Source organism: Cetorhinus maximus, chromosome 23, assembly GCF_964194155.1.
Source record: "Cetorhinus maximus chromosome 23, sCetMax3.hap1.1, whole genome shotgun sequence".
Lineage (NCBI taxonomy): Eukaryota > Metazoa > Chordata > Chondrichthyes > Lamniformes > Cetorhinidae > Cetorhinus > Cetorhinus maximus.
In genome coordinates, this window is record NC_135901.1 from 3,062,939 (window position 1) to 3,184,834 (window position 121,896).

The 121,896-nt window shown below is 44.1% G+C and overlaps 4 protein-coding genes, 2 non-coding genes, 1 pseudogene and 1 gene segment (V, D, J or C); 4 read left to right on the top strand and 4 right to left on the bottom strand.

Annotated features, from left to right (window-relative positions):
• Positions 1–24,227: 24,227 nt before the first annotated feature.
• On the top strand, positions 24,228–38,051 carry LOC144697715 (Ig heavy chain C region-like). The segment is given in 5 exon segments: positions 24,228–24,318; positions 34,598–34,897; positions 35,112–35,377; positions 35,973–36,357; positions 37,600–38,051. Coding segments are annotated over 5 exon segments (1,383 nt in total).
• A 65-nt stretch (positions 38,052–38,116) lies between these two features.
• Positions 38,117–110,500, bottom strand: LOC144697716 (uncharacterized). Its single transcript, XM_078569724.1, has 7 exons — positions 109,170–110,500; positions 92,050–92,417; positions 89,302–90,188; positions 86,863–86,870; positions 55,897–56,391; positions 55,417–55,540; positions 38,117–38,190 (listed from the first exon to the last, which is right to left on the bottom strand). The coding sequence occupies exons 1-7, from the start codon at positions 110,325–110,327 to the stop codon at positions 38,117–38,119; spliced, it is 3,114 nt and encodes a 1,037-aa protein (XP_078425850.1). The 5' UTR covers positions 110,328–110,500.
• trnav-cac (transfer RNA valine (anticodon CAC)) lies at positions 49,697–49,769 on the bottom strand. Its single transcript has one exon. It is a non-coding gene; the product is annotated as a tRNA-Val (tRNA).
• On the bottom strand, positions 51,394–51,466 carry trnav-aac (transfer RNA valine (anticodon AAC)). Its single transcript has one exon. It is a non-coding gene; the product is annotated as a tRNA-Val (tRNA).
• LOC144698123 (uncharacterized) lies at positions 76,647–81,899 on the top strand. The gene is made up of 2 exons (XM_078570061.1): positions 76,647–77,572; positions 79,561–81,899. The coding sequence occupies exon 2, from the start codon at positions 80,292–80,294 to the stop codon at positions 80,913–80,915; it is 624 nt and encodes a 207-aa protein (XP_078426187.1). The 5' UTR covers positions 76,647–77,572; positions 79,561–80,291; the 3' UTR covers positions 80,916–81,899.
• LOC144698138 (large ribosomal subunit protein eL37-like) lies at positions 81,478–81,899 on the top strand (annotated as a pseudogene).
• A 2,207-nt stretch (positions 110,501–112,707) lies between the features above and the next one.
• Positions 112,708–115,244, top strand: LOC144698100 (uncharacterized). The gene is made up of 2 exons (XM_078570022.1): positions 112,708–112,763; positions 113,723–115,244. Exon 2 carries the CDS (start codon positions 113,832–113,834, stop codon positions 114,951–114,953), a length of 1,122 nt encoding a protein of 373 aa, XP_078426148.1. The 5' UTR covers positions 112,708–112,763; positions 113,723–113,831; the 3' UTR covers positions 114,954–115,244.
• A 2,737-nt stretch (positions 115,245–117,981) lies between these two features.
• On the bottom strand, positions 117,982–121,544 carry LOC144698120 (uncharacterized). Of its 3 annotated transcripts, none has more exons than XM_078570055.1 (2): positions 121,301–121,544; positions 117,982–119,284 (listed from the first exon to the last, which is right to left on the bottom strand). In XM_078570055.1, the coding sequence occupies exon 2, from the start codon at positions 119,173–119,175 to the stop codon at positions 118,468–118,470; it is 708 nt and encodes a 235-aa protein (XP_078426181.1). In that variant the 5' UTR covers positions 119,176–119,284; positions 121,301–121,544; the 3' UTR covers positions 117,982–118,467. The 3 variants fall into 3 exon arrangements, with proteins under 3 accessions (XP_078426181.1, XP_078426183.1, XP_078426182.1); XM_078570057.1 differs by having other exon boundaries at positions 121,306–121,501; XM_078570056.1 differs by lacking the exon at positions 121,301–121,544 and adding an exon at positions 120,361–120,475.
• Between the last annotated feature and the right edge of the window lie 352 nt (positions 121,545–121,896).

Genomic DNA, 121,896 nt, shown 5'->3' on the forward strand with positions numbered 1-121,896 from the left:
CAGTGTCCTTTGCAGTGATTACTGATACAAGATCTAGATCAATATCAATGGAGATAGGGCCTAGTGCAGTGATTACTGATAGAGGCTCTGGACTAATATAAACTGAGACAGGGCCTAGTGCAGAGATTACTGATACAGGGTCTTGATTGATATAAACTGAGGCACGGTATTGTGCAGTGATGACAAACGCAGGCTCTATGTTAATATAAACTGTAACAGGGACTCGTTCAGTGATTTCTGATACAGGGTCTATTTGATATAAACTGAGGGAAGGCATATTGCAGTGATACAGAGCCTAGATCAATATATATGGAGACAGTGTTCATTGCAGTGATTACTGATGCAGGGTCTTGATTAATAAAAGCGGAGACACTGCCAAGTGCAGTGATTACAGATACAGGGTCTAGGTTGATATAAACTGAGGCAGACCATAATCAGTGATTACTGATATTGGGTCCAGGTAAATATAAACTGAGACAGGCTCTAGTGCAGAAAGAACTGATGCAAAGTCTAGATCAATAGAAACTGATGCAGGGTCTAATGCAGTGATGATTGATACAGGGTGTAGATTAATATAACCTGAGACCGGGCCTATTGCAGTGATTTCAGATACAGGGTCGAGATTGATAAAAACTGAGGCAGGGCATGGTGCAGGGATTATTGATACAGGGTCGAGATTAATCTAAATTGAGACATGGTCTGGTGCAGTGCTTACTGATACAGAATCAGGATCAATATAAACTGAGACAGGGCCCAGTGCAGTGATTACTGTCACAGGGTCTAGCTGAATATAAAATGTGGCAGGGCCGAGTGCAGTGATTACTGACACATGGTCTCAATCAATATTAACTCAGACAATGTCCAGTGCAGCGATTACTGATACAGGGCCTGGATTAATATAAACTGAGACAGGGTCCAGTGCAGTCATTACTGATACAGGATCTAAATTAATATAAACTGAGACAGGGTCTAGTCCAGTGTTTACTGATACAGGGTCTCAATCAATATAAACTCAGACAATGCCAAGTGCACTGATTACTGATACAGGATCTAGATTAATATAAACTGAGGTATGCTCTAGTGCAGTGATTACAGACACAGGACCTAACTTAATATAAACTGAGACAGGTTCTTGTGCAGTAATTACTGATACAGGGTCTCAATCAGTATAAACTCAGACAATGTCCAATGCAGTGATTACTGATACAGGGCCGAGATAAATATAAATTGAGGCAGGGCCTACTGCAGTGATTACTGATACAGGGTCTAGGTTAATAGAAACTGAGAGAGGGTCAAGTGCACTGATTATAGATTCAGGTTGCAGATTATTATAACCAGAACAGGGACGAGTGCAGTGATTACTGAAACAGGGCCTTGATTAATATAAAATGAGACAGGCTCTTGTACAGTAATTACTGATACATGCTCTGAACTAACATAAACTGAGACAGGCCCTGGTGCAGTGTTCATTGATATAGGGCCTAGATAAATATAACTGGGATAGGGGCTCGGGCAGTGATTACTGATACAGGGTCGAGGTTAATATATATTGAGACAGACCTAGTGCAGTGATAACTGAAACAGGGTCTAGATTCATAAAAAAAGCTGAGGCAGGGCATAGTGCAGTGATTACTGATACCGGGCCGAGATTAATATAAACTCAGAGAGGCTCAAGTGCTGTGATCACTGATATAGGGTCCAAATTGATATAAAATGACATAGGGTCTAGTGCAGTGATTACTGATACAGGGCTTAGATTGATATAAACTGAGACAAAGCCCAGTGCCATGATTTGTGTTACAGGGTTGGATGCATATAAAATGGGACAGGGTTTAGTGCAGTGATTACAGATACAGGGTCCAGATTAATATAAACTGAGAAACAGTCCAGTGCAGTGCTTTTAGGTGAAAATTATTATTACCAGAACAGGGTCAAGTGCAGTGATTACTGAAACAGCGTCTTCATTAATATAAACTTAGACAGGCTCTTGTGCAGTAATTACTGATACAGGGTCTGAACCAACATAAAATGTGACAGGCCCTGGTGAAGTGTTCACTGATACAGGGCCTAGATAAATATAACTGGGACAGGAGCTCTTGCAGTGATGACTGCTGCAGGGACTAAATTAATATAAACTGAGATTGGATCTAGTGCAGTGATTACTGATAAAGGGACTAGGCTAATATAAAGTGAGACAGAGTCTAGAGCAGAGATAACAGATGTGGGACCAAGATCAATATAAACTGAGACAGGGTCTAGATCAATATCGACTGAGACATTTTCTACTGCAGTGAATACTGATACAGGGTCTTGATTAATAAAAACTGAGACAGGGCCTACTGCAGCGATTAATGTTACAGGGGCTAGATTAATATAAACTGAGAGAGCCTCAAGTACAGAGATTACAGATACAGGGTCTAGATTAATATAATCTGAGACTGGTCTAGTGTAGAGATGACTGATACATGGCCTAGCTCAGTATAAACTGAGGCAGTGTCCAGTGCAGTGCTTACTGACACGGGGTCTTGATTGATAGAAAATGCGGCAGAGAACAGTGCAGTGATTACTGATGCAGGCTCTAAATTAATGTAAACTGAGACAAGGTCTAGTATGGTGATTACTGATACAGGGTCTAGATTGATATAAACTGAGGCAGGGCAGAATATAATTCTAAAATTGGCTTTGTTGTAGGAAATAGAGGATGATGACAGAAGGATGCTTTAGTTGCTGGAAGCCAGTGTCCAGCGGCGTAGCACAGGGATCTGTGCTGGGTCCCCTATTATTTGTCATTTATATAAACGACATAGATGACTAGGTTAAGAGAAACTGAGACAGGTTCTAGTGCAGTGTTTACTGATAGATGGTCCTGATCAATATAAACTCAGACAATGTCCAATGCAGTCATTACTAATACAGGGTCTAGATTAATAGAATCTGAGACAGGGTCTAGTGCAGTGAAAACTGATGCAGGGTCAAGATTAATATAAACTCAGACAATGTCCAGTGCAGAGATTATTGATACAGGGCCGAGACAAATATAAACTGAGACTGGGCCTACTGCAGTGATTGCTGATACATGGTCTGGATCAATCTAAACTGAGACAATGTCCAGTGCAGTGATTACCGATATAGGGTCTAGAGTAATATAAACTGAGACAGAGCCTAGTGTGATGATTACTGATACAGGGTCTAGACGATAAAAACAGAGGCAGGGCATAGTGCAGTGATTACTGATACAGGATCTCGATTAATGTAAACTGAGACGGAGCCTAGTGCAGTGATTACTGATGCAGGGTCAAGGTAAATATAAAGCAGGACAGATGCTAGTGCATTGATTAATGATACAGGATCAGGGTCAATATAAACTGAGACAGTGTCCATTGAAGTAATTACTGATACATGGCCTAAATTAATATGAACTGAGGCAGGGCAAAGTGCAGCGATCACTGATTTAGGGCCTAGGTTAACATGAACTGAGGCAGACCATATTGCAGTGATTACTGGACAAGGCTCTAGGGCTAATGTAAACTGATACAGGGCCTAGTGCAGTGATTAATGATACATGGTCTAGATCAATATAAACTGAGGCAGTGTCCAGTAGAATGATTACTGATACAGGGTCTTGATTAATATAAACTGAGATGGGGTCTAGTGCAGTGATTACTGATACAGGCTCTAACTTGACAGACACTGAGGCAGGGCATTGGGCAATGATTACTGATACAGGGTCTAGATAAATATAAACTGGGACAGGGGCTAGTGCAGTGATTACTGTTACAGTGTCTGACTAAAATAAGTGGAGGCATTCTCTAGTTCTGTCATTACTGATACAGGTTCTGGACTCATTTAAACTGAGATAAGGTCTAGTGCAGTGATTATTGCCATAGGGTTTAGATTATATAAACTGATGCTGGGTATAGTGCAGTGATAACTGGCACAGCGTCCAGATCAATATAAACAGAGGCAGGGGCTAGTGTAGTGGTCTGGACTCATATAAATGGAGACAGGGTCCAGCGAAGTTATTACTGATATATGACCTAGATTGATATAAACTGAGGCAGGCCATAGTGCAGTGACTAGTGATGCAGGGCCGAGATAAATACAAGCGAGGACAACGGCTAGTGCAGTGATTAATGATACGGGATCTAGATCAATATAAAGTGAGGGTGTGCACTGATTATTATACAGGGTTTGATTTATATAAAATGAGACAGGCTCTAATGCCAGGATTATTGATACAGGGTCTGGATCAATATAAAATGAGACAGTGTCCAGTGCAGTGATTACTGATACAGGGTCTAGATTAATATAAACTGAGACAGAGCCTAGTGCGATGATTACTAATACAGGGTCTAGATGATAAAAACTGAGACAGACCCTAGTGCAGTGATTACTGATTCAGGGCCAAGGTAAATATAAAGTAGGACAGAGGCTAGTGCATTGATTAATGATACAGGATCAATATCAATATAAACTGAGACAGTGTCCATTGCACTGATTACTGATGCATGGCCTAAATTAATATGAACTGAGTCAGGGCCTAGTGCAGTGGTTACTGATTTAGGGTCTAGATTAATATGAACTGAGGCAGGCCATATTGCAGTGATTACTGATACAAGGACTAGATTAACATAAACTAGGACAGTGGATAGTGCAGTGATTAATGATACAGGACCAGGATCAATATCAACTGAGACAGTGTCCATTGAAGTGATTACAGTTACAGGGTGTACATCAATATAAAATGAGACAGTGTCTAAAGCAGTGATTACTGATCCTAGGTCTTGATAGAAATAAAACTGAGATAGTGTTTAGTGCAGTGATTACTGATACGTGGTCTTGATTAATATGAACTGAGGCATGGCCTAGTGCAGCGATTACTGATTTAGGGTCTAGATTGATACAAACTAAAGTAGGGAAAATTGCAGTAATTGCTGATGCAGGGTCTAGATTGAAAAAACCTGAGGTAGTACATATTGCAGTGATTACTGATACAGGGTCTAGATTAATAGAAACTGAGAGAGGGCCAAGTGCAGTGATTACTGATACAGGGTCTAGGTTAATAGAACTGTGAGAGGGCCAAGTGCAGTGATTATAGATTCAGGGTGCAGATTATTATAACCAGAACAGGGACGAATGCAGTGATTACTGAAACAGGGCCTTGATTAATAGAAACTGAGACAGACTCTTGTACAGTAATTACTGATACACGGTCTGAACTAACATAACCTGAGACAGGGCCTGGTGCACTGTTCAATGACACAGGGCCCAGATAAATATAACTGGGACAGGGACTCGAGCAGTGATTACTGGGACTAAATTAATGTAAACTGAGATAGGGCCTAGTGCAGTGATTACTGATACAGGGCCTAGATTGATAAACAAAATGATGCCTGGCATATTGCACAGAATCTAGCTTAATATAAACTGTGGCAGGGCCGAGTGCAGTGATTACTGACACATGGTCTCAATCAATATGAACTTAGACAATGTCCAGTGCAGCGATTACTGTTGCAGAGCCTAGATTAATGTAAACTGAGGCAGGGCCTCATGCAGTGATAATTGATATAGGGTCTAGATTAATAGAAACAGAGAGAGGGCCAAGTCCAGTGATTACTGATAGAGGGTCTAAATTGATATAAACTGAGGCAGGGCATATTGCAGTAGTTACTGATACAGTGTCCCAATCAATATAAACTGAGATAGGTCCAAGTGCAGCATTTTACTGATACAGGGTCTGGATTAATATAAAGTGAGACAGGGCCTCGTGCAGTCATTACTGGTACAGGATCTAGATTAATATAACCAGAGACGGGGCTTAATGCAATTATTACTGATAGATGGTCTGGACTAATATAAACTGAGGCAGGCCATAGTGCAGTGATGACTGATACAGGATCTAGATTAATATAAACTGAGACAGGGTCTAGTCCAGTGTTTATTAATACAGTGTCTCAATCAACATAAACTCAGACAATGTTGAGTGCAGTGATTACTGATACAGGATCTAGATTAATGTAAACTGAGGTATGCTCTAGTGCAGTGATTCCAGGCACAGGATCTAGCTTAATATAAACTGAGACAGGTTCATGTGCAGTAATTACTGATACAGGGTCTCAATCAATATCAACTCAGACAATGTCCAATGCAGTGATTACTGATACAGGGCCGAGATAAATATGAACTGAGGCAGGGCCTACTGCAGTGATTACTGATACAGGGTCTAGGTTAATAGAAACTGAGAGAGGGCCAAGTGCAGTGATTATAGATTCAGGGTGCAGATTATTATAACCAGAACAGGGACGAGTGCAGTGATTACTGAAAAAGGGGCTTGATTAATATAAACTGAGACAGGCTCTTGTACAGTAATTACTGACACACGGTCTGAACTAACATAAACTGAGACAGGGCCTGGTGAAGTGTTCATTGATATAGGGCCTAGATAAATATAACTGGGACGAGGCTCGGGCAGTGATTACTGCTACAGGGTCTAGATTGACAAAAAAAAACCTGAGGCAGGACATAGTGCAGGGATTACTGATACCAGGTCGAGATTAATATAAATGGAGAGAGGCTCAAGTGCAGTGATTACTGATATAGGGTCCAAATTGATATAAAATGACATAGGGTCTAGTGCAGTGATTACTGATACAGGGTCTAGATTGATATAAACTGATAAAAGACCTGGGGCTGTGATTTGTGTTGCAAGGTTGGATGCATATAAAATGAGACAGGGCCTAGTGCAGTGATTACAGGTACAGGCTTTAGATTAATATAAACTGAGAAACAGTCCAGTGCAGTGCTTTTAGGTTCAGGGTGCAAATTATTATTACCAGAACAGGGTCGAATGCAGTGATTACTGAAACAGGGTCTTGATTAATTTAAACTGAGACAGGCTCTTGTGCGGTAATTACTGATACAGGGTCTGAACCAACATAAACTGAGACAGGGCCTGGTGAAATGTTCACTGGTACAGGGCCTAGATAAATACATCTGGGACCGGAGCTCTTGCAGTGATGACTGCTGCAGGGACTAAATTAATATAAACTGAGACTGGATCTAGTGCAGTGATTACTGATAAAGGGACTAGGCTAATGTAAAGTGAGACAGAGTTTAGTGCAGAGATAACTGATGTGGGGTCAAGATCAATATAAACTGAGACAGGGTCTGTTTCAATGGTTACTGATACAGGGTCTAGATCAAAGTCAACTGAGACAATGTCCATTGCAGTGATTACTGATCCAGGGTCTTGATTGATAAAAACTGAGACAGGGCCTAGTGCAGTAATTGATGTTACAGGGTCTAGATTAATATAAACTGAGAGAGCCTCAAGTACAGGGGTTACAGATACAGGGTCTAGATTATTATATTCTGAGACAGATCTAGTGCGGAGACTACTGATACATGGTCTAGCTCAATATAAACTGCGGCAGGGCACAGTGCAGTGATTACGGATGCAGGCTCTAAAGTAATGTAAGAAAGACAAGGTCTAGTACGATGATTACTTATACAGGGTCTAGATTGATAAAAACTGAGACAGGGCAGAATATAACTCTAAAATTGGCTTAGTTGTAGGAGACAGAGGGTGATGACAGAAGGACGCTTTAGTTACTGGAAGCCAGTGTCCAGTGGTGTACCAAAGGGATCTGTGCTGCGTCCCTCATTATTTATTATTTATATAAACGATATAGATGACTACATGTGGGGCAGGATTAGTAAGTTTGCGGATGACACAAAGATTGGCCGGTTGGTTAACAGTGATGTTGAGTGTTTTAGGCTACAGGAAGATATAGATGGAATGGTCAAATGGGCAGATAAGTGGCAGATGGAATTTAGCACTGAAAAGTGCGAGGTGATACACTTTGGAAGGAGTAATTTGACCAGGAAGTATTCAATGAATGGGATGACACGCGGAAGTTCTGAGGAACAAAGGGACCTTGGCGTGTGTGTCCATTGATCTCTGAAGGCGGAGGGGCATGTTAGTGGGGTGGTGAAAAAGGCATATGGGACACTTGCCTTTATTAATCGAGGCATAGATTACAAAAGTAGGGAGGCCATGTTGGACTTGTATAGAACCTTGGTGAGGCCACAGCTGGAGTACCATGTGCAGTTCTGGTCGCGACATTATAGGAAGGATGTGATGCACTGGAGAGGGTGCAGAGGAGATTCACCAGGATGTTGCCTGGTATGAAACATTTAAGTTATGAAGAGAGGTTGGATAGACTTGGGTTGTTTTCATTGGAGCAGAGAAAACTGAGGGGAGACCTGATTGAGGTGTACAAGATTATGAGTGGCATGGACAGGGTGGATAGGGAGCAGCTGTTCCCTTTAGTTGAAGGGTCAGTCTCGAGGGGACATAAGTTCATGGTGAGGGGCAGGAGGTTTAGGGGGCTTTTGAGGAAAAACTTGTTTACCCAGAGGGTGGTGACGGTCTGGAATGCGCTGCCTGGGAGGGTGGTCGAGGCAGGTTGCCTCACATCCTTTAAGAAGTACCTGGATGAGCACTTGGCACGTCATAACATTCAAGGCTATGGGCCTAGTGCTGGTAAATGGGATTAGGAAGGTAGATCAGGTGATTCTCACGTGTCGGTGCAGACTCGATGGGCCAAAGAGCCTCTTCTGCACTGTGTGATTCCGTGATAATATAAACTGATTACTGATACAGGTCTAGATCAATGTCAAGTGAGACAGCATCTAGTGGAGTGATTACTGGCACAGAATTTAGATTAATATAAACTGTGACAGGGCCTAGTGCAGTGATTACTGACACAGGGACTAGATTATTATAAACTAGGACAGGGGCTAGTGCAGTAATTAATGATACAGGATCAGGATCAATATAAACTGAGATAGTGTCCTTTCCAATGATTACTGATAGGGGGTCTGGACTAATATTAACTGAATCAGGGCCTAGAGCAGTCATTACTAATACAGGGTCAAGATTAATAGAAACTGAGACAGGGTTCAGTGAAGTGTTTACTGATACATGGTCCTGATCAATATAAACTCAGACAATGTCCAGTGCAGTCTTTACTAATACAGCGTCTATATTAATAGAAACTGAGATAGGGCCTAGTGCAGTGATTACTGATACAGGGTCTGGATTAATAAAAACTGAGACAGACCCAGTGCAGTGAACACTGATGCAGGGTGTAGATTAATATAAACTCAGACAATGTCCAGTGCAGAGATGACTGACACAGGATCTAGATTAATGTAAACTGAGACAGGGTCTACTGCACTGATTAATGATACAGGGTCTAAATTAATATAAACTGAGACAGTGTCTAGTGCAGTGATTCCTGATATATGGTCTGACTAGAATAAACTGAGACAGGGCCAAGTGCAAGATTTACTTCATCATTGACGCCCATATCCCAAGAGCGAATTAAAACGCTGCAAAATACTGCGGATTCGGTAAATCTAAAGCAGGGCAAAAAATAACCACTCGACAGGTCAGTGATCAATAGAGAGAGAAACAGGTCAAATGTTCAGGCCGATGACAGGTGCAAAATCTCCCGTGGCAGCAATCTATAGAGCAGGACTGTTCTCCCCACTATCCTACACCAATATTCATTCTTCAACTAAAATCACATATTATCTCCTCATTTTTCGCAGCTCCATTCGTGGGAGCTTGCTGTGCACAAATCACCAGATGGATTTCCAATGTTACAGCAGTGACTAAACTTCAACAAATGTACATCAATGAATATCAAGGGCTTTAGGACGTCCTGGCGTCATAAGCAGCGTTCTATAAATACAAATTCTTCCTAAATGTTAACATTTTAAAATGCTAGTTGTGATATGTTGAAAACTCTGAGATTAATATGATTATAGATCGCTCCTCTGGCTGCTGTTTGAAATTGTCCGTTTTAAATCAGTTAAATCTTCCAACAAATTGACATTCAGTGTAATCCCAGCCTGTTCAAATATTCATCATTGATTGTGACAGTAGAACTTTCAGAATTGAATTATTAATTTAAATGTATTTTTAATTATTTGAAATAAATAACATCTGTTCTAATGGATGTTGAAAAAGTTTCTATTAATTTTGGACCAACTGTCAATATTTTTAAAATAAACCCTTGTTTTGAGTTGAAACCAATCAATAAGTGTCTGTGTTTATCTGGTTTTGCTGCCATGAACACTTCATTGAAATCAGTGAGGCGTTTATGTAAATAAACACAGAAATAGAAGTCCCAGATTAGATTCTGGAGACACAAAAACACAACAAATATTTCCCCATCAACACAGCACAGAAATAGAGTCAAACATGCAAATACATCAACCGATTTCAGTAGCAATTGTTTTTTGGGCATTTTTAAAATCAGTTATATGAGAATTATGTCACGATGATATCCATGTTCAGAATTAAGTAAGATTCCCACTTATCATGAAATATAATGTCACGGCAAATGTGTTTGTAGAGATTTCCTGTATCCACTCTCTCTCTGTCTCTTTCTCCTCTCTGGTTCTTTGTCTTGTCTCTCCACCATGGGTCATTGTCTTCACTCCACAACATGAAGTCAATGTCTTGCCAATGTATTCTCTCAGCCCGATTCATACACTTCAAACTAAATGGATCTAATAAAATGGATTGGAATCTGTAGAGGGAACTTTACTCTAAATCTGTTTTGAGCATTCACTGACCTGAGAGTGCTTGATGGGAAAAGATGAAACTTTACTCTCTATCTAACCTGTGTTGCAGCCAGTAGCGAAGATTTGATGTGGCCTTGCCAAAGGATCTCTCCCTGTATCTAACCCGTGCTGTTCCTGCCTTTGGAGTGTCTGAAGGGACAGTGTAGAGGGAGCTTTACCTTGCACCTAACCTGCACTGTGACTGTCCTGGGAGTGTTTGATACGACTGTGTAGAGGAAGTTTTACTCTGTATCTAAACTGTGCTATACCTGACCTAGGAGTAATTGATAGGGCAGTTTAGAGGGAGCTTTATTCTGCATCTAAACCATGCTGTATTTGACATGGCTGTAGACACTGTAGAGGGGGATTTGCCCCGTATCTAAGCCCTGGGAATGCCTGATGTGACGGTGCAGATGCAGCTTTCCTCTTTACCTGCCCCCAGTGTCGAGCTTCCTGGGAAATGCCTGATGAAGAGTGCAGAGGAAACTTTACACTGCATAGAATCCTTATCCTACATGCCTCAACTGTGTTTGAGCAGACAATGTAGAGGAAGTTTTACCCTGTATCTGAACGGTGTTGTACCTGCCCTGGGAATGTTTGATGGCGACAGTGTAGAGGGTGATTCACTCTGAATCTAACCCGTGCTATACCTGCCTTGGGAGATTTTCATGTGGCAATGTAGAGGGAACTTTACATTATTAATGTAGCCCCATGCTACACCTGCCCTGAGGCTGTTTGATGGAGCCATGGGCCTTGTCTATGCATTACACTAGACTGTGTCTAACCGTATCTAACCCGTGCTGTATCTGCCCTGGGAGTGTTTCATGGTGACAGTGTTGAGGGAGTTTCCCTCTCTCTAACCCGTGCTGCATCTTCCCTGGGAGTGTTCAATGTGACAATGTAGAGGTAGCTTTAAATTATGTGCTTAGCCCCATGCTGCACCTGTCCTGGGAGTGTTTAATGGGACAGTAGACCCTGTCTTGATATTGCGTTCGACCGTGACCCTGTCCCTGTTTATATTACACAGACTAGACCCTGTCTCTGTTTATATTACAGTCGACTCTGCCTCTGTTTCTATTACACTAGGCCCTGTCCCTGTTTCTATTGCACTCGACATGTCCCTGTTTATATTGCACTAGATGGTGTCTCTGTATTGCACTAAGACCTGTCCCTGTTTATATGACACTCAACATGTCTCTTTATATTATATTTGACATGCCTCTGTTTATATTACATGAGATACTGTCTCTGTTCATATTGCACTTGGCCCTGCCCCAGTTTATATAACACTAGACTCTGTTTCTGTTTATGTTACACTGATCCCTGTCTTGGTTTACATTACATTAGACCTTGTCTCTGTTTATATTATACTAGGCTCTGCCCCTGTTTGTATTACACTTGATATGTCGCTGTTTATATTACACTCGGCATGTCTCTGTTAATATTATACTCGACGTGTCTCTGTTTATTTTGCACTAGATGCTGTCTCTGTTTATATTACATTAGATCCGGTCTCTGTTTATATTGCACTAGGCCCTGCCCCTGTTTATATTAAACTGGGCCCTGTATGTTTATAATACACTAGACCCTGTCTCTATTTATATTACACTGGACCCTGTTTCTGTTTATATTACTCTAGACCCTGGCTTTGCTTCTATTATACAAGGCCCTGTCTCTGTTTATATTATAATTGACCTGTCTCTGTGTATATTAATCTAGAACTGTCTCTGCATTTCAGTAAATGCTGTCTCAGTTCTGTGCTAGATCATATCTGTATTTAAATTACATTAGACCCTGCCTCAGTTATTACTGCACTGCACAAGTGCAATAATGTGGAAATTGGCTGGGGTGGAAATAGTGAAGATAAGGCAGCAAGATGGTGGGAACAATTATCATGGGTGCCTATTTAGAAGTTATGACTTGTCCTCCCTGCATCCCAGATTTGTGTTCATGATCCGCAGACCTCTCTTATCTTGCAGCTGTTTAAATTAAACCATTTAACTCCTATTTCCAGGGTCTAGTGCAATAAAGTAAGATAATAAACTAATGTAATATAAAAGATGACAATTACATAAATAACTGAGACAGGACCTAATGTTACAGAAACAGAAACATGGACTAGAACAGTCACAATGAGACAGGCCCAGTGTGGTATGAACAGAGGCATGGTGGAGAGCAGCAATAACTGAGACAGGGTCCCGTGTTACAGAAACTGAAACATGGACTAGAGCAGTGACAATGAGCCAAACTGAGTGTAATATGAACAGAGACATGGTGGAGAGCAGCAATAACTGAGACAGGGTCTAGTATTATGGAAACATGGACTAGAGCAGTAACAATGAGACAGGGCCAGTGTAGTATGAACAGAGGCATGGTGGAGAGCAGCAATACTGAGACAGGGTCTAGTATTACAGAAACATGGACTAGAGCAGTAACAATGAGACAGGCCCAGTGTAGTATGAAGAGAGGCATGGTGGAGAGCAGCAATATTGACACCAGATGCCCTGAAGTCCCACAGAACCAGATAAGATATGGGTGGAGATACCTCCTGGTGATTACCACCTATTGCCCTTCCTCAACTGATGAATCTATACTCCTTCATCTTTAGCACTGCGTGGAAGAAACACTGAGGGTAGCAAGGGCAACGGATGTGCTGTGAACTTTCAAAATCAATTACCATTTGACAAGACCACGAATGCTGGAGCTGGATGAGTCCTGAATGACGTATCTGCAAGAATGGGCCTGCCACAGATGGTTAGAGAGCCAACACGAGGGAAAACCTTACCTGATCTCCGGCCCACCACACTATCAATATAGGTGAGATTGACCCCTGCACTGTCCTTGTGGAAACCAAGGCCGGTATTCACACTGAGCACATTCTCCATTGTGTTGTGCGGCACTGCTGCTGTACTAAACGGGATACATTCAGAACAGGTCTAGCAGCTCAAAACTTAGCATCAACGAGACACTGTTGGTCATTAACAGCAGGATAGTTGCAGTCAATCACACCCTGTAATCTCATGGACCAGAATATCTCTCACTCAAACCTTAGTGTGCCTATCCACAGATTCTTGAAGGTAGTAGAGCAGGTAGATGAGGTGGTTAAGAAGGCATATGGGTTACTTGCCTTTATTAGCTGAGGCATAAAACACAAGAGCAGGGAGGTTATGCTGGAACTGTGTAAAACGTTGGTTAGGCCACAACTGGAGCACTGCGTGCAGTTCTGGTCACCACATTTCTAGGAAGTATGTGACTGCACTGGAGAGAGTGCAGAGGAGATCTACCAGGATGCTGTCTGGGCTGGAGGGTCTGAGCTATGAGGAAAGATTGGTTATGCTGAGGCTGTTTTCCTTGGAGCAATGATGGTTGAGGGGGTGCTGAGGGGCATAGATAGGTTGGATAGTAAGGCACCTTTTCCATTAGTAGAGGGGTCAAAAACCAGAGAGCAGAGATTTTAGATAATAGGTAGAAGGCTAAGAGGGGAGTTGAGGAGAATCTTTTTCACCCAGAGGGTGGTAGGAATTTGGAACTCACTGCCCAAAAGGGTGGTTGAGTCAGAAACTCTAGTAACATTTAAGGAGGATTTAAATGTTCACTTAAGCTGCCATAGCCTCCAGGGCTATGGGCCAAGCGCGGGAAAATGGGATTAGTGTAGTCAGATCTTTGTGTTCTGGGGCGGAAACAATGGGCCGAATGGCCTCCATCTGTGCTGTAAACGCCTCTGAGTCTATGAGCCTAACATCCAGCCTGGGAACAATGAGGAATGTAGACCAGCAGGTCAGAAGCAAGACCAGGCACACCTGAAAATGATGAACCATAGCATGAAGCTAGAACACTGTACATAATGGACAACAGATTAGGTCTGTCCCTTTGCAGCTCAATCAGTCTACTCTCAATCATCAGCAAAGTGACTGAAGGTGTCGCCGACCTGCTCACCAAAGCTCAGACTGGATCCACCAGGGTCAGCCAGCATCAAAGCTCATTGTAAACTTGGTCTGAACATGGACAAGAGAGCGAACTTCCAGACATGATGTATGAGGGCTTCAGTACTTGATGTCAAAGTAACTATTAACTGAGTGTGGCATCAGGAAGCCTTGGAAAGTGTCAGGTCAATGGGAAGCAGGGGCAAGTCTCTCCACTGGCTGGAGTCACACCTAGCGAATATGAAGATATTGTGTTGTTGAAGACCAATCACATCAGCTCCAGGACATCGTTCCAGGAGTCTCTCAGAGAAGTGTGCTTGGTCCAACCATCTTCAGCAGCTTAATCAATGACCTTCCCTTCATCACTGGGTCAGGAGTGGGGATGTTCACTCATATTTTCACAGAGTTCAGTTCCATTTATGACCTCTCAGACGATGAAACCATCCTTACTTGTTGCATCTCAAACTGGACAAGTTTGCGCTGATAAATTGCAAGTGATATAAGCGGCACGCAAGTGCCAGGCAATGACCAACTCCAACAATAAAGAAACCAAACATCTCCCCTTGACGTTCAGAGGATTTTACCGTCATTGAAACCCACCATCAACGTTGCGCAGGTGCCATTCAACAGAAACTTAACTGGACCAGCCATAGAAATACTGTGGCTACAAGAGTAGGTCAGAGGCTGGGAGTTCTGTGGCGAATAACTCACCTCCGGATTCCCCGAAGCCTTTCCACCATCTGCAAATCTGCAAGTCAGATGCCTGTTGGAAATTGTTTTCTTTCCTTGACCATTGTAACTGCAGCAACACTCAAGAACCTCCACACCAACCAGGGGAAATCAACCCCTTGATAGGCTCCTCATCCAGGAGTTAAACATTCACTCCCTTGGCCACCGATACACAGTGGCTTCAGTGTGTGTCATCCACAAGATGCACAGCAGCAACTCGCCAAGGCCTCTTCAACAATACCTTCCATACCTGTGACCTCCACCTCCCAGAATAACAAGGGCAACAAGCACATGGGAACACAATGCCCTGCATCCTCCTACACATACCACTCCATAGGTGGGAAATTGGCCTTCGGCGCCGGAAAAGAAGGGATATCTGAAATATAATTCTGCTGACTGCGCTGAAAATGAATATCAAGTGCTGCGTAGCATATACGACCGATCCGAGACCGTCCTTTCAGGCTACTGCCAGATACCGATTTCTAGCCTAACGTCTTTATTTATAATATTATCTCTCCATCTCACAGAAACATGGAGTAATGCAACTCTAATTTAAACAGAGGCATAGATAAAAGCAAAATGCTGCAAATGCTGGAAATCTGAAATAAAGACAGAAAATGCTGAACAAACTCAGCAGGTTGGACAGCATCTGTGGAGAGAGAAACAGAGTTAATGTTTCGAGTCCATATGCCTCTTCTTCAGAAACATAGCCTAGTGCCATAGTTACAATGACCACTGTAATGTAGACATAGTCAAGATTTAAGATAACATAAACAGAGACAGGGCCTAGTGTAATATAAACAGAGAAAGAATCCAGTGCAATACAAACTGAGATGGCTTCCAGTGGAACATTAATGAGTTAGAGTCTATTTTAATACAAACAGAGACCTGATCCAGCACAATAGAAATAATGTAGTTCCCGGGGAATTAATAATGGAACTAGGATCCTGTATAACATGGCAGGACGATCGTGCAGTGGGAACTTCACTGGATCAGTAACCCAGAGATCCAGGCCTTTTCCCTGGGGATAGGGATTTGAATCCCGTTATGGCAGCATGTGGAATCCAAATTCAATTAATAAATCTGGAATTGAAAGCTCATCTCAATAATGGTGACCATGAAACGATATTCGATTATATTAAATATCCATCTGGTTCACCGATGTCCTTTAGGGACGGAAACCTGCCGTCCTTACCCAGTCTGACCTACATTTCTGTTTGTTCGTTCATGAGAATGGGGGCGGCGCTGGCTAGGCCAGCATTTATTGCCCATCCCTAATTGCCCCCTTGAGAACAGTGTGGCTTGTTAGGATGGGTTCTTACGACAATGGTTTCAAGGTCATCATTAGATTTTTCGATTCAGATTTCACCATCTGCCGCGGTGGGATTCAAACCCAGAACCCCAGCGATTTACTAGCCCAGTGAGAATACCAGCACATCACCACCTCCTATACACATAACTCCAGATCCACAGCTTTGTGGAGCCCCATTCTCCAGTTATTTGTTTACTTGTCTGCCACCATTTACGACTGGATGTGACAGGACTGCAGACGTATATCCGATCCGGTTTGAATTGGGAACTTCCAGACTGTGTGACACAAATATTGGTGTTGACTGGTGCAGTATTAATTGAAACAGTGTACTTTGAAATATAAAGAGAGACAGTGTGTGGTCTAACACAAAAATAGATGGAGTCCAATTTAAAAAGACAGAGACAGGGTCCAGTGCAGTATTAATTGAGACAATGTCTGCTTCATAGAATGTGTCCATCAAGATTTCACATCCATCTGCTGGCCAAACTTTGCAATTGCAGCTACTGTGAAAATGTCGCTGCCAGGTTAGGTCTTTGACATTATTGTATCAAGAATCCACTTCCCCAGGTGTCACACCACATCGCCTTCTGTGGGAGGTGGTGTCAAAATTTAACAAAATTCAACTAATTGCAGGTGGACGTGCCCGATTAGCGCACGTTAAAGTCAGCACCAGAGTAAAGCGGCCCAATTCCTGGTGATGTAACTTTGTTCATCTTGATCAAAGGGAGGGATGTTGACCAGGGCACTGTACAGAGACCATGGGAGCATTAATACCCACCTCAACAAACATAGTGTTGGGAAGAGTTTATTGGTTCATGATACCACCTGAAAGACAGTTAGGGTCATTTAATTCAATAGTTAAGGGCTATGGAGCCTCCCAGGAAGCCAAGGTGCGATCTTAAGTTGAAGCACAAGATGCCATCTTGGTCTGTGTGTGTGTGTGTGTGAAGGAGATTGGGAGGGAGAGAAAGAGAAGGAGAAGTAAATCACATTGTTTGCAACTGAATTTCATGAAGGTCCTGGACAACCTTCCATCTATGAAAGGTCACAGACACACAATGGAAACAAAGCCATTTCCGATGTGCTGATTGCTAAGGAGGTCAATTATTGTGAGGCAGGTTCTTCCACAAGTGCTGCACGTGAAGCTAGAAAATGTCGTTGTGGCTTCTTTTTTTTCCCGGTGTTAGCCTGGATTACCAAGCCACTGTAGCCACTGGTCAACGTGGTGGTTCACGCCAAACCACAGGAGGTGTCGCCATTTTCCTCAGTCGTCAGTTAGGTACACTCAGTTGTGATAATCGGTATTTAGGGCCTTCACTTCAAGCAGCCTTGAAGCGGAGCTTTGGGCATCCCACTGGTTGTCTGCCTCCGGCTCCCTCACCTTACAGAAAGTCCTTGTTTATGTGACCATCTTCCATCCTGTGAACGTTCCCAAGACACAAAACCCGCTTCTGTTTGATGAGTTCTGCAGTTTTGGGAGCTCTGCCTTTGACAGTACCACTGCATTCGTGACTTTATCCTGCCAGTACATACCCAAAATGCGCAGCAGGCAGTGAAGATGGAAATTGTGGAGCTTCATTTCTTGATAACTGTAATTCGTCCATGTTTCACAGCCATAGAGAAAGGTGCTGAGAACGCAGGCCTTATAAACCATCAGCTTGGTCCTAAGGGCCAGTTTGATGTTATTCCAGGGGCGTTTCATGAGTCAGTCAAAGGTGGCAGCTGCTTTCTCCATGTGGGTATCAAGTTCTGCAGCAAGGAACAGGCTGCCTGTCACGTTGGAACCCAGGGAGCGGAATTTACTTCCATCGGTTTGTTATTTAGTGTGATCAATGACGGAAATGCAACACCTTATCCCATGACCACGGTTTTCTCCATGCTTATAGTCAGGGAGAACAAGTTACAGGCGTGGGAGAGACAGTCCATCAGTCTTTGTGGATGAGTTTCCATTTTGATGACAGAGTTATCAGCGTGGAGGAATTCTCTGATCAAGATTCAATGTGTTTATGTCTTCGCTTTCAGTCTTATAGATTGTGGAACTTGTGGTCTGATCGAGTGTAAGTCGACTCCTTCCATATTTACAGGGAAGACAAAGATCAGCAGCATGGAGAAGGTGCCCAACAGAGTGGGGATTGGACACAGGCCTGTTTCACTCCATTCTTCACTCCGAATCTGTCGGAAGTGGACTCATCAATCTGTACAGTGCAGTGCATGTTGTCATGGAAGGAGTGATTGAGACTGAGGCGCTTTGGTGAACAGCCAATTTTCCCAAAAATCTTCTAGAGTGGTTCTCTGCTGACGGTGTCCAGCGTTTGGAGCAAATCATGTCCAGAGTATAGCTTCCGATAAAAACATCACATTGTGCTTCAGCCTGCAACCAGATGAAGTCTTTAAAGCATGACCCAGGCAAAGGCCTTCCCCGTAACTCCATGAGTGAGATATCCTTGTAGATGTTGCAGTCTCACCTGTCGGCTTTGTTTTCAGATAGTGTGTGATTTTTGCATCATTCACATCCTGTGGAATGGATCTCATCCTTCAGCAGAGAAGAAGAAGGTCGTAAAGGCTGAGAAAGATAAATAATTATCAACACCAATTATTATCAACTCACGAAGGTAAATAATTATCTTCAAGAATTATCATCAATTCACAAAGATAAATACGTATATTCACCAATTGGCATCAATTCACAAAGATAAATAATGATATTCACCAACTATCATCAATTCACAAAGATAAATAATTATATTCACCAATTATCATCAACCCACAAAGATAAATAATTATATTCACCAATTACCATCAATTCACGAGACAAATAATTATAATCAGCAATTATCATCCATTCACAAAGATTAAGAATTGCATGAGCCAAGCATTTTCATCATTTTCTTCCATACAAAGTGTATTTGCAATTCATTTATTATCATTAACATTGATTGAGATCACATTGACCATTCTGTCAGCAAGGAATCACATCTGTCCCAGAATTCAGTGGGAAATGGAATTAATTCAGACCGAGGATAATGAGCAGCTACCCAGCAGCCTCCGCGCTTTATTGACAAGTAATCACTCATCATCACACAGAAACTCCTGATATATAACTGGAGTGCGTGAGGATTTGTAAAGTGATGGTATAAATAAAACTACCCGGACCTGACTGTAAATTAATGCGGCTCTCCAGTGAGTAATGTCTGTTACCTTCGCTAATTTGGGTGAGGATATGTTGAATGCTTTGTTTTACATGAAAGGACCACATGTTCCAAATATTACAATCCTCCATCCTAAACCAAATTATGTACCCGCTTTCTGTCTGAAAGATGATGATTCCCCATCAGCAGGGAAGAATCATCAGTACCGCAGGGACATCTCCAGCCTTCTCTTGGTGACGTTCAGCTCGATACCCTGGGGATGGAATACATCCAGAAAATCTGGAGGGACTGAAGGTATTGGACTGACACAAATGAAATACTGGACCTGCTTCAAGGTTTGAAATAGTCAAGCACCAAGAAGAGAAGGTAAAACAGCATCATCCAGACGCGCCTATCGATACATCGATCAATTCATTCACTGATCCCTTCATCAAAATGTTCAGGCATCCAACTATCATTCATTCCTGCATCACTGCAGCCATCCCTCCATTCTTTGGCAGACGGTGGTGTTGTATTAATGCCACTGGACAAGTAATCCAGAGACCCAAGCTATTCTACTGGGGACACGAATTCAAATCCCGCCATGGCAGCTGGTGGAATTTAAATTCAACAATAAACCTGGGATTGAAAACTGGTCTCAGTGAAGGGAACCGTGAAACTATCATCGATTGTGGAAAAAACTAATCTGGTTCACTAATGTCCTTTAGGAAAGGGAATCTGCCACTGGACCTAGTCTGGCCGACATGTGACTCCAGATCCACAGCAATAAGGTGGACTCTAACTGCCCTCTGAAATGGCCCAGCAAGGCACTCAGTTCAAAGGCAATTATGGAGAAGCAACAAATGATGGCCTTGCCAGTGACTCCCACATCCCGTGAAAGAGTAAAGGGGCAAAGAAATCACACATGTTTGACTGTAACAAAATGTACCCTCTCTATGAGTCATCTCTGATAATCTGCCTGTAATTATTTCCATATATCCATCCATCACAATATTATGATGTGTTGGAGAGATCCTCCAATGAGCCATTGATGCTGACAGGGTGTCAGAGAAGCTGGATAACTTATCTTTCCTGAGAGCTGGGCACAGTCCACATAAGTTCACAATTTAAAAAATAAAGCTGACTCCAGTGTTGTTGCTGGGTAGATTTGTTATAAATAGGCCTTGTTGACAATGTTAAGGGTTTGAAGTTGGCTGGCAGCCAAGCGGTCAGTACTGAGGAAACAGATCTTTCATTTACTGCACAAACCCGCAGATGCTTCCTGTAAACAACATTGGACATTCGAGCGTCCCTGACTGCAGCCGGCTGGCTTGCTGCCAAATACTGTGTGGGGCAGATTAGCCTGGATATGAATGAAGAAAATGGGATTTAGCCATTCAAACAATAAATGTTTCTGTCGCACACGAAAGGCACATTTTAAATGGCATTTCATCTAAGGAAATACTTTAATGAATGCCGTGTTCGCTGAGGTTAAACACGATCAGGAAATTGGCCGTATACTATTTAATTTATATTATTTCTAAGTAAAGGACATTCCAGTTATTAAAGCCGGTTTATTAAGAACTTCATGAAGTGCGAGAGAGCGATGTTGATGGTACCAATCCCCCTGTCTAATGATTTGAGTAGAATGGCAAAAAAAAGTAAAAGAAATTAAATTAAAAGAAAATCATAGAATTGTCTTGAACCCGCAGGAATTCCTTGAATATTATCCGAGTTGTGCACCTCATTTAATCTGAGGGATCTCTTATACCTGATTAGCACCGTGAACTGTACAGTTTAATTTGTGCTGATTTCGATTATTGAACAGTCCCTCTCATAGCTGCCAATGAGTGGAGAAATGATCAGTTCATGACCCGCTTCAGTGGAAGATAAAACATTTATTCTTGTGATATTGTGTAATATGCCGCAAAGTCCTGATATCCTGTGTTCCCAATGCCAGTGAATGGTAGACAGCCGGTGGCCATTAAAATTAGCTGCAGTGATTTGGATGCTGAAGGATAACTGTGCTGATCTCCGTGTCCGTTCTGATTCATTAACTTCCCTTGTCAAAAGTCGATGTAAATTTTACGTTTCTGTGTAAACTTACTGTTTAATTATCAGGCAGGCGGGCTTCTTTTACCGCTAATTTTCAAAGGGCTGTCAGAGGGTCAGGGGCAGTTCGAGAAATGCAATGAGAGACATTATATAATGTGAGGAGATTTTTCTTATCTCCGGACCCATATTGTACAGCGATAGCCACCCACACTGTAAATAGAATCACTTTGTTCATCCCCCGCATTTAGTTACATAAATCAATAATAATTCCTGTGACTGATGACACTTTATTGTGGTAATGAGATAGAGACCCGGAGTTGCTGCAAAACAGACTGACAGTCCCTTTATTTCCTGATAATATAATTTAATTTTTTTGGTTCAACGCCTTGTGAAGTGGAGTAGAAATAAATGGGCTTAATTTTCAATGGATTTATATTTTTATTAACAGATGCTCAACTGTAATTTCACCATTAGAACCACTGGAGACATTACTATGAATCCATTCAGCCAAATATCCCGATACAGGTAAAATGTCCACTTTTAACAATAACCTATTGTAAATATCTGAGTCCATTCTGTTGGGGATGTGGAAGGTGGGGCGTGGATCCAGTCGCCGCCTCCACCAGGGAATCAACAGGCGGCGCCTGGAAACCCGCCCCCTTCTGCCGGGTATTTAAATGCCGCTCACTGAGACCGGAATCCAACAGTCCGGGAGCTGGTTTGTTCACTGAGTTCTGGACAGAACAGTTTTCCTCAAATGACCAGAAGGATGAGGTCGGCGATTTCTCTCAGTTTGTTGCTGACTTTCTTATCCCGTGAGTAGTTTTTACTGTCCAAGTCTCTCACTGTTACTGTCTCAGTGTTAGTCTCTCTCTGGAATGTTAGAGAGTCAGGAATCATTTCACCAGGATTAATCCTCTGGGTTTTTGATATATTTTTACAGGTGTCCAGTCGGAGGTTGTGTTGACTCAGCCAGAGGCAGAGACCGGGCGTCCCGGAGGCTCCCTGAGACTGACCTGTAAAACCAGCGGCTTCGATCTTGGCAGCTACTGGATGAGCTGGGTCCGACAGGTTCCCGGACAGGGGCTGGAGTGGCTGGTTAGCTACTATAGTTCATCGTACGAATACTACGCCGCAGGAATTAAGGGTCGATTTACTGCGTCCAAAGACACTTCAAGGAGCATCTTCTCCTTGGACATGACGAGCCTGAAGACTGAGGACACCGCCATCTATTACTGTGCAGGAGTCCACAGCGAGAGGAACCAGGGCTGGACCCGAACAAGAAACGATCTACAGGGACTCAACAACTTCCATCATAACCTGACGGTCAGTACTTGTTTTAAATGTAATATTAACTGTAATGATCAGGACCAGACAACAAGGCGCTCCTGACATAAGTAGCACAGCAAATTTAACAGTAAAACTAGCAAACCAGTCGATGTAATGAGCTGAGCTTTTGGTTGTGTTTATATTTACTGTTAACAGTTTCCGCAATTACAGACCTGGATATAATGTTCATTTTAATATATCTGATACTTGGAGGGAGTCTCTTTTCGTTCAATTTTGTAAACTGCTGCATGAATTCCACTTCTAGATCAGAAGTAAACGTCTATTTGAAGTGAATATTGAGAGCCAGCACTGAACAGAGAGTGGGTGCAGTTTTTGTGCGGGTGTATTTCACTGTGATACTACAGCAGTGGGTCACAGTGCTGTGCACAGCGACATCCTCATACAAAAACCTCAGAGAAGGAGTTTGTTCAAATTCGCGATCACTAACACAGCAGGAACGCCAAAGAAAATCAAATTTAAATAAAATAATGGGTAGAGGTAATATTGGTTTGTGAAAAGATATAAGTCTTCCGTTTTGTGAGTGTTGACGGACACGCTAAATCTGCAAAGAGGTTTTGAAAGAATTCCATTCACATTGATAAGTATAATGACCAGTACAAGCTGAAATGTCTCACTGATTCACTTTTAGGCGTGTCGGAATCAGGTTTTTGAGAACGCAGTGAAATTAAATTTCTGTATTTACAGAGAACAGTCTGCCGCAGTATTTGACATGGTGTGTCTCACTGTGATAGCTGGGATGGCACAGCAGTTACTGTCAATACAAAAACCCCTCAGCACTAGTTGAGTCTGCCTGGGTCAGTGCTTGCTTTTACAATCCTGCTATATTTACAGTGAAGTATTATTTATGCCCAGAACTGCCCACAAAAACGTGGTTTAAAATTGAAAAACTGTGATAATTATCCGTTCATCAGTTGGTGATTTCAGTAACATGTTCATGTGTTACTCTGAATTATAAAACATGAGGATCATTGATGAATAGCTAAAGATATCCACAAACGCAAATATAATTTCGTGAAGATTCATCGTGATCTTACTTTGCCTCTTACTTATGAATATTTAAAATAATGGTGGATTTCTGTCTTTTTCGTGCAGGGACAGTTATTGTATGGCACAGCCCAGGGAGTGTAACATTGTGACGCTATGGGCTACTGGGCACAAGGGACCATGGTGACGGTGACTGCAGGTAAGAACCACACATTTATTTAGTGATTGTTTTACTTGAGTCTTTGCTTTATATTCTTGTCTATTTTAATAATTCATTCGTTCATTGAAACGTGGGTTTGGTGAATTCTGTATGCAAATTCTTTTACAATGTTTCATGTGATTCTGCTTAAATTGAGTTATATAATTCCACTGTGTCTTGACAAATGGTGCTGCTGAGGGATTCGGTCCCTGGTTGTTGTGATTTGGTGTTTATCTGCTGAGGATAATGTGTGGCCGGGCGACTTGAAATATCTAACGTTTGTTAAAACAATTTGACGTTTCTGCAATGTTTAATCTCGGTGACATCGAACGCCTGCGGGTTTTACCGTCTATTGCACAAGGGTTTAAATAGGTTTGAAATCAAACCCAATATTAACAAAATATGCTTAAGTTTCAATATTAATTTATTGAACATGTTCCGCCTACTCACAATGCTGTTGACATTATTCCATATTTCCGTTTAGTTTAATTATTCATTTATTTAGTGACGAGCGTGTTGCCTGGATTCGATATTGAGATTTTCTTGTAATGTTACATTGGATTCTGTTGGAAGTGTTTGTACAATTGAGCTGGTTCTCCATGAAACGGGTTTCAGCCCCTCAGTGATGTGATTTGGTGTTTTTCTCCCGAGAATATTGTGTGTCTGGGTGGCTTTGAATTAGTAGAATTTGTGAAACGGCTTGGCGGTTCTGCTTTGTTTCTGCATTGTTTAAACTCGGTGACATTGAGCGGTTACACGTTTTGTGATTGAATGAAAACAGCCTACGCGTTTGTATCTGCTTGAAGCGCGATTGTAGGCAGAAAACAGACAGGTTTCAGAAATGGGAAAAAAGCGTTTAAAGATGTGGTAGAACATTTTGTCTTTATTTTAAGTGATAATTGCAGATTAAACTAAACCATGGATTATGACGCTCATTCGGAACATAATTCGTTACTGCAATCAGAAACTATATAATTAACAAGTTTTCAAGTTGTAGAGTAAAATTATTACAATTCAAACAATTATAATGTGGTAATATTTCTCCATATTGGCTGAACAGCTTTCATATTATCATAATTGATCATTAATCGCCTTTCATAATTTTGTTGTGCACTGCGCACAATTAACATGATTGGGAAAGTTTTTAGGCTGGAAACATTTTGTGATTATGCATGAAATAATTTCAATAAGAATATACTGATTCTACAGATTTGGTCAATTTCACAAGGGATTTTGAATTATTTTTTATATCCCTGATAACGTTTGCATTGACTTAAAGAGGAGTTTGACATTTCAGCTTGGCAATATGTCTATCCGGTTATTACATTCTTTCTGTGCAGCCGTAATCATATTATTCCTTCAATGTTATTGGGATTTGGATAACGAGACAATTGTCACTAATCTAATCTTAAACAGTTTTCTGGGGGGGGCGTGGGGGGGGGGTGGGGGGGGTGGGGGGGTAGAATTCGTTGGCAGTAAATGAATTGTTCTTACATTTTTTTTGAACTGTAGGAAGGTGCAGGCTGCATATGAATAGAGATTGACAAGGAAAAGCTTGAAATTAGAACAGATTAATTTAATTACAAACATTAATGTTAGTTTTGAATTTAATAACAACATCCTGTCTACCATAGCTGTGCTGTACACAGGATAGGATTATAGGAGAAGAACAGATTATATCTGAGATTCATGCTTAATTCTTATTAAATATTAAATTGAAGAACAAAATCTCGATTCAATTTGCTGATTATATTTCAGTATCGCAGATGATCTGAATGAATTGTTCTCATCAAGTTTTATATTGATCAATTTGGATCTTCTTTCAATGAACAATATATGTAACAATTAAAGAATAGGGATTGTTATCTAGGGAACAATTTTATTGATAATAAGTAACTGCCAGGAACATTTTTTTACATATAGTTTGGAGTTAAGACAAGCTTCCTTTAGCAAACAGATGATGTTGCAGCTCATAGACACTTAATGCGATGTGACCCCGGCCAGATTTGAAAGTATTTCAAATATTCTACTGATAAATTCGCCCTGTGAATTACTCGATGAGAATAGATGGAATTTATGATTTCTCAATGCGTTCAGAAACACGCATAGCTTACAATATTGTTGGTTAAAACAGTGCAGTAGAAGTAGAAGTAAAATAGTAAATCGTGCTTAGATTTAAGTAAAATTGATACACTTGCCTGAACGTTAACATCTAGCAATTTGAAATTTATTGTTTAACATTGTTTCAGTGTCAGGTTGATTTAAATAAACCCCAATTATTTCACAAAGTACCAGGGAGAAACAGGTTTTCAATTTTTGAAAACCATTTTTAATATTATAGAGTAAAAATCAGCTGACAAGAAAATGAATTGACAATAACAAGATAATTAGCTTACAATATAATATTAGTGATAATTAATTCAACATAAATGTGCTCCAACAATTAAATAGTATACTGGTCATTATGGTGAATGCAAAATCTCAGTGGAGAGAATTTTTAATTGTATCCAAAATTAATTTAGAAAAGAGTACTTTTCTTACTCAGCTGTGCTCAGCTCGATAAGGTGTTTCACCTCGATGTTTTTATTAGTTCTATTCATACCTAAAATCAAATCAAATCAGCGGGTAATCGGTTTTCAATGTGAGTGTTTCCTGATTTGTTTAATTCTTCCACTGTCATTGAGTCTCTGTTACGGACACCAAATTATCTTGAACCTGTAATTTTTGCTATGCTCATTTTCAGGGTAACTTAAATCCTATATTATTTTGAGATTTGAGACAGATCAGGGAGAATTAGATGGACTTAAAAGGGAATTTTGAAATGAAAATCAGATTAATTTCAAAGAAGTTGTGGAATAATTGTAGTAAATTGACCGTTCATCAATTGGAATCAAACAGCTTGAATGAAATGGACAGATTGAACAGATCTATCTGCTAAGAACTTGATTGTTGCACCATTTGTGTCTGTTCTGTTTCTGTGCACGTGGTCACTGTGCTGGAACCAGGAATCTTCCTGACTGGTTGTTAACCTTCTGGTTCGCTCTCCTGGATTTCAAGAAGTGCAATTTGATTTATTTCTTCAAAAAACTTGTATTTGTGAGAAATGTGAAAGTTTGACTTTTTGACCAGGCGCCTCAGAAATGAGATACCCAACCCATTGTGACAGTCAGAAAGGACAATTCAGAAACGACAGACAGACTGTCGAAGGAGATTTGGTCGATTTTAAACCAGTGATGTATGTGTCTTGGGAGTGTTCGGTTAGGCAATGCAGAGAGAGTTTTATCCTATTTTAATCCGTGCTGTAGTAGTCCTTGACCTCTTTGGTTGGACAGTGTGGAGTAGGAAATTAGCCTGTATCTTATTTTTAATCCTGTCATAGGATGTTGAGGTCGCTGGCAAGGCCAGCATTTGTTGTCCATCCCTAATTACCCCTTGAGGAAGTGTTGAAATGCCACCTCCTTGAATACTACAGATACACTCACAGTGCTGTTAGGAAAGGAGCTCCAGGATTTTGATGTATTCACAGTGAAGGCACGGCGATATCATTCCAAGTCAGAATGGTGGGTGCCTTGGAGGGGAGCGTACAGGTGGAGGTGTTCCCAAGCACCTGCTGCCCTTGTCCTTCTAGTTAGGAGAGGTTGTGGGTTTTGAAGGTGCTGCTGAAGGAGCCTTGGCGAGTTGCTGCAGTGCATCCTGTATATGGTACACATTGCAGTCACTGTGCGTCTGTGGGGGAGGGTGTGAATGTTTCAGGTAGTGGATGGGGTACCAATTCTGTGGGCTGCTTTGTCCCGGATAGTATCGAGTTTCTTGGGGTTTTTTGAAGTTTCACTCATTGAGGTAAGTGAAATCTATTCCATCCCAGTCCTGACTTGTGCCTTGTATATGGTGAGTTGTCTTTGGGCAATAGGAGTTGAATTACTCGCCAGAGAATTCCCAGCCTCTGACCGCCTCTTGCAGCCACAGCATTTATATCAAAACCGGATTGAACTGTCTCCTGGGCATATTTGATAGGACAATGTGGAGGGAGTTTTATTTTATATCAAACCAGTGCTGTACCTGACCCGGTGTGTTTGACAGTTGAGTGGAGAGTTGGCTTTCTGTTGAATCCCACCCTTGCAGCTGATGACAGGAGTGTACTGGGGGAGGAGTGGGGGCTTTAATCCATATCTTAACTTGTCCTGTTACTGACCTGAGAGTCTTCTCCCTGCAGAGGTCAAACAAACTGAATCAGCATCGAACTAACTGGCTGTGAGTTCTTGAGCCAGATCTGTGAAAATAAATTGTTCCATTGCTCGGTTGAAATGACGAACGTTAATTGTTTTTAACAATATTTCTGGAGAGAACATGTATAAATTTTAATCAATTAATTATGTTTCAGCATTTTGAGTATCAGAAAATCATTGAACGTGAGTGAGCTGAACTTGAGCACAATTTCAGAACAAACAGAATCAGGGAGTGACAGTGAGGCTCCAGAGAGCAGCGCCTGTTCTGATCTGATCAGAGGCTGCGAGTTATTTAAACGATTGAAATGGACAATGACCAGACTCCCGCTCCCAACAACCAGCCGCGGGGGATTTGGGGAAAAGGAGCCGCCATCAAAAATTGAGTCATTCGATTGCCGCCTGCAGGGCATGAATGGCAGAAATGAGAGAATGAGAGGATATCGGCCCTTCGATCCTGCCCTCCATTCAGTAAGATCATGGCTGATCTACCTCGACACACTCAGTCTCTTAACCACACACCCTCACTCGCTCACTCTCTCTGTCACGCATGCTCTCTTTGTCACACACACGCACACTCACATTCTCCCTCTCACACTCAAATTCTCTTTAACATGCACACACTCTGTCTCTCACACATTTCCTCTCTCTTTCACACACACTCTCACACAGACACTCACATTCTCTCATACACATACTCTCTCAACTATACACACTCACACACGTGCACACTATCTCTCACACACACATGCACTCTTTCTTTCTCACACATGCACTCTCTCTCACACACACGCACACTCCTCTTTTACGCACAACCACTCTCTCACATACATGTACCCTCTCTCCCACACACATACACACTCACACACATGCACACACTCTCCATTCTCTCTGTCACGCACACAGAAACACAAACACATTCCCTCTCACACACACACTTGTTCACTCACACATGCACTCTCTCTTATTCTCTCTCTCTCTGACACAAACACTGGCTCTGTCTTTCACACACTCTTTCTCTCCCACACACACACACGTTCGCTCCCTCACGAACTTTCTCTCACACATTTATACTACCAATCACTCACACCCCTATACACTCTCTTTCTCTCTCTCTCTCTCTAACTCTTACACGCACACAGTCGCTCTCTCTCACACACACACACAGCAACTCTCTCTCACACACACATACTCTCTCTCTCACACACATTTCTCTATCTCAGACACTCTCACACTTATACTCCCTATGACACGCACAGAAAAACACACTCTCCCCCTCTCACACACTCTCTCTTTCTCTCTCTCTCTCTCTCCCACACTCACAAGCACACGCAGTCTTTCTCTCCCACACACACATTCTCCATTTCACACACTCTCACAATTAAACTCCCTATCTCACACACACACACACACACACACTCCGTCTCTGTCTCTCTCTCTCTCAAAAACACACATACACTTGCATGCACTCTCTCTCTCTCTTTCTCTCACACACACACATTATCACACACAGAAGTGGGCTGAAAATACTAATTGCAGAATGAAAATCCGTGAAGCTGCAGGCATGTTCATTGCTCCATTTCTGAGGACCTGTTGTGTAAAATGAAATTACACAGGTGACATCACTATATATGTGGAGAATTTCCAAGTGTTGAACCAAACATATAGAAACAAAAAAAAGGGAGGGATGTGGCGGAGACCACGGCCACCAGGATCCCCAATACTGGTGCACACTTGGTGCAAGAAGCCTGCACGGCCCATCCTGGTTTTGCTGTAACCGTCCCCTCCAGCCCCCTCAGTCTGCCTATTCGCACACTGACATGGGTTTCTCAAAGAAAGGCATCGGCATTAAAGCAGCTGGCCAGCGATCTACACTGCTGTCTGACTTTACACAGCCGGTGTTACTGAAAGCTGATCAATATGGAGAATCGGGACAGGATCGATGGAGAGGAAGAGGAGGAGGTGGAGGTGGTGGAGCCGAATGGAGGTGCCCCCAGCTCGGCTGTGGACGACAGGAAATGGAAAGCTGAGCCGGAGCGGAAAATCATCCGGAGAAACATCGCCTTGATGAGCCTCCTGCACCTGGGCCCCCTCACTACCCACAATCACTCACCCTCACTCACTCACTCACCCTCACTCCCTCACACTCACTCACTCACCCTCACTCACCATCGCTCACTCACTCACACTCGCTCACACTCACTCACTCAACCTCACTCACTCACTCACCCTCACTCACTCACCCTCACCCACACACCCTCGCTCCCTCACCATCATTTCTTCACCCTCACTCACTGGCCCTCACTCACTGACCCTCGCTCACCCACAGTCACTCACTCACCCTCACTCCCTCACCCTCACTCCCTCGCCCTTACTCACTCGCACTCCTCACTCACCCACCCTCACACACCCTCATTCATCCACCCTCACCCACCTTCACACACCCTCATTGACTCACCATCAATTACTCACTCACCCACCATCACTCACCCTCACTGACCCTTATCCACCCAGCTTCATTCACACTCATCCACCCGCCCTCACATACCCACTCACCGTCACTCACACACCCACCCTCACAGACCCACCAACCCTCACTCACCCGCTCATCTACCCTCATTCAAATACCCACCCTCATTCACTTATCCATCCTCACTCACCCACCTTCAGACACCCACCCTCGCTCACTCACCACCCACCCTCATTCACTCCTTCACTCACCCACGCACCCTCATGCAATCAGCCACCCACCCTCACTCTGTCACTCAGCCACCCTCACTGTCAATCATGCACATGCTCACTTACTAGATCACTTTTCCTAAATCGGTGTGTGGGAGGGCGGGACCTGCAGGGAAGAGAGACTTGGAAGCGAGGCCTGAATCCTCACAGTGTCAGAAAGTGGAGCATGGCCGAATGGAGTGATGAGCGTCGGTGGAAAGGTCAGAGAGCCTGGTGAAAGTGCAGGGACCCGTGGAGTAAGTGCAGAGAGCTGGGGGAAAAGGGCAGAGAGGCGGGAGGGGGAAAGGGCAGAGAGGCGGGAGGGGGAAAGGGCAGAGAGGCGGGAGGGGGAAAGGGCAGAGAGGCGGGAGGGGGAAAGGGCAGAGAGGCGGGAGGGGGAAAGGGCAGAGAGGCGGGAGGGGGAAAGGGCAGAGAGGCGGGAGGGGGAAAGGGCAGAGAGGCGGGAGGGGGAAAGGGCAGAGAGGCGGGAGGGGGAAAGGGCAGAGAGGCGGGAGGGGGAAAGGGCAGAGAGGCGGGAGGGGGAAAGGGCAGAGAGGCGGGAGGGGGAAAGGGCAGAGAGGCGGGAGGGGGGAGAGCAGAGAGGCGGGAGGGGGGAGAGCAGAAGGGGAAAGGGCGAGGGGCAGAGGGCTGGGGGAAAGGACAGAGAGGCGGGAGGGTCAAGGACTGGGAGGCGGGGGGTGGGAAGGGCAGAGAGGGGGAGGGGGGAAGGGCAGAGAGGCCGGTTGGAGGGGGGAAAGGGCAGACAGCCGGGGGAAAGGTCAGAGAGCAGTGGAATAAGTGCAGAGAGCTGGGGGAGAAATGGCAGAGAGGCGAGGGGGAAAGGGCAAAGTTGCGGGGGGGGAAAGGCAAAATGCCGGGGCGGAAAGGGCAGAGAGACCGGAGGGGAACGGGCAGAGAGCCAGGGGTTTAAGGGCAGAGAGGCGGAGGGTGGGGGAAGGGCAGGGAGGCGGGCGAAAGCGCAGAGAGCCGGGCTATAGCGGGGAGATCCGGGCGAAAGCAGTTGCGAGCCGAGGCCCCAGGCGCCCTGGGCCCCACTCTCTCTATCTCTCTCTCTCCCTCATTGTCTCTCCTCCTCCTGAAATCCTTTCCATTCCCGGGGAAAGGCGCTCAGTACCTGGCATAAAAGGGAGAGAATGTCTCTGTGCGCTTCCCCCCGGCTCCCTGCGCCTTTCTCCAGCGGGTGTTCGCTGCCCCTCCAATCACAACCTGTTTGTCTCCCACTTTTACTGCTGATAGGCTGACTAGCGGGCCTATCAGCAGCTAACGGGGTAGAAGGCTCGCCTGTGATTGGAGGAGCAGCTCCTTCCAGAAATCTTGAACTCCACTTACCGCCTTAGCAGCATTTTGAACAACGGCTCCAGGGTCCAGATAGAGGGGCTTCGGGGGCTCTTATCCAGCCACGGGACACGGATTGGACAAGCCTGTAATAAAGGAAAATAAGAAAATGGGCAGAGAAGTTGGCCAAATATCTTGGCCTTAACGAGGTGGTTGCTAAAATAGCGGAGGCATTGGTTTTAATTTTCCAAACTCCCCGAGATTGTGGAAAGGTCTCATCAGATTGGAAAATAGAGAATGAGGCTTTTATATCAAATAAAGGAGGTAAAGGGAAAGCAAGAATCGACAGGCCAGTTAGTTTAACATCTGTCTGAGCGAAAATGCTGGAATCTATTATTAAGGATCCTATCACGGTCACTAAGAAAATCCAAATGCAATTATGTAGATCCATCATGGTTTTGTGACAAGTGCAGTGCCACAGGGATCAATGCTGCGGCATCAACTATTTACAATTTATATCAATGACTTGAATGAAAGGACTGAATGAATTTGCTAAATTTGCTGATGACACAAAGATAGATAGGAAAGTAAGTGGTGAAGAGGGGATAAAGTACAGCAAAGGGATATAAATAGGTTATAGGAGTGGGCAAAAAATGACAGATGCCGTATAATGTGGGAAAATATAAACTTGTCCAGTTTGGCAGGAAGAATACAAAAGCAGCATATTATTGAAAAGGAGAGAGATTGCAGAACCCTGAGGTACAGAAGGATGTGGATCCCTTGGTGCATGAATCACAAAATGTTACAATGCAGGAACAGCAAGTGATGAGGAAGGCAAAGGGAGTATTGTCATTTATTACAAGGGGAATAGAATATAAAAGTAAAGATGTTTTGCTATAGTTTAACAGGGCGTCGATGAGACCTCGTCTGAATTACTGTGTACAGATTTAGTCTCCTTTAAGAAAGGATATAAAAGCATTAGAAGCTGTTCAGAGAATATTCATTCAAATGATACTGGGAGGTGTTGTCGGTTAACTTATGAGGAAAGTTTGGGTAGGCTGGGTCTGTATGTATTGGAGTTTAGAAGAATGGGTGCTGATATTATTGAAACATATAAGGTCCTGGGGGAAATTGACAGGGTGTATGCTGAAAGGATGTTTCCCCTTGTAGGAGAGACGAACGATAGGGAACACAGTTTAAAAATAAGAGGTCTCCCATTCTGGCAGAAATGAGGAGATTTTATTTTTCTCTCAAAGGGTAGTGAAAGTTTGGAACTCTCTTCACCAGAGTGCGATGGAGGAGAAGTCATTAATATTTCAAGGCAGAGGTAGAGAGATTCTTCATTGACAAGGGAGTCAAAGGTTAGCGGAGAATAGGCGGGAATATGGAGTTAACGCCACAATCAATCAGCTATGATCAGAGTGAATGGTGGAGGAGGCTCAAGAGGCAGAATGGCCTACTCCTACTCCTGATCCGCATGTTCACATGTACATACAATTGGAAAATGTCGTACTTACTGTAACTGGTATTCAGTTTAGAGTTCTATGGTCATTATATAGGTACCATTACAAAGGTACTTTCGAAGGGTCTTTGCTATTCTTTGTTTTTGGGGGACGTGGAGAGGGGAGGGGGCATCAGCCAATTTGAACAGAGCCAATTTCCAAACTGCAATGATATGAATGACGAGACAATTTCTCTATCACCAAGTGCTGTTGTTTGAGAAATAAATGGTGGCGAAATAATGGGGGAAATCCTCTGCTCTTCCATCTTTATCCACTGAAGGGTACGTCATTCAGATGACATCAAAATATTCTATTTTAGTCATGGGATAGGGGCGGAAAAAGAGGTGTGGGTTTCTAAAGAGGTTCCGACAGATGAGGATCACCAAATGATGGAAATAATAAATGATCAAATGTGGATGTGGGTTCTAGTTGGAATATATTAGGATATGTTTATAGTTATAGTCAAATTTTGAGTTGTTTGGTGACTTAATGATCACAAATCACAGAGTCTAACTTGCTCAATCGGCCATTCTTTCTCAGCGACACCGTCTTCGCCCACTCTCTACAGCCTGGTCTCCTCCTGTCAGCAACACAACACCGACGGCTCCGTCACCTACGGCTGTTTGGCGATGGACTACTCCCCAGAAATCACTAGCCTGACCTGGAAGAAAGATGGGCAGCCGATCACCACTGGATTTAAGACTTACCCGTCAGTGAGAAACCAGAAGGGAACCTTCACCCTGAGCAGCCAGTTAATCATCACCGAGTCAGAGGGGGAATGCAGCAAAATCAAGTGTGAGGTTCAATACAGCGGCTCAGCCAAGAGCATTCGAATGCAATGTAAGTGTTGGGGAACCTGTGAGAAACAGAAAGGCTGTAATTGACCTGTATAGGGCCTTGGTTATAACGCATTTATAGTACTCTGCACAGTTTTGATCCCTGGAAATTCCAGGTTAGTGTCCATTGACCGCAAAGAGCCTGTTAAAATATAAGAACTCATTGTATCTGTTATCAATTTCTTCTGCAAGAAATGGCTAACCTGTGTTTTTTGAAGGCCCTGCTTCTGGCTTACTTCCAACTGTTCTCCTCACCGTGAGTTCCCGGGAAGAAATCACAACCAACAAATTTGCCACCGCCGTCTGCTCAATCGTCGATTTCCGTCCAAAGTCAATGACCGTGAAGTGGCTGAAGAATGGACAACCCATGGATTCAGGAATTGTCACCTCTCCCGCCTTTGAAGTGAAGGGGACCTTCTCGGCGACCAGTCGGCTGAATGTCTCCGCTGGGGAATGGTTCACCGACGCGGTCTATACCTGTCAGGTCACTCACCAAGGGGTCACCTAAAGTCGAAACGCCACCAAGTGTGAGGGTAAGAAATACAAACCGAGGAAGCAATAGATCATTCTGCTCTCCGATGTTAATCAAATCAGGAATTTATTGGAGTTAGTAGACGGAACAACTTCTAATTTACTATCATGTAGTTATTGTTTAATTCCGATGTAAGGGCTGCATTCGGATTGTTCACCATTCAGGATTTTATCACGTCACGTCTCTGCATTGACGTCATAGAGTGAGTGAGGTGGACTTGACATTAGCTTTACCCTGAGTCAGCTGATCATACTTGGAGAGGCAGAAGGTGTCTGGAACCCTTCACTGGTAACAGCTTCGGGATAGAGTGTTTGAAAGTGCATCCACCCTATTTATAAAACGGCTTTCAGTACTGCATTCCAGGGCCCAGGAATGGTACATTTGTAATGGGACTGGGGCAACATAGATTCATGAGAATGTTACCGGGGCTGAAGGACTTAAATTATGAGAACGATTTACACAGACCAAGCTGGTTTTCCATTGTGTAAAGAAGATTAAAGACGATAGTTAGAGGTTGATATGTCCAAGGTGATTTATTCTCCTTCAGGGAGTGAAGGCTGAATACTGCTGTCCTGCTTCTGAAGGTGAAACTTTGGTTGATTTTCATTTCTGTCTCACAGGTGATCACGACTGCCGCAATGATCCCACAATTACTCTACTGCCACCGCCAATAGAACAGGTCTTACTGGAGGCCACCGTGACATTAACCTGCATCGTTTCTAATGCTCCTTATGGAGTCCTTGTGTCCTGGACACAAGAGAAGAAGCCTTTGAAATCAGAGATCGCCGTCCAACCGGGAGCGGATCATGACAGCGTGGTCAGCAACGTAAACATCTCGACACAAGCCTGGCTGAGTGGGGCTGAGTTCTACTGCGTGGTGAGCCATCAGGATCTGCCGACTCCTTTAAGAAGTTCCATCCACAAGGAACAAGGTGAGCGGTGAGATTGAAGCAATAAGTGAGCCATTGTGTCTATTTCCAGGCTAAGTGCTAGGGTCAACATTTAGAATCCAGTGTATTAATGGTCTCATATGATTGGCAATTTCACTAATTAAACGTTCTGGGCCTGTAGACTTTAAGGGGAAAATTGATAAGTAAATGTAGGAACAATGAATTGAAGGCTGTGCTATTGGATTTAGATGAAGAAAGGTGGAAGGAGCTTGGTGTGGAGCTTAAACACCAGCACAGACCAGGTGGACCGAATGACCTGTTTCTGTGCTGTAAACTTTAAGCAGCTTTCCAATCCAACTCCTTAAGTTCTCAGATAAAAGGATTGTATCTGTAAGATGTTGGATTCGGGGGCCAAAATCCCGAAAAGGACAGTCAGCTGGTCATCAGGAAATTTAAGATTTTTTAAAAGTTTATTAGGAAACAACAGTTTAGGCTGATGCAGGAATTCATTGGACCGGAAAAGTATACGACGGGTGACAGCTGACAGCAGTTTACTGGTCCCAGGCGGCGGACAAATGGTTGGCACAAAGTGAATTGATCTCACCTTCCTCCTCCTCCTTGGCCGTTTTGAGGAAGGCAGCTGCCACCGGGCGCTGCAGCCTCACCACGGCACCTCACCAGCATATGACCCCACCAGGACCTAGGCCCTTTGCCTGAGCACTTGTTAATATAACCTTTCTCTGGGGGCTATTAACTTATCCAGTGTCAATTACCAATGCAAACTCTTCTCACCAAAGGTTACAGGACATATACCCAAACTGCCAGGGTGGCTACCACATCCCGAACTTCCTGTTCGCCCCCCTGCTCGAGGTCAGATTTTAAGTTTACATCATGCTGATGCTCACATCCTGGTCCTTTCTAAACATTTGCATAGATGAGGGGGTGCACAAGACTACAGCCTCCCAACTCAGGAGTGTCAACATGGCAGCCTGAACTGAGACTGTTTAGAGGTCAAAGTGTTTAGAAATCCTGTTTCCAGAGAGAATCCATACTATTTAGCAACCCTTTAAAGGTTCATTATTATCCAGAAAATAGCAGCTTTTGAAGACCCCAATTTCTTAGACATCCAACCCTGCTCCGAGCTGGAAAACCAGATAGATCCCAAAATGGAAAATGGAAACTTTTAAGATTCAATACAAATCGCATTTCTCTCACATCTAAGCAGCGTTTTTTTTGGCTCTGAAATTGTCCAGTTTATTAACAGTTATTGTAATTTTTATGCAGGTTTTCTGCGAGAACCGTCCGTGTCTGTCCTGCTGCCCTCGGCAGAAGATGTCTCCGCTCAGAGATTCGTCTCCCTCAGCTGCTTAGTGAGAGGTTTCTCCCCACGAGAGATTTTCGTCAAGTGGACCGTCAATGACAAGCCGGTGAATCCCGGGAACTACAAGAACACCGGGGTGGTGGCGGAGAACGGCAATAGCTCCTTCTTCATGTACAGCCTGTTATCCATTGCAGCGGAGGAGTGGGCCAGCGGCGCTTCTTACTCCTGTGTGGTGGGACATGAAGCGATCCCCTTGAAGATCATCAACAGAACGGTTGATAAATCCAGCGGTAAACCGAGTTTTGTGAATATTTCCCTTGCACTGATGGACACCGTTAATTCATGTCAATGAGAATCTCTCGGTTACATTTCAAACTTCAATAAAAAAAATAATAAAGTCCTTTTCTCCAATCGTGATTTAAATGCACAGTCGCTTAATTAATTTTGTTTTCCACTTTTGCTAATGTTAGAGCTGTTTAGTTAAAATCGGATATTTCCAGGGCTCAGAAATAAGTCTTGTACACCCAGTGCTCCCAGCTCAGATGCATCCTGGGCTAGAGACAGAGTAAAGCTCATTCATAACGGGATTCTGCAAAATAACATCACCAGCTCTCCTCCCACTGAGGAGAAATCTGACAATTTCCCATTTCCGGCAAACAAACTCAGCACATTTAGATCTCTGTGTTGCTGCTTCTCTTATTGTCCAATCCTTTAAAATGGATATCAGCTTTAAGTTGCTGCATCGCACCCACTGGGAATTGAAGTGAGGGTCACACAGAAACATGTCCCAACAATGCCCCATCAGAGAGAGGGGGAAGAAAAATTGTTAACCCACTGTACCCCCCACTTCCCCAACAGAGAGAGGGGGAGGGGAAATTGTTAACCCACTGTACCCCCACTTCCCCAACAGAGAGCGGGGGAAGGGAAATTGTTAACCCACTGTACCCCCATTTCCCCGACAGAGAGAGGGGGAAGGGAAATTGTTAACCCACTATACCCCCACTTCACTAACAGAAAGAGGGGGAAGGGAAATTGTTAACCCACTGTACCCCCACTTCACTAACAGAGAGAGGGGGAAGGGAAATTGTTAACCCGCTATACCTCTACTTCCCCAACAGAGAGAGGGGGAAGGGAAATTATTAACCCCCTGTACCTCCGCTTCCCCAACAGAGAAAACTGAAAGGAAAATTTTTAGCCAATTTTACCTCCACTTGCTAAACAGAAAGACGAGGAAGGCCATTAGTTAACCCGGTGTGTCTCCACCTTCTCAGCAGAGAGAACCGAAAGGGAAATAGCTTAGCCAAGCAGACGGAGCAAAACTATTAACTCACTGGACTCTCAGTCCCCGAGCAGAGAATCTGGAAGGGAACGGGCCTCTACTGTCAGGACCCAGTTACCAACAGCAGAAGTCGGCTTCTAGCTTACTGGCCACAGGTTTTAAAGTCCCATCATGCTTAAAATGTTGTAAAATATATATTTATGCAACATAATTTTAAGAAGTTTTCACACTCTTGTTCCTGTTAATCTTATGCTAAGATTGATTTCCCATCATCCGAATCTAAACTGATTATTAAATCCTCCCTGGGTTGTTCACGGTTCTGCCCCTGAATTTTATGAGGCAGATGGTTGATTGTTTGCATTCGTTCACCTGATATCACCTTGCATCTCACAGAAAACACGTTTATACAGAATATTAAAAATATTCACCAAAATTTTCACTATCAGGGTCAGACTCGATCGTTGGGACCTGGTGAAACTCTGAAAAATAGTAAAAATGCACACAAGGGACACAAGTGGACGCACACAAACATACATACATACACACATAGGCACAGACACGCAGACACAAACACACACAGTACAGGCAGACACACACATACATACATAGGCACACACACACACAGGCACAGACACACACACAAACACACACACATAGACAAATACACATATGCGCACACACAAACACAGGCACAGACGCACAGACAGACACACACACACGCACACATAATCACACATAAACACAAATACACACACAAATGCAGGCACAGGAACACATATATACACAATCACACACACACACAAATACACACGTGCACACACACATACACACACTAACACACATATACACAATCTCACACACACAAACAAATAAAACCAGACAAGCAGACTCATACATGGACACAAATATGCATCATCACACATTCACAATAACAGAAATACAGACAAAAAGGCACACACTATCATATACATTAAAACAAGTACATGGATACACATGAACACATGCACACACATGAGTAGACGACACCCAGACAGTCAAACACATAGAGGAACAGACTAACACATTCACAGGCACACATGTAGACACAAACATGAAACACGCATATACACACGAGAACACAAAAAACACACGTTAGTACGTATGAAAACATAAACACACATTGATACATAATTTTAAATATCCATCAAGACACAAATGCACACATTAAAAACTCTCTCTCTCTCACACACACACACACACACACACACACACGCTGTGACACAGACATTAATATGCTGACACATACGTGGAACACAAAAAGAAACATTAACACATATTAGCAGACAAGAACGCAAAAACACACATTAACACAGATAGTGATAAATAAACATAGATATCAATACATAAACACACACAATAACACACTCATACATACACATTGGCAAAAAAACAAAATATACATGCAGACGCAGACACGGAAATGCACAAGACAGCACTCATTGGCAAATGAACACACCTCAATACTCATACACACATATGGACACAGAAACAAAGGGTGATTCAAGGCACGACATACTCATGCACACATATATAAAAGCTAAAGCATGACACAAACGCCAGGCTATTGTAGAAGGTAGAATTCAAATGCACTTTTTTAACCGATGTATTCTCCGGCAATTGTCCCTATTACATAATGATCCGAAAAGCACACTGAAACAATGTTCTTACTGAGAATCTGATTTAAGTTAATGACGCACCAAACATTCCCATCACAAATAGACAACCAAGATGGGAACTCACATCCGTGATTTTAAAAAGCAACGTTCATAGTTTCCAAATAAGTTGCTCAGTGAATCTCTCTCGATATCCATCATAATATTCTCCAATAATAGATCGTACGAAATTGTTCGAAAATAAACTGATATTGGAGATAATTTTCTATATTTTCCGACTCGGACTATACGAGGATTGTAAAGGAAGAACAGCTGTGGAGATAGTTACAGAGATAGGTTGCTGAAATTCACGAGCTTAACAGTAGATATATATTTAACATTAAATTAGAGAATACATTAATAACTTAGGAAAGAGTAAAGAGTATATTTTTTAAAAGATATCCAAGATTAATAAACAACCTAATTACATTTCCTCGGTTACATCCTCGCAGATTCCACAGATAGCACCTGGATTGAAGACTCTGAGGATGATAACGGCAACATCTGGACAACCGCTTCCACATTCATCATCCTGTTCTTCCTGAGCATTTTCTACAGCACTGCCGTCACTCTGGTGAAGGTCAGAAGATTCAATCCACTCACACTTCAAACTGACAGAAGCGGTTTGAAAAATCTCTCAATGTTTCATTGATTAAAACACTAACATAAATGTCCCACATTCTAAACATCTGCTTCATTATTTTATCCTCTTTTGCAGATCAAGTGACCAGTTGAATTTTGGACACCGTAGATTTTCCTCAGCCGTTTATTGAGATCTCTGTATTACGCATTTAAAATATGTCCTCTCGGTGAATCTAAAAATGAAATACCTTCAGTTCATGTTTCCGAATTTGTAACTAAGACAGTCATGGACGGTATTTCCGCTTCTCTGTTTGAAATGTGCGAGATAATTATGGCTGTGTTGTAATTGTAGCTTATAATTCCCCAGTAGTTTGAATTCCATGTGTAAATAAGTAGCTTTTCTCATTACTCATTCACAATTATTCCCTTCCCTTTATGTTGAGCACCGGTTTACTCTTTCTGGTCTCTGTCACAGCTGTACATACAGTTGGCAGCTCAGAGCGAATGTGTTCTGTTCTCAGTGTGACTCAGTCATCATATTCAGTCCAGTTGACTTTAAAATAAACTTTTCTGTAAAATGTTCTCCGAAATTGTTAATAAATCATGAATGTGAAACGAACTGACTTTGCTGAACTCCTTTCCCCCAGGCCCATCGACACCACTCCATTTCCCCTATTACACTGTTTCCTCCCCTTTCCCAGATTTTTTTTAACCATTCCTGTTTGGGATGTGAATCAAAAACAGAAAATGCTGGAAAAACTCAGCAGGCCCAACAGCATCTGTGGAGAATAAAAAGAGTTAACGTTTCGAGTCCTCATGACTCTTCTTCAGAGCCCAAGGTCCTTCAGTGAAAGAGTCACTGCGCCATCCAGCGACCCATCGGTGTTAATACACCTTTACCTCTGCCTTTTTATGGCAAACCCCAGAGCCAGGATGATTGTACAGCGAGGGGAACCTGGGTGATTTCACTCATACTCAGGTCTGTCACAGTCACATGTCAGGTAATTGTAAACAGCAGAGATCTGCTTCATCAGAGGCCCATACAGGACAGTATATGGAGGACGAAAGTTTCCTTTACACTGACCCATCAAACACTCCCAGGGTCGGTGCAGCAGGGGTTCGAGAGAGAGAGTAAACTTTTTTTATCTCTTTACCCTTTCATGAGGTGTGGGTGTCGCTGGCAAGGCCGCCCAGAACAGCCCGGCTTCCGAGGCCATTTCAGAGGGCAGTTAAGTGTCAGTCAGTTTGCTGTCGACCTGGAATCACATGTCGACCAGGCTGGGTAAGGATGGCAGATTTCCTTCACTAAAGGACATTAGTGCAGCAGATGGGTTTTTACGACAATCGGTGACAGTTGTCATGGTCACCATTACTGAGGCTAGTTTTCAATCCCAGGTTTTAATAATTGAATTCACATTCCAGCAGCTGCCATGTTGGGATTTGAACCCATGCGCCCAGAGCATTCGCCTGGACTCTCTCCACTTTGTCCAATTAAACACTCACAAGGCAGAGACGTCACAGTCCATCTTCTCAATGAAATTAGGGATGGGCAATAAATGCTGGCCCAGAGGGCCACGCCCACATCGCATAAATGAATAACAAAAATTTCACAAATACCGCAGACTGAACCGTTGACACAAACCATGGGAAGATTCCTAGAGACTAGGGCCGATCTGACACAGACACACTATCGATCAGTAATCCTGCAAATTATTACCACAGTTTGGGGCTTATTAGGAACACCAGGGAGCACAAATCGTGGAAATTCCCAGGCTGCCAGGCGCAACAAACAACTGAATTCACGGAACATCACCCCAGGGATCCTCTCTCCCTGTTCCATTCCCTCTCATACCTTTCTTCTGAACTCACTGAACATCACCCCAAGGATACTCTCTCCCTTCTCCATTCACCCTGATACCATCCTCCTGAACTCACTGAAGATCATCCCAGGGATCCTCTCTCCCTACTCCATTTCCTCTGATACCATCCTCCTGAACTGACTGAACCTCACTCCAGAGATCCTCTCTCTCTCTGCTCCATTTCCAGGCCTGCTGTTATCCAGTAACCTCCCAGACAAATAATTTTCGAATATTTATTTTTGTAAATGGGATAACTTAGATCAAACATGTGCATAACACCCAGCCCATTAGAAATATTGGGTTCAAAACAACAAATATAAATTGTTTCTATGATTGCACATATAGAACTGGAACACACCATTGCACCGAGTGAATCCACTGTCAGTTTACATGTTGCTCAGTGAAAATTTCAATCATCCTTGACTTTTTGGCACTTGAGCACTGAGCCGGGAAGCAGTCTGGACTCAAAGAACATGTGAATATGTGAACTCGGAGCAGGAGTAGGCCACTCGGCCCTTCAAGCCTTCTCCGCCATTCAGTAAGATCACGGCTGATCTGATTGAAACCTGCTGCTTACCCCGATCATCTTTCACCCCCTTTTTGATCAAGAATCAATCTAGCTCTGCCTTAAAAATATTCAAAGACTCTGCTTCCACTGCCTTTTGAAGGAGAGAGTTACAAGTACTCACGACCCTCTGAGAAAAGAACTTCTCTCATCTCTGTCTTAAATGAGCGATCCCTTATTTTGAAACAGTGACCCCTAGTTCTAAATTCTCCCACAAGACGAAAGATCCTCTCCACATCCACCCTGTCAAGACCCCTCAGGATCTGAAAGATTTCGATCAAGTCGCCTCTTAGCCTTCTAAACTCCAGCGGATGCAGGCCTAGCCTGCCACCTTTCCTCATAAGACAAGCCGCCCATTCTTGGTATTAGTTCAATAAGCCTTCTCTGAACTGCTTCTAACGCATTTACATTTTCCTTAAACAAGGAGGCTAATACTCTACACTGTACTCCTGATATTCACTGTCCTGTACAACTGAAGTATAACCTTCTTACTTCAATTCCCCCTCACAGCAAATGATAACGTTCTATTAGCTTTCCTAATTACTTGTTGTGCCTAAATAGTTCAGCATTTTTCAATTTCTGTCAGACCTTCTTAATAGCTTTGCACATCTGGAAAATATTCTCCCATGTTCTATCCTTGTTACCCTGACGTGTCTAAATCTCTTCACAGCCGAGATACTCCTCCCCACAGTTTACATTTCCACCGGTTCCATCAGCTAAACTTTATCCACGGGCACCAGCAGGGATCGAACTCACAGCACCTGGTTTGATAAGTCCACTATTTTAACCACGAGTTACGCCAACAGCGCCAGAAAGGTTAAGATCCTCTTCCAACTTTTAAACCTACTGTTATTCTCTGTGCGATTTACCATGACGATGCACAACGAAAGTGAGTAAAGTTTATGATAGTAAAAATGCATTCATCCCCCTCAGGGAACTGAATCACATTGACACACGCAGAGTAACACCCACAGACATAGACACCGATAGAGACAGCGGCCTAAGGGGAGACACACATCCAGAAAGCAAGGATGTCACCAAATTGGCTCCGTTTTAGTTCCATTTCCAACTGCAAATTTGGTGAATGCCAACGGATGAACGTAAATGAAAAATACCGGGAAGCGTTTGAAAGGTTTTTTAGTCCATTTAATAGATAAGCAATTCTGTAACTCATTCTTAAAACAGGAACAGTGAGAAATGTAAACTACCAAATGTAGATTGCAGGTTCAAAATGTCGGATTTTCACCTGTATCAGGAAACTCTAAAGGGTTTCAAACCCATTACATAAGCAAGGCAGTTCCTTACATCGTCGCCATGTACCTTTTAATGTTCTGCACATAAAACGACAGAGGGTTTACAGAAGGGAATGAAGAAATGCAGCCCCATCTATTCCTGGCTGTCCTGCAATTTCTGCTGCCTCTCCTCGATCTTTCCGCCAGAATGGAGCACTGCACACCGAGCGCACACAGGGGGGACATGATTGAGATGCATAAAATTATGAGGGGCATAATAGGGCACACAGGAACGAACCTTTCCCCTTGGTGGACGGATTTTAAGGTAAAGGGTAGGAAGTTTAGAGGGGATGCGAGGAAGAATTTTCTCACCCAGGGGGTGGTGGGAATCTGGAACTCACTGTCTGAAAGGGTGGTAGAGGTAGAAACCCTCATAACATTTAAGAAGTATTTGGATGTGCACTTGTGATGCCATGGTATACAAGGCTATGGGCCTACTGCTGGAAAATGGGATTAGAATAGTTAGGTATTTGTTTGACCGGCGCAGAATCGATGGGCCGAAGGGCCTTTCTCTGTGCTGCAGCCCTTTTCAACTCAATGACTGAAGGGTATGGCAAAATTAATTGAAAATACGGACAGTCTGAAACTCTGGCAGCGATAGGATTTCAAGCCACGCCTCCATACAGACTGAAACTTAAGTCCAGCGCCTTGGACCGCTCGGCCACTGCGACGTCTAAAATTGTCATTGCCTTGACTGGAAATTTCAATCGCCGTCCACTTTGTAACGCTCAGTAACTGAACGGCCTCCAATGTAAAAACATACAGAAAGAAACAATCTCCTCTTGCATCTCCCCAATCTGCTTTTTCTCCCTGAACCTTTTTAATATGAAGCTACACAACTAATGTGAGTGAAGTTTGCGATGGTAAAAATGCGTGCACCACCTCGTGGAACTGAACCGAATTGACATATTCCAGATCCGAACCACTCGCTGTGCAACATAGAAGCCCCTTTAAAATTGTAACCTTAATTTTCTGTTTCCTCTCCTCTCCGACGAAAATGAATCACTTCACACTTCCGTACATTAAATTTCAGCTGCCACTTGTCCGTCCAAATGGATTTGTTGAAGGGCCCGAAAGGAGAACCGACTCAAACTGGGAATGAAAGATTGAGAATGAAAGAAGAAGAGACGTGACGGGTTTTGTCGATCCCGGGGGAAAGAGACTCCGGGATCAGTTCATTGTGACAGTTCACACAGCAACAAGAAAACAACATTCCCTGATGAGGGCCAACCCCGGGCGGCAGGAGCGGGAGCTCCGAATAACAGCGTTTAGTTAAAACACAGAAGACTTGTTCAGCCAATAACAGCATCGAGTGTGTTCGACATGAACATGAAGTGAACAGTGAGGGGAAATAGTGCTACAAGCTGCGGATGGACAACTTTCAATTTCCAAACCCACCAACAGAATCAATGCGGCTCCTCTGAAACTTTCAAGGCAAATACTGATCCTTTATAAGGTGCCGTTCCCAGAACTATCCACAGTCCTCCAGGTGTGACCTAACCAGGGCTTTGTGTAGCTGCAGCAAACCTTTCCCTTTTTTCTATAACAGTCTCTGTAACAGTTTGTACAGCAAGGGGAATTAGATTGTATAGAGCGACTGAGAAAAACGAGGACATGCTGGATCTGAATCAATCTCTTTGGAAAGTTCGGTATGAAATCAGCTGCATAAATACATTTTTGGTTCAAAAATTATATCGGAATCTAAAGTCCAACTCTTAATGTCTTTCGGTCAGGGAAACTTTGTTAATGATCACACAGTGCGCAGGGGCACTGCAGAAACTCCTGTACCTCTTTCAATATTGTTTCTCTTCACTCAGAGTTTTCAAAAGGGAACTGAAAAGGGAGAAAAATCAGGGTTATGGAAAAAGAGAAGGAAATTAGGGCGAATTGGAAAGCTCTTTGTAAAAAACTGACATTGACACGATGGGCCGAATTGTCTCCTAATGCGCTGTGTCATTTTAAGATGACGTTGCTGAATCAGTCTGATTCCAGAATTACTGATTGTAGCAGCTGATTTCCATTTCTTCCAAACAAAGACCCAAAGTGCTGCTGCATGACCGCGCAGGTTAACATTGTGGACAGGTCCATTGGGTTTCGGCAGCGGAGTGATTCTGTCGTGTGGTGCTTATCACGTTCGCCAAACACACAAAAGGACCCCGGTTTGAAATTGGGCAGAAACATTATCAAAAACTGCACATTTAAATGTGAAGAGAAGTTCGATAATTCACTTGTGTTGTTAAATATTAAATACAGTATCTTACAGCCACGTGGCAATTGCTCTTCCAGATGCGCTGAAAAACATCCCACAAACGAAAAAGAAGCACATTTCATGATACACGAAACAGTAAAGCTTATGAATCATTTTCAACTGTCACTCGGTAGACCTATTAGCAGTTTGTTTACAGATGCAGATTAACATAATTACTCTCCGTCTCAAAGATGGCTAATAGCAATGAGTGCTCCTAAAGACTAGCAAGACAAGCGATGCTGTAATTGAAACCGAGGAAATGGCAGATATGCCACAGAATCACTTTGTATCGGTCTTCAGAATAGAGGAAGAGGAAAAACTACCAAGGAACCGAGGAAGCCACGACTCGGTGCAGGTCTGGTGACATCCCTCCTTTCATATTCAGTACGGAAAAAAGAGACATGAACGGGATGTAGGCGCCAGAATGTAAAAGATGCCATGAGCCTATTTGAAAGAAGAGCAGGGGAGTTCTCCCCGCTTCCTGGTCAATGTTTATCCCTCAATCAACGTCACAAAGACACATTCTCCGCTCATTATGACGTTAATGTTTGTGGGAGTTTGCTGAGCGGTGATTGGCAGCCGTGTTTCCGACATTGCCACAATGACGACACTTCACAATGTCCTTCATTGACTGGAAAGCGATTTGAGACGTCCGCTGGTCGGGAAAGGTGCTATATAAATGCAAGCCTGTCTTTATTTAATTATCAGAAACCCTAGTCCTCTGGTGACTGACCCTCGAGAGTGGAAACAGTTTCTCCCTAACTGCTCTATCAAACCGCCCACCGCCGATCCCTTCCTCAGCCCAATAATTTTAAACAACACCATGAAAACTCGGTTTAACCTGCTTTGCTCTAAAGAAAACGATCCCAGCCGTTATAGTCTCTCCACAAAACTGAATGTGTTCACCCCTGAACATGGTGCAAGGCGGAACATTGTGATGAGATTTTGGAAAATGTTGTTAGTTGACAGGTGGAAAAATAGAGGAGGAACCAAAACAGGAAACCCAGTCTCCAGTTCTATGAATAATTACAAACTCTTTAGGAAACGGAATCAGGGGAGAATGAAGGGTGAGCTGTCCGACTGACCAGGGCCCATCCGGAATGTTAAGCCATGCTGTCATGCAGCAGCACTCTGGGTCTCTGTTTCGGTGAAATGGAATTCAGCTGGTATTATCAGGGATGCTGCAGAAAGATTCATATAACAATGTAATCATAAAACGGCAAAGCACCACGTATCTATTCAATGGCATACGGGGCCCTTCCATAATCCTGTCTCGATCAGCTTTTTTAAGAGCAAACGAATTAATCTCAGTTTCCTTCCCTCTTTTAGTAAACCTGCTATTATTCTGAATATCAATTAATTGCTCAATTCCCTTTTGAAAAAGGAGATTCTGCAGATTCCATGCCTAGTTTACCTTAATTAACACTGTTTCCCTCACCCAATGCCATGAAGATTTAGACTAGTGCTTCTTACATAGCTATGCATATGAACATTATTTACTTTTTCTATTGATTTCATATCGAATTGACAAAATTGCTTATTTTTCTGATCAAACATCTCATTATTTTTGAGTTGATTTATACAATCTAATTACATTTGCTCCACAAACGGCTAATCGAGGGTGTTATATCACAGTAGGAAATCATTGTTACAGTTCAACTGAGCCCTGCCAAGATCAAAGGCTGGCATAGTTTGTTTCGTACATTTGGTTTAAAATGCATTTGTTCTGGGAAGGTAATCTTACAGAATACATATTTGTTTAGGAAAAAGTGCTGATCTACCAGAATGTTTGGAGGATTCCAATGGTTAGACTGAGAGGTCATGTCATTTGTTACAGGAAGACAACTCTGGTGCCTCAGTTTGTTTGAATTTCAAAATGCAGAAGGCTCGGTTCAGCAAATGTCTTAGGCAGCAATGCTTTCTGCTCAATCATTATGAACACAATTCTCCTCCTCAGCAGAAGAAATTCAACAAACTTTTCTCAGCAATTTTTTTACCTTATTCACCATTCAGTATTAATGTATTTGATATTGATGCCCTTGGTTGACTTGAGGCTCTCTGAAATAGACAACATCGAATTGCAAACTTGACTGGCAAACAAAGAATGTAAGTCACCAGGTAATGCATTTGATATGGGTCTGATTTGAGATGTAGCACAACAGTCAGCATTTCAACAAAATAAAAGAATTTTACAGGGAACAGGCTTGAGAATGATGCGTTAATTAGATCTGATCCCTCTTTGTCTGTCTTTATGAGCACACATCACACTGAGACACCTTTGACATGGTGAGTAACTTTCTTAAGCTGCATCGAAAGATCCATTGATTTATCTTGTTGACTAAACGAGCTGCTAATATGTGAGCGCAGTGAAATACGAACATCTATCCACTCAAGTGTGTCATGGAATCTCAGCACGTGCTGATTTTGCTGCATTCATTTTGTGACCTCGGTGAGAGCAAATGCATTATGCCTGCAACATTGGAGATTCAGGTAAGCGTTAACGATGCAAATTATCCTCACTATTTAATGAGTAAGTCTTCATAATGTTTCTGCCCGGTTTCGAACCGGGGACCTTTCGCGTGTGAGGCGAACGTGATAACCACTACACTACAGAAACTGCTACGGTTTAAATGATCCTGTCCGGAATGCTAAACTGCGCTGTAACTCAGCAGCAATCTGGATCTGTATTGCGTAGAAATGGAATACAGCTGCTGTTCTCAGGAACGCTGCAGCGAGACTGATGTAACAATGTAATCATAACATGGCCTAGCACCGTGTATCCAAACAATGGCAAAAGAGGCCCTCCCAACATCCGATCTCAGGTCCCTTTTTAAACGAGAAAACCATTTCATCACAATTTGCTTCTCTCTCTAAATTATCTATTTCTTCTCCCTTTCATTAAATTACTTAATTCTCTTTTGAAAAAGTCGTTTCCGCAGAATCCATGCCTGGTTTGCCTTAATTCACGAGGTTCACATGACGATTTGGACTTGGGTTACTAATATACTTTACCAGATGAACATGATCATGATTGATCTCATATCGAATTTGCGAAAGTGTTATTTTTAACCTTATTATTTTTACAATCTTATTACTTTTGCTCCATACCCCATCAACCGAGGGTGCGATATTACAGAGGAAAATGTTTGTTCCGGAGTTTAACAGGGCCCTGCCAAGATCGCGTGCTTCAATTGTTCGTTTACTTCATTTGGTTTGAAATAATTTTGTTCCTGGACCGGAATCTAACAGAGGATAAATATTTGTGGAACAAACAGGGCAGTGCTGAGCTACCAGGCTGTTTGGAGGTTTCCAATGGTTGGACTGAGGGTCTATGTCACTTGTTGCAGGGAAGCAACTGTTGATTTCACCCTGGTGCCTCAGCTTCTTTTGAATTTCAAAATGTAGACGTGTCCGTCCAGCAAATGTCTCCGGGTACAATGCTTTCTGCTCAATCATTAGGAACATCCTTCTCATCCTTGGAAGACGAAATTAAAGAAACTCAGTATTTGTTCCATTATTCTATATTTAATATTCATATTTTATCTGTTATTGATGCCTTCGTCTGAATTGAGACTCTCTGAAATATACACCAGCCCCGAATTGCAAACATGACTGATAGACGAAACAATGTCAGTCAACAGGGAATGCAAATCATATGGTGCTCATTTGAAATAGACCACAATTAGCTTTTAAACAAAATCCAAGAATTTTATTGGGAACAGGCTTGAGAATGATGCGTTAATTAGATCTGATCACTCTTTGTCTGTCTTTGTGAGCACACGTTACAATGAGACACCTTTGACATGGTGAGTAATTGTTAAGCTGCATCAAAAGACGTACTGATTTTGCTGCAGATAAAAGCAAAAAAACTGCGGGTGCTGGAAATCCAAAACAAAACTAAAAATACCTGGAAAAACTCAGCAGGTCTGGCAGCATCTGCGGAGAGGAACACAGTTAACGTTTCGAGTCCGTATGACTCTTCAACAGAACTAAGTAAAAATAGAAAAGAGGTGAAATATAAAATCGCATATATCTTTTATATTTCACTTTTTTTATTTATTAACTGTGTTCCTCTCCGCAGATGCTGCCCGGCCTGCTGAGTTTTTGCAGGTTTTCTGATTTTGCTGCACGTGTTTTATGACCTCGGTGAGAGCAAATGCATTATGCCTGCAACATTGGAGATTCAAGTAAGCGTTAACGATGCAAATTATCCTCACAATTTAATGAGTATGTTTTCATAATGTTTCTGCCCGGTTTCGAACCGGGGACCTTTCGCGTGTTAGGCGAACGTGATAACCACTACACTACAGAAACTGCCGTGGTGTTATTGAGCCTGGCTGGCATGCTCAACTGCACTGTAACGCTGCAGCAATCTGAGTCGCTGTTGCGGAGAAATGAAATACAGCTGCTATTCTCAGGAACGCTGCAGCGAGACTGATGTAACAATGTCATCATAAAATGGCCTAGCACCATGTATCCATGCAAAGGCATAAGAGGCCCTTCCAACATCCGATCCGAGGCCCCTTTTTAAACGAGCACACTAATTAATCTCAATTTGCTTCTCTCTCTTAATGAACCAGTTTTTCCCTCCCGTTCATTAAATTGCTGAATTCCCTTTTGAAAAAGTCGTTTCTGCAGAATCCATGCCTGGTTTGCCTTAATTCACAAGGTTCACACGATGATTTGGACTTGGGTTCCTGATATACTTCGCCAGATGAACATGATGTAATTATACAATTGATCTCATCGAATTTGCGAAAGTGTTACTTTTTCAACCTTAGTATTTTTACAATCTTATTACTTTTGCTCCACAGCCCTTCAATCGACGGTGCGATATTACAGAGGAAAATGTTTGTTCCGGAGTTTAACAGGGCCCTGCCAAGATCACGTGCTTCAATTGTTCGTTTAATTCATTTGGTTTGAAATAATTTTGTTCCTGGACCGGAATCTTACAGAGGATAAATATTTGTGTCGCAAACAGGGCAGTGCTGAACTGCCAGAATGTTTGGAGGTTTCTAATAGTTGGACTGACCAGGGAAGCTGACAAACAAGCCTTCAAAATCACTGATGATCATTTCTTTACCCGTTACTGCCCTTCAGTTCACTGACACAGCTGACAGGTTTCTCACACAAAATGGTTTGTTCGGTTAACCTTTGGTCACCGGCCATCGAGCCCAGGCCGTGATGGAGAAAGCATTGACTCCGAACCACCCGGGTCCACCATCACCAGCTCCGTGTTGCCCTGTCCATCATTCTTGTGTCAGTTAATCCATCCTGCCTCGCTCTCTATCACAGATCTTCCCTTTTGTTCTTTTTACAGAGTGATTCCTGCCTTTTCAATCAGGAAAAGCTGGAAATAGCAGGCAGAGAGAGAAACAGAGTTAATGGTTTTTTTCTTATTCGTTCATGGGATGTGGGCATCACTGGCTAAGCCAGCATTTATTGCCCATCCTTAAATTGCCCATTTTTTCAGGGGGCAGTTAAGAATCAGCCACAAGTAGGCTAGTCCGGGTAAGGACAGCGGATTTCCTTCCCTAAAGGACATTAGTGAACCAAATGGGGTTTTGTAGACTTTTAATTCCAGATTTTTGTTGAATTAAAATTTCACCATCTGCTATGGTTGGACCACTAGAGCATTACCCTAGGTCTCTGGAATACCAGTTCAGTGAAAATACTACTATGCTACATCAAAACTGGTAAACGCTAGAGATGTAACAGGTTTGAAACAGATACAGAGGAGAGGAGGAAAGAACAAAAGGGAAGGTCTGTGATAGGTTGGGAGGGGCAGGGGAGATGGAGGGGGCAGCGGACTGGTATTGTCACTGGACTAGTACTCCAAAGGCCCAGGGTAGTGTTTGAATCCCACCATGGCAGGTGGTGAAATTTGAATTAAAAGTCTAAATGATTAAACCATCAATTGTCATTAAAAATCCATCTGATTCACGAATGTCCTTTAGGAAATCTGTTGTCCTGACCTGGTCAAACCTACATGTGAATCTAGATGCACAATAATGTGGTTGACTCTGAAATGGTTGAGTAAACCACTCGGTTCTCAAGAGCAATTAGGAATAGCCAATATAATGTTGGCCCAGCCAGTACTGCCTACATCCCATGAATGAATGAAAAAAGCACAAAAGGGATTGTGATGCCATTCTGTATCAATCCGTTCTCTCTGCTCTCAGTTCTGTCCCACACTGAAAACTCTCAATCCTTCCCCTCCGTTACCCGGGACAAACATTTCATTGAACAAGCCACACAAGTAACACAGGAAAAGAAATCTTCACTGTGACTTGGATAATTTCAGGTGCAGTTCCTTAATTTCCCTCCTGTAATCTTATGAATTAGACCATTCTCAACTGGATCTCATCGGATGTGGACCCGATGCTATCAGTCCTCCAGGAAGTGACTATTCTAATTCTGTGACTCTGAGCAGTTCTGTTGGTACAGGGGCTTGAGTGGAACTTGCCACTTTTAAACTGTCATAAGAGCAAAAGAAATAGGAACAGGAGTAGACCATTCGGCCCCTCGAGCCTGCTCCGCCACTCAATAAGGTCATGGCAGATCTTGTGTTTCGATTTCCACATTCCCATCTAACCCCGATAGCCTTTGATTCCCTTGCCTAACAAGAATCTATCCACCTCTGCCTTAAAAATATTCAATCATAATTCATTGCATATCAGACCCGCGCCTACAAACTGCTCTCCCACTCTTCCAGTGAAGAAAAGAGCAGTTTTCACTCCTAGCCTGACAACTGTGATGTTAACAAAGCGGGATGGAGACAGACTCCGTTTAAATGCGGTGACACTACTGGAGGAATGGAGAGCTGGGGTTCACTCCGGAAAACAGCATCAATGTTTAAAGTTAATCATCTGAATCTGTGCTTGGTGTATTATGAGGTTTTGCTTGTATTGGAGTATCTTGCATCCCAGGAATGGGCAGTAACCCGCTGATTGAAGTTGCTGTCACTGCTTTCTGTTCGCAGTGGGTGATTGGAGAGGGTGGGGCAAAATCCTACTGCTTTTCCCTGTCTCACTCACGATGGAGCAGGGAAGACAGAATCGTTGATGGGTTTGTTGCCCTGTCTGAAATGTAGCTTTGACCGACTGTTCGTGATGGAGATCATGCTGCAGGAGCCTTTAATAACCTTACACAAATCAGCTGGCAAATGCAGGTTTGAGGGAAGCTTTCTGAAGCATCAGGACTGGAAATGGGAAGAAGTGGAAGATTCTGTCTAGTTTCAGTGTGTACAGACTGTTGAGGGGAAGAGCTAATGTCACATGGCTGTAAGGTATTACATACAGTTAATATTTAACAATAAAGATGAATTATTGCTCACACTTAAAATATGTTTTGATAATGTTTCTGCCTGGTTTCAAACCAGGGACCCAGAAACTATAATTCCTATTTCTTATGATTGATAATCAATGTATATTGATAAACCTGTAGCAAACCGATATACTCTGCATTTTAATTGGATTTATCAGATGTGTGCACCACTATGAGCTGGGCTGTGGACTGTAATGTCTTCACTCTTCTCTGGTGATCTTCTCCAGAAAGGCTGGTGTAGATAGAATCACTTGGTCTGCAAGATACAGTCACTGTGAGGATGATAATGGAACAATTTTCTGTCAAATGTTCAGTGACACCTGATCACTTACCAAGTGATTATGTAAAAATCTAATTCAAATAATCACAGCCACTGCCGATGAGGGAGGGAAGGAAGCAGCAGAGGCAGCTGATCCGATTGTCTCAATCTTAGTGACAAAGAAGCTCCATGAGCTCCTCACACTTGTTGTTGGAAGTGAGGATGGAGGGGACAGGGGTGAGAGAGAGCACTTCAGAAGGAACTAACCTGGGTTAGAAATATTGAAAAGACTCAAGACACTGTGTGTTTAACACAAAGCTAATCTAATTGACTTTTATCTACAATATCAGCCCGAATAACTGGGCTAGAGTTTATTAATATCATCAGAAACAGACCCCAATACACATAATTCAGTCCTGAATGTGATTAACAGCAAAATCCAACCATTGTCGTTACTTGTGAACTTGCTGGTGTCTCTGCAGTGTAGATAAATAAGCAAACCCCTTCCCACATTCAGAGCATGTAAGTGGTCTGTCCCCAGTGTGAACTCGCTGGTGTGTCAGCAGGTTGGATGACTGGATAAAACCCTTCCCACATTCAGAGCAGGTGAACGGCCTCTCCCCAGTATGAACTCGCTGGTGTCTCAGAAGGTTGGATGGGTGGGTGAATCCCTTCCCACATTCAAGGCAGATGAATGGTTGCCCCCCAGTGTGAACCCAGTGGTGTGTTAGCAGGATAGATAACTGAGTGAATCCCTTCCCACACTCAGGGCAGGTGAACAGCCACTCCCCAATGTGAATTCGCTGGTGTACAATGAGTTGAGATGAACCCAGTCCCGCAGTGAGAGCACCTGAACGGCCTCTCCCCAGTGTGAACACTTTGATGAGGCATCAGGTCCTGGGAGCTTTTAAAACATTTCCCACACTCTGGGCATTTAAAAGGTCTCTCATCTGTGTGAACTCGCTGGTGTGTCAGCTGATGGGATTGCTGAGTGAATCCCTTCCCACACATGGAGCAGGTGAATGGCCTCTCATCACTGTGCCCATGCTGATGTCTCAGCAGTTTGGATGACTGAGTGATTCCCTTCCCACACACAGAGCAGGTGAATGGCCTCTCCCCAGTGTGACTCTGCTTGTGCGCAGTGAGTTGAGACAACCACCTGAACCCAGCACCTGAATGGTCTCTCGTCAGTGTGAACACGTTGATGGCGCATCAGTTCCATGGAACCTTTATAGCACTTTCCGCAGTCCGGACATTTAAAAGGTCTCTCCTCAGTGTGAACTCGCTGGTGTGTCCGCAGGTTGGATGACTGAAGGAATCCCTTCCCACACTTAGAGCAGGTGAATGGCCTCTCCCCAGTGTGAACTCGCTGGTGTATCAGCAGATAGGATGAACGAGTGAATCCCTTCCCACACTCGGAGCACGTGAATGGTTTCTCCCCAGTGTGAGTGCGCCAATGACTTTCCAGGTCAGACGGGGATTTGAATCCCTTCCCACATTCCCCACATTTCCATGGTTTCATCCCGTTGTGACGGCATTTATGTTCTGATAGGTCAGATGATCGGCTGAAGCCTCGTCCACACACAGAACACGTGTACGGTTTCTCCTCACTGTGAACGGTGCTTTTTCCTTCCATGTTCAAAATCCAATGATATTTAGGTTATGATAAATTGGGCGACTCTGTCAGATTCTGATGTGATGTTTGGTTTGAGTTTCCCGACTGCAAATCCACTCCTTCTAATACCCTGTGAAATTGATTTAAAACAGAAAAAGTGAGTTAGAGAGAACCCACAAAAACAGGTTGTGAAATTGAGCTGAATGAATCTGGTAATTTGTGGGGCCGGCACCAGGAAAAAGTGACCATGAAAACTGCTGGATTGTCCTAAAAACCCAACTGGTTCACTAATATCCTTCAGAAACATAGAAATTAGGAGCAGGAGTAGGCCATTCAGCCCTTTGAGCCTGCTCCACCATTCAATATGATCATGGCTGTTCCTCTATCTCAACGCCATATTCTTGCTTTCTCTCTATAACCCCTGATGCCCCTAATATCCAAAAAATGATCAATTTCTTCCTTGGCTATACTCAGTGACCCGGCCTCCACAGGCTTCTGTGGTAGAGAACTCCACAGGTTGACCACCCTCCGAGTGAAGAAATTTTTCCTCATCTCAGGGAAGGGAACCTGCTGCGTGGTCTATGCCCACTCAAGACTCTGTCCACAAATTTCAAAATTGTGCCTGAACACTGAGGTCTGGGTTATTTATATGTATCAGGTACAGCGCGGGTGCAAACACTGACTCCTGGGGAACTCAGCTCTTAACCTTCCTCCAGTCTGAATAACATCCATTAACCACTACTCCCTGTTTCCTGTCACTCAGCCAATTTCGTATCCATGTTGCTGCTGTCCCTTTTATCCCATGAGCTATAATCTTTGCTCAGAAGTTTGTTGTATGGTACCTTATCTAATGCCATTTGGAAGTCCATGTAACACAACATTAACAGCATTACCCTGAACAACACTTTCTGTTACCTCATCAAAAACCTAAAGCAACGTGATTTTCCCTTAACAAATCCATGCTGGCTTTCCTTAATTAACCCACATTTTCTCAAGTGACTATTAAATATGTCCTGAATGACCATTTCTGGAAGCTTCCCCAGCACCGAGATTAAACTGACTGGTCTGTAGTTGCTGGGCTTCTCTTTACACCTTTTTTGAACAAAGGTGTAACATTTGCAATTCTCCAGTCCCTGTGTCAGCAACTCTGAATCTCAGGAAGACTGGAAAATTATGGCCAGCGCTTCCACAATTTCCACTCTCATTTCCCCTCAGTATCCTTGGATGCATCTCATCCAGTCCTGGGGTTTTGTCAACTTTGTCAGACAGACTATCCAATATCTCCTCCTTATCAATTTTAAACCCCACAAGGGTCTGAACTATCTCCTCTTTCAGAATCACCTGTGCAGCATATTTTTCCTTGGTAAAGGCAGATACAAAATATTCATTTAATACCTCAACCATGACCCCTATCTCCATGCCTAAATCATCTCTTTGGTCTCTAATTGCCTCCACTCCTCCTTTTACCATCCTTTTACTATTGACATGCCCATGGAAGACTTCTTGATGTATTTCCATGTTTGCTTTCAGTCTCTTTTCATGCTCTCTTTGCTTTTCTTATTTGGTTTTCCAAATCCCTCTGAACCTTCTCTATTCATCCTGGTTCTTGGTTTTATTATCCAGCTGACATGTGTCATAAGCACACTTTTTCTCCTTTATCTCAATCTCTATTTCTTTTCTCATCGGGGGAGCTGTGGATTTGTTTACCCTACCTTTCCCCTTCATGGGAATATATCTTTACTGTATCAGAACTCTCTCTTCCTAAAAGGCAGACCATTGCTCAGTTACTGTTTCACCTGCCAACCTTTGATTCATAAGACCATAAGATGTAGGAGCAGAAGTACGCCATTCAATAAGGTCATGGCTGATCTGATAATCCTCAACTCCACTTTCCTGCATAACCCTTGATTCCCTTACAGGTTAAAAATCTGTCTATCTCAGCCTTGAATATACTTAACGACCAAACCTCTACAGCCCTCTGCAGTAAAAGTTTCCACAGATTCACTACCCTCTGAGAGAAGAAATTCTTCTTCATCCCTGTCTTAAATGGGTGACCCTTTACTCTGAGATTATGCCCCCTGTTCCTAGACTCTCCCACTCAGCATCTACCCTGTCAAGACCCCTAAGAATCTTATATGTTTCAATAAGGTCACCTCTCACACTTCTAAACTCCAATGAGTACAGGCCCAGCCTACTCAACCTCTCCTCATAAGAAAATCCCTCCATACCCGGGATCAACCTCAAGAACCTTCTCTGGACTGCCTCCAATGCCAGCATATCTTTGCTGAGAGAAGGGGACCAAAACTCTTCACAGTATTCTAGGTGTGGTCCAACTAGTGCCTTGTATAGTTTTAGCAAGGCTTCCCTATTTTTAAACTCCATTCCCTTTGAAATTCCAACTTACCTCGGTCAGATCCATTCTTACCCCATTGAAGTTGGCTTTCCCCTAGTTAATTATTCTGACCCTTACTTGAAATCTTTGCACACAGGTAGAACAGATAAGTTGTTTACCTTCCACATTAAAAGTTTGATGATATTCAGGTCCTGACGAATCAAATGACTCTGTCAGATCTTGATGTGATGTTTGGTTTGAGTTTCCCGTCCGTCAATCCTCTGCCTCTAATACCCTGGAAAAGAAATGTCCAAAATCCATGACTGTCAGTCCAGGATAGACATTCAGAGGAAAAATACATTTCTCTTGGTTTGAGTTTATTCTGTGTAAATCCTCCCCTTTTAACCCCCTGTAAAAAGAGTTTCCAAAATCCATCCCTGTCAGTCCAGGATGGACACTCACAATATTCTAAACAAAAACAGAATTACCTGGAAAAACTCAGCAAGTCTGGCAGCATCGGCGGAGAAGAAATCAGTTAACGTTTTAACAATATTCTCTCCTCCTGCTGACAGGGAAAGGGATGAACGCACATGTGGGGGGCATTTTAGTGACAGAGACCACAACATGGTACAATTTAAGCTTGTTTTGGACAAAGAAATAGACAAGTTGCAAAAAAAATGTTTTGGATTGGGGGAAGAGCAGATTTTCGTAAAATAAGGCAGGATCTGGCCAAGGTAGACTACGAACAACTATTTGTGGGGAAATCTACAGAAGAGCAGTAGGGGGCATTCAAAAAGGAAATGGGAAGGGTTAAGGCTTAACATGTTCACTCTAGGGTAATAGGAAGGAGTAACAAGACGAGAGAACCACGGATGACCAGAGATATTCAGGATATGATGAGAAGGAAAAGAGAGGCTTTTAGCAGGTACAAGGGGAGCAAATCAGTGGAAGCATTAGTGGAATAGATAAAGTGCAGGGTGGAGCTTAATCACAGAATCACAGAGTGCAGAAGAGGCCCTTCAGTCCATCGAGTCTGCACTAACATGTGAGAAACACCTGATCTACCTACCTAATCCCATTTACCAGGACTTGGCCCATAGCCTTGAATGTTATGATGTGCCAAGTGCTCATCCAGGTACTTATTAAAGAATATAAAGCAACACGCCTCCACCACCCTCCCAGGCAGTGCATTCCAGTCACTCCGGCTCCACCCATAGATTTCCCCCTTGGTCCCTAATGGGTCCTACTCATTTCCTGGTTATTCTCTTCCTATTGATATACTTCTGGAATATCTTGGGATTTTCCCTGCTTTTCTAGCCAGAGCTTTCTCATACCCCCTGTTTGCTCTCAATTGCTTTGGGAGTGTCTTGGGCTACAGGAAGATATAGACAGGATGATCAAATGGGAAGATAAGTGGCAGATGTAATTTAACCCTGAAAAATGTGAGGTGATACACTTTGGAAGGAGTAATTTGATAAGGAAGTATTCAATGAACGGCATGACACTAGGAAGTTCTGAGGAACAAAGGGACCTTGGCTTGTGTGTCCATAGATCTCTGAAGGCGGAGGGGCATGTCAGTGGGGTGGTAAAAAAGGCAGATGGGGCATTTGCCTTTATCAATTGATGCATAGAATACAAAAGTAGGGAGGTCATGTTGGAGTTGTATAGAACCTTGGTCAGGCCACAGCTGGAGTACTGTGTGCAGTTCTGGTCGCCACATTATAGGAAGGATGTGATTGCACCGGAGGGGATGCAGAGGAGATTCACCAGGATGTTGCCTGGGATGAAACATTTAAGTTATGAAGAGAGGTTGGATAGACTTGGGCTATTTTCGTTGGAGCAGAGAAGACTGAAGGGTGGCCTGATCGAGGTGTACAAGATTATGAGGGGCATGGACAGGGTCTATAGGGAGCAGCTGTTCCCCTTAATTGAAGGGTCAGTCACGAGGGGATACAAGTTCATGATGAGGGGCAGGAGGTTTAGTGGGGATGTGAGGAAAAACTTTTTTACCCAGAGGGTGGTGACGTTCTGGAATGCACTGCCTGGGAGGGTGGTGGAGGCAAGTTGCCTCACATTCTTGAAAAGTTGGAAATCTCTTCTTAGCTTCCACCTATCACTGGCCCCCTATCGAGCTCTCCTGTCCCACCCCCTCCTACCAGCTTATATTTCACCTCATTTCTATAAGTCTTAGTTCTGATGAAGGGTCATACGGACCCGAAACATCATCTGTATCCCTCTCCGCAGATGCTGTCAGACCTGCTGAGTTTTTCCAGGTAATTTTGTTTTTGTTCTAGATTTCCAGCATCCGCAGTATTTTGCTTTTATCCTTTAAAAAGTACCTGGGTGAGCACTTGGCACGTCACAACATTCAAGGCTATGGGCCGAGTGCCCATTAGGTAGGTAGGTCAGGTGTTTCTCACGTGTCGGTACAGACTCGATGGGCCGAAGGGCCTCTTCTGCTCTGTGTGATTCTGAGTCCAGCTCCACATTGTCCCCTATATAAATGGCGGCGGCGCATGCGCCCTGCTGCACATTGCCCCTATACAAATGGCGGCGGTTTACTCGGGCCTCACTCCGAAGGTAAAGCGGGCCCCGCCTGCCGCCACCTCGTTTGATGCAATGGTAGGACCGGTAGCTTCTTACTCACGGTTTCAGACCTCTACTGGATGTTTATGAAGATCCCCGCCATCTCCGTCGCTTCCACTCCTCCCCACTCACCGGCTCCCTTAACTCGCCTGTTCTCGATATTTCTCAGTCCTTCGGACAGCTCCGGGCTTTCTGGACTGCGCATGCTCCGGTTTGAGCTCACATTGCGCATGTTCCTGTCGCTGCCCGGTACAGCGCCTGCGCAAGGAGCTCCTCTAAACCATGGCCGAGCCGGCACCGCCCACATCCCGTGAATGAATAAAAAGAATAGGGTCCATTCCGCCCCGCGGCGAATGCTGGGTAAAATGCTGCCATTGAAACGTGATTGTGTTCAACGGAAAATTATGTTTTGTGATCCGATGCTGATTGGAGCCACAGGGCCAAGATATAAAATTATCATAAAAGCAAAATTCTGCGGATTCGAATAATCTGAAACAAAAACAGAAAATGCTGGAAAAACTCAGCAGTCCTGACAGCATCTGTGGATAGAGAAACAGAGTTGATGTTTCGAGTCCGTATGACTCTTCTTCAGAGCTGACTCATCTCCACAGATGCTGTCAGACCTGCTGAGTTTTTCCAGCACTTTCTGTGTTTGTGGTATATAAAATTATTAAGTCCATTGATACGGCAACCAAACTGCACTCCACCATAGCTCTGTCCCGGTATAATTAACAGCAGAACATACATCTATGGTTAATTGTGAGATCACTGGACTCTCAGTAGGCGGTTTGAACAAGTGACTTTTCTCCCCATACACAGAACATTAAAACTCTCTTGTCAGTAGAAATGTAGCAATTTTGGATCAAAGCCTCTGAAGGTTTAAAACTGGTGTGTTAACAGGTGGGCAAAGTGAGTCAACCCCTTTGCACAAATGCAGTGTCTGAATGGTACCTCAGGTGTAACTGTGTTGCTGTGCAGGAAATGGGATGACCGAGTGAATCACTTCTTCTGAAGAAGAGTCATACAGATGTACATTAACTCTGTTTCTCTGTCCACGTTACTATTGTCCTTTTTATTCCATGAACTATAACTTTTCTCACAAGTCTGTTGTGCAGCACTGTATTGAATGCCTTTTGAAAGTCCATAAACACATCAAGAGCATTACTCTCATCAACCTTCTCTGTTACCTCTTCAAAGAACTCCAGCAAGTTTGTTAAACACGATTTCCCCTTTAGAAATACGGGCTGGCTCTTCCTAATCAACCCACATTCTTCCATAGGACGACTAATTCTATCCTGAATAATTTTCTCTGGAAGCTTCCCCACCAACAAAGTTAAACTGACTGGTCTGTAAATGTTGGGCTTATACTTACCTTTTTTGAGCAAGGGCGTAATGTTTGCAATTCTCCAGTCCTCTGGCACCTCCGCTGAGTCAAAGGAAGATTGAACGATTATGGCCAGTGCCTTTGCAATTTCCACTCTCATTTCTTTCAATATCCTTGGATGCATCTCATCCAGTCCCCGTGCCTTGTCAATTTTAAGTACCAACAGTTCAACCAACACTTCCCCCTTATCAATTTTGTACCCTTCCAGTGACAGAGGTTCCCCGTCTGTCACTGTGGCCTGTGCAGCATCTGCTTCCTTGGTAAAGTCAGATGTGAAATATTAATTTAACATCTCACCCTGCCTCCATGTATAATCCCCCATTTTGGCCCCTAAGCGACCCTACTCCTCCTTTTACTATCCTTTTTATGTACCTATAGAAGACTTTGGCATTCCCCCTTATGTTGGCCCCAGTTTATTTCTCATGACCCCTCTTTGCTTCACTTATTTGCATTTTCACCTCCCTTCTGAACCTTCTGTAATCTGATTGGTTTCCAATTGTATTTTCTATCTGACACCTGTCATTGGCACACTTTTTCTCCTTTATCTTAACTTCTATCTCATTTTTCATCCAGGGAACTCTGGATTTATTTGCCCTACCTTTCGTTTTTGAGGGAATATACCTCGAACCATTTCTTCTTTGAAGGTAGCCCATTGTTCAGCTACCTCTTCCCACCAACCTTTGGTTGTAGTCTATCCGACCCAGTTCTGTTCTTGCTCTATTGAAGTCGGCCCTCCCCCAGTTAATTATTCTTACTCTGGATTGCACATTGTCCTTTTCTACCATCATCCTAAACCTTATGATAGAATGATCATTGTCTCCTGCATATTCCCCCACTGACACCTGATATACTTGGCTCACATCTTTTCCAAGAACCAGGTCTGGCAGTGCTTCCTTTCTTGTTGGACTGGACACATGCTGTAGAAAATTTGCCTGAACAAACCCTAGGAACTCTTGTCCCTCTCAACTCTTTACACTACCACTACCTCAGTCTATATTCAGGAAATTAAAGTCTGCCATTATAACTACTCTATAATGTTTGCACGTCTCTGCTATTTCCCTGCAGATTTGGTCCTCTACATCCTTCCCACTAGTTGCTGGTCTATAGACTACACTGAGCAATGTAATTGCACCCTTTTTGTTCCTTAGCTGTAGCCAAATTGATTCTGTCCTTGAACCCTCTGGGACATCCTCTTTCTCCAGCACTGCAATGCTTTCCTTAATCAATACAGCCACCCCTCCTGCTTTTCTTCCTGCTCTATCTTTCCTCAACACGTTGTTCTCATATTTAACACCCAGTCCTACCCTTTCCAGAGCCAGGTCTCTATCATCGCCACAACGTAACATGGCAATCTGCGCCCGTAACTGAGCAATCTTATCTACTATACTCCGTGCATTCACATACATATAGTGTAACCCAGATTTTAAGTGCATTACTTTCTCCCTCACTCCCTATTTGCTATTCAGTGTTATCTGTCTCTCCCAGTATTTTGTGCACCTTGGTATTACTCTCTAATATTCACTCCTGGTTCCCACACCCCTGCTGAATTAGTTTGAAGCGTCCCCCTCCCCCCACTCCCCCCCCCCCCCCCCCCCAACAGGACAAGCAAACACACCTCAAGGAGCTCAGTCCTGGCTCTGTCCAGCTGCAACCCTTCCGGCTTGTACAGGTGCCATCTTCCCTCAGAGACAGTCCCAGTGTCCCAGGAATCTAAAGCCCTCCTATTTCTATACTCACTTGCACATGACACTGGAAGTAATATGAACAGTAATACATTTGAGGTCCTGCTTGCTAATTTTCTACCTAGCTCCATAAATTCTGTCTGCAGGACAACATCCCTCTTCCTACTTAAGTCATTGGTACCAACGTGGACCACGACCTCTGGCTGTTCACCCTCCCCCAGAAGAATATCCTGCACCCACTCGGTGACATCCTTGACCTTGGCACCAGGAAGGTAACATACCATCCTGGAGTCATGTTGACGGCCGCAGAAACACCTCTCTGTTCCCTTAACTAACGAATCCCCTATCACTATTGCTCTTCCTTTCTTCTTCTTCCAACTTCTCTTGTAGCTGGTGTATGGAGAAGATCATGTCCACTGTAGAACTACCAGCAAGAAACACCACTGTGGTTCTCCATAGACTCGGTCTGCAAAAAGATAAAGTCTTTAAAACATGACCCTAGTGAAGGTCTTCCTAGTGACGCTAAGGAGTGAGATGGCCCAGTAGTCACAATCTCTTCTGTCACCTTTGCTTTTGGTTATTGTGATGATTTTTGTGTCACGCATGTGGAATGGTTCCTACCTCTCAACAGAGAAGTGGGTGCTAACAATAGATGGGACTTTCCATGCTCGAGCAGTTCAGCTGGAATTCCAATAAGCCAGGTGACTTTCTGCTTGCTGAACAATCAATGGCCTTTTCAAGCTCGAGTGATGAGGGTTCCTTGTCCAACTAACCATGACAGGAAGTTACTTGAGAGTCAAACAGAGACTGGCAGATGTCCATCTCATGGGTGTACAGATCACAGTAATGTTCAACCCAGCGGGACATCTGATTACTTCTGTTGGTGAGCACTTCACCATAAGATTTCAGTGGGAGTCAACTTTGGTGATGGTCGAACCAAGTGCCCTTTTCATCCAATCACTACATAGCACATAGATTTCCTTCGTCGCAGGTTGGTTGAATTTCTTGACACAGGTCGATCCAGTGTTTATTTGCTGTTATGGCCAATGCAGTTGGTGAAGTATAGTTATTTAAAAATCCCAGAGGGAAACTTTAAACAACTGTCATAACCTATAATTTTGAGTGTTATGTTTGAGGTGCGACCTTAAATTCAGGAATCAGACCATCAGTTCTCGAGGTTTTACATTAAACTAATTGAAACATTTATTAATTTACACAGGTTAAAACATATACACATGGCTACAAATTACTACTGTTATAGTTTTTAACAAATTCCCAAACTAGTCCCCATTAAGGCAACAGCAACCCATAGACTTAACCAAACACCAGGCAAAGCATTTTCACCTCACGAATTCAAAATGAGCTTATTTTCACTTTGGAGCCAGTTGGAGGCTTGCAGCTGCCTTTTGACCTTACATTGCCTCGCCTGCACACCTGAAAACTACTGAAATTATACCTACCAGCCCCACTGAATGTTAATTCTCATTGTATCAACAACCTCTCTGAACTTCACCTTTTAACAATGAAACTCCTTTCATAATACCAACTTTATGAGTAATATGAACAAATTGCTTGGCAGCTGGTAGAAAAGTGTCAATTTTCACCCCACTTGTTGAATGATCTATTCAAAAAATGCAAATTCATGCTATCTCTGTTACATAACAAAACTAGCACATTTCAAAGCACCCAGACTAACTGGCTTTAATCCAATTAAGACATGCCCGCAGACTAAACCTCTATTTTAAAAGAAAAATATTTTCCAAAATATTATAGACATTAATAGCTTCATGACATTGAACAGCATCTCCTTGTCTGGGCTACATTCAAGTTACAGAGGGCTCTAGCTGTTGGGTCTATGTTGTGCATCAGGTAGGTTTTGCTTTTTACTTAAATAACAGTTGTCATGTCTGCTGATTAGTTCTCAAAATAGTCTTTGTTGTGGGTTCCATCTTTACCAAATGTTACTGCTGCTGTGTCAGAAATGATTGAACTCAGCAACTTCCAAGCTTCATTGATATCAATGTTGATCGATGAAGCTTTTATTGATGTGCCTGTAAAATATTTTAATATTTTGATTGTTCTTTGATAATTTAATTTCATAAAGGAGGTGTCACGGTGAAGAATGTGGAAGTCAGTAAGAATTGTCAGTAAGGACTAATCAGCACTTTCTAATTGGAGATGTTAATCAGTGGAACCTTTCAGACACTGAATTGTAGATTTTGCACCAAAGACCAAATTGGGATTGAAGTGAAAGTTCATTACTTTATTGTAAATGTGTTCCAGTTGAGAGGGGAAAGATCACAGATGGGGCTTTTAAAAAGTGACAATCAGTGACATCTCAGGAATATTAAACTCCATCCAGTTCTCGGGGTTGTTAACATAAGCAGGAACAAACCTGAGAAAGAAACAAAGAAAATAGGAGCAGTACTAGGTCATTCGGCCCTCGAACAGTTTGTATTTCTTTGTTCTTTCCGGATGTGCAAAATGTTTTAGTTGACGGGTAATATGATCGGCGCAGGCTTGGAGGGCCAAAGGGCCTGTTCCTGTGCTGTCCTTTTCTTTGTTATTTGAACCTGCTCTGCCATTCAGTATGATCATGGCTGATCCTCTATCTCAACACCATCCTCCCAATCTCTCAGCATTCCCCTTGATACCGTTAGAGTCCAGAAATTGATCTATTTCCTTCTTAAATATATTCTTTAACTCGGCCTCCACAGTCTTCTATGGCAGAGAATTCCACAGGTTCACCACCCTTTGAGTGAAGAAGTTTCTTGTCATCTCAGTCCTAAACGTTTTACCCAGAATCCTGAGACAGATCCCTTGTTCAAGACACCACCTCCCCCCAACACCCCTCCCCCTCCCAGCTAGAGGAAACATCATCCCTGCATCCAGTCTGTTCAACTCTGTCAGAATTTTATATGTTTCAAATAGATCTCCTCTCATTCTTTTAAACGCCAGTGATTACAGGACTAGTCAGCCCAATCACTTCTCACACGACAGTCCTGCAATCCCAGGAATCAGTCTGGTGAACCTTCGCTGAACTCCCTCTATGGCAAGTATATCCTTTCTTAGGTAAGGAGACCAAAACTGCGCACAATATTCCACAATACTATCAATCCTGGGTGTGATTAACAGCAGCAATAACAACAGAATCCAATCCCTGCAGTCACTTATGAATTTGCTGGTGTCTCAGCAGGCTGGAGGACCTCGTGAATGCTTTCCCACATGAGGAGCAGGTGAAAGGTCTCTCCCCAGTGTGATTGCGTTGGTGAGTCAGAAGGTTGGATGACTGCCTGAAACTCCTTCCACAGGTAATGTAGCTGAACGGATTCTCCTGTGTGAATTCTCTGGTGTAACATCAGGTAGGTTGTCTTCGTAAATCCCTTCCCACACACGGAACAGCTGAATGGTTTCTCCCCAGTGTGAATGTGTCGATGGATTTCCAGCTAGGATGAAGAATTGAATCTTTTCCCACAGTCCTCACATTTTCACGTTTCCATGGTGTGGGCGTCCTTGTGTCTCTCCAGGCTTGACAATAAGTTGAAGCCTCATCCTCACACAGAACATGTGTACGGTTTCGCCCCACTGTGAATGGTGTGATTTTTTTTCAGGCTGTGTAACTGGTTTCTTTCCACAGTCAGTTCACTGGAACACTCTCACTTGGATGTGTGTGTCTTGGTGCTTTTGCAGTCACACCGATGTTTGAAATATTTTCCACGTACAGAAGAGACAAACATTTCTTCTTCCACATTCGAAGGTTCATGATATTCAGGTCCAGAATAATCAAGTGACTCAAACCAAGATGATTGTTTAGAGTTTTCCATCTACAAATCCTTCCTTTCTAATTCCTGCAAAAAGAGTTTACAAAATTTATTGTTGTAAGTACAGGGTGTAGAAATTCAGAATAGACAATTCCAGTTTTTAAATTATTCTTTCTCTGGATGTTGGCGTCACTATGTTGCCAGCATTTGTTGCCCATCCCTGATTACCCTTGAACTGAGTAGCTTGCTAGCTTACTCAGTAGCTGAGTAGCTTGCATTTCAGAGGGCATTTAAGAGTCAACCACATTGCTGTGGCCCTGGAGTCATGTAGATCAGACCAGGTAAGGATAGCAGATTTCCTTAAGGACATTGGTGAACCAGATGGGTTTTTACAACAATCAAAGGTAGTTTCATAGTCACCATTACTGAGACTAACTTTTAATTCCAGATTTATGGGATTTGAACCTCTGGATTACTTGTCCAGTGACATTACCACTGCGCCATCGCATTTCCCTGATAGAATATATTTTCATCTTGTTCCTCAAAACTGTAAATCCACGTTCCGCACACACTCCCACCTCCATGGGTTTCTATGAGATCCCCCCTCATTCTTCTGAACTCCGGGAGAAGCCCCGCAGCTGCAAACCAGGAGCTGATAATTATTTCTCAGGGTTTGCGGATCCACAAAGTGTTTCCAAATCCTCCCCGTCCAGCCGCCGGCTCCATCGCTCCCTCCCCCCGGGCCTGTCACCGCGGGGTAAACACGGGGCCTGGGGCCTACCCCAGAAGTTGATCCAGTTCCCAGTCCAGCCGCGATTTCCATTCCTACCCTGTGCTCACAATCTCCTCCCGCCTCCCGAACCGTCCGCTCCTCCTCACTCTGTCACCATGACTGACACTGAGCATGCTCAGAACGCACACCCACACTGCACCTGCGCACTGGACTCCTATAGCCATTGATAGGGGACTTTCTGCAGCGCGGTGTGTTCTGGATACACAAGCCGCCATAGGGGCGAGCCAGTAATCAGTAAGATTTTATCGCAGTAGGCAAAATAAAAGATCCATGGGTGAAGAGAATACTGGACACGAAGCACAATGAGGGGTTATAACACTTTATTAAATACAGGTGCACATTACACTGATAGGATATCAGTTACACACGAGCAGCCGGTGGTGTGGAGCCTTCTGAGAGTCCGCATCCTTTACAGCGAGTATTTACAGGCACTCCGACATGCAAAACCATCTCATTTAATCAGATAAATTTGTTTACCGCTTATTATTGCGACTGGGGTCACATTCGAAGTTCGTGCAGCCTGCAGCTCCCCGGTTTTATTAACCCACTCCCTCCAGCATTCTTTTACCCTCAAGAATCTTGTCATTGGCCTCAGTCTTTTTTTCTGTATGCTCAGGTCACACTGCCCAAAACGTAGCTACTCCTGCACTGGGGCACAAGGAACAATCAGCCTCTCATGCACTGGTGAACTGCATTTCCCTTATATCCTAGTGTCATGCTATGATTACAGCACAGAAGGAAGGCATTCGAAAAATTGTCTCTATTCCAGCTCTCTGCATGAGTTACTCACCTAGTCCCACTCCCGCCATCTTTGGCACATAGCCCTGCGTTTTTTTTCTCTTCAGATAATTGTCCAATTCTCTTTGGAAGACCTCAATTGAATCTGCCTCCACCACATTCTCAGGCAGTGCATTCCAGATCGCACTTGCAACATAGAAACCTTTTCTTCATTTCACAGTTGCTTCTTTTTTCAGTCACCTTCAATTCGTGTCCTCTGGTTCTACTCTTATCTTAAATATGACTTGCTAGGAACAGCCTCTATTGCAGATCTTTGGTTTCAATGTGTGCAAGCGCCTTTATTATACAGAAATGCTTTATACAGTTTTTAGAATTATTTATGAACATAGGACTTAGGAGCAGGAGTAGGCCATTCAGCCCTTCAATCCTGCTCCGCCATTTAATAAGATCATGGCTGAGCTGGTTGTGTCTCAACTCCACTTTGCCGTGTGTCCTCCATAACCATTGACTCCCTTGTCTATCAAAAATCTGTCTAACACTCGTTGAATAAATTCAATGACCCAGCCCCCACTGCTTTCTGGGGAAGAGAATTCCACATTCCAGCAACCCTTCAAGAGAAAAACTTTCTCCTCAACTCAGTCTTATATGGAGGTCTCTTATTCTTAAACTGTATACCCTGGTTCTAATCCCTCCCACAAGTGGAAACATCGTTCCAGTATGTACCTGATCAAATTTATGTCTTCCACATTTGGCTTCTCTCTGTCTACATTCTCCACCTCGGGGCTGAAATATATTCTTCATTTTATAGCTTCGAAGATTATTTATTTGTCAGTGCAAACATTTCCATTATATTCTTTCTCCTTGTAACCTATCTAAGAATTATCTCCATCAAGCAGAACATCAATATAAGGAGAATTAACATCATCTGTAATATCAGGAGGAAAGTAGTAGCTGCAATTATCCACGGATATTGTCCTGCATTGTATACTATCTCTCACCGGAGCTGTTCACAAGGGTGGCCATAGAGCTCTCAATGTTTTTCTTTTTTGCTGCTTCTCTGCCAGATGTTGTTCAATATTGATTTAAGGTTCAGAGAAATCGGTGGAATTGGACAGCCAAAACTTTTCACAGTCCCTGAAGAGTAAAGTTCATTTAAATTTCTGAAACATTATGGCTCTTATCCCCAGTATTGTTCAGGTTGGTTGTTGTGAGGCAAAATGTTGTCCATCTGATCAGGCAGGAAGTGTCCCCATATATGTATGTGAGTGTGTGTGTGTGTGTGTGTGTGTGTGTATGTGAGTGCTGTTTAAACCTCACATTTACACACACAGATCCCACTTCTCCTGGAACAACACAAAGAGTCTGCTGCTTTCTAGGTCCTTCCTTTCCCTTCACTATTATCCTCAGTTAGTTCACAAATTCCTTGTGTACATCATCCATCAATACTTCCATGTTCTCCATTTTAAATACTTCAATCGATCATACCAACAGAGAGCAATGAGATTGCTGCTGTCACAGGCAATCAGTTCTGAAATATTGTCAATCTGATTTTAAGGCTTGCTGGAGTACATACGAGCATATGAATTAGGAGCAGAAGTAGGCCACCCGGACCCTCGAGCCTGATCCGCCATTTAATAGGATCATGGCTGATCTAATTGTAGCCTCAACTCCACATTCCTGCCTACTCCCGATAACCTTTCACCCCCTTGTTCATCAAGAATCTATCTAGATCTGCCTTAAAATATTCAAAGATCCTGCTTTCACTGCCTTTTGAGGCAATATTGAACAACATCTGGCAGAGAAGCAGCAAAAATGAAAAACATTGAGAGCTCTATTGCCACCCTTGTGAACAGCTCCGGTGAGAGATAGTATACAATGCAGGACAATATCCTTGGATAATTGCAGCCACTACTTTCCTCCTGATATTACAGATGATGTTAATTTTCCTTAAATTGATGTTCTGCTTGATGGAGATAATTCTTAGATAGGTTCCAAAGACACACAACCCTCTGAGGAAAAAAAATTCTCCTCATCTCTGTCTTAACATTCTATTAGCTTTCCTAATTACCTGCTGTACCTGCATACTAAGGTTTTGTGATTCATGCACTGGGACATCAGATCCCGCTGAATTTTAGAGCTGCTCAATCTCTCACCATTTAGATAATATGCCTTTCTTATTCTTCCTGCCAAAACGAACGATTTCACATTTGCCCATGTCATACTCCATTTGCCAGATCTTTGCCCACGCACTTAACCCATCAATGTCCTTTGTTTCCTTCTTACATCCTCTTCACAATTTCCTTTCCTACCTATCTTTGTGTCACCAGCAAATTTAGCAACTGTTCCTATGGTCCCTTCATCCAAGTCATTTATATAACTTGTAAAAAGTTGAGGCCCCAGCACTGATCCCTGTGGCACACCAGTTGTCACATCCTGCCAACCGGAAAAAGACCCATTTATGCCAACTCTCTGCTTCCAGTTAGCTAGCCAATCTTTTATCCATACCAATATGTTACCCCCTGAACCATGAGCTTTTATTTACTGCATTAACCTTTGATGTGGCACTTCATCACTGATCCAAACCTGCCCACCTAATCACTATCTAAGTTCCAGATTTTAAAATAACTTTTCAAGATAGAAAACGCACATCATTTAGCCCTTTAAAACTGATTCAGCACAGTATACTACAAGACATTGTCTTTGAGATCAGTATTTTCTTTATAGTCTGTGTTGTTCCGAATGATAACAGTATTAAACTTCTCTCTAACCTGTCCTAACCCTTCTGCCGGTTCATTTATTGAAACCAAGGACTCGCCTTGTTCTAATGGTGACATTCACTGTCTGCCCTGCGATGCCTTGAAGTCAGGCCTTAAATTGTTTGTGCATTGTTTCAACATGTTGCCACATTTCACTTAAATATGTTGAAATGTTTGCTCCACACCCACAGGGTTTCATCTGTTTTACGCCACAAGCAGAAAGGTCTGGTTCTCCTGGAGTTTGAGACAAATCAGCTTTCAAAATGATGCAGAGTTTCAGCCAATGAGGGAGATCCGGGTTCAGCCCCGCCCCTCATTCACTCCGATTGGTTGGAGCAGCAGCTGCGCCCTCTCGGACCTCCAAATCTGCCCCTCTTCCTATTGGTCCGGAACTGCCGTCAATCAGCCGTGCAGTGTGAGCTGGAGCATGCGCAGTGAGGCAGACGAAGCTGGCCAACAGTGCGCAGGTGCAGTGTCGAGAAGCGTGGAGCATGCGCAGTGCGATTGATGTCCTTGCGGGAAGAGGCGTCTGTTTGTCCCGGAGAAGCGGAGTCAGAGCGAGGCGGTGGGTGGGAGGATTTGGAAACACTTTGTGGATCCGCAAAGCCTGAGGAATAATTGTCAGCTCCTGGTTTGCAGCTGCGGGGCTTCTCCCTCCCGGGAACAGGCCCAGGTTAACGGCCGCCATCCTGGCTCAGCGAGTGGAGGATGGTTCACATCAGAGGATGGGGGAGGGGGGACAAGAAATAAGAGGTTACACTTTGGGCTCAAATCAATGAGGAATCTGATCTGTGGGAAGGAAGGAAACCCTGGGAGGTGGGCGGGGAGGATTCAGAAACACCCGCTGGAGGCCCCAAACCCCCAATAAGACTCATTGATTTTATAAAAACAAAAAGCTAAAAGCTACTGCGGATGCTGGAAATCCAAAACAAAAACAGAATTACCTGGAAAAACTCAGCAGGTCTGGCAGCATCGGCGGAGAAGAAATCAGTTAACGTTTCGAGCCTTAATGGCCCTTCGGCAGAACAGCTATGCTTCAGTTCTGCCGAAGGGCCATGAAGGCTCGAAACGTTAACTGATTTCTTCTTCGCCGATGCTGCCAGACCTGCTGAGTTTTTCCAGGTAATTCTGTTTTTGTTTTGTCATTGATTTTATTGTCAGTTTGCAGACAGGAGCTGGAGAACTGAACCCAGGCAGAGGAGAGGGAGGGAGAAAACTGGGAGTGGAGGAAAGAGATGGTGAGATGGATTTGGATTTCAGCCCAGGGGGGAGGGAGAGTGTGTGGGATGGGCATTTACAGCTTTGGGGAAACGAGAGGAAGAAATGGTCCATAGAAACTAGAATTGTCTGTTCTGAATTGTGTGCTGACAGTTAAGAGTTTTGTAAACTCCTTTTGCAGGATATTAGAAGGGGAAGATTTACAGAGGGAAGCTCAAATCAAACTTCACATCAAGATTTAAAACCGTCACTCGATTCATCAGGACCTGAATATCATCGGCAATTGAATGTGGAAGGAGAAATGCTTGTCTGTTCTGTCTGTGGGAAAAGATTTCAAACATCAGTGTGGCTGGAAAAACACCGAGACACACACAAATGAGTCAGAGTGTTCACTGCATTGACTGTGGACGGAACTTTAACTAGTCACACAGCCTGAAAAGACATCACACCATTCACAGTGGGGAAAGACCGTTCACATTCTGTGTGTGGACAAGACTTTAACTGATTATTCAACCTGGAGAGACATAAGGACTCCGGCACCATAGAAAAACCATGGAAATGTAAGGATTGTGGTAAAGGATTCAATTATCCATCTCAGCTGGAAATCCATCGATGCATTCACACTGGGGAGAAGCCATTCACCTGTTCCGTGTGTGGGAAGGGATTCACTCAGACAACCAAACTCATGTCACACCAGCGAATTCACACTGAGGAGAGGCCATTCACCTGCCCTGTATGTGGGAAGGGATTTACTCAGAAATCCTGTCTTATGTTACACTCGTGAATTCACACTGAGGAGAGGCCATTCAGCTGCACTCACTGTGAAAAGAGGTTCAGGTCTTCATCTGACCTCAATATACACCAGTGACTTCACACTGGGCAGAAGCCATTCACTTGCTCTGTGTGTGGGAAGAGATTCACTCATTCATCCGGCCTTAGGTCACACCAGTGAGTTCACTCTGAGGAGAAGCCATTCAGCTGTACTTCCTGTGGAAAGAGTTTCAGGCATTCATCGGCCCCGCTGAACACCAGCGAGTTCACACTGGGGAAAGGCCATTCACCTGCTCTGTTTGTGGGCAGGGATTTACTCAGTCATCCAGTCTGCTGAGACACCAGCGAGTTCACACTGGGGAGAAGCCGTTTAGCTGCACTTCTTGTGGAAAGAGTTTCAGGCAGTCATCCACCCTTATTGCACACCAGCGAGTTCACACTGGGGAGAGACCATTTACCTGCTCTGTATGTGGGAAGGGATTCACTGTATCATCCACCCTTGAGTCACACCAGCAAATTCACACTGAGGAGAAGCCATTCAGCTGCATGGACTGTGGAAAGAATTTCAGGTGTTCGTCTGCTCTCCTGGCACATCAGAGAGTTCACACTGGAGAGAGACCATTCACCTGCTCCGTGTGTGGGAAGAGATTCACTCGGTCCTTCAACCTAGTGACACATGAGTGAGTTCATAAGTGACTGAGGGGGTTGGATTCTGCTGTTATCACTGCTGTTAATTACATCCAGGACTGATAGTCTTACAATATCAGGTTTGTTTCTGCTGATGTTAACAACCCCTATAACTGGCTGGAGTTTAATATTCTGGAGGTGTCACTGATACTTGGGGCTGCAGTGTCCCTTTTTAAAAGCACCATGTGTGATCATTCCCCTTAATTCATGAACTGCTGGAATCGGATCCGTTCCACAGGACATGCATGACACAACAATAATCACAATTTACAAAAACAAAGGGGACAGAGGAGATTGCAACAAAAACTTTGTCCACCAAAGCTCCTCCATCTCATCCACTCCTTTCATGACAACATGCCCTGTACTGTACAGTTTGATGGTTCCACTTCTGACAGTTTCAGTGTGAAGAATGGAGTGAAACAGGGCTGTGTCCTAGCCCCCACTTAGTTTGGTATTTTCTTCTCCATGTTCCTGACCTCGGCCTTCGCTGCAGAAATGGAGGGAGTTTCCCTGCATACTCAGTCAGATGGTAACCTCTCCAATCTGTCCAGACTGAAAGTGAAGACAAAATACAGCCTGTCTCGATCAGAGACCCCCTCTACAGTGATGATGCCCTGCTTGTGACTCACACAGAAACTCAGCTACAAAGACTCGTGAACTGTCTCTCCCATGTCTGTAACTTGTTCACCCTTACTGTAAACATCGAGAAAACTGTGGTTTGGGGACAGGGTGTCACATCTCTGCCCTTGATCACACTAAATAACACCCCGCTGGAAGTGGCCAGTGAATTCTTAGGTCCACAGTGACAGACAATCTGTTTCTCAATGCAGACCTCGATACACGCGTAAGGAAAACAGCTCCACTTTTGGCTGACTCACGAATCGTCCATGGAATAACATCAAACTGCCTCTCAGCACCAAGATGCTGGTTTCAGAGGCCTGTGTCTTCAGTACTTTGTTGTCTGACTGTGAAACATGGACGATTTACAGTGATCAGGAAAGGAAGCTCAACAACTTTCACCTTCACTGTTTGTGGCACATTCTGGGCATCTCATGGACAGAATCAGGAATGTGGCAGTCCTCTCAAAGACAAATCTCCCATATACTCAGGCTGTCATCAAGCAGAGGTGACTTCACTGGCTCTGAAGAAGAGTCATACGGACTTGAAACCTTAACTCTGTTTCTCTCTCCACAATTTCTGCCAGACTTGCTGAGTTTTTCCAGAATTCTCTGTTTCTACCCCATAAGAGGCTGCTGGCCTCTCTTCCATAGTCTTGTCCGTGTCTGGATGGCCCTGGAGAGGGAGCATGTGGTGTCCATCCGTACGATTGATACCTCCCACCACCGATGGGTACCTCAGGGTACAGAGTGTCTCAGAGATACTGGAAGCAACATTCTGGTTTAGTTAGGGAGGTTCTCTTCACTCTAGTTGGGGCTTTGATGCTGATTTTGGGCTCTTTTAGTTTAACTGGACAACATATTTGAGAGAACAATAGAAGAAAGTATGTCGCCTAGAAACTAGAATTGTCTGTTCTGAATTTCTATCCTGGAGTTGACAGTGATGACTTTTGTAAACTCTTTTTACAGGATATTAGAAGGCAATGATTTGAAGATGGGAAATTCAAACCAAACATCTCATCAAGATCTGACAGAGTCACTTGATTCATCAGGAACATGGAAGGAGAAATGTTTGTTCTGACTTTGGGAAAAGATTTCAAGCATCAGTGTGGCTGGAAAAGCATCGATTCACACACACCTGAGTGAGAGTGTTCCAGTTATCTGACTGTGGAAAGAGCTTTACCAAGTTACACAGCCTGAAATAACATCACACCATTCACAGTGAGGAGAGCCTGTACACGTGTTCTGTTTGTGGATGAGGCTTCAACTGATTGTCCAACCTGGAGAGACACAAGGTCACTGAGACCACAAAGAAAGCGTGGAAATGTGGGGAGTATGGGAAGGGATTCACTTGCCCATCCCAGCTGGAAGCTCATCGACGCACTCACACTGGGGAGAGACCGTACAACTGCTCCGTGTGTGGGAAGGGATTCACTCTGATGTCCAGCCTTCATTTACACCAGCGAGTTCACACTGATGAGAGGCCTTTTAAATGCTCTGACTGTGGGAAAGGCTTTAAAATCTCACCGGATCTAATTAAACACCAGCTTGTTCACACTGACGAGAGACCGTTCAGTTGTCCTCAATGTGAGAAGAGATTCAGACAGTCGTCACACCTCATTCAACACCAGCAAGTTCACACCGGGGAGAGGCCGTACACCTGCTCCGTGTGTGGGAAGGGATTCACTTCATCATCCAACCTGGTGACACATCAACGGGTTCACACAGGGGAGAAGATATGTGTGTGGGAAGGGGTTTTCTCAGTCATCGAATCTGCTGACACACCAGCAAGTTCACACTGGGGAGAGGCCATTCACTTGCTCTGTGTGTGGGAAGAGATTTGCTCGATCATCTCACTTACTGACACACCAGCGAGTTCACAAGTGACTGCAGAGGTTGGATTCTGTTGTTAATCACATCCTTTGTTTCTGTTGCTGTTACTAACTCTTGTAACTGGGCTGGAGTTTAATATTCTGGATGTCTGTCAATGAGTTTAGATGAAAGCAGACAGCGCTGTTGTAAGAACATAAGGGCGAGGAGCAGGATTAGACCAGATGACCTGTCATGCCTGCTCCGCCATTCAACACGATCATGGCTGATTTCAGCCTCAAGTCCACTTTCCTGCTTGTTCCCCATGATCCTCGATTCCCTGAGGGACCAAAATTCTGTCTTAGTCTAAATCTCAGTCTTCAACATCTTCAGTGATGGAAACTGAAAATGAAACTTTACAAGACAGAAGGAGGCCATATGGCCCATCATGTCTGTGCCAGCCCAATCCCACTATCCAGTTCTTCGTCTGTAACCTTGCAGGTTACAGCACGTCAAGTTCCAAACTTTATTGATTGGCGCTACGGTCAGTCTCCACCTCATTCCCACAAAATAATCACGGGAACCTGAATTGTGAATCACAATGGTGGGGCTTTTACCCAGCATCCCCTGTGGTAGAGAATGTCCCCTATCCACACCACAGGAGACCGGTGCGCATGTTCAGTGCCCCGCCCTCCAGTGTTTGGAGCATGCGCAGTGTCAATCATGACCATGGAGAGCCACTTGTTTGGTGCTTCTGCAGCTGGTCAAGGGCGATGGAGTCGGCGGCTGGACGGGGAGGATTTGCAAACACTTTGTGGATCCGCAAACCCTGAGGAATAATTATCAGCTCCTGGTTTGCAGCTGCGGGGCTTCTCCCTCCCGGGAACAGGCCCAGGTTAACGGCCGCCATCCTGGGTCAGCGAGTGGAGGATGGTTCACATCAGAGGATGGGGGAGCGGGGACAATAAATAAGAGGTTACACTTTGGGCTCAAATTCATGGGGACTCTGATCTCTCTTTGGGAAACTGAACAAATGGCTTCTTGTAAAAGCTCAGGGTTACATTGGGCAGGAAGAGAACCAGAAACCAAAATGAGACAAGAGACTGAGTTTAACTTAGTTAAAGAGGGAGAGAAAGAAGGAAGGAAAGCCTGGGAGGTGTGGAGAAACCACCTTCATGATTGCTTATTAAATCTCCACACAGTAATTTTTAGACACAAGGTTAACATCTGATATTCTGTATGGTCGGTCAGGTGATTCAGATTAATAGATAATTGGTTTGGTTCGATAGATAATTGGTTTATGGAAAACTCATCACGGTGGCAGGTACTGAATTGTGATGATGATACAAATAAAACAAGTAATCATCATTCATGACGTAATTATAGGCAATATTAAAATAAAGTGAAAATATTAATCAGTTAAAGGATTGCACAATTATGATCATTTCAGCATAAAGTCATTACAATATGTTACAAAATGCAGGACTCCTTAATTTATAGAATATAAATGAAAGGTCTACTGCACTCTACGTTTTCTATTAAAGTCCTTCGATCATATGTTGTCAGCTTGAGTTCATTAAACTCTCAATCATTTACATCCTATTTATGAGTTTTATACAGTGGGCGATCGGGCTGTCTTGTAGTGTATTTGTCCCATTTGTGGATGGTATCTTTTCTCCTGAACTCCATTATACATTTACTTCCATATGGTTGGGCAGTGCCTTTGAGAGGTGGGATTCTGGAGTTTTCTGCTGAAGTCCAGAGATTTTCCCACATTTCAGCAAGGGAACACACATTCAGACGTTTGATTGTGTAATGTTTTGTCACGAGTCATGACTGAAGTGAATTATCGAACATTTTGCTATCTCTGTAGGATTTGTTGAAAGGATACAGAAAGAATTAATTATCCAACACTTTATTTGGATTTTAGCCCAGGGAGGAGGGAGTGTGTGTGGGATGGGGATTTACAGCTTTGGGGGAACGAGAAGAAAAATGTTCCATAGGAACTAGAATTGTCTGTTTTGAATTTCTGTCCGGGACTGTCAGTGATGTTTATTGTAATCTCTTTTTACAGGGTTTTAGAAGGGGAAGATTTGCAGATCGGTAACTCAAACCAAAAATCACATCAAGATCTGACAGAATGACTCAGATCCAGACCTGAATATTATCGGCTTTTGAATGTGGAAGGAGAAATGTTCGTCTGTTCTGACTGTGGGGAAATATTTCAAACAACAGGAAAAAGCACCGAGACACACACAGACCTGAATGAGAGCGTTCCAGTGCACTGACTGTGGAGTGAGCTTTAATCAGTTACACAGCCTGAAAACAAACAGAACTATTCGCTGTGTGGAGAAACCATACATGTGTTCTGTGTGTGAACGAGGCTTCAACTGATTGTCCAACCCGGAAAGCCTTATGGACACAGACACCATGGAGAAACCATGGGAATGCGGGAAGGGATTCATTCACCCATCGTAGCTGGAGATTCATCGACGCAGTCACACCGGGGAGAGGCCGTTCTCCTGCTCGGTGTGTGGGGAGGGATTTACATTATCATCCAGCTTACATATACACCAGAGAACTCACACTGGGGAGAAGCCGTTCACCTGCTCCGTGTGTGAGAAGAGATTCAATTTTCTGTCCCAGCTGCTGAGACACCAGCTCATTCATATTGTTGAGAGGCTGTTTAACTGCTCTGATTGTGAGAAGAGCTTTAAAAGACGAGAGGACCCGGTCAAGCACCAGTTTGTTCACACTGAGAGACGGTTCAGTTGCTCTCACTGTGGGAAAGTCTTCAGACAATCAATGAAACTCATAAAACACCAACAAGTTCACACCAGGGAGACGGCACTCACCTGCTCCATGTGTGGGAAGGGATTCACTCGACTATCTCACCTCAGCTCACATCAACTTGTTCACACTGATAACAGACCTTTCCAATGTTCAGAATGTGAGAAGACCTTTAAAACTGCAGGTGATCTTCTGAGACACCAGCGAATTCACACTGAGGAGAGGCCATTCCCCTGCTCTGTGTGTGCAAAGGGATTTATTTGTTTGACCAACCTCAAGTTGCACCAGCGAGTTTACTCTGATCGGAAACCTTTCCAATGTTCTGACTGTGAGAAGAGCTTTAAAACTACAAAGGATCTGCTGATACACCAGCGCATTCACACAGGGGAGAGGCCATTCACCTGTTCCGTGTGTGGGAAGGGATTCACTCGTCTAGCTCACCTCAATTCACATCAACTTGTTCATACTGATAACAGACCTTTCAAATGTTCTGAATGTGAGAAGACTTTTAAAGCCACAGGTGTTCTGCTGAGACACCAGCGAGTTCACACTGAGGAGAGGCCGTTCACCTGCTCTGTGTGTGGGAAAGGATTCACTCATTCATCTCACTTAATGAGACGCCAGCGAGTTCACAATTGAATGGAGGGGTTGTATTCTGCTGTTATTGTTGCTGTTATGTACCTCCAGGACTAAACCAGGTTCATTCTGACATTTGAGCTGATGTTAATAATGTTTCAGAAGGGACTCCTTAAGAAGGACTATCTCCTGCATGCATTGCTCTCAAGAATCAATACCCACCACCAGAAATAGTGATATACTTTAGGCTGTATGACACATCTTACATCCTTACCAATGTTGGTAATAAAATCAATAGTTGGGTGGACGCAGATGGGAAAGGAATTATGAAAAAGGATATTGAAGAAAAGAACGAGCTAAACTAGAAGGGAGAAATAATAATGAGATTGGCTGAATACTGTGGAAATAAAACTGGGAAACAAGAAACACTGGTTGTTAAGATTGGTGGAGTAAATCTGTCTGGGAGACAATCAGCATCAAGATATCTGATTCAATAAATGTGTGTCATAACAATTAAGAAAAAATAGCAATTCACATTAGCAGATCTACCAAGGTATAGATCAAACTGAGCCAGAGGACGTGCTTTCATAACCGTAGGGATGTTATAATATTACATTACAATGTGATGAACCATTTAACAGAGCCACTGATTGATGTTGGTAAAATGTCTGCAATGGCTCCCCAGCGCGCAGTGAAAATGACAAAGGGAACATCATCATTTGGTAAAAAGCAGAACAAGACCCACACTCTTTGCCAACGATGTGGGGGCTAAAGCATTTCACCTGCAGAAATCGACCTGCGGCAAATGTGCCTACCCTGCCAAGAGAAAGAGGAAGTATAACTGGAGTGCTGAGGCCAAAAGGAGAAACACAACTGGTACAGGCCGCATGAGTCACCTGAAGGTGGTGTATCACCGATTCAGGAATGGATTCCGCGATGGGACCACCCGGAAGCCCAGACGTTCCACAATGGCTTCCTCCAGCACTGCATAAACTACCAGTGTATCTGCACAACAAATAAAGCTATGGCTCGGAAAGTTTAAAAAAATGTCTGCATTCCCATTTTTATTGTATGGAAATTATAACAGTGTCTTTGGAAACAAATTGGAGACACAAGCACAAACTTAAGATGGGTACTGTTAATGCTCATGTGAGGAAATTCAGGATGTTTTATTAAATGTGTTATAGAAATGCACGTTGTTGTTGTTGACTGTGAAGAATGAGTTGGTTGGCTGTCTGAGCTGGAAACTCATGGGTGCCATCACACCAGCAGTAGGATATTCTCCAGCTGAGTGTGGAAATTGAGTCACTTGGTCATCCTATTTACTGACACAGCAGCACAGTCATTCTGGAGAGGGACCATTCAGATAATTCATGTTTGAAGAAGGATTTACTCAGCTTTCCCACCAATTTTGAAAGTTCAAATAGAATTTGAAGCATGATCAGCACATTCATGCCAGAGAGAGTTCTGTGTGTGAACAGTAATTCACTTCTTTATTCCAGCAGCTGGGATACCAGTGAGTTCACTTGTGACTGTTGGCGTTGGATTCTTCCGTTATTACTGTTGTTTTGGGGACTCTCAATTCTCCACCAAGTCCCATTCCCCTTGTTTCTAGCGGATAATGAAGGGTCCATGCAGATGGGTTTAAGTACAACTTGTTTCACAACTTTCATATTGAACCGTCCGGCCCCAGTTTCCACCCAATAACAGCAAAACAAATCAGGCTAGAATAAATTGAACTGTCAATGGCGGGGCCGTTACCCAGCATTCCATGCGGAGGAGATTGTCCTCTATTCACATCACAAGAGACCAATGCGCATGCGCAATACCCAGTGATTAGAGCATGCGCAGTGGGAGCGCTGGCGTTGGAGAGGAGCTTGTTTTTCGGATCCGCAGTTGGGAAAGGGGGGTAGGGAACGGCCGGGCGAAGGAAGCGGTGGATCAGGCGGGTGGTCGGGGAGGCTTTGTAACTCTGTTGTGTAAGTGGAAAACGCCGAAAACGAACCCGCAGTTCCCCCTTTTGCACAGAGTGACAAGAGCGTAGGTGCGATTTCTCCCAGTTACAGGCCCCAGATCACGGCCGTCATCTTCAGAGCGAGCAATGCGCAGCAGGGCGCATGCGTAGCTGCCATTTTTGTTTGGGGCAATATGGAGCATGGGCGGCCCCCATCTTTATTTGGGGCAATGTGCAGCAGGGAGCATGCGCGGCTGCAAATTTTATTGGGAAGATGTTTTTGAATGTTTTTAACGACAGAATTGAAACAACTTGTCCATCAAGCTCTGACCTTTACGCTTTGAGTCTTATTGACGAAGCAGAGCAGGAAAGAAAAGGATGCAAATCCTGCTCTCTGATTCCCACTCCCTCATGGACGTCCTGCCCCATGTGTCCAAAGATCTGTGGGTCTGTTCAGTCACATGAAGACTCACAGCAGAAACTCACAACCCTGAGTTGACGTCATCCTCGAATCGAGGGAGCGCTGATGACGACAAGCGGCAATGTGCAGCAGGGCGCATGTGTGGTAGGGGGAGAGAATGTTGTGAATTTCTATCCTGGCCTGACAGTGATGGCTTTTGGAAACCTCTTTAACAGGGGGTTAGAAGGGGAGGATTTACATGCAGCAAACTCAAATCAAGAGAAATGTTTGTCTCTTTTCAATTTCTATCCTTGACAGACACTGATGGCTTTTGTAAACATCTTTTACAGGGTACTAGAAGAGGATTTGCAGAAAGGAAATTCAAATCAAACATCACATCAAAATCTGACAGCATCACTTGATTCATCAAGACCTGGATGTTATCGGCCTTTGAGTGTAAGCATTAAATTTCAGATCATTACCACTCACTGTATAAACTTTCTTTGTCACATCTTCCTGTAGATCTTGCCCATGAATCTTAAATCTATTTCCTGTAATCCTTTTACCCCCATTCAAATAATGGGAACAGCTTTTCTTTATCTACCTTATCTAAATAATCATAAACTTGTACACCTCTGTCAAATCTCCTCTCAATCTCCTTTGCTCCAAGGAGAACAACCTCAGTTTCTCCAACCCAACATTTCAACTAAAATTCCTCATCCCTGGAATCATTCTGGTAAATCTCCTCTGCACCCTCTCAAGGACCCTCACCTCCTTCATAATGTGTGGTGACCACTGGTTTGCACAGACCCAGATGTTCTGTGTTCGTGTCTGTGATGTCATCACACACCGACAATTGCTCGGTGACATTACCCCGCTCCCCAGGTATTTCCTCAACTGGGAGATTTTTCTCTGACTCCAGTGCTTCTGATATCTTTCCAGCTGCAGGCTCCAGCAGAAGACATTAACATTAAAAGCTGAAATTGTTTCAGAGGTGAGTATTTTTGAGCATTTATCTACAACTTAGCGCTTTTAGTTCTGTGCTCTGTTATCTGTGAGAGGGTCCATGGCTCTGGGGCTGGTGTGGCTCCTTTGCTGTGGATCAGAACCCATGTCCATCCATTGCTCTGTTTCACCACTGTTCTCTCTGATAATCTCACTGCTATTGTCTAACTTCCTCTGCCTCTAATAATGGGTGTATTTTGACCTTGTTTAACATTTTACTGGCACTTCTGCAGACTTTACTTTCACAACCTACCTTTGTGTGTTTGTGGATTCTCTCTCGCTCTTTTTTTTCTGATTTAAATCAATTTCACAGGGTATTAGAAGGGGAGGATTTGCAGTCAGGAAACAAACCAAACATCACATCAGAATCTAATGGAGTCACCCAATTAATCGTAACTTGAATATCATCAGAATTTGGACATGAAAGGAAAAGGCACTGTTCACAGTGGAGAGAAACCGTACACATGTTCTGTTTGTGGACGAGGCTTCAATCGATCATCTGACCTGTCAAAACATAAATGCAGTTAGGGAGAAGCCGTGGAAATGTGGGGACTGTGGGAAGGGATTCAATTGCCCATCTGACCTGGAAACACATCGGCGTATTCAGACTGGGGAGAGGCCGTTCACCTGCTCTGCATGTGGGAAGGGATTCACCACCTCATCCCACCTGCTGACTCACCAGCGAGTTCACACTGGGGAGAGGCCGTTCAGCTGCTCCGTGTGTGGGAAGGGATTCACTCAGTCAACCCATCTGCTGACACACAAGCGTACTCACAATGGGGAGAGGCCGTTCACCTGCTCTGTATGTGGGAAGGGATTCAGTGATTCATCCAACCTGTTGATACATCAGCAATTTCACACAGTGGAGAGACCTTTCACCTGCTCCAAGTGTGGGAAGGGATTTGCTCAGTCATCCCATGTGCTGAGACATGAGCGAGTTCACACTGAGGAGAGACCTTTTAAATGCCCAGACTGTGGGAAGTGCTATAAGGGTTCCGGGGAACTGATGTGCCATCAGCGTGTTCACACTGGGGAGAGACCATTCAGGTGTTCTCACTGCGGGTCTGGGTTCAGGGAATCATCTCATCTCATTGTACACTAGCGCACTCATACTGGAGAGAGGCGGTTCTCATGCTCCGAGTGTGGGAGGAGATTCAATCATGCATGCACCCTTCTGAGACACCAGCAAGTTCACACTGGGGAGAGGCCGTTCACGTGCTCCATGTGTGGGAAGAGATTTGGTCGGTCATCCGTTCTGCTGAGACACCAGCAAGTTCACAAGTAACCACAGTTATTGGATTTTGCTGTTAATCACATCCCAGACAGAGCCATGTTCATGGGGTCTGTTTTTGCTGATGTCAAACTCTCGCCCAGTTATGGTGGCGAATATTCAGGATAAAAGTCAAATAAATCAGCTTTGTGTTAAATATAGTGTTTCAGCTCTTTTTAATAACTAACATAAGTTGGTTCTTTTTGAAGTGCTCTCCCTCTCCCCTTCTCCTTCATCATCATCTCCAACAACAAGTGGGTGGAGCTCATGGAAGCTTCTTTGTCACTAAGATTGAGACAATCCGATCAGCTCCCACCGCCGCTTCCCTCCCTTCCACTCGTTCACCGGACCAAAATGCCTGTAAAGTTGCCCCTTGTCTGAGCCCTAAAATCACGTTTTTCTCTATTTTTCCCCTATGTCACCTCATGCTCTCAGAGCTCATCTTGCCCCTGAGACCTGCCTCCTCTCTCGATCCTATTCCCACTAAACTGCTGATCACCTAACTTGCCCATGTTCACTGATATTGTTCGTGGTTCTCTGTCCTTGGATACCGGGATTAAAAGAACATAGGAGTAGGCCATTTGGCCCCACAGAGCCTGCTCTGCCAGTCAATAAGATCAGGGCTGATCTGACTGTCGCCTCAACTCCACTTTCCTGCCTATCCCCCCATAACCCTGGACTCCTTGGTAGATCAAACATCTGTCTAACACAGCCTTGAATATATTCAATGACCCAGCCTCCACTGCTCTTTGGAGAAGAGAATTCCAATGATTCATTATCCTGTGAGGGAAGAAATTCCACCTCATCTCAGCCTTCACTGTGAGACCCCTTATTTTGAAACTGTGCCCCCTAGTTCTAGATTCCCCCAAGAGGGGAAACATCCTCTCAGCATCCACCCTATCAAGCCCTCATCAGTATCTTCTATGTTTCATTAAGATCATCTCTCATTCTTCTAAACTCCAATGGATTCAGATCCAACCTATTAATCCCTTCCTCAGAAGACAAACCCCTTCATCCCAGGATTCAGCCTTGTCAACATTCTCTGAACTGCTTCCAGTGCAAGTAAGTCCTTCCTTAAGTATTGAGACCAAAATTGTACTCAGTACGTCCGATCAAAATGTCCATCTGACTTTTACGCAGGGAACATGGGGAACCGAGTTTGGATTTCAGCCCAGGGAGGAGGGAGCGTTTGGGATGGGGATTTACAGCTTTGGGGAAACAAAAGAGGAAAAATTGTTCCATAGAAACTATAATTTCTATCCTATACAAACAGTGATTAAGTTTCTAAACTCCTTTTACAGGGTATGAGAAAGGCAGGATTTGCAGATTCACAATGAGAGAAACCGTACACGTTTCGTGCGTGAACGAGGCTTCAACTGACCATTGAACCTGGAGGGACAAAAGGATACCGAAACCATGGAAATATCTGGACTGTGGAAAGGATTCAATTACCCATCTGAGCCTTGCAAGTCATCAGTGCAGTCACAGCAGGGAGAGACTGTTTCCCCGCTCTATGTACTGGAAGGGATTCAGTCAGTCACCCTAATGCTGAGACACAGTGAGCTCACATGTGACTGCAGGAGTTGGATTCTGGTGTTATTACTGTTGTTAATCACGCCTAACAACTTGCCTTCATTTAACACATTTACCAGAGGAGAATTCTCCAAAGGAGAATTATCAAATGAAATTTGGCAGAGCCACATACAGGGAAATTAGGACAGGCGGCCAAAAGAATGATTAAAAAGTTCAATTTTAAGCAGTAGCTTAAGGAGGAAGGTGGGTGAGGGAGGTTACAAAGGGAGGGACCGACGAGGTGAAGCACTGATTGAAAACAAGGATGATCATTTTAAAATCAATGTGTTGCTACACCAGGAGCTAATGCATGCAGTGAGAATGGGGGTGATAGGTGAATGGGATTTGGTCTGTTAGGACATAGGTAACAAAGTTTTGGATGACCTTGAGTTTTCTGATCCATTACCATCCAGAAGGACAAGGGCAGCAGATAGATGGGAACACCACCACCTAGAAGTTCACCTCTAAGCCACTCGCCATCCTGACTTGGAAATATATTGCCGTTCCTTCACTGTTGCTGGGTCAAGATCCTGGAACTCCCAACCTAACAGCACTGTGGGTGTACCTACACCACATGGGCTGCAGCGGTTCAGGAACACAGCTCACCAATAAATGCTGGCCTAACCAGTGAGGTCACATCCTATTAAAGGATAAAAAAAAGTGTGGGGGGCCGGCCAGGAGTATGTTGGAATAGTTCAGTCTCGAGGTAACAAAAGGATGGGGTGAGGTTCTAAATGAGCTGTGGCGGGGGTGGAGCCGGGTGATGTTACAGAGGTGGAAGGAGGTAGTATTAGTGATGGAGCAAATCTGTGGTCAGTTGCTAATCTCAGGGTCAGATCTGAATCAAAGCTGTGAAAAGTCTGGTTTATTCTCAGACAGTTGCCAGGGAGAAGGTTGGGAATGGAGGTTGGTCAGTAGGTTGGGAATGGAATTTGGAGCAGGGGACCATAAACAATGTCATCGGCCTTTCCAACAATTGTATGAAATTTCTGAAGGTCCAGTACAGGATGATGGCTAAGCAGTCTGATCATTTAGTAACAGTGGAGGAGTCAAGAGAGATGGTGGAGTAATCTGCATAATGTGAAATCAAACACTTTTTTCAGATGACATCCTTCAGGGGCAGCATGTAGATTGAAATAGGACAGGCCAAGGATAGATCCCCAGAAATACCAGAGGTAACTGTGTGGGAGAGAGAAAAGAAACATTGTGGACAGTACTCTGGCTGCCAATAGATAAGCAACGAGCCAGGAGAGAGCAGTCCCACCAGCTGGACAACAGTGAAGAGATGCTGCTTGATCAGGAGCCAAAGTAGGTCAGTGAGACCAGAGGTGATAGGTGAATGGGATTTGGCAAAGGAGGATTGTGTGGTAAACCATGTCAAAGGCTGCAAACAGACCAAGAAGGACAAGGAGGAATAGCTCATCTCTGTCAGTTACATGGGATTTGTTTTGTGACTTTGATAAGAGCTGGTTGGTTACTGTGATCGAGGGGCAGGAATCTGCTGGGAGGGATTGAAACATGGAATTCCAGGAAAGATGGGAACGGATTTGGGAGGCGACAAAATGGTCTCAGACTTCGGGGAGGTGAGAGATGGGGCAGTAGTTTGCAAGGACAATGGAGTTGTGTTCTTTGAGGATGGGGGTGATGACAGCAGATTTGAAGGAAAGTAGGAAATCACCTGATGAGAGAGAACCAGCAACAATATCTGGTAAGGTGGGGTGTTTGGGCAGTCAGTAGTTCAGTGGGAATAAGGTTCGGGGAAGAGGAAATAGGTCTCATGGACAAGATTAGACCTGAGAGGGCATGAGAGGAGATTGGAGAGAAATTAAAAAAAGATGAGAGTTCAGGGCTCAGACAAGGGGGAACTTTAGAGACAGTTTTGTCCAGTGTGTTAGTGGAAGGCAGGGAAGTAGCAGAGGCAGCTGATCAGATTGTCTCAATCTTAGTGACAATGAAGCTCCATGAGCTCCTCACACTTGTTGGAGCTGAGGGTATTAGAGGTGGGGAGAGGGAGAGTAATTCAGAAGGAACTAACTTGTGTTGAAGATATTAAAAAGACTCAACACACTGTGTGTTTAACACAAAGCTGATTTATTTGACATTTATCCACAATGTTAATGCCCATTACTGGGCTGGAATTTATTAACATCCACAGAAACAGATTCACATTAACAGAGTTCAGTCCTGAATGTGATTAACAGAAAAATCCAATCATTGTAGTTACTCATGAACTCGCTAGCGTCTCAGCAGGGTGGATCACCAAGTGAATCCGTTCCCACACTCGGAGCAGGTGAACAGCCTCTCCCCATGTGAACTCGCTGGTGATTCAGCAGGTGGGATGACCGGGTGAATTTCTTCCCACGCTCGGAACAGGTGAACGGCCTCTCCCCAGTATGAACTCGCTGGTGATTCAGCAGGGTGGTTGACTGAACAAATCCCTTCCCACACTCAGAGCAGGTGAACGGTCTCTGTCCAGTGTGAATCCGCCGGTGTACAGTGAGTTGAGATGAGTGCTTGAACCCAGTCCCACAGGAGGAGCACTTGAATGGTCTCTCACCAGTGTGAACACGTTGATGGGACATCAGTTCCCCAGAGCTTTTATAGCACTTCTCACAGTCTGGACATTTAAAAGGTCTCTCCCCGGTATGAACTCTCTCATGTCTCAGCACATGGGACAATTGAGTGAATCTCTTCCCACACACATAGCAGGTGAATGGCCTCTCACCAGTGTGAATTCGCTGGTATACAGTGAGTTGAAACGATCCCCTGAACCCAGTCCCACAGTGAGAGCACCTGAACGGTCTCTCATCAGTGTGAACACGTTGATGGTACATCAGGTCCCCAGAACTTCTATAGCATTTCCCACAGTCTGGACATTTGAAAGGTCTCTCCCCAGTGTGAACCCGCTGGTGTGTCAGCAGGTTGGATGACTGAATGAATCCCTTCCCACACTCAGAGCAGGTGAATGGCCTCTCCCCAGTGTGAATTCGCTGGTGTGTTAACAGGTCGGATAGCCGAGTGAATCCCTTTCCACATTCGAAGCAGGTGAACGGCCTCTCCCCAGTGTGAATGCGTCGATGAGCTTCCAGCTCAGACGGGTAACTGAACCTCTCCTCACATTCCCCACATTTCCACAGTTTCTCCCCACTGTAAACGGTGCTTTTTCCTTCCATGTTCAAAATCTGATGACATTCAGGTGACGATAAATTGAGCGACTCCATCAGATCCCGATGTGATATTTGCTTTGAGTTTCCCAAAGTGCAAATCCTCCCCCTCTAATACTCTGTGAAGTTGATTTAAAACAGAAAAAAATGGGAGTGAGAGAGAACCCACAAAAACACAAAGGCAAGCTGAGAAATTGAGATGAATGAATCTGGTCATTTGTGGAGCTAACACTAGCAAAAGTGACCATGAAATCTGCTGGATTGTCACAACAACCCAACTTTTTTACTGATGTCCTTCAGCGAAGGGAACCTGCCATCAACACTGGGCCTACACAAGTCTCTGGCCTCTATGGGGGGAATGAGGGAGAAAGTGAAAGGGTGAGAGGGATAGCAAGAAAAAGGGGAGGCAGAGAGTGAAAGAGAGGGATTTTAAATATCTACAGCTCAACTAGAACTTTGACAGAATCTCCCAAATCCTCAACCTCCACTAACAAAAAGTATGAGGGGAGCAGGTGTATGTGTACACCATCACCTCCAAGCTTCCCTCCATGGACTGCAGCGGTTCAAGAAGATGGCTCACTCCCACTTTCTCAAGGGCAATTAGGGATGGGCAATAAATGCTGGCCCAGCCTGCAACTTCCATAAATGAATTTTAAAAAATCCAAGTCACACAGTGCTGATTTGTCTGACATCCAGCACTGGATGAGCAGAAATCTCCTCCATTTAAATATTCCTTCCCTGCCACTGGGTCAAAATCCTGGAACTCCCTTCCTAACAGCACTGTGGGTGTACCTATACCACATGGACTGCAGTGGTTCAAGAAGGCAGCTCACCACCACCTTCTCAAGGGCAGTTAGGGATAGGCAATAAATGCTGGCTGAGCCACCAATGCTCACATTATTGCTTTCAGTGCCTACTACAAATTCCACTCCCTAACCACTGACTCTCTCCCTCTCCTTGGCAACTGCCTGAGGCTGAATCACACTGTTCACAATCGCGAGATGAGCTTACAGCCACATATCCGCATCAACACGAAAATCACCTATTTCTGCCTCAGTAACATCACCCGACTCCGCCCTAGTTTCAGTTTATCTGCTGTTGAAAGTGTCATCCATTCATTTGTTACCTATAGTCTAAATTATCCTAATGCATACCCAACCGGCCTCCGACATTCAACTCCATCCTCCTACCCCCAGAATCTTGAGGTCATCCAAAACTCTGCTATCCGTGTGCTTACTCACACTCAGTCTTGTTCACACATCACCCCTGTGCTCACCGACCGACAAAGGCTCTCATTTTAAAAGCACCAAAACTTTAAAATTCTCATGTTTTCCTCCATGGTTGTGATGATCCCGATCTCTGTATTCTCCTCCAGCCACAGCCCTCGCCAGGATCTCTACACTGATCTAATTCCAGCCACTTGAGCATTCCCGATTTTAATCGCTCCACCATCAGTGACTGTTCTTTCAGTTGCCTAGGCCACAGCTCTACGCCTCACTCTTCTTTAAAATACTCCTTAAAACCTACCTCTTTGACAAAGCTTTTGGTCACCTGCCCTAATATGGCTCATGTGGCTCAGTGTCAAACGTCACTTTGTAATATTTCTGTGAAATGCCTTGGAAAATTTTATTATGCTAAAGGCATAATTATTGTCACTGCCTTGGACATATATCGTTGATTTGCCTCATCAATTACACATTGTAACTCAAAGTGTGAAGCAGCTTGATGGACAATTGTCCTCAGTCTGTCATTGGGAACATTTCAAAAAATGCCCACAGTAAAGATGGCGGCTGCGCACGCGCCCCGCCCACAATAAAGATGGCGACCGTTACCTCGGGGCTGCAATCGGAACAAAACTGCCGTCCTGGCTCCGTACAAAAGTGGGAACGCTAAGGTCTTTTTCGGGGTTTTGCGGATTACGCAACATGTTTACAAAACCTTTCCGTCTACCCACCGGATCCATCGCTTCCTCCGTCCCCCGATTTTCGCCCTTACCGATACGGATCTGACAAAGCCTTCTCCCCATCGTCATTACTGGCTCTGCGCATGCTCCAATGTTTTTCTCCACTGCGCCTGCGTATTGCTCTCCTGTGATGTGGATAGGGGATATTCCCCACCGCGGGGGATGATGGGTGAAGGCCCCGCCATTGAAAATACAAATTATTGTATCGAGATTTGTTTTCCTGGTGTGGTACGGAGACTGGGGCCGGAGGATCAAACAATTAACTTAGGAAACAAATAATATCGTTATATTATATTGAAACTATTGGAGAAAATTCTGAAGGAGAGAATCTATCTCCACTTGGAGAGGCAAGGTTTGATCAGGGATAGTCAGCATGGCTTTGTCAGACGGAGGTCATGCCTAACAAATTTGACTGAATTTTTTGAGGGGGTGACCAGGTGTGTAGATGAGGGTAGTGCAGTTGAAGTAGTTTATATGGATTTCAGCAAAGCCTTTGACAAGGTTTTGGCTTGTAGGTGGCAGAGGTTGATGACAGAAGGATGCTTTAGTGACCTGAAGCCAGTGTCCAGTGGCATACCACAGGGATCTGTGCTTGGTCCCCTATTATTCATCATTTATATAAATGACATAGATGACTATGTAGGGGGTAGGTTTAGTAAGTTTGCGGATGACACAAAGATTGGCCGGGCGGTTAACAGTGAGGTTGAGTGTCTTGGGCTACAGCAAGATATAGACGGGATGGTCAAATGGGCAGATAAGTGGCAGATGGAATTTAACCCTGAAAAGTGTGAGGTGATACACTTTGGAAGGAGTAATTTGACAAGGAAGTATTCAATGAACGGCATGACATTGGAAGTTATGAAGAACAAAGGGACCTTGGCGTGTGTGTCCACAGATCTCTGAAGTCGGAGGGGTATGTTAGTGGGGTGGTGAAAAAGGCATTTGGGACACTTGCCTTTATCAATCGAGGCATAGGTTACAAAAGTAGGGAGGTCATGTTGGAGTTGTATAGAACCTTGGTGAGGCCACAGCTGGAGTACTGAGTGCAGTTTTGGTCACCACATTATAGGAAGGATGTGATTGCACTGGAGATGGTGCAGAGGAGATTCACCAAAATGTTGCCCTGGGATGAAACATTTAAGTTATGAAGAGAGGTTGGATAGACTTGGGTTGTTTTTGTTGGAGCAGAGAAGACTGAGGGGTGACCTGATCAAGGTGTACAAGATTATGAGGGTCATGGACAGGGTGGATAGGGAGCAGCTGTTCCCCTTAGTTGAAGGGTCAGTCCCAAGGGGGCATAACTTCAAGGTGAGGGGCAGGAGTTTTAGGGGGGATGTGAGGAAAAACTTTTTTAACCAGAGGGTGGTGACGGTCTGGAATGCGCTGCCTGGGAGGGTGGTGGGGGCAGGTTGCCTCACATCCTTTAAAAAGTGCCTGGATGAGCACTTGGCACGTCATAACATTCAAGGCTGTGGGCCAAGTGCTGGTAAATGGGATTAGGTAGGGAAGTCAGGTGTTTCTCATGTGTCGGTGAAGACTCGATGGGATAAAGGGCCTCTTCTGCACTGTGTGATTCTGTAATTCTGAAACCCAACTGTGCGGACCCTCCATTATCCAGCAGAAAGGAGAATGGGATTTGGTGGAAAATAGAGAGTCTCCAAAGAGCAGCAATAACAGCAGAATCCAACCCCTACAGTCACATATGAACTTACTGGTGCCCCAGCAGGCGGGAAGAACAACTGAATCGCTGCCCACAAACACAACGTTTAAAAAGCCTCTTTCTACCAGGTGGGAAAATTCAGTCAATGCTTTCACACGTGTAAATTATCTGAATGGTCTGTCACAATGTGGCTATGCTGCCGTGTCCTGTCAGCTCTGAAAATCCTCCCCCGGTGCAACTACACAAGAGTTTCCATCTTAAATGGCAACGGAATCACTCCTCACAGTCAACAACAACAAAAATCTGCATTTATTTTACACCTTTACTTTAATAAAACATCCCAAGATGCTTAGCATGGGTGAAATTGTAGCAGTGTTTTTGCGACCAAATTAAAGACAAAAACACAATTTCCAAACAATAAAAATGGAAATGCACACATTTTAGCAACATAAATCCGTGGCTCTGTTAAATGGTTCATCACATTGTATAACATTCCTATGGTTGTAAAACAGCAGATAATCTGGCTCAGTATGATCTGTGCTTTGGTAGATCTGCTGTGAATATAACACATAGGGAATAGCTGCGCATTTCATATTTGTTCTATCACATACATTTACTTTAATCAAATGTCTTGAAGCTGATTGTCTCCCAGGCTAATTTATTCAAAAGCCTTAATAACCAGTGTTTCTTGTTTCCCATTTTTTTTTCTACAGCTCCAGCATTCATCTGATCCAATTGTTATTTCTCACCTCAGTTTTCAATCACTGTTGTCTTCAATATCCTTTCTCATAATCCACTTCCCATCTGTGTCCACCCAACTATTCAGATTTTGTTACAAAAGCTGGTAACGATGTGAAATATGTCATGCAGCCTGATATTTAACACTATTTTGGGTGGTGGGGATTGATTATTGAGTACAATTTATGCAAAATGTATTCCTTCTTAGGGAGTCCCATCTGAAACATTAACCATCACATGAGGTTTATATGGGAAAATGTTTTTTTTTCGAGACCAAGGAAGCGCAAAAATTGTCCCAAAGTTCATGGCCATGAGCGTGGGTGTCGAGTCCACATAGATGAAGCACAATTGCCAGTTGGTCCTCACCAGCAACAAGAACTCCCACTCCCCATCATCCCCCAGACCCCTCAGCACAGCTCCTGGCCTCTCCCTGCCATTTGATGCTCCTCACATCTGCATCCTGTTGTTGTTGTATCAAGTGATTAAACACAGCTCCGCACTGTGCCCAGGAATTCCTTCCCATAATGTGCAAAAGCACTCAGTCACTTCAAACACATCAACAAGACAATAAGTAATGGTGGAGGCACTGAAATGGCAGGAGCTGGAAACGTGGTGAGAGCAGGAAAATGATAGCATGAAGTTAGAGGGAAGGAGGAGTAAGATGTGTCAGTGCGAAATTGGAGGGGGGGGAAAAGAGGAATGTCTGTGTGAATTCCTCTATCAAAGCCTTTCCTCATCCTCAGAATACAAATGTGATTTGAAGGTGTTTCGAAACAGCAACACGCCATGCAGTGGAAGAACACTAATTTATACCTGGGTCTGGCAGTTCCTCCAGGGTTTAATAGCCTGCTGCCTCCAGCTCTGTCAGACTGGAGCTGTGGCAACTGGTGAGGGAATCAACAAGAGGGAAAATCCTTGAACTCATTCTCACCATTCTACCTGTCACAGATGCATCTGTCCATGATAGTATTGATAGGAGTGACCCCACAAGGCCCTTGTGGAGTCAGAGTCCCACCTTCACCCTGACAATTCCCTCCATCGTGTTGTGTGGCACTGCCACTGTGCTAAATAGGATAGATTCAGAAGAGATCTAGCAACTCAAGACTGGGAACCCATGAGGCAGTGCGAGCCATCAGCAGCAGCAGAATCGTATTCAACCACAGTCTGTAAACTCATGGCCCAGCATATCCCTCACTCCACAATTACATCAAACCAGGCGATCAAGCCTGGTTCAATGAAGAGTGCAGGAGAGCAGGTCAGCAGCAGCACAAGACATATTGGAATGTCAACCTGGTGAACTACAACACAGGACTGCTTGCCAAACAGTGGAAGCAGCCTATGATAGCCAGAGCTAAGCGATCTCACAACCAATGTATCAGATCAAAGCTCTGAAGACTTGTGTTCCAGAACTAGTGACACCTCCAGCCAAACCGTTCCAGCAGCTTTCCAAAGAAAATAAAACCCAGCCTATGAAATGCTTCCTCTTCCCAACTGTTTTTGATGTGAATAAGGTTGAGTGGGAGTTCGCTAATTTCTCTCCCTTAATCTTATGAATCAGATCATTCTTGACATGGGTCTGCTGCTATTGGGCACCCAGGGAGTGACCATTCTAATTCGGTGACTCTGAGCAGTTTTGTTGGTCCAGGGACTTGAGTGAAACTTGCCACTTTTAAAGCGTCATCATTCATTGTACATTAGGCCACACCTACAAACTGATTTCTCACATTTCCAGTGAAGTGGAGGAAGTTTGCTTTCATAAACCAGCAACTGTGATAAAGACAAAGCAGGATGGAGAAAGACTCATTTGGAGCACAGTGACGCAGTGGATGAATGGAGAGCTGAGGTTCACCCATGAAAGCAGCAAAGTTTTTTAAAAAAGCAACAGCACCCAAAGTGGGGCTTGAACCCACAAACCTGAGGTTACAGGCCTCATGCACTACTGACTGTGCTAGCCAGAAGTTCAAGGGGCTGATGCTTTCCATTCAATCATTCACAGCTTCTCTTTCTTAGTTGCATCTCCTTCCAAACACTGATCCATTTTCTTCAGGATTTGTTCCTGGATTTAATATTTACCTGCTTTGTGACCTCATTTTGAGATCAGATTCTCTTCAATCTCCAACACAAATTGAGTTGCAAACCTGTCGGACAAACAATGGAAAACAAGTCAGTCGGTAACACAAATCCCATGGTGCTCATATTCAGATTCACAACAGTCAACTTTTAAAAAGGAAGGAGTTTTGCAGTGAAAATATTTAGAAAGTTGTTTTTATTTGTGACACACTCACTCGGGTATTCTGTAAATGCTGCTTGGAGGTTCAGTGACCGGGATATAATCTACCCGTATTTTCCTGAGCCGGTGCTCGGTGTATCGGGAGGTTTGACCTGGGTTGGAGTATCTTTCGTCCCAGGGATGGGCACTAACCCACTGATTGAAGCTGCAGCCGCCGCTTTCTGCCGGCAGCGGGTGATTGGAGAGTGTGGGGCGGAATATTGCTGCTTTTCTGCTTTTCCCTGTCTCACTCACTGTGGAGCTGAGGAGGAGCGAATGGGTTTGTTTGAATCCAATAACTTCACAGATTTCCAATGGGTTAGATATAGGTACAGGGTAGGTCTAATCATTTTCTCATTAAACTTGAAATAAATTAATCAATAATCCATTTGTGTGTGGCATGGGGCAGGGAGGGGGATATGGTGGCATAGTGGAAATATCACCAAACTAGTGATCCAGAATCCCAAGCTAATGATCTGGGGGACAAGGGTTCAAATCCCAGTGGAATTTGAATTCAAGTAATAATCTGGAATTGAAAAGCTAATCTCAATAATGATGACCATGAACCCATTGTTGTAAAAACCCATCTGGTTAACCACTGCCCTTCAGGGAAGGAAACCTGCTGTCCTTACCTGATCTGGCCTACATGTGATTCCAGACCCACAGCAATGTGGATGACTCTTAACTTCTTATGGTGTGATAAGCGACTCAGTTCAAGGGCAACAAAACCATAAAATGTTGGAAAAACTCAGCAGGTCTAACAGCATCTGTGGAGAGTTAAAAAAAACAGAGTTAACATTTCGAGTCCATATGATTCTTCTTCAGAGTCATCCCTTCAAGCCTTTCAGTGTCTTGTCTATTACCAAGTATTCTGATTGTCCCAAAGTCGAAATTAGGTTGAAATCCCTGATGTGCTGTAACGAGAATCCTTTCAATTTCTCAGATCAGTTAATTTCACTGATAACATCAGAATCAATGTTCCAGCGTCTTAAAGAAGGGAAAGGTGCCTTGACTGACACACACTAAGTCCAGATGTCAGTTTTTCTCCTCTTAACCCAGAGAAATTAAGACCACAGATGCTAAAACTGATTTCCTTGACATATTCTGATATATCCTGACCATTGACTAACTGTAAATTTCTCTTGAACCTTGGGGCTGTGACTGCTTCCTGAAAGAAAGTGTCCAGCTGACTCTCCCCCTCCGTGATGGCCCTGATGTCTGCAGCTCAGACTGCAGCTCAATAACCCTGAGCCCATGTTTCCTGAGCTACAGACACTCACCACAGATATGATGGTTCAGGATCGCAATATTCTCCAGAAACTCCTACTTGCTGCAGTCCCGGCACAGCACTTGCCCTGCAAAGAACTTTAAACTCTGGCCCAGTGATGGGAGTTATTACCTTCAGCAGAAATAAACAAAACATGTGATTAGCAGCAGCATCCAACCCCTGCAGTCACACATGAACCTGCTGGTGTCTCAACAAGTTGGATGGTCGGTTGAATCCCTTCCCACATTCGGAGCAGGTGAATGGCCTCTCCCCACTGTGAGTGCGTTGGTGTGTCTGGAGATTGGATGACTGAGTGAATCGCTTCCCACACACGGAGCAGGTGAATATCCTTTCCCCAGTGTGAACTCGCTGATGTTGAATAAGGTGAGATGATTGTCTGAATCTCTTCTCACAGTGAGAGCAACTGAATGGTCTCTTGTCAGTGTGAACAAGCTGGTGTTTAATTAGATCAGGAGAGGTTTTAAAGCAATCTCCACAGTAAAAGCATTTAAAAGGCCTCTCATCACTATGAACTCTCTGGTGTGACCCCAGGCTGGATGACTTAGTGAATTCCTTTCCACACACAGAACAGGTGAACGGTCTCTCCCCAGTGTGACTGCGTCGGTGAGTTTCCAGCTGGGATGGAAAACTGAATCTCTTCCCACAATCCCCACATTTCCACGGTTTCTCAATGGTGTGGGTGTCCTTATGTCTCTCCAGGTTGGAAGATCTGTTGCAAACTTGTCCACACACAGAACACATGTACAGTTTCTCCCTGCTGTGAATGGTGTGATGTTTTTTCAGGCTGTGTAACTGGTTAAAGCTCTTTCCACAGTCAGTGCACTGGAACACTGTTACTCGGGTGTGTGTGTGTCTCGGTGCTTTTCTGGTCACACTGATGTTTGTAATCTTTTCCCACAGACAGATCAGAGAAACATTTCTCCTTCCACATTCAAAGGCTGATGATATTCAGGTCCTGATGAATCGACTGACTCTGAGAGGTGTTGATTTGATGTTTGGTTAGTTTTCTATGCAAATCATCTCCTTCTAATATCCTGCAGAAAGAGTTGACAGTGTCAGTATCGCTATAAGTTCATGTTAGAAATTCAAAACAGACAATTCTAGTTTCTAGTTTTCTCTCTCTGTTCTTCCAAACAAGTGATCTAAATCAAACTAAAAGGAGCCCCAAAAGGCAAAAAAGCAAATGGAATTTTCACAATTAAACCACAATGTTAATTGCAGTGACTATGAGACACTCTGCAAGCTGAGGGGCCCACTGTTTGTAGAAGGCATCAACCATATGGATGGACACTGCATCCTCGCTGGCCCTGGCCACCAGGGGACAGGCAAGACCATAGAAGACTGACGCGCTGCCCGGAAACAACAAATCCCGGGCACTGGGACCCAGTTGGGAACAGATTCATCCCTGCAGCCCCGCCCACTCCCTGTTGTGTCACCATGACGTTTGTGCATGCGCTCAACCCCGCTCAACCAAAATGGCGGCCGTTAATTTGAGCTTGTTCGGAAAAAAGAACCGGGCTGCAAACGGGAGTATCTCAGGGTCTTATTCGAGGTTTGGAGCCTTTACAAGATGTTTAGAAATCCTCCCCGTCCTCCCGCCGCCTCCATCGATCTCTCCGTGTTTTCATTTCCTTACCAGCTTGAAGATAAGACAGACAAAAGACTCCGCATCGCCATTATGGTGCATGCTCCAAACACTGGGCGGTACTGCGCCTGCGCACTGCTCTCCTCTGGTGGGGAATAGGGGACAGTCACCACCGCAGGCGATGCTGGGTAAAGTCCTCGCCATCGAATGGCCTAATTGGTGAATCGTGAATCCTTTTTTTTGCAACGATGTGGGGATTGGGGCGAGTGTTGGGCAGTCAATAAAATTCGCAACCAAATTATACAGAAGCCCAAGTGCACAGAACCTCCATTATCCACCAAAAAGAAGGGAATTGATGGTGAATTGCAAATCCCCCAAAGTTTTACCAAAACAGCAGCAATGACGCGGAATCCAATACCTCCAGTCAAATGTGAACTCAGCAGATGGGGTGACTGAGTGAATCCTTTCAGTGAGTAACTGTCAGGATTGTCGTCTTGTGGATATTCCTGGTAGTGTATTTTTAGTTATACTGTCACACACCAATAACACAGAGAAACCTGGAAACAGGCTGCAGCTCCTTTTTTTTCATTCATCACAGGATGTGGGTGTCACTGGCAATGCAGGCATTTATTACCATCCCTAATTGCCCTTGAGAACGTGATGGTGACCTGCCTTCCCAAACCGCTGCAATCCAATTGAATTTTACTTTCTCTGAGCGGTTTTCACATGACCAAGTGGCTTATGCACCATTAAGCACATTGCTGTTGGTCTGGAGTCACCTGAAGACCAGATGAGGCTGGGATGGCAGATTTCCGCTCCTCGAGGATGTCAGGGGACCAGTTGGACTTTTGTAACAATGCATTCGTTTCATAATCACTGATAACAGCTTTTATAGTAGGTTTTTATTCCAGATTTATCGAATTAATTGAATTTAAAATCTCTAATTGTTGTGATGGGATTTGAACTCACATCTCCAGATCATTATTCCCTCTCGATTAGTAATCCAGTAATGTAACCACTAAGTCTGGGCATGTCATCAGAATGCTTGAATTCAGATTGACAAACAGGTGCTGTACTCAGAGCTACACCAGGGAGGCCCTTCACATGGGACCAAAGGAAACTTTTCAAAGACAATCTCAAGGCCTCCATGACATTCTGTTCTATCAACATAAACACTTGGGAAGCAGATTCCCAATCACCTCCAAAATGGTGATTCATCATCCAAAAACGTTTCAATCAACAAGAGCAGCCACTGAGAGAGACAAACAGCGAGGGCAGCTGCTCGTGTCAACAATCCACCACCAACTCCACAGGCTGACAACCCCCATGTCCTCACTGATAAAAAACAAAAAACTGCGAATGCTGGAAATCCAAAACAAATACAGAATTACCTGGAAAAACTCAGCAGGTCTGGCAGCATCAGTGGAGAAGAATAAAGTTGACGTTTCGAGTCCCCATGACCCTTCAACAGTTCTGCTGAAGGGTCATGAAGGACTCGAAACGTCAACTTTATTCTTCTCCGCCGATGCTGCCAGACCTGCTGAGATTTTCCAGGTAATTCTGTTTTTGTTTCCCATGTCCTCACTGTTGGGAGAGCCTGCAAGGCTAAAATAGGGCTCATTAGTCGTTTGTGAACCCACAGCTAACACTGACATCTCACTTCCGCCCAGTCATCGACAAGAAAGAATCATCCCTGACATGAGGGATTGTCAATGGATAACCACAATGTTATCTTCTTTATCTGCGGATCGGATGTCGGTTACGCAATTGCAGCAGCAGTTAACAGCCTCCTGTGAACTCCTCCATGTGATATCTTAGTGCAGATTTTCAACAATTTATTTTGAGTGTGTTTATGTTAAATGAGTAAATACTGATTTTATAAACCAATTGTTAGGCCTCAGTTGGAGTGCCATATTCATTTCTGGGCATCACACTTTAAACAGGATTTCAAAGCCTTAGAGGTGATTTACTAGAATGGTACCAAGGATAAGAGGCTTCAGTTATATGGAGAGACTGGAGAAACGGGGATTGTTTTCCTTGGAGCAAAGGGTCAAAAATGGAGGTGGTGGCATTGTGGTATTGTCACTGGACTAGTAATCCAAAGACCCAGGAAAATGCTCTGGAGACTGGGTTCGAATCCCACCAAATCTCATGATGACCATGAAGTCCTTATCAAATGTCATAGAAACCCATCTGGTTCACTAATGTCCTTTAGAGAAGGAAATCTGCCATCCTCACCTGGTCTGGCCTGCATATGACTCCAGACCCACAGCAATATGGTTGACTCTTAAAATGCCCAGAACTGACACCACATGGACTGCAGCAGTCTGAAAGAAAAAAGATGCAATAGCAGTTTTCAAAATCATGAACGGCTTTGACAAACTAAAGAAAGAGGAAGGGTCTCCAGTGGCAGAAAAATAGCTAATCAGAGGACACAGATTTCAGAACATCTTTTTTAAGCAGTGTGTTTTTGTGATCTGGAATGCACTGCCTGAAAGGGTGCTGCAAGCAGATTCAATAGCAACATTCTTGGGAGAATTGAATAAATAGTTGAAGAGAAGAAATATCCAAGTCTAGGAGTAAAGAGCAGAGGAGTGGGACTAATTCGATGGCTCCACTAATGAGCTGGTACAAACATGATGAGCTGAACACCTTCCTTTAGCCCCTGTACCATCTGAAGACAGTGGCAGATGATGCTACCCAGAATGCTTCAGGTGGTAGAATATGGCCCAACAACATCAACAGGGATGCAACACTCAGATTTTTCTCCGTTTCTTTCGTGAAGGTGCTGTGTGATGGTGAGGTTCAATCCCAGTCTGTTTACCCTCCTGTACCCTGCCAAGTGGTAATTCTGAGCTTATGATCCTATACTGTGAGCTATAATAACGGTATTTTATTCAAGAAACAAGTTTTCAGACCAAAGGCTGAATTGCAGTGTGACTTATATGAGGAAATTCACATAGAGACTAAATAATCAAGTTAAAAACATGGAAATGTGACAATCAAATACCGGAAACAGGTTCCAATTTAAAACTGGCAGGAAAAATATTTCCAATGATAATAATAAAATTGGACACCAGAAATGAAATAAAAGGCAGGTTATTTTCTGATAATAACAGTGGCAGAGTATAAGTGTAACAATGACACACACGGTCTGATACAGTAAGAGTGCACATGGGGCCCGAAGGAAGAACAGCAAAGGTTTGGCTCTCTTTGAGTGTAACAAATACAGTGTTTGTTCCAATAATAAGAGTCAGGCTGCAGTGTGTTAGTGAATTCATCATTGGATCCAATGTGATGATAATACAGTCAGTACCTAGTGCACCAAAACCAAAGATTGGGTCTCATATAGCAGTGCGAGCGAGTCATGGTCTATTGATATAATATGATATCAATGTGTTGCCTAATCCCTAATAACAGAGCCAAGGATCAATGCAATGTGAATGGGATGGGTTGAGTGTAATAACACAGACACGGTCTATTGGAATATGAACTGACGCCAACATTGACTAATTGGTGGCACTCTCACCCAAAGTCAGAAGGATGTGGGTTCAAGCCCTCTCCAGAGACCCAACCACATCATCTAAACTGATGCGCCTGGTGTCATTATAAATGGGAGTCTCTGTTCTTTTGCTGGCTATTTTCTTAGACTCAGAAGGAGTGAAGGGAATGACAGACGGGACAATTCTGGGCAGTTGCTCCATCCAGCAAGGCAGGGATTTCTGGGACATGATTGCAGGTTTGAGGTGTCCGCCCACTCATTAAAAAACAACCTCTTCCTCTTTGGGTTTGTGAAGGGAGTTATGACAGCAGCACGCGAGACCGACTAGAGTCTGGTGTAAAAATAATCACAAAGGCCAATTCCAGTTCTTAATAACAGAGGTGGCTTTAACTACAGGTAATCTTACATTAAGGGAGACAAGAGGCCGAATAAAGATTCGATTGTAATAGGAGGACAAGGTGTAAGGAAGCAATGATATTTGGGTGGCTGTGTTATAGTGAGTGTCACAGGGAGGTATGTGATAAAATAGGAGTGGAAATATCATGACAGAGATACGTGTGACTGACTCCACCTGACTGAGAGCTGTTATACCCAAGGGGAGGGTAATGACGACATGGGGAACTCCAGAGATTTCTGGTATCTGAGGTGACAATGGTGCATCTGTTAGAGGAACTGAAAAGAACCGGTTCCTTCTCACCCTTGCCTGCAGTTCCCGAGTTACACAGACACACAGGAAACAGATTTGACAGCTCGTCGAAACCAACGTTTTAAATCTTCTGTTTGAGACACATTATGATTGAAAAGATCAAATGTTAAAACCTCAGGAGAGGAAAATTCAGAATGTCATAAAGATGAGTGAACCATCCAATTAGTCCCATTCACTACAACTCTGCCAATTATTCCCTCTTCAAGTATTGATCCAATTCCCTTTGAAAATTGCTAACATATCTGCTTCCAAACCCCTGTCAGTATGTGCATTCCAGGTCACATCAAATCACTGCGTAAAAATGTTCTCCTTATCACTCCCTCCGGGTCTGTTGTCAAATATCTTAAATCTCTGAGTCCTCTGATTACAAACCTTCCTGCTCCTGGAAACAGTTTCTCCCTTTCGACATTATTACCAATCCTTCCTCATTTTGAACATCTCCATTAAATTTCCCCCTAAGCTTTTCTGATCTAAGAAGGACAACCCCTGTTTTTCCTGCTCAAAAGAAGAGTGATGTTGGACTGGAAACCTTAAATCTGTTTCTCTGTCCACAGATGCTGCCAGACCTGCTGAATTTTTCCAGCATTTTCTGCCTTTCGCCATTTTTCCTTCTTTAATCAATCAAAAACCCTTCATGATATTGAACATCTCAATTAAACAGGAACACACTGACATCGAGAGAGATATAGTGGAAAGGAGAGACATAAACTGAGAGAAAAACTGAGACACTTAGAAAAACAGAAAGATGAGGTGGTGAGAGATAAAGCTGAGAAATAGAGGAAGCAAGGAATACAGAATGATATGAGAGAATGATATAAAATGGAAAGGAGCAGGCTATCAGTTCCTGGCTATGGAGAGCAGAGGGAACTCAGTTACTGATCCACAGACACGGCCACATATGTCCGGGAATGGAGACTCTGAACAGAAACAACAGGCTTATTTGTAAATGTCACCGCAATGTAATCTGTGTGACTCTGCCCTGACTCTCTGGCCAGATATAGGCCGCCTTGACAGATGTTCTTACCCGACTGTAGCCCCTGGATTTATTTTCTGCTCAGAAGTGAGATGTGTGGTTAGGAACCAGCAGCAGAGAAACAGGAAGTTGTGTTTCCTGAGAATGAAACAGCAGGTGTTAGTTTCATGTTATCTCCGAGAACAGTCTTCCTGCCTGTGAGGGTGACTCACTCTGACAGCATCAAAAAGAACCACACAGATTGCTGCCAGTCTCAGCATTACATTCACCTCCATTCCCAATTTAAAGATTTAAACATATGAGCTTATTTGGGGTTTTACCATATTCACTGAAGGGGAAAACAAGCTGATGGTTATCCTTGGGAGAAATAAGGGGAAATTATATAAAATGAATAATTTTGCCCAAAAACAGTTATCAGAAAATAGGAGAGTTAAAGTGAATCGAGGCCTGTCTGAGAGTGAGAGAGTGAAACAGAGAGAGAGGGGAATGACTCTCTGTACGTTGAGCACTGCCTCAGACAGAGAAGAGAGGCTAAGTGAGGTTAAGTGTGTTAATTTTTTTCTCTCTCTCTGAGAAATAACCTAAGTGAGCTTAGGTGCTCTCTGAAACAGAGAGATTAAGTGACTCGGTATCTGAGAGAAAGAGGAGAGAAGTTAAGTGAAATAAAAGCAAAATATTGTGGATGCTGAAAATCTGAAATAAAAACAGAAAATGTTGGAAAAACTCAGCAGGTCTGACAGTATCTGTGGAGAGAGAAACAGAGTTGACGTTTCGAGTCCGTATGACTGAAGACGATCATACGGTCTGAAGAAGAGTCATACGGACTCGAGAGTTGAAGTGAGTTTGTGGACAGATGTGCTCATATTGGTAATTGAATGGTCAATGTGAGATTGTTTTCTAAACAGCAGCACCCCAGAGAATGGGTTCCAGATAATTGTCAGTGCTATGAAAAGATTTGCAAAGATATTACATTTGGAATAAATGGAAATAAAGGACTAAAATACTTGCTGGGGATAATTACTTCAGGAAATACATTGCAAACGTGAAGAATGATGCGTTCACAATCAGACACATAGACACAAGAACAAAGAAGAAAAGGACAGCACAGGAACAGGCCCTTCGGCCCTCCAAGCCTGCGCCGATCATATTGTCTGTCAACTAAAACATTTTGCACTTCCGGGGTCCGTATCCCTCTATTCCCATCCTATTCATGTATTTGTCAAGTTGCCTCTTAAAAACCACTATCATACCTGCTTCCACCACCTCCTCTGGCAGCGAATTCCAGACACTCACTACCCTCTGCGTAAAAAACTTGCCCTGCACATCTCCTCTAAAGTTTTCTCCTCTCACCTTAAATCTATGTCCCCTAATAATTGACTCTTCCACCCTAGGAAAAAGCTTCTATCTACTCTGTCCATGCCACTCATAATTTTGTAAACTTCTATCAAGTCGCCCCTCAATCTCCGTCGCTCTAGTGAGAACAATCCGAGTTTCTCCAACCTCTCCTCATAGCTAATAACCTCCAGACCAGGCAGCATCCTGGTAAACCTCCTCTGCACCCTCTCCAATGCCTCCATATCCTTCTGGTAATGTGGCGACCAGAATTGCACGCAAAATTCCAAGTGTGGCCTAACCAAGGTTCTATACATTTGCAGCATGACTTCCCAGCTTTTATACTCAATACCCCTGCCAATGAAGGCAAGCATGCCATATGCCTTCCTGACTACCTTATCCACCTGCGTTGCCACTTTCAGTGACCTGTGGACCTGTACACCCAGATGCCTCTGCCCGTCGATGCACTTAAGGGTTCTGCCATTTACTGTATAATTCCTGCCTGTATTAGACCTTCCAAAATGCATTACCTCGCATTTGTCCGGATTAAACTCCATCTGCCATTTCTCCGCCCAAGTCTCCAACCGATCTATATCCCGTTGTATCCTTTGACAATCCTCTTCACTATCTGCAACTCCTCCAACCTTAGTGTCGTCTGTAAACTTACTAATTAGCCCAGTTACATTTTCCTCCAAATCATTTACGTATACTACAAACAGCAAAGGTCCCAGCACTGATCACTGCGGAACACCACTAGTCACAGCTCTCCATTCAGAAAAGCACCCTTCCACTGCTACCCTCAAGTGTGTGTGCGCACACACTCACACACACCATTTTGTGTTGAGCTGGTTTCAGTTGTGCCTGTTAACCAGAAGATAGATTTTTAATTGGATACCATTAGGATCCTGCAGCAGTCCATTCGACTGAGGAGACAGTTCTAGATTCTGTCTGACACTATCAGTGGGTCAGGTGGAAGCTAAATAGAAAATCCTGCAGGAAAAATAATCCTTAACATTAAAAATCAATCTGAGCAATTGACTCAGTACTACACCAGTGTGAATTAGTAAACTTTAACACAACAAGTTTTATCACTAAGTAGTGTAAAGTACAGTGCACTAATGCTCACCTTTAGTCTTGCCCCTCAATCCTAGTTAATCACTGGGAGATTGTTACAAGATTCACCCCATCCTTTCGACACAAATATTACCCACATAACACTTGAGTCATTAGAAATTGATGTGTGCTTCACTGTCCTTTTAAATATACTTCACTCCTACCAGCCTTTAATGATCAAAAACATAACAGGGTTATTAGCTGCTGATAGCTGTCAATGGGATTAAATTTATGCTTGAAATGATTAAATCCTCACATGCAAAACATATTTTGTTTTATTCTTTGATGGGATGTGGGTGTCACTGGCAAGGCCAACATTTGTTGCCCAACCTTAACTGTCCTTGAACAAAGTGGCTTCCTCAGTTATTTCAGAGGGCAATTAAGAGTTAACCACATTGCTGAGGGTCTGGCCTCACATGTAGGCCAGACCAGGTGAGGATAGCAGATTTCCTTCCATAAAGGACATTAGTGAAGCAGATGGGTTTTTACAACAATCAATGATAGTTTCATGGACACTATCACTGAGACCAGATTTCAATTGCAGATTTTGAATATCATGATGAGGTTAGAAGTCTGGTCAATATGCTCAGGTTCTGAAGGTGAAATCCACAATTTAGAGATTCTAAAATCAGTGTTGCCACTGTAACCAAACTGCTACTGAAATGTTTAAGGAGCTAAGGTGACATTTTACATCTACAGTTTGACCATAACATTGGTTAATACCGTTACTGTTAAACTTCCAGATAATTCCACAAACAGCAACTTCAAGCAGAAGGAGCAGAATAAACGAGATGGAGAGAAACACGAGAGCCCACAGGCGAGGACCACATAGAGCAGGTTCACACACCCAGGGACGGGCTGGGTTGCCGTGCCTGGGGGTGGGGCGGGTTCACACACCCAAGGCTCACCGGGAATGATCAGAATAAGGAAACCGCCCAGAAAACTACCAATAGGAATCTTCAGCTGAACACATCACTCATTCTTAAAGGGACGAAAGGGGTCCTGACACTGTGAAGTTAAAGGGGCAGACACAGCTTCAGCCTTCTCTCTGTTACCTTTCTGATAGTTAAAGGCTGGTAGGAGTGAGGTATATTTAAAAGGACAGTGTGTGGGAAGCACACATCAATAAAACTGGGAATTCTTGGACATACGCTGCAGGTCGTTCTTTTTCTGGGAATCAAACTGTTGTATTATTGTCACAGCAGTTAACAGCCTCCTGTGAACTCCTCCAGCTTCTAGTTTAATGCAGATTTTAACCCAATAAATTTCAGCATGTTTCGATTCAGCGACTCGGGACTGACACACAAACACGTTGAAACATTTTAGAATTATTAAGAACCATTTTCCGTCTGGAAACTTAAACTTGCTGTTTCACTTTCAGTCAGGAACAGATCACAATTTTACACCAACCTTTGATTTGGCAGCACGTTTCCAGCATTCACCGTTGTTCTTCCTGACTCTAAACCCAGTTGTAAAAGAGCCTTCTGTTCTGTGTCTAGGAGCTCTGAACCATGGAAGAGAGCAGCTGGGACACATTTCTTACACACCTCAGGATTCACCCACATTGGGATTGTGCCGTCAGTGAAGAAAGATGAGAAAGACCAAAGTGTTGTTTGGGGGTCCCTCAGTGTGACCCTGATGGACTGTGTCCAGGCTGAAGTTCTGTTCCTACCGTAAGATCCTCCCCCAGATTGTCCTTTCTGACTCCAGCCAGGTGGCGTTAAACACTCAGGTGGGGAAAAACAAAAATATACAAACAAAGCTGATTTATTTCACATTTATTCAGAATATTGAACCTCATCATCAGGTCAGGACAGTCAGAATGAACATGGTTCAGTCCTGGTATGATTAACAGCATCAACAGGAGTAGAATCCAAACCTTGCAATCGCTTGTGAATCCACTGGTGTGTTCGCAGGTGTGATGACTGAGTGAATGCCTTTCCGCAGGCATTACAGGTGAACGGCCTCTCCCCACTGTGAACTCGCTGGTGTTTCAGCAGATAGGATGAATGAGAAAATCTCTTCCCACACACAGAGCAGGTAAATGGCCTCTCCCCACTGTGAATGCTCTGGTGTGTCAGCAGGTTGGATAACTGAGTGAATCCCTTCCCACACACAGAGCAGGTGAACGGCCTCTCTCCAGTGTGTACTCGCTGGTGATTCAATAGGTTGGATGACCGGGTGAATCCCTTCCCACACACGGAGCAAGTGAATGGTCTCTCCTCAGTGTGAACCTGTTGGTGTGTCAGAAGGTTAGATGAACGAGTGAATCCCTTCCCACAGTCAGAGCAGGTGAACGGTCTATCCCCCGTGTGAAGTTGCTGGTGTATCAGAAGGTTGGATGAATTAATGAATCCCTTCCCACAGTCAGAGCAGGTGAACGGCCTCTCCCCAGTGTGAATTCGCTGGTGATTCAGTAGGGCAGACGGACGGCTGAATCCCTTCCCACAGTTGGTACAGGTGAATGGCCTCTCTCCAGTGTGAGTATATTGATGTGTTAGCAGATCCTTTTTGCTTTTAAAGCTCTTGTCACAGTCAGAACAATTAAAAAGTTTGTTATCAGAGTGAACAAGTTGATGTGTCAGAAGGTGGGATGACTGAATGAATCCCTTCCCACACACGGAGCAGGTGAACGGCCTCTCCCCAGTGTGAATACGTTGATGTACCAGCAGATCTTTTCTGCATTTAAAACTCTTCTCACAGTCAGAACATGTAAACGGTCTCTTATCAGTGTGCACAAGTTGGTGTGTCACAATGTGGGATGACCGAGTGAAGTCCTTCCCACACACAGGGCAGGTGAATGGCCTCTCCTCAGTGTGAACTCGCTGGTGTGTCCGAAGGTTGTACAAATGGGTGAATCCCTTCCCACAGATGGAGCAGGTGAACGGTCTCTCCCCAGTATGACTGCGCCGATGAACTTCCAGTTGGGATGGGAAATTGAATCCCTTCCCACAGTCCACACATTTCCATGGTTTTTCCATGGTGTGGGGGTCCTTGTCTCTCTCCAGGTTGGACGATTAGTTGAAGCCTTGTCCACACACAACACGTGAACAGTTTCTCCCCACTGTGAATGGTGAGATATTTTTGCAGACTGTGTAACTGCTTAAAGTTTTTTTCAAAGTCAATTCACTGGAACACACTCACTCGGGTGTGTGTGTGTTGAGGCTTTTCCAGTCATACAGATGTTTGAAATCCTTTCCCAAAGACAGATTAGACAAACATTTCTCCTTCCACATTCAAAAGTTGATTATATTCAGGTCCTGATGAATTCAGTGCCTCTGACAGATCTTGATGTGATGTTTGCTTTGCGTTTTCTGTCTGCCAGTCACCTCCGTTTAATACCCTGTAAAACGAGTTTACAAAAGTCATCACTTTAAATCCAGGACTGAAATTCAGAACAGACAATTGTAGTTTCTATGGAACATTTATTCCTCTCTTGTTCCCCCAAAGCTGTAAATCTCCGTCCCACACACTCTCCTTCCTCCCTGGGCTGAAATCCAAACCCATCTCACCATCTCCACCATTTCTTTCCTCCACTCCCAGTTTTCTCCCTCCCTCTCCTCTGCCTGGGTTCAGTTCTCCAGCTCCTGTGTCTCTGATTCAGGGTCTCAGGCGGGACCCCAGCTGCCGTCGGGCGGGACACAGGAGGGGGGACCCTCCCGGGTGTGTCTTACCCGGACCCTGAGTCCGTCCCGCCAGTTTCTGAGCCCCCGGGGGGCCCGCGGTCTCCCCGCAGTTTCTGAATCTCCCGCTCCGGAGCCTCTTCCCCTGAAGCCGGCGCTGTCACCGGGAAGAAGCCCCGGAGCTGCAAACACGGGTGATGGAGGCTGTGATCCGGGATTGCGGCCTACACCGGGTGTTTCTGGATCCTCCCCACCCCGGCTCCCAGAACCGCTCCTCCCTCCGCCTCAGCGAATCTCACCCGCGTCTCCCGCACTCCCAGGGCTCTGAGCAAACTGACACTGCGCATGCTCCAGGTATCATCAGCATTGCGCCTGCGCGTTGGGCTCCTGCACAGTGACTAGGGCACTTTCACACACGCAGGAGATTGTGGGTATCGGCAGTGCCATTGAAACACAAAATAGAGAACGAAAACAATTTTCTGATACCCAATTGTGAACAAATAAAAAGAAAAATCACACGCAAATCCTAGTAAATGGGTGCTCTGCCATGTTCCATTTCTAGAAGTGATTTAAACATATTTCAAGCCAGCTCAAACGTGTTAAGGGCAAGTCATGTTCAACTAACTTGCTGTAAATTCTTTACAAATGCCCATTCCCTTTCCTTCTGCTGTATAATGGAAGTTCCGTGCATTGGTGTTTCTTTATCATTTGGTTCTGATCTTTATTGATTGGTCTACGGTCAAAGTTTCAATCCCATAACCACAAAGTAATCACAAAAAAAATATTTTCCACTCACAATTACCCAGCACCCCAGCAGATGGGATTCTGCATTGCGACTGGAGGAGCTCCTGCCCACAGATTCTGCCTCCGACAAAGGTTGTTCTTATAGTGGCTGTCCCTGTGATTGATTTTTTGCGGGTTTTTCTGGGATAAAATTGCCCATTGCCCCCGTACAGTTGGAACCCTGGTTCTGAAATACTGTCCGTATGATTTTAAGGCTTCCTGGAATAATGCACCGATGGAAATCTGCAATAATCCATGGTCCCATCTGAGTTGCAGATTTTAATGTGATTGTCCAATCTAGAAAAAATATCATTTCACCCCTTTAAACCTGATTCAGCTGATCCCCTCCACACATACTGCAAAAGATTATCTTTGAGATCAGCTGTTCCTTTATAGTCTGTAAGAAATACAAAAAATTCTGGAAAAATTCAGCAGGTCTGACAGCATCTGTGGAAAGAAACACAGAGTTAATGTTTCGAGTCCGTATGACTCTTCTTCAGAGTCTGTGTTATTCTGAATTATGACATTCTCCTGAACCTGTCCTAACCCTTCTGCCAGTTCACTTATTGGAAACAGGGACTCTCCTTGTTTTAATGTTAACACGCCATGTCTCCCCAGTTATTCATTTAAGTCAGCCCATGAATTGTTTGAGCATTGTTTCATCATGTTCCCACATTTCATCAACAAATGTTGAAACGTATGCTTCACACCCACAGGGTTTCATCTGTTTAAAGCCACAAACAGAAAGGTCCAGTTTTCTCCTGGAGGTTGAGACAAATCAGCTTTCAAAATGATGCAGGGTTTCAGCCAATGAGGGACATCCGGATTCAGCCCCGCCCCTCATTCACTCCGATTGGTTGTAGGATCACACGCTCACGATCGGACCTACAGCTCCGCCCCCTCTTCCTATTGGTCCGGAGTTTCCGTCAATCCACCCGGCACAGTGATCTGGAGCAGGCGCAGTGTGTGTAATGGCGGTGAACAGAAGCTTGTTTGTCGGATCCACAGGAGGTAAGATAAAGAGCGGAGTGGAGGGAAAAATAGAGCCGGTGGGTGGATGGGGAGGGTTCGTAAGCACTCGATGCGGCTCTGAACCCAAAGTAAGAAACTATCTGTGGGGCGAAGGCTGCGGGATCGCGTCTCCAGCAAAAGGCCCGGGTTAACGACCGCCATCTTGAGCGGGGTTAATGTGTAGCATGGCGCATGCGCAGTCATTCCTGTCAGCAGGAGGAGAGAATGTTGTGCATTTCTATCCTGGACTGACGGGGATGGGTTTTGGAAACTCCTTTTACAGGGGATTGGAAGGGGAGGATTTACACACAGCAAACTCCAAGCAAAGATCACATTAAGATCTGACTCGAGTCACTCGATTCATCAGGACCTGGATATTATCAGTCTTTGAGTTTAAGCATTGAGTTCCAGGTCATTAACACTCAATGTGTGAAATTTCTTCCTCACATTCCCCCTGTAGATCTTACCCTAAATCTTAAATCTGTGTCTGTGATACTTTTATGATTAGCTAATACCTTATGTTTTTTTCATTCATTCATAGGATGTGGGCTTTGCTGGATGGGCCAGCATTTATTGCCCATTCCTAGTTGCCTTTGAGAAGGTGGTGGTGAGCTGGCCCTTCTAGGTGGTGGAGGTTCAGGGTTTTGAGTTTCTGTCAAACTTCTGGTTGAGTTGTAATCCCTCTTTTTCAACCCTTCCCTCTCCCACCCCAACCCTTCTCTCTCTTCCTGTCTTCTCCCATCGAGGTGCCTTGTGTAGGCCCAGACTGGGTGGCAGATTCTCTTCCCTGAAGGACATCAGTGAACCAGTTGGGTTTTTATGACAATCCAGCAGTTTTCATGGTCACTTTTCCCTGGTGCCGGCCCCACAAATTACCAGATTCATTCAGCTCAATTTCACAACCTGTTTTTGTGGGTTCTCTCTCACTCCTTTTTCTTTGTTTTAAATCAATTTCACAGGGTATTAGAAGGGGAGGATTTGCAGCTGGGAAACTGAAACCAAACATCACATCAGGATCTGACAGAGTTGCCCAGCTTGTCGTCACCCAGATATCATCGGAAGTTGAACATGGAAGGAAAAAGCACCGTTCACAGTGGGGAGAAACCGTACACGTGTTCTGTCTGTGGACGAGGCTTCAACCGATCATCTAATCTGTTGAAACATAAATGCAGTCACAACAGGGAGAAACTGTGGAAATGTGGGGACTGTGGGAAGGGATTTAATTACCCATCAGAGCTGGAAAATCATCAACGAATTCACACTGGGGAGAGGCCATTCACCTGCCCTGAGTGTAGGAAGAGATTTACTTGTTCGTCCAGCCTGCTGAAACATCGGCGAGTTCACACTGGGGAGAGGCCGTTCACCTGCTCCGAGTGTGGGAAGGGATTTGCTCGGTCATCCACCCTGCTGACACACCAGCGAGTTCACACTGACGAGAGACCTTTCAAATGCCCAGACTGCGGGAAGTGCTTTAAAAGTCCCCGGGAACTGACTGCCCATCAACGTGTTCACACTGATGAGAGGCCATTCAGGTGCTCGCACTGTGGGACTGGGTTCAAGACATTATTTCACCTCACTGTTCACCAGCGAATTCACACTGGGGAGAGCCCATTCACCTGCTCCAAGTGTGGGAAGGGATTTGCTAACGCATCCACCCTGCTGAATCACCAGAGTGTTCACACTGACGAGAGACCTTTCAAATGTCCAGACTGTGGGAAGTGCTTTAAAAGTTCCGGGGACCTGATGATCCATCAACGTGTTCACACCGATGAGAGACCGTTCAGGTGCTCTCACTGCGGGACTGGGTTCAGACAATCATCTCAACTCATTGTACACCAGCGAATTCACAATGGGGAGAGACCATTCACCTGCTCAGAGTGTGGGATGGGATTCACTTGCTTATCCATCCTGTTGACACACCAGCGCACGCACACTGGGGAGAGGCCATTCACCTGCTCTGAGTGTGGGAGGGGATTCACAACCACATCCTCCCTGCTGAGACACCGGCGAGTTCACACTGGGGAGAGGCCATTCAGCTGCCCCGAGTGTGGGAGGGGATTCACAACCACATCCTCCCTGCTGAGACACCGGCGAGTTCACACTGGGGAGAGGCCATTCACCTGCCCCGAGTGTGGGAGGGGATTCATAACCTCATCCAAACTGCTGAAACATCAGCGAGTTCACAAGTGATTGGGTTTTTCTGTTAATCACATCCATGACTGAACTGTGTCCATTTGGTCTGTTTCTGCTGATGTTAATAAACTCCAGTCCAATTAATATTCTGGATAAAGTCAAATAAATCAGCTTTGTGTTAAACTTGCACTGTGTTGAGTCTTTTTAATATCTCTAACACAAATTAGTTCCTTTTGAAGTGCTCTCCCTCTCCTCTGTCTCCTTCATCCACACCTCCAACAACAAGTGTGAGGAGCTCATGGAACTTCTTTGTCACTAAGATTGAGACAATCCGATCAGCTGCTTCCCTCCTTCCACTGGCCCACCGGGCCAAACTCTTTCTAAAGCTTCCCCCCTGCCCCTTGCCCTGAACCTGTTTTTCTCCCGTTTCGCCCCTCTCCCACTTCTTGCCCTCTCAGAGCTCATCTTGTCAATGAGACCTGCCTTCTGCTGCCTTGACCCTATTCTCACGAAACTGCTGACCATCCATTTTCTCTATGTTAGCTGATATTGTTAACGGTTCTTTCTCTTATCTGTCCCTCTTGCCTTAAAATCCACCACCATCACCCTCCTGAGAAGAAACAAACCTTTATCCCACCATCTTTACAAACTACCACCCCATCTCCAAACTCCCTTTTCTCCACAAAGTCCTTGAACTTGGTGTCCCCCAAGGATCTATCCTTGGCCCCTCCTATTTCTCATCTACCCGCTGCCACTAGGTGACATCACCCAAAAGCACCGTGTTAGTTTTCACATGTACACTGACAATGCCCAGCTCTACCTCACCACCATCCCTCTCCATTCCTCCACTGTTACTAAATTATCAAACTGTTTATCTGACACCAAGTACTGAATGAGCAGGAATTATCTCCAATCAAAATTTGGGAAGACCAAAGCTATTGTCTTCAGTCACCACTTTGAATTGTCAAGGAACTATCAGATTTTTTTCTGATATTATTGTGGGATATTGTGAAACAAGCTTATGGTTCTGTGTGTGTGTGGCTAATTTAATTAACTAAAGACAATTAGACTGCAAGGTTTAAATTATCAAAGGAGTGAGGTGTAAAAGAAGCATTTGAAATGGGGATGAGTGAGCTGGAATGAGGTCTCAGTGGATAAGGTGTGAAGGTAATTTATATGTTTAGATAAAGAAGGAGTTGTTTGATTTTCAAAGGGATGGTGTAATGTTTACAACTGACAAGATAAGTCAGGCAAAGTGATTGCATTCGTTTTTCCCAGAAGTGCTGACCATAATAACAACGTGAAAGATTTTTATATTCTGGGAAAAGTAACTTTGAAAGAGAAACAATGGGATTTACAAATCAAAAGGTATAAAATATATTTAAAGAAGGATGGAAGGTTGTGTGGGGTATGGCCATGTGAGAACTTGAAAGGTGCAACGTGTGAAACAGACTTGGGGGGGGGAAAAGCCTCAAGCTACCCTCCAGAAGTTTGCTGTTCCAGTAACCAAGGTTGTGTTAAAAGCCGTTGGAATTTCACTGTCGAGTGGGTGCTTGTGGCAATAGTCTGAATGTCTTTATAAATTAGGAATCTATTTGGGCTGTTGCCTTAAAGGAAGTGTGTAGTTGGTAGTCTGGTTAAGTATGAATTTTGCGAAATGCTATAAGATTAAGTAACTGTGTAACCGTGATTTTGTGTGTGTGTGTGCTTAAGTTTTTTCTTCTTTTGTTAATAAATACTTTAAATTAATCTTTAAAATCTCTGAAGGTGGCCGTGGACTCATTACTTCTGACTTCAGTGCACAAGCCTCCTTGTAATAAATGCAAATAGAAAAATCATTGTGATAGTTTGGCCAAGTCTCCCTTGTGGATTTGATCAGCCTGGAAAATTCTGTTCCATAACGGCCGTGTGCATCCCTCTCCCTGGGAACTGTCTGAGGCTCAGCCACACTGTTCACAATCCTGGTGTCAGATTTAACCCCAAGATAAGTTTCTGACCACATATCCGCACCATCACTAACACCAGATATTCAATCTCCATAATGTCGCCTGTCTCCACCCCACCCCAGCTCACATGAGACACTTGCCTTTATTAACCGAGACACAGAATATAAGAGCGAGGAGGTTATGTTGGAGTGTATACAATGTGAGTTAGGCCACAGCTGGAGTCCTGTGTGCAATTCTAGTCACCAAACTAGAGGAAGGATGTGATTGCACTGGAGAGGGTGCAGAGGGGATTCACCAGGATGTTGCCTGGGCTGGAGCGTTTCAGCTATGAAGAGAGACTGGATAGGCAAGGGTTGTTTTCCTTCGAGCAGAGAAGGCTGATGGGGGACCTGATAGAGGTGTACAAAATTATGAGGGGCATAGATCGGGTAGATAGGAAGAAACATTTCCCCTTAGCGGTGGTGTCAATAACCAGGGGGCATAGATTGAAAATAAAGGGCAGGGGGTTTAGAGGGGATTTGAGGAACCAGCAAGATCCCACAACTAATCTGATAATGAGCAGATAATCTGTATTTGTGATGTTGATTTGAGTGTGGAAGGGGATGTGTAAAGAGCTGGTCATTGTATAGAGATGTGAACCAAGGAAATGGTACCTGTGTGTAATAGTGACACAGCCTTGTGTTCACACTCAGAACAATACACATATATCCTTGTGGTTATGGTTTGAACAGGGCAAGATGACGAATATGGTGAACAAGTTAAATATAAATATCTCCAGTGTAGCTGCAGCTTCTTAGATCAGAGCTGGGGAGAAGAGAGCTCCGAATCCACTGCATTATCTTCCCATTGGAGAGGTTGTGCAGTCAGTAGTTTAGTGGGAATAGTGTCAATGGAGCAGGAGGTGTGTCTCATGGACAAGATGAGCTCTGAGAGGGCATGAGGGGAGGTGGGAGAGAAACTAGAGGAAGATGTGAGTTCAGAGCTCAGTATAAGGGGAACTTTAGGGGAGGTTTGGCCCAGTAGGTTAGGGGAAGGGAGGGAAACAACAGAGGCAGCCGGTTGGATTGTCTCAATTTTAGTGACAAAGAAGACCATGAGCTGCTCCTCCATGAGCACTTGTTGGGGGTGAGGATGGAGGAGACAGGGGAGAGGGAGAGCAATTCAAAAGGAGCTAACACGTTAGAGATATTAAAATGACTCAACATATTGTGTAATTTAAAACAGAGCTGATTTATTTAACTTTTATCCAGAATATTAATCCCTATAACTGGGCTGGAGTTCATTTACATCAGCAGAAATAAACTAGGAACGTAGTTCAGTTCTAAGTGTGATTAACAGCAAAATTCAAGCACTATAAGTTTTTTTACTTATTCGTTCATGGGATGTGAGTGTCGCTGGTGTCACTGGCTGGGCCAGCATTTATTGCCCATCCCTAATTGCCCTTGAGAAGGTGCTGGTGAGCTGCTTTCTTGAATCACTGCAATCCATGTGGAATAGGTACACGCACAGTGCTGTTAGGAAAGGGGTTCCAGGATTTTCTTCCAGTGACAGTGAAGGAATGGCGATAATAGTTCCAAGTCAGGATGGCGTGGGGCTTGGTGGAGAACATGAAGATGGTGGCGTTCTCATGCATCTTTGTGAACTCGCTGGTGTCTCAGCAGGGTGGATGAGTGAGCAAACCCCTTCTGACATACGGTGCAGGTGAATGGCCTCTCCCCAGTGTGAACTCGCTGGTGCTCCAGCTGGTTGGATAATGTAGTGAATCCCTTTCCACACAAGGAGCAGGTGAACGGCCTCTCACCAGTGTGAATGCGCTCGTGTGTCAGCAGGTTGGCTAACTGAGTGAATCCCTTCCCACACTCGGAGCAGGTGAATGGCCTCTCTCCAGTGTGAACTCGCTGGTGTACAGTGAGGTCAGATAATTGCCTGAACCCAGTATGGCACCGAGAGCACCTGAATGGCCTCTCATCAGTGTGAATACGTTGATGGCGCATCAGTTCACCAGAACTTTTATAGCACTTCCCACAGTCTGGGCATTTAAAAGGTTTCTCGTCAGAGTGAACTCGCTGGTGAGCCAACAGGTTACATGACAGAGTGAATCCCTTCCCACACTCGGAACAGGTGAACGGCTTCTCCCCGGTGTGACTGCGCCGATGAGATTCCAGCTGAACTGGAAAATTGAATCCTTTCCCACAATCCCCACATTTACAGGGTTTCTCCTCAGTGTGACTGCGCTTGTGTCTCGACAGGTCAGATGATCGGTTGAAGCCTCGTCCACACACAGAACATGTGTACGGTTTCTCCCAACTGTGAACGGTGTTGTTTCCTTCCATGTTCAAAATCCGACAATATTCAGGTTACGATAAATTGTGCAACTCTGTTAGATCCTGATGTGATGTTGGGTTTGAATTTCCTGACTGTAAATTCTTCCCCTCTAATATCCTGTGAAATTGATTTAAAACAGAGAAAAGGGAGTGAGTGAGAGAACCCACAAAGGCAGATTGTGAAATTGAGCTGAATGAATCTGGTAATTTGTGGGGCCGGCACTAGGGAAAAGTGACCATGAAAACTGCTGGATTGTCATAAAAGCCCAACTGGTTCACTAATGTCCTTCAGGGAAAGGGATCCACCATCTCATCTGGATCTGGACTCGGGCTTCTAAGAGAGAACAGGCAGACATTGAGATGTGGGAGCATTAGGGGGCAAAGGAGAGGGATTTTGTATATCCACAACTCAACCTAAACTTTGACAGAAACTTCCAAACCCTCAACTTCTACTATCTGTAAGGACCAGAGAAGCAGGTGTATATGAAAACCATCACTTCCAAGTTCCCCTCCAAGTTGAAACCGTCTTGACTTGTCTGACTCCTAGTACTGGATGAACAGAAATTTCCTCCAGTTAAATATCGTGAAGACCAAAGACATTGTCTTCAGTCCCCGTTCTAAACTATTCCATAGCCACTGACTTCATTCCTCTCCCTGGCAACTGTCCCAGGCTGGACTAGACTGGGCACAATCTCAGTGTCATGTTTCCCCCCAGCTGATCTCCTGACCACAGAACACCGCCTATTTCCACCTCAGTAACCTCACCTGCTTTTCCCGAGTCAGCTAATCTGCTTCTGAAACTATCATCCACTCCACTCCCTAAATTTGACTATTCTAATTCATCCCACATTCAACCTCTCTGTAAAGCTGAGATCATCCAAAACTCTGCTACCCTTCACTGCTCTGCTCACTGAGCTACTTAGGCTTCAGGTTGAGCAGTGCTTCAAATCTTAAAACTTTCATCTGTTTCCAAATCTCTCCAAAGCTTTGCCCACCCCTATTTCTGTCATCTCCTCCAGCCCCACAGTCCTCTGAGATCTCTGTGCTCATCTAATTCCAATCTCTTCAGCATCCCCATTTTCAGTTCCTTCAGTGTTTGTGGCTGGGCCAAAGGCAAAAACTCACAATATCCCTCATGAAATCTCTCCACCTCTGTAACTTACTTTCCTCATTAAGACACTCCTTCAAACCTACCTCTTTGACCAAACTTTTGACTTTCTTCCCTGATATCTCCGTGTGTCTCGGTGTCAGATGTTGCTTTGTAAAACTCCCATAAAACACCCTGGAATGTTTGGTTACATCAAAGGCACTATATAAATGAAAGTCAATGTTACAGACTTGGACACATATCACCATTATAAATGTAAGTCAATGTTACAGACTAGGACACATATCACCGTTATAAATGTAAGTCAATGTTACAGACTAGGACACATATCACCGTTATAAATGTAAGTCAATGTTACAGACTGGGACACACATCACCATTATAAATGTAAGTCAGTGTTACAGACTGGGACACACATCACCGTTATAAATGTAAGGCAGCGTTACAGACTTGGACACACATCACCGTTATAAATGTAAATCAATGTTACAGACTTAGACACACTCACCATTATAAATGTAAGTCAGTGTTACAGACTGGGACACACATCACCGTTATAAATGTAAGTCAATTACAGACTGGGACACACATCACCGTTATAAATGTAAGTCAGTGTTACAGACTGGGACACACATCACCGTTATAAATGTCAGTCAATTACAGACTGGGACACACATCACCGTTATAAATGTAAGTCAGTGTTACAGACTGGGACATACATCACCGTTTAAATGTAAGTCAGTGTTACAGACTGGGACACACACACCGTTATAAATGTAAGTCAGTGTTACAGACTGGGACACACATCACCGTTATAAATGTAAGTCAGTGTTACAGACTGGGACACACATCACCGTTATAAATGTAAGTCAATGTTACAGACTGGGACACACATCACCGTTATAAATGTAAGTCAATGTTACAGACTGGGACACACATCACCGTTATAAATGTAAGTCAGTGTTACAGACTGGGACACACATCACTGTTGCTTCATCACTGGATGAAGATCCTCTCAGTCTTTACCTAACAGTTTTGTGGAAGCCCCTTCACCACACGGGCTGCAGCGGTTCAAGAACAAAACCCACCATCAATTTCTCAACAGGTAACTGGGGATTGGCAATATGAGCTGCCTTGCTACTGACTCCTATAAGCCCATCATAAATTAAAAGTATCTGCCTGTGTGAAATGGATTAACAGCTCCGACAGGAATCCTTGTTCCTCCCGCTCCCGGCCGCTCCCATTCATACTCCAGGAGCCGCGCTCACTCTCACTGAGGCTGCGCATGCTCCGCGCAGACAGGCGGCTTCCGGGGGCGGAGCCTTCCTGCGCCTGCGCGTTACGGCCCTTCTGATGGAGATAGGGCGTATTCACTCCCGCGGAGCATTCTGGGTCTCCTTATCCGCCATCATTCAAAAAGCGTCCGGAGGGTGAGAAGTCTGTTCCAGTAATTTTGATACAATCCGTTCTTTACACCGAGAGGGCCGACACTGTTGATGTTTCTGCCAGTGACAGGTCCGGGTTAGCAGCCGCCATCTTTATAGGGATAATGTGCAGCCTGGCGCATGCGCAGCCGCTATCTCTATAGGGGGCAGAGCGCAGGCGCGGCCATCCTTGGACCG

Excerpts from the sequence above, each read along its gene's own strand:
- LOC144698123 (XM_078570061.1), top strand. The coding sequence starts at position 80,292 with ATGAAACTCATAAAACACCAACAAGTTCACACCAGGGAGACGGCACTC.
- LOC144697716 (XM_078569724.1), bottom strand. The coding sequence starts at position 110,327 with ATGGAAAAACCATGGAAATGTGTGGACTGTGGGAAGGGATTCAATTTC. Across the intron at positions 90,189-92,049 it reads GTTCCGATTGCAGCCCCGAG|GTGGAAATGTGGGGAATGTG; the intron begins GTAACGGTCGCC and ends TGGGGAGAAACT. Across the intron at positions 55,541-55,896 it reads CATTCAGGTGCTGGGTTCAG|CGAATTCACATTGGGGAGTG; the intron begins GTGGTTGTCTCA and ends ATTGTACACCAG.
- LOC144698100 (XM_078570022.1), top strand. The coding sequence starts at position 113,832 with ATGGAAGGAAAAAGCACCGTTCACAGTGGGGAGAAACCGTACACGTGT.
- LOC144698120 (XM_078570055.1), bottom strand. The coding sequence starts at position 119,175 with ATGGAAGGAAACAACACCGTTCACAGTTGGGAGAAACCGTACACATGT.